Source organism: Balaenoptera borealis, assembly GCF_965194805.1.
Source record: "Balaenoptera borealis genome assembly, chromosome: 16".
Taxonomy (NCBI): Eukaryota; Metazoa; Chordata; class Mammalia; order Artiodactyla; family Balaenopteridae; genus Balaenoptera; species Balaenoptera borealis.
The window spans coordinates 80,133,240-80,273,637 of NC_138872.1; the positions used below are offsets into that span (position 1 = coordinate 80,133,240).

Consider the following 140,398-nt stretch of genomic DNA (forward strand, 5'->3'; position numbering starts at 1 on the left):
CAACCCAAAGGTCCATTCATAGATGAATGGATAAACAAAATGTAGTCCTTCCATACAATGGAATATTATTCAGTCTTAAAAAAGGACATTCTGACACATGCTATGACATGGAAGAAACTTAAGGACATTCTGCTGAGTGAAATAAGCCAGACACAAAAAGATAAGTACTCTATGATTCCACCTATGCAAGGCCCACAGAGTTGTCAGATTCATAGAAATAGAGAGTAAAATGGGGGGTACTAGGGGCTGGGGGAGTTTCATGGGTACAGAGTTTCAGCTTGGGTTTGGGTGATGGTTGCACAACATTGTGAATGTACTTAATGCCACTAAGCTGTAAACACTTAAAATAGTTAAAACGGCCAATTTATGTCATGAATATTTTACCACAGTAAATTTTTTTAAAGGAGAATAAGAGGGAACAAGAGCGCTGGGCTGGGAGACGCTATTTTATGAGGTTCATTGGAAGGGTTCATTGATCGAGTGCTATCCAAGCAGAGATGTATGTTTCAGCGGAGAGTGAATGGGGAGGGAGCAGGCACTAGGCCGGGGTCCAGGACCAAGGCTTGGGCTAGGCAGATACCCTGGGGGTGAAGAAGAAACACAGTTCCAGTAGGTAGAAGGTCTGCAGGGAGAAGGGGGAATTGTAGGGCTCAAGGACTCACAGGGCTCTGGCTTGGAGACTGGACTTGAGAGGGAGGGTGCATGGGCCAGGGACCCAGAATGAAGTCGACAGCACCTCCAAAGGTTTAACAGAAGAGAGCCTGATGAAGGGATTATGCACTGAGATGGGGTGGGGATACGAGAATGGACCACCAAGGGATAGAGAAGCACCCAGAGACTTATAACAGCAGGAGCCATTACCACTTGTGGGCCTGAAGTGTCACAGGGAGGAAACTTAATACCAGAGCTTGACTAGAAGAATGGAGCCGTGGATGAGGGGACACTGGACCAGAGCTGGAGAGGAACTCGGCAGGAGAATAAATACTTAACTTCTTTCTCCTCCCGCCCTTCATTCTCCTGGTGATGCTTCCCCTTGGATGAACCCAACCAGAAGCCAAGAACAAGGGAACCTGGGTAATCAGTCTGCAGAGGTCAGTCTCCCAAGACCCAGAAAAGGGCCGAGAAGGATGGGAATGGACCAGAGGGCCAAGTGGAGAAAAACCAGGGCAGATGGTGATGCCATTTGTTGAAATAAGTAACACAAAGGAAGGAGCTCTTTTTGGAAAGTTAGCAGGCTGGTCGGGAAACCAAGATAGAGGTCTATTCCTCTGAGCCAGGGCACAAGAGTGCAAGGGGTGAGGGGGCTACTGGGGCTGAGAGGCTGCCTAGGCTTCCAGGGCTCCCCCGTCCCAGGTCTGGTAGAAGAGAGGGCCCAAGGCAGCTGCGGAGGTTTGCTTGCAGGCAGCTCGCAGGCCCCTCTCCCCTTCTCCCCTAAAGCAGCTCCCACTGTGAAGCCAGGGAGCAGGGGTTGCAGAGGCAGATGAGGGAAGGGCAGGAGGAGGTGTGCCCAGCCGGGGCAAAGTGTTCCCAGGCACTAGTCCCAAACAGAGTTGAGGCGGGGGCTGATCAGGAACCAAATCATGCGGTGAGGTTTCAAAAAACTAATTTGACTTCATTTAAGGCATGGGCTTCACTCTGGGAGGATGCCGCCTCCCTGCACCTCCTCTGGCCTCCTCCCCCACCCCCGCCCTCCCCTCCGCACACCCAGCCAAGGCTCCCCAGGCAAGGCGAGGCCACAGGCCCTCCAGGGGGCCCTCTCCCAGCCCTTGATCTGCCTACTACCCCTCTGCCTCGGGAGGCCCAGCCAGGCAAAGGGGGCAGCCCCTCCCAGGCAGGGGGCGCAAACACACTGGTGCTAGGCCAGCTCAAGGCCCCAGCACATGAAATATTCATGCATCCAGAAGGCAGGAGACCAGCAGAGGACTCACCCCTGGGGCTATGGGGCTGCAGTAATGGCAGCAGCAGCTGTAGCCCAGCCCTCTCCCCCCACCCCAAGCTTTGTTCTGCAGACTCAAAGGGCCTGCAGTGCCAATATCCCAACCACACACACACAGACCCCAATATACACTCCAAGGACACAGGTAGGTGAAGAAACTTGGGGGAAAAGGAGAGAGGAGGGGAGGAGGGCACACACAGACAGGAATATAGAAACAGACACACGTATATACAGCTGGGTGCACACACGCATAAACACGTGCAGATTCATAACAAACATTCATTTGAATGGCTCCCAGGGTCGTGCAAAGTCCTTCTTATAATCTGTGCCCCAGGTGCCTCGCTTGCCCCATCCTAGTCCCTGCCCTGCCTCAGGTTTGCTCTGGCACTTCAGCCCTGCTTCCTGAGACAGCACAGGGATACCACTGGTGGCTCCAAGCAAAGGGCTCGTCGTTCCTGGCCTCCTTCCTACGACAGAAAGGTCTCTGTGCTTTCAATGCTCCTTGCAGAGCCCGCCCCAGCCGAGCTCCCTTCACTCCACCGGCTCACCGTCCAGCCAAGGAAACGGAGGCGGGAGCCGCGGGACAACAGGCTACCAAGGTCCTGACTTGAACTCAGGACTCCAGACGGCCAACCCAGCACCACAGAAGGTCCAGCGATTCCAGTCTCAAAATCCTCTCCCCTTTGGGATGTCTCCCACCACCCCGCCTGGCCTCGGTCAGGCCACCAGGATGCACGATGAAAGAGGGCATCCCAGCGGGATCCCTTGCCCCGGGCGCCTGCCCCCACCCGCTACCCGTAAGTCGTGGAGCAGGTCACTGCCGTGGAGGCTCCGGCCCCCGACAGACGCCCAGTCCCTTGGCTTGGCTGCCGTCGGCCTCCAGGACTGTGGGGGGCGCTGTGGACGCCGGGCCGCTCTGGCCGGCAAGCGGGCAGGGAGGCCGCCTCCATGGTGGTGCGCTGTCCAGCATTTCAGCAATCGGCGGCGGCGCCCGCGGGGAGACGGAGGGCGCGGGGCCGCGGGGGCGGCAGAGCTGCCCTGCCGAGCCGAGCCGAGCCGAGGAGGCGGCCCGGAGGCCGCCCAGACAAGCGGGGCCAGAGGGCCTGGCTCCAGCGCCCGGCGGAGCGCAACGATCAGCACGGAGGTGAGAGCCCCTGGCGGGGCGGTGGCATTTCCCAGAGGGGCTGCGGCTGGGTTGAATCTTGGGCCTCCCCAGACGGGCCGGGGCCCACGGTCCACAGACCCCCAGAGCAGAGGGTAGAGGTTGGGGGACTGTTAGTGTGTTTGGTCGTGGGTGCGAGGCACCTGGGGAACAGAGATGAGAAACGCTTTTCATTTCGCTGAGAGGGATGGAGAAAGTGAGAACCCTGCCGGGTCATGGGCAGGACTCCACTGAGCATAAATGACCATGGCCTGGCCCATAAGGATGCTAGAGAGGCACCCAACTGCAGTCCAATTGCCCTCCCCCAACTGAGGAGAAGGACCTGCTCCCGAGGGAAGGGAAAGACCAATGAAGGACCCTGTGGAGATGCTGGCCACTGGGAGGGATGAAATGAGCAGGCCCCCACCTGAATGCTGGGCTTCTGTCCAGCACAGGGTGGCAGCATAAGGGACAGTCTGGCCCCTTTCCCAGCTGTCCAAATGCCCCTGGGGAGGCAGAAGCTGGCAACGAGAACTGGGTCTCACACAGGATGGCATTTACTCTCTCACTGGGGAGAGAATGGAGGGCACAGAAGAGATGATAGCCACTAGGAATTTAGGGGGGGTTCTCCGTGGTCTCTCTGGATGCCCAGGGAGAGTTTCTGGAGCTCAGAGTGGGCCCAACCAACCCCAGAGCAAATTCCTGGTTAAAAAAAAAAAAAAAGGAGAGCTAGAGAAGAGACGCAGCCTCTTTCTTGTATCCACCTCCCCCTCCATCCCAGAGCTCCTGCTTGGACAGTGTTGAAGCCTCCTGCAGTTCCTGCTCCTGGCAGCAGGTCCACTGTGGGGATGGATTGGAGGGGGAGCAAGAGGAGTACTGGTACCCTGGTACCTGGTACCTGGTACCAGGAGTACCTGGTACTCTAATGCCTGTGCTCTATCCCAGCCATAACTTCTCACTCTCCTAAGACCTCACTCACTCATCCACTTCTGGCATCAAGGGGCCTGGGCTGGTCTTTCATCCTGTGACAAGAGAAAAGGCAGGTACTTTGATGGAGAGCAGGGCAGGGTTTGGAGAGTTTCCTCTGTCTAGGGGGCATCTTAAGGTCACGGTCCCAGCATGTGCCAGATCCTTCCCCAGGCAGAAATAGGACCAAGCTGGCTAAGAAATTGCTCCCACACATCAGCTTTTTGGTTCCTTAACTTTATGCCCCATCCCACTCTCCCATGAGGGATGGAGGAGGAATTCTTGAAGAGCGAATAAAGAATGGTTTGGATTTTAAAAGGTGGGGTTGAAGGGGTAGGGAGTCATGGACTTTGAAGTGTGAGAGACACGGGTTCATATCTAAGCTATGTGACTTCAGGTAAGCCACTTAACCTTTCTGAGCCTGTTTCCCAATCTGTAAAACAGGTATAGCGTTAACAGTATCTACTTTGGTGGTCAAAGAAATAATCCAGCTATTAGATAGGAAACTAGCTGTAAGCTGTAAAATGCTGAGCAAGTGTTAGCAAATCAGACACAAGTAAGAATTTCTTATGGAGGAGCTAGACAAAGGTGGAAAAGTTTCCAGCACTGTTTGAAGTACGTCTTTCTCTTCCCAGAGGAGGTGGACATTGGCTGAGGGCCTCATACCAGGCTCCATGATAGGCACATATGAGGCTACAGTTAACTCAGTTCATCCTCACGAAAACGTGACAAGGAAGCCATCAATGGCCCTATTTCACAACTGAGAAATGAGACTTGAATGACTTTCCCAAGGTCATGAAGCCACCCAAGCTGTCTTCCCTGGGGCAGTTGTGGAGCTGATAACCTGTCCTGGCCCCTTGATATCAAGACCCAGTTAAATGCCAGTTTCTTGATTCATGAGGCCAGCTTTCCAGGTGAGGAGCCTGAAGCATATGGGTGAGGGTGTGCCGTGCAGTGAGACGCTGACTCCCCCAAGGTCAAGGTCACTGGGATATTTGGAGGTGGAATGTGCTTTGAATTATCCAGCTGGGTGCTCCCACCACAACCCACCCCCGCCACCACCATGCCTGCCAGAGGGGGAGTCTGGGTCTGGCAGGCCCCATCTGCTCACCTCCGCACCCACTCTCACCTTCTCTGCCTGCCAGCCTCTTGCTGACCTTGGCAAGCCGGTCACTGCCTGTTCCTTTCTGAGCAGTTAGCCCTCACCCCCTGTGATGGGGCCACGGTCACAAGCAACTGCCAGCAATGCTGGGGTCAGCCTTGCCTACTGACTTTTCCTCCGCCTGCTTCTTGCTGCCAGTGGGGCAGAATCACATCTCCTCCTGTCCCAGTAGCCAGCCATGGGTGCTGCTGAGGTGACGGCGGAGAGCCCACCCTCTCTCTCTTAACTCCTACACACACTCTGAGCCCCTGCCATGGGCCTGCCACTTCACATACAGTATCTCATTTCATCCTCACATAACCTGGTGCCAAAGGTGCCACTGTCTCCCTTTCACAGGGGAGCAAAACAAGGCCTGAAAGTGACCTGACTTTCCCAAGGTCACAGAGCAAGGTCTTGGTGCAACTCTAGCCCACTGCCTCAGGGGCCCAGTGTGGCTTCCACAGCACCACTCTGCCCTCGATTCTCCAGGCTCTCCCGAGTGAGGATCAGCCAGGGCACTGTGGGCCAGTAGGGGTTGGGGGGTGACATGTGATGGAGTCCAAGGACCTTCTTTCTGGGCCCATCTCTGACCCTGGCTCCTTGTGTAACCTTGAACAGGTCTCTTCCTGTCTCTGGGCCTCAGTGTCCTCAACCATAAAATGATGGGGCTTGACCAGATGACTCCCCCAAAGGCCCTGCCGGCATTGAGGTTTTAAGATCTCTCTGCTCCATAAATCTGCGTCAGGAAGCCTGTGGTTCCATCAGCAGAGATAGAATTCACCTCCAATGTTTGAAGCTTAGGTTTATTAATTGCAGCTGAGATTTAAAATTCACCCATCCCTCCTAACTACAAACTTGTGGTCTTAACTCAAAATGGGAAAATATGGCTTGGAGAGGCCCAGTGGCTCACCCAGAGATCCCAGGACTCTGTGGCAGAGCCAGGATTGAGCCCTCCTGGCCCAAGATTTAAGGTGACCTGCAGGGACACTGAAGATGCCCTCCACACACCTCCCAGAGTTGTTCAGCAATGTCTAGGAATCCCCCAGGACACATATGCTCAGGTCCCACATCCAGGGAAGCAGCAGCGGTACGGTGGTGGAGGCTTATTCATAGAGTCTTGGGGAGAGGGAGGGATTTTTGCAGCTGACGCTCTAAAGAGAAGATCAGGGCCCTGCCACGGGAGGGGGTCGGTATGGACACTAGTCCAGGCTGTATTGGGAGAGGAGCAGCCAGGCAAGAAATGGGGAAGTTCCTTCTCAATTCTAACACCTGGGCGCAGCGAGAGGGGGACGCGTTTAAGGAAAGAAAGGAAGAGGTCACTCGCTGAAGGAAGGGGCCCCGTGGCGTCTTGGAGGCTCCGGGAGGGGAGGGAGCTCAGGGAGGTGGTACTCAGAGAAGGGAGGGCAACGGATGAGTGGAGTGGAGTTAGAAGAGGGGATGGGGGCTCAGTAGGGGGGAGTGAGTTCAGAGAGGACGAGGCCGTTAGAGAGGAGAGAGAGGCTCATGAGAGCGTGGGAGGCCCAGAGGAGCCCATGACAGGGAGGGACCATTACCAACAGTAATAGGCCCCAGCCTGGCCCAGCCTAGGTCTTCGCTGTGGCTTAGTGCCTGCTGACACCTCTGGGTTCCTGTCTCTTCACCTTCTTCTGGATCATGAGCACAGGAGGGTGACAGCTCCATCCCCAGAGGCCAAGCCCTGTTGACTCTGTGTCATCCAGAACGGGGCTCTCAGGGGGCCTGGGCAGGTGAGCCAGGCCCAGGCTGCCCAGGCTGCCCGCTGATCTGGGAGAAAGGCCTCAGCGGACACATGTGCCTGCGCTCCAGAGCAGCCCCCAACCCCCAGGGTCTCCCCGCTTACAGCTAAAAGCCGCCAGCCCATCCGTCTGTGGTGCTGCTTCCTAGGCAGTCAGCCTGGCCTCAGCATCCTGCCGCCCCCGCCCTGGCCTCCTGCCCACTGCAGAGGCTGCTGTGCCAGCTGGAGCTGGCGGGCAGGGCCACAGCTCGCTCAGCATCCTGCCGAGGCCTGTGAGGACTAGAGGGGGGCCTGAGCCCAGGGAACCAGACCCTGAGGTCTGGCAGCTTACTGAGCTGGGGCGCTCTTGGCCTGCCTATTTGTAGTGTTCGGAATAGCCCGTGGTTCTGAGACCTCTCCCTATACTGAACCCCATTCCCACCACCATTCCCCAGAACTCCCTAGGATGGAGAGAAGTAAGGGTCATTGAATTCTTTTGCTTTTAAGAATGGCACATCCTCACTGTGCTAGACTTGAGAAATAGAAAACCAAGGAGAAAAAAGTCATGTGTGGTCCCACCACCCAGAGACAGCCACTGTGAACACAGAGGGGTATTTCCTACCAGGATTTCGTCCATGCGTTCATAGATACATAGCATTAAATAACTGGGAACACCCTGTTGAGGGAAGTCGGCATGCTGTTTTTTACTCTATAGTGAGAATTCTCTGATGTCTTTAAAGACTCTGCAAAAAGCATACTTTTCAAGACCATATGAACACTGGGCACAGGCGGACCAACTTCCCAGGGAGCCAGTGAGAGCTGGGGGGAGAACTTGCCCCTCCGCTGCCCTCTTGGGAGGGGCACACCTTGGGGATCTGCTGTGGGCTGTGGGTTTCCCTTGGAGAGGATGGCTCTGAGGCCTGTGACAGGGTTAGCCGGGGACTGAGGTGGGCCTGCTTCCTCAGTACACCCCTCTGCCAGGGACCGAGGTGGCGAGGGCCAAGGCTGCCAGGGGAGGGGAAGCACGAGAGAGTCATACATCCCCTGCGCGGGGTGAGAACTTGGACCCACCCAGACCTTAGAAGAAGGAGCTCAGAGCTGGGAATCAGGCGATTGCCAATCTCCTGGCCTCTGATCACATCTAGGCCCCAACCTCCACAATCAGATCTGTTTCTCCCTCCTGTGAAATGGGCATAATAATACCCACCTCCAGGTGTGCGCTGACAAGTGATTCAGGTAATGAGTGTGAAGACACCCAAGGAGAGATGAAACCCAGTGCACTGCCCAGAGGTGGCGGTCATCTGAATGTGTGAGGCCACACCGTTAACATCTATTGAGTGCTTCTGATTTTCCGGGCATTGTATGAACACCGGGGACATAGACGTGAATCAGACACCAACCCTGACCTTGAGGAGCTCCCAGACTAGTGGGAAAGGGAGGCGGGAGTTAACTGACAGTGATGACCATTGATGTTCTGCTAGGACTAAGATGTCCACAGTGACGTGGGCAGCCAGAGGAAACTGGGGAGAGAGACCTTTAAGTTGGGCTTTGGAGAATGACAGGAAAGGTGCCAGACAGAGAAGGTAGAGGCAAGGCACTCCAGACAACAGCGTGGGCCATGGCACAGCGGTATGAAAAGTCCTAGTGAACTAAGGGGATAGTCAGTGATCTAACAGAGCCATGGCACAGAGGGCGTGCCCAAGGATAGAGCGCAGCCCTGGGGGCGTCGTGAGCCACGGCAGGTCTTGAAGGACCTCGAAAACCACCGTAAGCGCTGGGAGTCTATTTGGAAAGTGATGGGAGTCAAGTAGCCTTTGGAGCAGTGTCATGAAATGATCAGATTTGCACTTAAGGAAGCCTACTCTGGCTGCCTTTGGGAGGAGGAGGAGGATGAAGAGAAAGAGACCAAGGGCGAGAGGCCAGGGAGGAGGTGATGGCGCAGCTGCAGGTGAGACGGGTACCGGAGATGCACCGCTGGGAGGTTTGACAGGGGATGTGCACGTGCTCCAGGCTGGGCTCACCCATGGCAGGGGCAGGGGCAGGGGCAGGGTGAGAGGTAGGGCAGCTTTGGCACAGCCGTCAGCACCAGAGAACCAGGTTGGGGAAGTGGGCTTCAGGACGGGCAGAGGGGCCCAGCCTCCTCTTCTCCCAACAGGGGGCCAGAGGGGGCCTCTGGGATGGAAGGGAAGCTGGGACACTCGGCAGGTCCTGCCTCCGGGCAGCCCTGTCCCCCCTCCCTACCTGGCATAGTCTAGCACATGCTTCTTGGTCCCTGTGACCCATACATTACTGTCCCCAGAACACCTCTCTTATCTGCCTCCCGAATTCTCTCTTCCTCTGTCCTCTGCTCCTCATACATCAGAAAGCAGAGACGGTCATTCCTTCATTCATCAAACATTTGCTCAGCAGCTCCTCTGAACTGAGACCTCAGTTATCCTTGTCATCCCCAAGCCCTGTGCTCAGCACTGGAGAAAGGGAGGAGCCGCCCTCAGTCTAGTGGGGAGCAAGGCCCATGAGCTGGTGAATATTTAGGGGTGGAATATGGGTTATGTGGCACCATCCTGGGGGCTGCCTGGGCACTGGTGGTTGGGGGTGGGTAGTTGCCTGCCTGATTGACTTTGGAGCCAACATCACAGATGGTCCTCATAGGATGAGTACAGGTTTGCCAGGGGGAGAAAAAGGGGAAGGGCATTTCTGGCAGAAGGAACAGCATGAGCAGAGTCATGGAGGAGGAAAGAGCCCCGGCACTTAGGGAATAGTGTGGCTGGAGAGTCCAAGGAACAGAGGACCAGGCTGGAGAGGGAGGCCTCGTGAGGGGCCTTAATGCCAGTCAGGGGAGTCTGGCCTTTCTCCTGAAGGCAGCAGAGAAACCAAGGGATGTTTCCAGCAGGTAAGCACACGGCCAGAGCTGTTTCAGGAAGGTCACCCCTGAAGGGCAAGCACGATTGGACAGATGGAGAGAACAGGGGGGCCTGCGGTATGGGTCACATGGCCCGGGGCCTCCCCTGATGCAGCTCTGCTCCTCCCAGCCTGGGACACCCAGAAACCACGGCAGCCATGGTCTCTAGGTGCAGAGTACCTACCTGCCTTGGTATTTCCAAAACAGTCCATGAACAGCAGGTTCCTGGGACCCACCCACTCAGAATCTGAGTGTAGGACCTGGGAGGTCAGGATTTTTGAAAGCTCCCCAGTGACTACCCATGCTAGCGGGGAGAATTGGTGCCTCATTGCTTTGCAGATGCTGTTCCCTTTGCCTAGATGCCCTTCTTCCCTCTTCCTCTACCTCCTTGACCTTCAGCCTCTACTCCCACGTCTTTTGTGCGATGCCTCGTTCCAAGCTCCCTCTGTGTGCCCCCAGGTGCCTGGGACCACCTCTTTCTCAGCCGCTTTTATACTCTGTCCTGATGGTTGCTTACGCTTCCATCTCCCTCGGTAACCATCACGAACATTTGGAATCTCCCGTGTGACTGGCACCGCTGCAAGGGCTTCATGTGTCCTAACTCATTTAGTCCTCACAACATCTTATGACGGAGCCAGGACACAGCAGAGGCTATTGAGGCACAGAGAGGTGTTTAACGTCGCCAGCATCACCCAGCTGAGATGCAGTAGGCTGCACTGTTCTGTGACGCCGCAGACGAGGAGCTCCTGGAGGGCAGCCGCCGTGTGCTGTTTATCGTTGCAGGTGCTCAGTGCAAGCACAGGGCCTGGCATATGGGAGGTGCTCAGTTTCCCCATCCGGGCTTAAGGATGACAAGTCCCCTCCAGGGCTGCTCTGCAGCTTGGGAAAGTCCATGGCCCTGGTGGGGGTGGTAGGCTATGAGGTGTGCGGTCTGGGCTGGGGGTTGGGATGGCAGCAGAGGCAGGGACTCCTCGCTAGGATTTTGGGGTGGAACAACTTCCCAGACAGGAGGCCTTTCTCCCTCCTCTGCTGTGCTGAGATTCAGCCTTTCTTATAGAAATCAGACCCTCTCAAACCTGGTCAGGGGCCGGGGAAGGGTTTGTGGCCGGGGTGGGGTCGGACACCCTGATGAAGATCCTGGGCCTGATGGCAGAGCAAGGCAGAGACTCAGAGAGGCCACAGCTGCACGAGTAGCCCCCCACTCTCAACCGGAACTTAAGGGGCTCTCCTCTTCCCAGAGCAAGGAGGGCCCCCGCCCCCTGCCATTCCTACCTCCCACCCACAATCCCTCGGGAGCCATAGGTTATTGTCAATGATGTTGTTAATTAACTGCTTAATTAACTATTTAGGCTAATCAGATTAATTGACATTAATTGGTTACCATTTGTCAAGGACCCTGGAAAGCTGTGCCTCTCAGAGTTGGAGTGTGTGACTGGGTCTGGGCAGAGGAGGCGGGGAGGAATTGTCATTGCGCTGTGGAGCTGGGGGGAGCAGGTGGCAGGCAGTGGCAGGACCGAGGGCACCAGGACGGCTGCCCAGGGACTGTGCATCTCCCAGCAGCTCTCAGGGCTGGGTCCTCGGACTCCTGAATTCTGGGTCTTTACACTTTGGGAAGTGCATCACCTCTTCCTATCCCTTAGTTGCATTTTTTAAAAAAAGGTCTGATGAGGGACCAGAGGCAAGAGTGAGATACTTTCCATCCCCAAGGACTGTAAAGACCTCAGAGAGGGGAGAGACCTCAAAATCCCAAATAAGCCACGATATAAGTAGGTCACCACATAACAACTGTGGGGATGACTTGCACATACTCAGTTTTTTAAAAAGAGAAAGATGAGCAGTATAGGGTAGATCAAATATGCAAAATATTAAACTGTGATAAAATGCTCAGATCTGCATTATTTAGTCAATTACAGCCCCCCAAACCCACAGCACATTTTTATGCCTGTTTTAAAATACAACTTACAGTTTTAAATTATAGCACTTGAAACAAAAAAGAAAAAACTACTATGAAATGCACCCTACGTTTTGGAAAAAGAAAAAAAAAAAAGCCAACCCACTCAAAACTGGGAGTGTGAATTTGTCTTCAGTGCCATTCTCTCAAGATTACATGATTCCCACATCGAGTCCAATGCTGGGCTGGAAGACGGTAGCCTGCAGCCCCATCTGGACTTTTTCACTGACTCCTACCCCACACCCCCAAGGGTCCCTTCCCCTCTCTGGTGAATCCCTGGCCTGTCTTCCTGATAGAGTGCTTACATGGGACATAGGAGGTGTGGATTTTGAGTATTCTGGAGATGAATACAAATGTGAGAAGAGAAAAGAGGTCTGTTTCGGTGGGAGGGTCAAGTTCCCAGGATGGGGGGCCCTTCCTGGGCAGGAGGAGGGCTCCCGGCTTGGTGACAGAGATCTCTAGCTAGGCAAGGGGAGAGCTAGAGAATGAACGTGGGGTCTCTCTCCCCCTTTACTGCCCGATCCTGCCGCCCCTGGGGGAGGAAGGACCAGGAGAGACTGGAGACTGTTGCCTAGCAACAAGAGGCGCATCTGGATCAATGGGTATGGCAGATGAGGCTCTAGCCCCCAGCCCGGCTCTCTCTTTGATCTCACCCAGCCCAGCAGAAACCTGGTGGGGGGGAAGCCCAGGGCAGCCTGCCTGATTAAAGCTGAGTCAATAGAGGGAATTTTCCATAATGAGATTGTGTGGGCAGTGGAGGCAGCTGCCCTGTCTCCCCACTTCACCCTCCCCAGTGGGTGGAAGGGGCTTGTCTGTCTGTCCAGCACACACCCTTCCTGCTGATAGCTCCTGGGAGGGCAGGCACATCACCACCCAACTTGGATTCTTCCAAGTGTTGGGCTGCCAGGGACTCAGAGCCCAGCCCTACCCTGGCCCCACTAGTATCCAGGCCCTGGCACTTAGTCCAGATGGGGAAACTGAAGCCTGAAAAGGGAAAGAAATCTGGTCATACAGCTTCTAGCCCATCTTCGCCTTCCTCAGCCCAGCTCCCGGGTGTGAACCTGGGCGGGTCTGATCTTTTCCGGGAGGAGAAGCGGGTAAAGGACGTAATGAAGCTGATGACAGCACAGGGCTCCTCTGATTTTACTCCAGGGTCAGCCCTAGAGGCCAGCTTGGGAGAGTCCTCAGAGAGCATGACACCTCGGTGGCTTTCTCTAGGACAACCTCCCCAAGGCCGTCTGGCTTGGACCCTCCCCAGGACACAGAGATCACCACCTCCCTGGCAGCCCAGGCCATCAGTGGCAGCTCAGCCATGAAAACGTTCTTTCTCAGTCTTCTCCCCGCAATCCCAAATCTCCACTGGAGCTCAGGCAACCACAGGGAAGCTGCCTGCTCCCTAGCCGGAAGGCTACAGCTCCCTGAAGGCCACTGAGGGCCCTAAAAAGGAACAGAGTGGGCTGAGTGGGTGCAGGGATTCCTTTGTTCCACCAGAACGCAGGGGAGGGGAGACTAAAACACTGCTTGCTGTTTGATGTCAGTACTGGTCTATACAGGCTGCCTCCTGAGTTAAACTGGTCTGTATTATTTTCAATGACCAGTACTGTGTGTTCTGCTCTATTCCACTGGTCTAGAATACTGGTCTGCATTGGTCTCTGGGTTCCCTGATGTATCCAGTCTGAATTCCTGGCTCCTCTATGGCCTGTCCTGGGCTGCAGTGGTCTGCACTGGTCTCATTTAGGCTCTATTGCCTATACTGTGGGCCCCTCTGTAGGGAGCAGACAGCTGAGGCCTCTTTGTCCCTGGGGACCTGCCATCCAGATCCTCTGCTCTGGGAACCCAAATCAGAGCCAACAGGAATAAAGACAGGGCCCTGGCTTGATGGGCAGGAGCCTAGGTGCCAGGTGAGTCCTTCCTATGCGTTCAATGACACAGCTGGACTCCAGGGCTTACAAAGTATATGACAATGTGGCCTTTGCAAATATTAACACACATCAAGTCTGGGCATATTGAGAGCGGTAACCAGGGACCTTTCCCACTGAGGTCCCCAGAGATGGAGGTAGTTAAAAATATAAGTAGTGAGCTCCCCGTCAGTGCCAACACAAGCCGGGTTTCAATAAATATTCACAGATGGCTGCTTTGTGCCAAGCTCTGTGCTAGGCGGTAGGGACACAAAGATGGACACAACCCAGTCGCTGCCCTTGGAGAGCCCTCACTCGGCTAGGGAGCAAATAGTCACAGCAGAGCAAGGTAAACACTGAGAGTGGTAACCAGAGGGTGAGGCTCTGGAAGCAGCGTAGAGGCACATCCCACAGTGGAGGTCAGGGAGAGCTTCACAGAGGAGGTGATGCTTGAGCAGAGTACTACAAGATGAACGGAAGGGGAAGGGCATTCAAGGCAAAGGGAGCAGTCTGGGCCAGCATGTTCTTGGGTGGAGCCGAGTGCCGTGTTTCTGACATACAGGGGGCTGGACAGGTTGCCCAGGACGCAGGTGGCAGTTAAGCTGCCTGGCTTTCTCCTGTGGACAGGCCCTCCCTCCCTTGCCTACCCGCAGACACCCCACCTTGGCTCTGGGAACTGGGCCAGCCCGCCCCCACCTCCGTTCCACAGCACAGTCTGAGCCCGCAGGGAAGGGGATAGCTCCAAGCCTGCCCAGGCACGGCTGCCCCCCGCCAAACCCCGCAGCCCAGGGCTGGGGGCGTCGGGGAGGAAGGGCAGGAGCAGGCCCAGGCTGTGTGCAGGCCAGGCTGCCTGTCCCTCCTGCCACCAGCCCTCCCCCCAGCCCAGCCAGACCCAGCCCGGGGGCTCTGGCCAAGGGCCTTCCTCCGGCTCCGGCTCCATCGGGGCGGCAGGAAGCTCCGGCTGCTGAATAATTGAAAAGAAGGCTTTCAGCTTTCTCCCTCCCCACTGCAGCGTCTTCTCGAGGGTTGGGTAACAAACAGCAGTGCCAGCGCCTCCTGAGGGAGACTCCAAGAAGGCAGGGAGGAAGCTGGCTCTGCTAATGCCCTCTCTGCCGGCCTGCCCAGCGCCTTCCTCCCAGGCCTCGCCCCGCAGCATCTTCTGACCCGCGAATACTGGTCTGTACGGGTCCGTGTGGGCTGGTATCTAGTAGTCTTCACAAGTTGGCACTGATTTGGTACATTATCTACCTTCTGTGTTCTGATTTATGCCGATCTATACGTCTTCCTGGTTAACTCATGCCTGCAGTGGTTTAGACTAGCTGGCATTGTTTATGGGTAGTATTAACAGTTAACGCTTACACACAGAACTTACTACATTCCTGGGCACGGCTGCACTGTGCATATGTTAATTCCTTCACCCCTAATGGTGGGGGTACTTATATTAACCCCATTTTACAAATGAGGAAACTGAGCACAGAGGTCAAGTCACTTTAGGGCACATAGTAATTGATTTGAACCCAGCCTGGCTCTTCTGTCACTTGCTGATCCGTACAGATCTGTCTTGGTTAATGTGGACCGGGCTGTCCCTGAGAGTCAGACCTTTCTCCAGGGCAGAGGCCACCAAAATCGAGGGCACCAGGCAGCAAGAGAGATCTTTTTGCAATGCAAAGCTGACTGTGACCTCCCCAGCTCAGCAGCCTTCACTGGCTCCCGACTGCCTGCAGGGTATGGTCCCAGCTCCCCCAGCCCCTCCTGGCCCACTGTGCCTGCCTGTGCATGAGCCCATGCTCTTCCTTTTCTCCTCTCCAAGCCTTCTTCCCACATGCCCCACACTCTGTGCAAGACAGCCTTCCTCCCCTTCTACATCCACCAGCTCCTACTTATGCTTCAAGAGTCCTCCTCCAGGAAGACCTCCCAGCTTTGATCCTCCCCGAACACACTCCAGCTCAGTTGATGTCTCTGCCGCACGTCTCCCATCCCAGCACTTATCTTGCTACCTCACAATGCTTCTCCCCCTGCATCTCCTCTGGTGAGCCTCAGACTGGCCACTCACCGAATAGCTGTGACATGAATGAGTGACCTGCCCCTAGAGCTGAGGGGCCATCTCCCAGTCCTGTGGCCCTTACTCACCAGCCGCACCCGCTTGGGCAGGGAGCACAGGGAGGGACTCTAGTTTGTTCCAGCCATGACCTGGTTACCTTTGCCACCTCCCCACGCTTGTGTTCACGGGCTGGAGGTCTGGAGAACGGTCCCCCCGGGAAAGGGAGGGGTTGACAGGAGAGCCCCCTCCCCAGGGTACTCTGGGGACACATCCTCTGTTGTCAGGAGTACAGCCTGGCTTCAGGGCAGGGACTGGGGTGGGGAAGGGGCACACCCAGATGCCTTGGACACAGTGGAGGTGGGTTTTCTTTGCCAGCTTCATAAAATATCTTGACAAAACCATTGTTGTTACACACTTATTTTTACAAAGACCCAGACTTAGTTTCACAAGCGAAGTGCCTGGTTTCATGTGTGTTTGTCAGTTGCATCACGTTTCTGACAGTTACAAAGAACTCTTTCCTCCAGGAAACTCCGGAGGCACGTCCCTCCCCACCCCCTCTCCCCACACTGAGCTTTTTCTCTGGGCGGGCTCACCCTGTGTTAGTGGTCCCCACCTTCACGGGAAGGCTGTTCGCCATCATGCATCCCACTCCACCCTGACCCTCTTAATCCCAGGTCCCTGGACCTCGCCGTACCCTTGCCTTCAGCCTGTGCCGTCCCCTGCTTGGACTCCCCCTTCCTTAGACTCATCCTTCAAAGGACCAGTGTAAACACCCTTGCCTTTGTGAAGCCTTCCCTGACCAGCGCAGGCAAAGGTAGACCCTCCATGGTCTCTTTTTTGCTCCCGTAGCATTGTGGGGGGGTGGTGGTGAGGGGTAATCAGGATCTGTCTTCATAACAAGCTTGTCACTGAAAGAATGAACAATCCCACCACCTTACGAGCTAGGGAGTATTGTCTCCATTTTACAGATGAGAAAACTCAGGCTCGGGGAGGTTTGGTGACATTCCCTGATCACCCAGGGAGAACTGGTATAACCAGAATTCAAGCTCAAATCTTCTGATTCCAAACTGGTGCTGCTTGTTCCTGAGCCAGCGGGAGCAGCAAAAGGACCTTAGTGGCAAGAAGGTGGTTAAATTGTGTGTGACCACAGGTCAAGAGTTTACTTGAAATTGTAGGAACCTGTACCTTTGAGGGTGCAGAGGCCCCGAGTCATGACAACATCACCGGGTAGGTGGGTCTCTGGCAGGCAGGGGTGGGGAAAGGAGCCCCCAGGGGAGTGAGTGCTGCCCCTGGGGGAGAGAGGCTTCTGAGTCCCAGGAGCAAAGGGGGCCCCTGGGTTGGTGCCATGGGGGCTGGAGGCTGAGACACTGAAAGTGAGTTGGGAGGGGTTTGCTGAGGCCCGTGGGGATGGGGGAAGGTGGCCCAGGTCATCCTTGCCCTGGGCTCCGGCCTCTGCCCTCTCCTCCCTCCACAATCAACAACCGTGCTTACCCTTGGGTCTCAGTCCCCAGCTATGTGATGACATCCCCCAATCAGACCCAGAGCTCAGCCTTCTAGACACCTTCATGTGGATGTCCAAGGACTCCTCACCCCCACCATGTCCAAAAGAGGACAGTCACCACTGACAAATAATCATCACCACTTATGAGACGTTCATTGTGTGCCAGGCACTGTGCTAGCATTTCACATGCATTAGTCCTTTCCCACGACCCTACGAGGAGGGTGCTGTTATTAGTTCCAATTCACAGGCAAGGAAACAGGCACATAGTTTAAGCCACATGATCAAGGTCACTCAGCTCATGAGTTCCCAAAGAGCACGGCCCTGTCTCCCCGCCTCAAACCATGTTCCCCGCGGCATGACCCAGTCTCCTTCTCAGACACATATGTGGTCCACTGTTCCCTCTCCCCAGACCTGGTCCAGCCCCTACCACCCTTAGCATCCTACCCCTCTGAGCCCCGGGGTGAGTGATGATCTCATTAGCTGAGAGGCCTCTGTGCCTGTCAGCAGGCTGGACCCTTCAGTACAGATGGGCTATTTCCCCTTCAGTTAATCTCCACCAGCAGGACTGGACTTGCAGGTACCGGCAGCCAGACTGCGTTCCATCCTGTCCTCAGCCACGCCTGCTCAGGGGACCCAGGCTTGGGACTGAGGGAAGGAGGCAAGCCCAGGGACTCAGCAGTGAGGCTTGGAAGTCAGGGCTATGGCCCTTTAACCACTTCCTGGCTGTCAGAAGGGGAGATGCGCCCCCCCCCACCCCTCCCCCGCCCCCAACAGACAGCATTAAATTCATGACTTAATCTGCACATGCGTTTGACTGGCCCAGCATCTGGGCCTGCCCTTGGGACCTGACCCAGTGCTGGGGACAGCCTCAGGCTGAGCTCTGGGGGAAACTGGTGTGGCCCTGGCCACTGGCTACAGCAGCAGGAAGGAGGTGGGCTGAAGGCTTGGCGGTATACATACATAGTCAGTATTACCTAGATTTCCAGAGCAGGAGAAGACCTGTGGGGTCTTTGAGTCCAGTCCCTCATTGTCCAGTGGGGAAACCAGGGTCCAGAGATGGGAAGAGACTCGCTCAGGGTCTCACAGCCAATCAGGGGTCAAGAAAAGACTTCCTATGTGCCACCCTGCCTCCAAAGAGACACAGCATCAATGTCCCCAAGGACCTTAACAAGTCAGGGTCAGGGTCAGTGTTATGGCTCTAGACCTCATAGCTGCCTGACTGACCCCCAAAAGCCCCTCACCCTTAACACAGCCCAGTTTGCCCTCCATATTCCCCATCACAGTAAATGGCTGCACCATCCCCCTGGCCACGCAAGCCAGAGACCCAGTGTTACCCAAGGTGCCTCCCTCCACCCCACACCCAGTCCGCCAACAGTCCTGCCCAGTCTGTCCATCTATTTCTTGACTCCTGGCCAGGCCCCAGCTGCTCTGGTGTCCCTGTCTCCAGCCCCTCTCACCCCTTCTGGGAAGCCTGCCCTGACCAACCAGGCGGAGATGCAGACACTCCTCAAATTCTCTTTTATCACACTACACCGCGATAACTACTGGTTTCCCAAACCAGCCTGTGAGCTGCCAGAGGGTCAGGATGGGGTCTTGCTTGTCTCCAAATCTCCAGCATTTGTTGCTGGGGGAGGGGGCGAGTAGACGCTGGGCGAGTGTTTGTTGTGTTTGTTGAGTGAATATAATAGTTTATCTCCTATTTGAGTAGTTCCTGTAATGGCGAATTCACTCATCCTGGGATGAACTGCTTAGTTTTTTAAAAGTTTTGATTGTTAGGGAAAAAAATCCTACCTTGGACTTAGCTGAAGTCCACTCAAGATGACTTCTCCGCAGGAGTCCTGGCTTTGTCTTCTGGAACCACCCAGACTGGCTAGGGGCTTGCTCCCCTCAGTGTGGGTCAAGGTCCAGCACAGGTGAAACTTGTTAGAAATGCAAATTCTCAGAGCCCACCCCAGATCTACCGAATCAGAAATTTCAGGAGTAGACCATAGCCATCTATGGTTTAACAAGCCCTCCAGGTGACTCTGCTGCCAAATAAGATTTGAGAACTGCTGCTGTAGAACCGGCTCCCAATTGCTCGTCCACAGATGGTCTATATCAGAATCACCTGGGGAACACTGACAATTTCACCCCCAGAGATTTTGATTCAGTAGGTCTAGGTAGGAATCACATATAAAATACAAGACACCCAGTTTAATTTGAATTTCAGATAAACAATGAATAATTTTCTTTTAGTATAAGGATGTCCCAAATATGAAATTCATGAAATTCAAATTAATTTAACTGTGCATCCTGTATTTTTATTTGCCAAATCTGGCGACCCAACCTACTTCTTTTTTAATAACTTTATTTATTTATTTTTGGCTGCTTTGGGTCTTTGTTGCTGTGCGCGGGCTTTCTCTAGTTGCGGCGAGCAGGGGCTACTCTTTCATTGTGGTGCGCAGGCTTCTCATTGCGGTGGCTTCTCTTGTTGCGGAGCACGGGCTGTAGGCACGCGGGCTTCAGTAGTTGTGGCACACGGGCTCAGTAGTTGTGGCTCATGGGATTAGTTGCTCTGCAGCATGTGGGATCTTCCCGGACCAGGGCTTGAACCCGTGTCCCCTGCATTGGCAGGCAGATTCTTAACCACTGCACCACCAGGGAAGCCCAGCCCAACCTACTTCTAACAAGTTTCCCAACAGATTCGGCCAGGTTTGGCCTAAATCCTCTACAATCCTTCAAGTATCTGAAGACTGGGATTCTGACCGCTTGTATATTCTTATCACCGCACCATTCTAGACATAGTTTTGTTGATGTTGCCTAAGATACCATGTACTTTTGGCAGCCACACCATGATACTGACTCAAATTGAGCCTGTGACCGCTGAAAACCCCTAAATCCTTCCTAAATATGCTGCTTCTAAAGTATGTCTACCTCATTCCAATTTTAGAAAGTTAATTTGGGATCCAGCTTCAGGATGTGGCATTTCTCACTATGCTGTTTCACCTTCTTAGACTCCTTCCATCTTTTCAGTCTGTTGAGTCCTTTCACATTCTGACTCTGAATTTATGAGCCTTCTCAAGTGGTGTCCTCAGTGAATCTGATCATCAGGTTATCAGAGTTCCATCCAGTCAATGGTGGACATATCGGATCAGATGTGGGTGAGGACAGAGCCCTGTGGTCTTCCACTAGATACCCCCATCTAATGTGACATCGACCCATTAATCAGCTCCCTTTGAGCATAGGTTAATCTATCCACCAAATAAAACAGTACAGAATGTTAGTTCCCACCAGCACAATGTCTCTTTCTTCTTATGAAATCTCACAAGGATTCCGTAATAGATAATATCAGATACCCCACAGAGAGACTCGGTGCCTGCAGTAACTAACTACCTGGTCTGCTGGTCCAGCAACCCTGACTTGGAAAGAAGTGGGCTCAGTGTGCAATGACTTGTTCTTAGGGTCCTGGGCTCTCCTCTAGGGGTTCAGGGATCATTCTTTCAATAGCGTGCCTCTGATTCCTGCCTGGCGTCCTCCATCACCAGGTGAAGTTGCTAGAATCTACCGTCTGCCCTAGTGAGAATCCAGACAGCATCTGCCCTCTGTCTTCACATCCCTCTCCTTTCCTTCAGTCACTCCTGAAAGATTGCCTTCAGCAGCCTAGCCATTTAACCCAGGCATTCTCCCAGTGTCAGGGATAGGATTTCTCAGGGTCTGGAGATCTGAGTGCATTCAGAACTGCTCCCACCAGCTTCCCCTCCCCTGCCAAGGAGCTCAGGCCAAGTTCTAGGCTGGGGAGCCTCAGAGGGAAAGCATGCAGAGCAGCATTACTCAGAACCTGGCTCCACGGGCTCTCGCTGGGACCCAAGCACTTTGTCCCCACACCCTCAGTGCACCTCCTGAGTTGCCAGGTGCTGGGTAGGCTCTGGGGAGCCAGAATGAAGGGATGGTCCCCTCCACTCAAAGGGCTAGTACAGGGGTCAGATGCAGACAATAAATTGAGCCTCAGTATCTAAAGAGGTGAGGACAAAAGCTGTGGGGGCACAAGGAGGGAATGACTCATCCTTCCTCGAAAGCAGGGAAGGCTTCCCAGAGGAGGTGACGTTTGAGCTGGGCCCAGAAGGATGTGCCGGAGTTCCCCAGGTGGAGAGGAGAGGAAACGGAATTCCAGCACAGGGGAACCGCATGGGCAAAGGCACAAAGGAGTGAGAGCACATGTTTGGGGACAGATGACCCAGGCTGAGGGGCTGGATGTTGGCTACAGGATGAGGTGTGGCACAGGATGAAGTTGCAAGATAGTGTAAGGCAAAATGCAAAGGGATCTTGCAGGCTGTATCAAGGACTGCCCAGCATTCCTCTGTCCCACCTCCCTTTTTGCCTCCTCCTTGTTCCACCCCGGGGCGCTGGGCTCCACATGTTTCAGGCACTTTGCTGGCCCTAGGAGTTGAGGCTAAACTGCCCTCAGCCCTCAGGGGGAGCCAGACCTGTGTGCCCACAGTGACACAGTGAGTGGCTAGAGCTCCAGGAGGGTCGCACTAGCCAGAGAGGGGGTGGGGGCTTCCAGAAAGTGGGGAGGCCTGTGAGCAGTGACTTTGAGGTCATGCAGGAGGCAGGTGCAGAGCACCCCAGGGAAAGGGAGCAGCAGGGGGAAAGGCCTGGATGCAAGAGGGATGGAGAATCTGTGTGGGCGCAGCAGGGGGACGGCTAGTCCAGGAGACAGGCCATGTCACGACTTGAAGCCAGAGTGACAGGCAGCCACTAGAGGCTGTTAATCAGGGCATGATTTGCTGATTTGCTCCTGGACCAATCTCCCAGGTTGCTGATGGAAGATGAACAGAAAGAGGTCGGGGATGGGGGGACAGACAGGATGCTGAGGCCAGAGTGGACCAGAGGGAGAGGCTTGAACTGAGGCGGTAATGAGAGAGGAGGAGATGGATAAATGTGAGCAAAGTTGAGAAGAGGGAATGAGGGACCAAACTTGATGTTGGTGAGCTGTGGTGGGCCAGGACAATGGGGTTCTCCAAGCTCCATGCGTGTCCCTGGCTGGAGGCCGTAAGCTATGCACCGGAGCCAAGGCAAGTAGCAAGCAGGGATCCCAGAGCTTTGTGTGGCGCTTGGTGAGTGGGTGATGCCTGTGGGGTACCCTAGGAGAAGGCCTGGTGGAGCTGGGGTGCAGGGCTGGGCTAGGGACAGACGGGAAGCAGGGTTAGAAGAACAGCTTTGTTCTGTAAATCCCCAAAAGCCCTCCTCTTTTGAAGAATCTGGATGATGCTCCCAGGCACAGGTTGGGAACAAAGGCTCAGAGAGGAGCAGTGACATTGTCAGGGTCACAAAGCAAGGAGTAGAGAAGCCTGACCTAGAACTCAGACATGTGGGGGGATGGACGTGTGAAAGGAGCTTGTGTTCCCATTACCACTGTCACCTCCTTTCAGTGTCCCCTTCACAGCCTTTTTCCTTTCACAGCCCCCCTCTCTTCTCGGCCTTTCAGACTCCATGGCTCTGAACACCCCTCACCCCCCCATCACTTTGAGGCCAGTGAGGGGAGTATGTGTTTGGGCGGGGGGGTTGTACCGAAGGAGGGCCCCATCTGGGATGTCCAGACATGCCCAGTTCCTTCTCTTCTCACCTCCCTCCACCCCTTCCCTCCCTCCCATCCCACTCCCTGGGAAGGAGGCCTCCCTGTTGCTTAGCAACTAGCAGAGCCTTGGAGAAAGGAAATGGAAATAGCTCAGGAGGTGCCTCCCCTCTGCTAAGATAAGTCCTTGGTGTGTGTGTGTGTGTGCACACGCGCGTGTACATGCGCAGGGTGCATGCAGGCACATGCTCTACTTTGGGTCTAGCATGAAGCCACAGCTTCTCACCTCCCAAGCCATGCTGACTCCTACCCCATCCCAAGCCGGCAGGAGGATGTGGCTGCCTGGAGAGTTAATGTCAGTGCCACTTTTGGTCACATCCTCAGAAGCAGTGTTCCCAGAACAAAGGAGGGGACAGTCCTGTGGGCTTCAATCAGGCGCCTACCTGGAATGGACTTTGGAAAAGTTAGCCAAATCCAAGTAGGAACTGAAAACTGCATCTGAGGTGGGAATGGAGTTGAGCCTGGAGAAGGGTCCATCTTCCCGTCTCGGCAGGGCTGACCCAGAGCAGCCTGGGAGGGGGGAGCACACGTGGTCTGTGACTCCAGGGGCCAGAGCCAGGAGAATGGGTACTGGGGAGGGAGAGGGGGTGTTAAACTGAGCCTGAAGGAAAAACAAGAATAAAACCAACAAATTTTCCCAGAGACCGACTTGGTTGCCTGGGGAGCTGCCAGCAGGCAGGGGCCAGGCAGGCAGGCCCAGGCATTGGTACAAGGCAGAGAGGGTTGTCCTGAGTGGTTACTAGGTCCCTGGAGATGAGAAGGTTCCTTAGGGGCCATCTAGTCCGGCCTGAATCCACCCACCTTACAGACGGGGAAAGCCCAGTGTCCGATTCCCCCTCATGCCCTGGGGTGTGACCCAAAGGTGCAAACCTGCCACCAGCCCGGCTCTGCAGCATGAGGGGAAGCGGATTAGAGCCGTGAGCGGTCCTTTAAATCTCCAGGATTAACCCGCGCCGAGAGGAGCTTAGCAGGTGGCCGAGAAGTGACCATCCCGCCGGGTGTCTGTGTCTACCCCGCAGGGCCGAGGCCAGCAGCTCCGGGAGCAGCCACCATGTCCTCCACAGTGAACAACGGGGCGGCCAGCATGCCGTCCCCGCCCGACGCGGCGAACGGCTTTCCGCAGCCGGGCGCTTCGTCGGGGGCCTGGCCGCGGGCGGAGGAGGAGCTGCGCGCCGCGGAGCCCGGCCTAGTGAAGCGCGCGCACCGCGAGATCCTGGACCACGAGCGCAAGCGGCGCGTGGAGCTCAAGTGCATGGAGCTGCAGGAGATGATGGAGGAGCAGGGGTGAGTCGGAAGGGGGCGGGGCCGGGGCGGGGCACTGGGGGCGTGGAGGGAACCAAGGGCGGCGCCGGGGCGGAGCCAGCGTTGGGACCCGGGAGCCTGTAAGGTCAGAATCTGAACCATTGCAAGCCCAGACGAACTTTCATTCATTTATTAGTTTATTCTACCAATAAGCCGTCTGGAACTCCTGCTCTACGTCAAGCTCTGACCTGGGCTCAGATTCGCAGAAGCCAAGGAGACACAGTCCATGCCTTCCAGAAATATCCAGCCCAGTGCAGGAGAGAGGGCTGTAAACATCAATGATAAATCAAGGCCTCAGTTTCCCCTTCTATAAAATGGGTGGATCGAGCTGCCTGGTCTCTGCCAAGCAGATGCTGCAGCCAGGCAAGAAAGCGCAATGGGCCCCTACTATGTGTGAGGGCTGCCTGTGGTTTCAGCAAAGGAATCCCACCCAGCAGCCACACCCGGAAGCTTAGGTTTCACCCTATCTAGTTCAGAACCAGTCGCAGGGGCACACAAGTGTGCCAGGCACTGTGCTGGGCAACGCTGGACCCCAGAGCCGAATCAGAGTCACTTCCTCAAAGACCGCCCTCCCGACCTCTATTCCTTCCCCATCTCAGAAGGGAAACAGACATGTTAACAACCAACTCCACCATAAGACAGATTAGAATCATGGTTATAGGACAGGACAGGAGAGGGTCAAGTGCTTCAGGAGCTCAGAGGGGAGATTATGAGAGAAGACATTTGAATGGGCCTTGAAGGACGTGTAGGAGTTCGTCAGGCTGAGAAGGAGGGGGTGTGCATTAATCAGTAAGGATTTAGGGACCTCCCCCTGAAAATCCAGTGGAGACAGGACAGCCCTCACACGTGGAGCTGGAGGCAAAGAAACAGAGAACAAAGCCATTCCCATCTGTGCAGCTCCAAGGAAAGCTGGTACTCCCAAGCCTCCCTTTTGCATCTGCCCTGAGTACTTTGAAACTACTGGGCCGGCTGTTGATGGAGTCAAAGTGGGGAGCAGGGCCTGCCCATCAGGCTTGCACTGTCAGTGAGCTGAGAAATCAGAAATGCCCAGTGCATTAGGGCCTGGAGCCACATGGGGACAGACAGCCTGTGTAAAGCAGTCCTTCCAAGCCACATCTTTGTCTGTTCATCCAGGCCTCCTGGGCTCCCTAAGAGGCAGCCAGGACAAGGCTCACTCTCCCGTTGGAGCCCAGAAGACACTGAGGCTCAGACAGAGATAGTCACCACCACCCAAGGCCCTCAGGAAGGCAGGGCCAAGGCTGCCAGGCAGGGCCGCTTGTAGGAAAAGAAAGGGGCACGGGGACTTGGTGTTCACCTCCAGGTGGGGACCAGGTGGGGGTGGGGAGGGTCCCTGCAGAGAGGGACGGATGGGTGGAAGGCTGCTGAAGACAGACAGTAAGGAGGCTTCCAGCTGGCAATGAAAACAGGTTTGAGGAGCTGTGGATGTGGCCAAAGACATGAGCTCCACAGGGGCAGGGTGGAGTAGCGGGTGCGGATGGAGTATCCTTCTGCAGAGAGAGTCCCAGACCTTAATTAAACCTGCAAATCCTGCTGAATTGGGAGACTCGAGGAGTGGAGGGAGTGTGGGCGTGGCTGGGGAACAGGGTGACTGGGACAGTAGAGAACCAGCCTTCTGTGCTTCATTCTAGGAAAACACCCCTTTCCCCTCCCAGAGCCCCGCCCCTTCTGCGTCACAGGGCCCCGCCCCCTCCCTCTCACAAAGCCCCGATCCTTCCCCTCACAGAGCCCCGCCCTCTTCCTAAGCCCCTTCCTCTTCACTGAACCTTCCCCTTCGGAAAGCCCTCCCCCTCACAGAGCCCCAACCTTTCATGGACCTTCCCTCCCCTACCGCCCCACCCCGCCGGTTGCATCTCCCCCTGCACTGGGAGGCTTATTATCCGACGAGGGCAGCCTCAGGTGGAGGGGGACGGCATTTGGCCGTGTCCTTGGTGTCCGTCCCCTGGCATCAAGGACTTACGCCTCTCTAGGAAGCACCCATCAGGCCTCCAGATGTTCCGTCAGGGGCCCTTCCTCCACCCAAGCTCTCACTCCAAGTGGTCCTTAGACTGGAGTCTCCCACAAAGCTAGCTCTCAAGTTACCATCCACCTCCCCTCCCCATCTCTTAGCGGCTGCGCGGTCGGTAGAGGGCACAGCCACTCTGGAGCCCAGCAACCCGGGCTTCCAGCCCTGGCCTGTGACCTTGGGCAAGTCACAGCTACTGGCCTGTTAAATAGGGAGTTGTTCTGGGAATTCCTTGGCCGTCCAATGGTTAGGACTCCACGCTTTCACTGCTGAGGGCCCGGGTTTCCATCCCTGGTTGGGGAACTAAGATCCCGCAAGCCGGGGCGGGGTGGTGGTTGGGGGGGATAAATACATAAATATAAATAAGAATAAAAAAATTTTTTAAGGTGGGGGGGGACTTGTTCCGAGTGTCCTGTGGACTGAGGGACATGCAGCGCTCCCGCACGCGGAGCCAATCCCCAGAAAGTGCTCCACAAACACTAGAGACCTTTGCTCTGTTATAAAATCCAGCCATTAATATCCATTCCTAGAAACGCTGGGTCATTCGCATTTATTTACCAGCTTCTCAGGCATTTGACAAATATTCCCACTAGTCACAGGAACACACACTCTTTGGCCCTGTTAAAAAGAAATCCCTTCCTTAATGTTGATGGATGGCGGCTAATTCACTGGTGATTGACGCTGCCTTCGGAGTCATCTTCCTGGGCAGCCGCCACGTGCAGCCGGCAACCACCTTGGCGGTGGGGACAGCGCCCCCAGCCTTTGTGACGTGATGCTCCAGCTCCGGCCCCAAACATCCCCCCACATCCTACCCATGCCCCTTCCTATGAGGACCCTGGAGGTGGACAGAGCACGGCTCTGCCCCTAGCTGGGTCTGGAGCTTTGAATCCTCCCCTCTCCCTGTTCTGTTTCCTCATCTGTAAAATGGGAATAGTAAGGCCACCCACCCCCCTCAGAGCTGTGGTGAAGATCAAATTAATGACCGAGGAAGTAATTATCTAGGAAATGCCGGATCTGGGCAAAGACAGGCAGAATGAAACATTTTCAACGCTGGGACCCTCTTTTAAAATGCATTGTCGGGACTTCCCTGGTGGCGCAGTGGTTAAGCGTCCGCCTGCCAATGCAGGGGACACGGGTTCGAGCCCTGGTCCGGGAAGATCCCACACGCCGCGGAGCAACTAAGCCTGTGCACCACAACTACTGCGCCTGCGCTCTACAGACCGCGAGCCACAACTACTGAGCCTGAGTGCCACAACTACTGAAGCCCGCGCACCTAGAGCCCGTGCTCTGCAACAAGAGAAGCCACCGCAATAAGAAGCCCGCGCACAGCAACGAAGAGTAGCCCCCACTCGCGCAACTGGAGAAAGCCTGCGTGCAGCAGTGAAGACCCGACGCAGCCAAATTTAAAAAAAAAAAGAAATGCATTGTCCCCTCCCCCCACCCCAGCCCCAGAGGGCAACCCAGGAAGTCCCCAAGCAAAAATGACTTTGGCACATCCTTCCCGAAGAGTGAAGCGGCAATGAGGGAGCCAGACTGGCTTGGGAAGCAGCGGAGCCAGTAGGCTGTGGCGCTGAGAAAGGCAGCCTTGCCCTGCCTACCCGCTTCCCCTGTCCAAGCCCTTAACTTTTAGCCAGCCAGGCCTCCTGCGTGGCCTTAAGTTGGCAGGTGCTGCCACATCCGCAGGGAGTGGATGATTTGGATACCAGCCTCCCTCTCCTCAGCCTTTGCCTCCTGGGAGAGCAGAGGGGAGAGGCCCAGGTGACTCCTGACCCGGGACCACGCTGACCTGGGAGGGGTCTAGGGTAGAAAAAGGCAGGGAGCCTGGGACGACTAGACCCTTTGTCCCCACAGCTCTGGGACAAATAATCCTCAATCAACTCCATTTATGGAGCACCTACTACGTGCCAGGCACTGCGCAAAGTGCTTTATATGCATCATCTCCCTTAATCCTGTGACGACCTTGAAAGGCAGGTTACTATCCCGTTTCACAGATGTAGAGGCTCAGGCTAAGAGAAGTATGCGGACTTGTCCAAGGTCACAGAGCTAGAAAGTGGGGGTGCTGGGATTCGAAAACAGGACGGCCTGGCTCTTCTGCCTCTCCTCGTAATGCCTGTGGCCTCAGCTGAGAGGTGTGAGGGGAGAGGAGACTCCAGGTGGTGGTCACACTTGAGACCACTTTGCCCGATAACCAGATGTCCTCCCTGGGTCCCAGCTTCTCCCAGCAAGAAACCCCGGCGCATAGAGGGGTCTTCCTGAGTCAGGTCAGTCCAGCAATAGCGGCCCCCCAACAGCAGGTGCTGGCGTTAGTCACCTCGCCTTACACCTGCCGGCTCTGGGATGAGCCCTAAGTCCCTGCACACATCCTGCTCCAGGTCTTCATGAAATCCTGGGCTTCGCTCCCACCTCCCAGCCTTCACATGCTCTGTAGATCCCCAGGCATGCGGCTTGGACCCTGGCCTGAAGCCCCTCCCATACAGCTGGGGGTCTGGCCCAGCCTTGCTCTTGGTCCACCTCCTTCCCAACCCTGCCAGGTCCCAGGCCCCCTGCTGATGGCCCAGCCAGCTGGTGTCTCCCTCCCAGGGGTCTCTGAGTTGGGGGCTCGGCAGTGCTGAAGGGCCGGTACTGTTTTTCTCTGTGCTGGTGACAATGACAAGCTGTTCTCCTGAGGAGGAGGTGAGATGGAAGCAGTTCCTCTGAGCCTCCACTGCTCAGAAAAGGACCAAGGATATGACTCAGGGGATGTTTACAGCAGGAGGGATTCCCTCCTTCAGAGCCCGGTGACCGAGGGCTCTGTCCTGCTCAGCAAGCAAGGCCTAGGGACCTCCGGCTGAATGCTCAACAGGGACCAAGGTGGACACTTACAAGCCAAGGCCCAGGGCTGGTGAAGCTGGGTCAGTGGTGTCAGCACAGCAGGACCTGAGACACACACACTCCTGCGGAAACGGTGGGGGGTTGGAAGAGACGGGTTCCTCCCCCTGCCAGGCCGGACTCCATCCTCCCTATGGGGAGGGGTAAATTAGGAGATTGGGATTAACATATACACACTACTATATATAAAATAGATAACCAAGAAGGACCTGCTGTATAGCACAGGGAACTCGACTCAATATTTTGTAATAACCTATAAGGGAAAAGAAGCTGAAAAAGAATATATATATGTGTACATATAACTGAATCACTTTTCTGTACACCTGAAACTAACACAACATTGTAAATCAACAACACGTCAATTAAAAATAAGAAAAGAAAAAAATGGTTAAAATGGTGAAAAAAAAATCCTCCCTATAGTGGGCCACAGAGGTGGCCAAACCTATAGAGGGTGACACCCCAGCTGGGGGTCAGGGAACACATGGTTAAGAAGTAGGTATTGCTCCCCTCCTAACCGCCCCACCCCCGACATATTCAATCGGTTCCCGAGCCCCAGCCATTCTCCCTACCAGATGGTATTTCGTCCACGTCTCCCCCTCCATCCTCACGCCCACTCTCTAGCTCTGACCTCAGCACCTGCCCCCTGAACCCCTGCCGTAGGCCAGGGCCAGCCTCCCTCTCCTCCAGCCACATGGCCACCAGAGCCATCTTCCCGAAATGAAAATTCCACCTTCGAACTCTTCAATCCTCTCCATCACCATCTACTCATTTATCAAACATTTTTGGATGCCACATGGGGCAGGCAAGGTGCCAGGTGCTGGGGACACAACAGCAATTCAGACAGACAAGGTCCCTGCCCTCAGGGAACTCCCAGGCCAGTGCAAGCTGCAGAGGAGTCAACGGATGATGAGTAGCACACGAACCACCTGCCAAGAACCGGGAAGCTCGGTTTGCTATGGAAACGCAAACGCTGACACCTAACCTGGTGGGGGGGTGGGAATCCATCCTGCTGTAAACATGCCGTGAGTCACATCTTTGTGCTTAGCCACGGTTACCTCCGCAGAGTAAACCTGGAAGTTAATTTATGAGTCAAAAGCTGTATTCATTTTTCTTTAAGCCTTTTGAAAAGAATTGCCAAATTGCTCTCCAAAAAGGCGGGGTCAATCCCAAATGCTTGCTGAAGGAGAGGAAGGAAGGAGAAAAGAGATGGGGTCCCTGAGAGGGAACAATGTACCATTTTCATGGACAGGCTGAGTGGGGAGGGCTGGGCCTGCTGTGTGCACAGAGGGTGGATGATCAGATGACAAAGAAGATGGGACCCCGGTTCCTATTTGGTCACCATATTTTCTGTCCAGGACAACGACCTGCAGCCCAGGAAGGGGAGAGGGTGGGAGCCTGGGACCCCAAGACTCAATCAGCAGCATCCACTGGACAGCTGCGTGTGCTGGGCACAGGGCCGGGGACTGGGTGAGCACAGAGCCCCCCCACCCCGGGAGCAGCATGGACATGGGCTGAGAGACCAGGGCAGCTGTCACAGTGGTGGTGTGAGAGAGGTTACAACCAAGCCCAGGGTGTGGGAACAAGGATGAGGGGTAGATAATTCTGGGCTTTGGTCCCTAGCCTCAGGGAGGGAAGGAGAGCGGAGTAGAGAAGTCGAGAGCCTCCATCCAAGGCCCAGACTTCATCCACCCCCCATCCCAAGCTGGGAAGCAATGGATCTACCCCTGGGATCCTGGGCCAGCCACCGGGCAGCCTAGACCTTGCAGAGGCGGGGATGTGCTGAGAATCTCCCCAGGCTATTGTGAGGATCACAGGTCCTTGAGGCCAGGAAAGCAGAAAAGGCCATGTATGTGTCAAGGCCAGGGGTCTCACTTGTCCCCTAAAATGTCTCCAGAGAGTGACTGCAGCCTGGACGTGGGAGGGAGGCCTGCCCTGGGGTGGGGGAGGGCCAGGAGGAAGGGCCCTGTCTCCCCTGGTGGGTCTCCCCACTTCTGGGAACAACACTTCCTTTAGTTTATGTGTTTGTTTGGCTGGTAGTTTGTTTTAGTTGATTGGTTGGCTGAATTGGTGCAAAACGGGTAGGCCTTGAGCACTGAGAATCTTGGTGGTGGTGTGACCTTGGACAGGTCCTTGCAAGCTGGAAAGTGCCCACATGACTGAGGGCTGGGGGGATGGGCTGGGGGGCGGGCAGGTCGGGAGAAAACCAAAGCCAAGACAGCAGTTCTCATCTTCCCTGTGCCCCACAGGTACTCAGAGGAGGAGACCCGGCAGAAGGTCAGGACTTTCCGGCAGATGCTGATGGAGAAGGAGGGAATGCTCACCAGGGAGGACCGGCCTGGGGGCCACGTGTGAGTGCTGCCTGGGTGGGGGCAGGGCACAGGGAGAGTGCAGGCTCAGGCAGCAGCGGGGGGCCAGAGGGGCCTTTCCCAGGGCTCCCTAAGTTGGTCGGGGCTGGAGCGGGGGAGAAAGAGGAGGAGGAGGAGAGGGCATGGGTCTTGTCCACTGGAAGCTCTGGCCTGGCCCGGGGCGCTAGCCGGAGCCGCTGGGCACCTGGGCATCCCCGAGGCCCTCCCCCTGTGTCCTGGGTTCTATCTATCGCCCAGCGGTAGGGGAGGCACCCCAGATCTCAGCTCAGGGAATCCTGGGCTGCGGATCAGGAACTTGAGAAATGTTCTCACCCTAGTGTTGTCAGTGGCGGAGAGGCTAGTCTCTCTGCCCCAACTACTACCACCTATGAAGTGGCCTCCAGAGCAAGCACAGACTCTGGAGAATAAGGACTAAGGCACCAAGTGCCATTGCTGGCGTAGCCAAAGGCTTATCGGGTACAGAGAGCACGGGCTCTGCGGCGGTCACATCTCTGCAGCTGTCACAGGACAGGAGGAGCACCGGGGTGCTGTGGCCCCCCGGGTGGGCTTGGGATCAAACAGGGAAGTTATAGGGAGGCCGAATTTGTCTCAGATTACAGGAGAACCGTCAGCCACTCAAAACCATATGAAATGGCGCAGCTGCTGTAGGAGGGCGGGGATTGCAAGTGTCCAGGCATGGCTGGCTGATGGCCTCTTGCTGGGTCCCTAAGTCCCTGTGCACCTTTACTGGCACAAAAGTAAAACGACAGCAGCACCTTCTGAGCGATTTTCCTGTTGCCATTGTCTTGAGGGCAAACAGCATGGCAGGAGTAGATGGACCTCAATGGGCAGCAGGAAGCCCTTTCTGCAGAAATTCTAGACTGCTGGGGGCTCCCGGGGTGGGGGGGTTCCCCTCCTAACCCCGCTTAACCTCACCTCTCTGGCTGGAGTAGGAGCAGAAGCAGTCAGGGGGGCTTCCCTGGAGGTCCGGTGGTTAGGACTCCGCGCTTCCACTGCAGGGGGCGCGGGTTCCATCCCTGGTCAGGGAACTAAGGTCCCACGTGCTGCACAGCACGGCCAAAAAGAAAAAAGAAAAAAAGAAGAAGCAGAGTCACGGCAGCCTCAGGTTTGTGGGGGGCTCATGGGTGATCTGGGGGAGCCTGGCTCAGCGGGCCTGCTCTCTCCTCCCCGGAGGTGGGAAGAAGTCATACCACCACCACCTCCTTCTCTCCAGCTTCCCAAAACCCACAGCACCCCTCAGCAACTGCTGTGCCCACCTCACTGATGCCCAAAGGTTCCCACCACCACCAAGCAGGGCGAATCCCTCCCTCCCTTCCCTTCTCAAACCTCCTGACAACGAGATGCTCCCGCTGCTGCCCGCACCATCTCCAAACCCACCAGGTCCTGCCTTTCTGACCTGTGTCCCCCCAGTTCCCCCCAGGGCTCCTCTGGAAAATCAGCCACGCTTTCCTCTTCCATCCAGTGTGAGGGTGGGAGGCCTCGTCCGGAAGCTACCTTTGCCACCTTCTCTGGGCCCTTCCAGCGATAACCGCCCCTCCAGCCCAAACCTGCCATCCTGCCTGCCCTCTCCTGGGCGCCTTCTTAATCTACTCCGTGTCCTTCCTCAATTCTGCCGTCTCCTCCAGCTTCCAGCCCACATGTTTCTCTCCTTTTTCCACCACATTTCTGCAGAGCATGTGGTACACGTTGTCTCCACTTCCTTAAGCCATGGAGCTCTGGCTTCTTGCCCCCATGACTCCGGTGACCTGCTTGGGCTGTGGCTGCCTGAGCCCTACTTAGCACGGTCCGGGCTCTTCTGCAGGCCTGGCCTCTCTCTGGCACATGCCACCACTGTACTTCCCCAGTGGAAACCTGCTTTTCCCCCTGGCTTCCAAGATTCAGTTCTTTGTGAGTTTCCTCCTACCCCTCTGATGCCTTCTGCTCCTCCCTCACTCCTGCCCACTTCTCAGATGTTGGCTCCCCCGAAGGATCTGTCATGTCCTCAGGTCTCTTCCCCAGGTCTGCCTTCCCTCTTCTTCCTGGGGAATCTCATCCATCCCCCAGCTGGAACGCTCTCCTCTTAGTGGATGACTCCCAAGTCTTTTCCAGAAGTCCTGATCTTCTCTTTCCTGGAATGAATGAATGAATGATGCAATTAAGAACTGGGACACATTGGGAAGGATGTCATGGAGAGGTTGCAGTGTCCATCATCAGAAGGAATGTCCTTGAGGGTCTGTGCTGTGTGCCGAACCCTGCGCTAGTGCTATGAGGGGGGCGGGGGTGGGGGGAGGGAAAGAGTGCCCCTGCTCCCTGGGTGGAAACACAAACCTCCAACCTGAAACCAGGAATTACTGGCAGCCACGGACAAGAAGCAACAAGGTGGCCACTTGAACAACTTAGTCTCAAGCTCTGTGCGTGTTTGGTGGGGGAAGAGAGACAGGCTAGGGTGGTCGGTCAGGAAGGGTTCCTCGGAAGAGGCAGTGTCAGGAAGACTTGACAGTCAAGGAGGACTCCTGCTCTGGAAGCAGAGGAGAATATAGACTTGGCAGGGTCCTGGGATCCTACTAGAATATTAGAAGACATTGAGGACAAGTTCGTTATCAGTTTTGTTTACTGCTGTATCCCTGGTGCCTAAAACAGTGTGGTTTGCCCAATCTCCCCCAAAGCCTCAGTTTCCTCCTTTACACAGGGAAGGGATGAGACCAGAAGCCTTCTTCTAGCTCAGGCAGCCACAATGGTATGAAAATAGCGTTGCAAACAGTGACTGCAGCAGTGACGGTGGCCTGGATTACTCCCGGGCTGGGAAGAGTTGTTTGTGGTGCTGAACCCAAGGCCAGAGGCAGAGAGGTGACAGAGGGCTAGCAACAGATTGGTCATATGCCTTCTTGTGGACCTGCCATCCGACCAGGTCTTCAGTTCTTAGTTCAGAGTACAGGCTAGTGGAGGGAGAGAGTGTGCTCTGGCATCAGACACCCCACCTGTCTTAACCTCTAAGTTCAGTATTAACCCCCTGAGCTCTGTATCCCAGCTCCACCACACCCCAGCTGTGTGACTTGGGTAGGTCCTTGATTTCTGTGGGCCTTCAGTTCTTTACTTAAAAAATGCAGATATTAGTACCATCCTCAAAGGATTGTAGAGGAAATTAACTGAAACAGTGACTGTAAGTGTGAGGAGTAGTGGCTGGCACACAGCAGACATGCATCACCACTGGATGATCACCACCACTGTCTTAGGCACCTCGGGCTGCTATAACACAGCACCGAAAACTGGGTGCCTTGATCTACAACAGAAACTTATTTTTCACTGTTCTGGAGGCTGGAAGTCTGAGATCATGGAGTAGTCCCCTCCAGTCTACTCTCCACACTGGACACCAGAACATCATACTGCGGTGTTCTGGGTGTGATCCCATAGATGGTAGGAGCCAGTGGAAGGTTTTTGAGAGGTATGATGTGGTCAGACAGGTGTTCAGGGGCTTTCTCCTTTGGCAGATGGATCAGATGGGTGAAACTACAAGGAAAACAGTGGGGCAGCTGGCACTCTAATCTGGGAGAGAAGTGATGGAGAGTGTGGTCCCAGAGACACTGAGAGAGGACATGCTTTTGTCTGGAAACTGATTCATGTGGGGAGTCCTATTTTGCCCCAGAAAACTTCTGTGGTTCCCCACCCTCCAGGCAATCCAATATGGATTCCCTGGCCTGACACTCAAGGCTCTCCACACTCTAGACCCAGCCTGGCTTCCCACTCCCAGTATCACGCAGTAGCCAGCCTGACCTGCTGGCAGCTCGCAGCCATGTCCTGCGCGTTCTCACTTCCACGCCTTTGCTCATCCTGGGCCCTCAGCCGGAAACACCCTTGTGCACGGGTTCGAATATACCCCATCATTCAAGGCTGCCTCTAAAAACCACTTTATTCCTGGGATAAAAGTAAAATCTTCTCCTCTTTGGGATATATACAATGTTTTCTTTACTTCTATGTCTGTTATCAGTTCTTTGTTCTTTTTTTCACTTTAATAGACAACCTTTAAGAATAATTGTTTTCATCACTATATAATGCACATCCCATATATGGACATAAGATTATACTGCATCTTGGTTTGTAAGAGCGCAGAACCATTAAAGTTTACTCTGGATACTTTAAAAAAAGAATAATTGTTTTCATAGTTATGTAATATAACAAAATGTTTGGGAGAGAGGGTTTCTGGAAAACGACATTCATATGCTACTTCCTAAAACAATGAGCAAATGCCAGTGTTTTTTTTTTTCCATGTGTCTAATTTTATACATAGTGTGACCTCTCCATGCCTCATATTTTTGCTATGAGGATATCAGTGATGATACCCACATCAGAGGCTTGTTGAGTATTAAATGACTGAACGAGATAAATATATGTAAAGTGTTCAGAACAGCACGCGGCACCTGCCTTAGATTAGTATCATATGCACTTGTCATATTTTTGCCCTGTGCTGTGAGGAGCTACAGGAGAGGCCCCAGGCCTGATGAGGCAGGAGAGGCCCTTGTTCCTGCCACCCCTGCCCCCTCCCCCCGGCCCCAGGCAGGCCTGGCACACAGGCTGAGTGAGTGAACGGAGAGGGCAGCCCCTTTGCCTGGAATCCTCCTCCTCTTCTGTCTGGATTCATTCATCTGTCAATTGGCCATTAGGCTCCTGGCAAATGGGAAACAGAACCAGTTAATTAGCGAAACTGCTGTCAGGAGGAAGAGCGTGTGGCTGGCAGTCTCTTCCCAGGTCGGAGCCCCTCCTGGGAAGCCTGTCCAACAGGTGTTCCATGCGGTGCTGGGTTCAACCTCGATTTGCCCTTGGTCCCTCTGCAGTGGACTCCAGCTGGGCTTACTTTGGTCAGCTCTGTGGGGTTCAGTTCGTTCTGTCACAGGGGAGGAATGCCTCCCCTGCCTATTCCACAGTCATGGTGAGGAGTAAACTAACTAACAAACGTGAACTTAAGAGCAGGAAATGCTAAACAAATCTAGAATTCAGTGCACACACCCACAACTGTGTCTACAGAGCAGGGAGGGGACGGCTGAGCTAACATCCACAGCAGGGAAGCCCAGCCAGCAGAGTCGAGGGCCGTCCTGTTTGCACATGAATTCTCAAAGCCAATTGCATAGGTGAACTTACATTCTTAATCAAAGATCCCCCAAAATAGGAGATGTTCCTTTCCCTTTCTGGGCCTCAGTTTTCTCATCTGTGAAGTGGGGGCGTGCAAATTTCTCTAAATCAGGAACTGGTTCTGAGTGGGATTTGAACTGTGGAGAGCCATCTAAACATTAGAGAACATTCTTATTAGTGTTATTATCAGCCAGGAAGGTCAGGACAGGAGAACCCAGTGTTCTAGCCCTGGGAGAGCCTGCAAAGTGGACATAACGGTACCAGCTGCATAAAACCAGCAAGAGAGGCCTCAGCATAGGCCCATTTATACCCCTGGAACTGCCAGGCAAAGTCTTACCAGAAGGTTCTGAAACCTTGTGCATCTCCCTGAGCCTGGATCTCCCCACCCCTGTCTTCCAGTGCTCCCAGCAGACAAGATCAACCTCCCAGAAAGGACTGGAAAGTGAGAGAGGTCAAATGATAAGGTCCCAGGGAGGGAGGATGGGGCAGAGGGGAGGGAGCGCTGTCCCTGGGACAGAGGTAGAAAGGAAAGATGTCTCTAGGGGTGCAGCCAGCACAATGAGGAGGGCCCAGTGAGGGCCTGTATTCAGTGGCTAACCCACCTCGGATATTAGGAGGCAAGGAAGGATTCCTGCAGAAGGCAGGGCCCAAACTGAGCTGTTTTATTTTGTAAATAACCTTCATCATTTTTGTGTTAGGATAAACGGAAGCTCCCTCCTCCCACTGGCTCACCCACACGATGTTTGTGGTGCCCTTCAGTTTTGCTAAAGACTGCGTTTTATGTGTCAGGCGTTTGTGTGGCTGAGGGCTGTGGGGGGGGTGGGCAATGGGCCCTGGGACAGGCCCAGGAGTTGGAGATTTCAGGGACAGGAAGTAGGAGGCCACTGGCTTCGGGAAGAGGAGCACGGGGAAGAGCAGAGAAGTTTGAATGAAGGGATGTGTGGGTGTTTGGCTCTGCAGGGGCAGGGGAATGACGTGAGCCTCCATCACCCCAGAAACACCTCCCATCACACCTGTGTGACTTCTAGGCTGCCAGGGCCAGGATAGTGTTCGGGATCCAAATGACATTCTTGACATGAGCCTCAAGGCTAGCTAACCCTGTCAGATATGGGTTACATTCTTTTTTATTCAAATCCAAAAATCAGTCTTCAAAGAGCTGCTTAGTGGGTGCTCTGCTGGAGATGTGTCCCTGAAAATTCTTTCACCTTGTGGCTGTGATCTACCTTCCTTGCTCTGTTTCTCTTTCATGTGTCAAAACCGCTTTTCTCCCTGGAAGAGCAGGTGTTGGTGTGTGAGTGTCTGACAGAGGTCCCTCCATCTAGCAATGGTGACCGTGTGTGCAGGACAACAGTCGCGGGCCAGGCCTCATGTCAGGAGCTTCATAGAATCTTACTTAATCCTCTCCTCAAAGCTGGGATATTCTTTTCCTCGTTGTATAGATAAGGAGCTGGAGGCGCAGTGAGCGTGGTCATGCCTGAATTCAGACCTGTCTGTGTGAATCCAAAGCTTATGTCACGTTCTTAACGCTCTGCCATCCAAGCCCTGGCCTCCCTCGCTCTGGACAGGAAAAAGATGAGCCCGGTGAAACCAGGGCTGAGCCGCCATCTGGGAGGGGCACGGTCTGAGCCAGCACGGAATGAAAAATGGAAGATGTGGGTGGGGGCGGGCATCACCCTGGAGCTGGGCCTTTGGAGGGTTATGTCCGGGCGTGTTCAATAAAAAACAAAGTTACACAGCATCTGGGACCTCAGTGAACTGTCCCAACAACGCTATGACGTAATTAGCATTCTCATCTTGGAGAAGAGGCTCAGAGAGGGACCGTGACAGGCACTGGGTCACACAGTGACTCAGGGACAGCACATAATGAGGGCACATCTGCAGCTTCAAAGTTCCTGCTCTTGCCTTAAGCCCAGCGGCCTTTAGGAAGAATCTCCACTCTTCCAAGTGCCCGCAGGGAGCAAACATCTGTGGCAGAAGATGGCTGGGGGCTCCTCAGCCGGTAGCGGAGATGAGATGACGCGGTCCCTGCTGAGCGAAGCGGAGAGCTCGGCAAGATGGATGGGGAGCATGGGGGGCGGGCAGAGTGCAGAGGCCTGTGCCGACTGCCACCGGGCAGTGATTGATGACAGCCTGGCAGCGGGAGAAGAGCCGCCAGGCCTCCGGAGGCTGCAGAGAGGAGGGCGAGGAGAGGCTATGAATATTTCAGAGATGCAGCAGGGGCCGGAGGGAGGCACTCCGGCAGGGGAGGGGGCTCAGGGACCGCGGGATTAAGGACGGACAGATATCAGAGAGGGGGCAGCTAAGACAGGGGGAAGGGGCTCTCTGAGAAAGCGGGGCTCAGTGAGGGAAAAGGGGAGCTGGGGAGGGGACGGGGGCTCTGAAATAGGACGCTGGGGTTAAGGCTGCAGGGATCAGTGAAAGGGGCTCAACGAGGGAAGAGGGGGCTCAGTGGGGGGGACTGGGGCGCATTGAATGGGACTGAGGGACAAAGAATCAGTGTCGGGAGGGGCCTCGGCGAGGGGAGGGGCCTCACTAAGGAGGAGGGGGCTCCCAGAGGGTGAGAACTTAGAAGGAGGAGGGCTAAGTGAGGGGGCAGGGCTCCGTACTCTTCTTTCTCTTTTGCAAAATATGGCATCGTTGAGGATGGGGACAAAATATAGCATCGTTGAGGCTGGGGCCCTGTAAGGGAGGCTCCCGGTCGGGTTCCCCAGATCCCCGCCTTACCCTCTAAAGGTCGGGGCGCCAGACCCGGGTGCCGGCGCATTCCGACCTTGCCGCCCGGCCAGGCCCCAGTGCGCCGCGCGGAGAAAGGGGCCGCCGGAAGGCCGGGCCGCGGCGGCGGGTGCTGAGCGTCCCTGTCGCCGGCAGCGTGGCGGAGACCCCGCGGCTGATCGAGGGCACCGAGCCGGGCCTGGAGTACGCGCCCTTCGACGAGGACGACGGCCCGGTGGACTGCGGCTGCCCGGCCGCCTGCTACCGGGGGCACCGGGGGTACAGGTCAGCGCCCGCCGCGGCGGGGGGGAGGCGGGGGGCAGATGGGGCCACCCCTCCCCCCTCACCTCTGCCCCACCCCCACCCCCCGCCCCTTCTCACCCAGGACCAAGCACTGGTCCAGCAGCTCGGCGTCGCCCCCTCCCAAGAAGAAGAAGAAAAAGAAAGGCGGCCACCGGAGAAGCCGGTGAGAGCTGCCACCGGCCAGCGGGGGACGGGAGGAGAACGGTGGGGCCCCCAGGTGCCCATCCCTCGGCTGGCAAGGCACCAACGCCTCACTGTGGGCCCCGCCCCTCGCTGAATCCCTCTGCCCTTACTGAATCCCTCCCCTTCACTGCGCTGCCCCCCCAAGAACCCGTCCCCTTCACCAGGCCCCTCCCCCCACTGAGTACTCACCCCCACCACTGGCACTCACCTGCCCCAGAACTGGACACACTGACCTAGCCCCCCGCCTCGGTCCACCTGCTCTTCATCCCCCAGCGCCCTCCCCAGGGCTCCTGCCTCCACCACCAGCTTGAGTGGCCAGGGGAGGAGGGGTTTGGCTGGTGTCATCTGCGGCTCCCCGTCTCTATGTGCCTTCTCCCCTGTGCTAAGTGAGGCCCTGGCCAATGTCTGGGGCCCCAGCTAACACCGCCCAATTGTCTGTCTCCCCTTCTTTCTCCCCCGGCCCTCAGCAAAAAGAGGAGACTAGACTCCGAGTGCAGGTCAGTAATGAAGGCGGGTCAGGGATGGACGGGTTGGGCCTGGAGAGGATGTCTGTGGGTGGGAGAGAGTCCAAGGCCATCCCCCAGAGGCTGGAGACCTGCCACCTCAGGGCCTGGACCCTGGACACAGCCAACATGCCAGCTTTTCCCCACAGAGGCCAGAAATTCCATCATTGGAGCCTCTAACCTTTGGGTTTGAAACAGTCCTCGCTCACAATGCCCAGAAGGCTGGAAAGGTGACGAGGGGACAACACAGGCAGCTCCATCAACTACCCTTAGGGACCTTGTGGACCCTCAGGGCCTCGGTTCATTCTGTACAATGGCAGTTGGCTTCAAGCCCTGGAATCCCCTTTCCAGCTTTGAGGCCCCAGGCACCCGGGGTTCCCCAGCCATTTCCACCGCCCCTCATCCCAGGGCCCCAGTTCACTAGACCCCCACCTCCACTGTGTCCGCAGCTGTGGGAGCTCCTCACCCCTGCGCAAGAGGAAGAAGAATGTGAAGAAACACCGCCGAGACAGGTACCCTCCCTCCCCAGGGGTCTCCTCTCACTTCCGCCGCCCCACCCCTGCCATGACCAAGGCTGTGCAGAGCCTGTCCTCAGGCCACCCCAGGCATGCTCAAGAGAACACTTTTATGGCCCTACAGGTCCGATTCTGGGTCCCGGAGGAAGAGACGGCACAGGTGAGTGGCGCCCTTTGGAGGCGGGACAGGAGGATGTGGACAGAGGCCAGTGCCCCCCTGCAGGGACCAAGGAAGCCATGATGGGAGGGGTGTTGCCAGGGTCCCGTCCTGCTCTATCTTCCCACTCCAGGGACTCCTCCCCAGAGCCAGACAGGGGACTGGAGGGTGGGGGGCGGAGGAAGGCCAACTGCAACCCTTGCCTGCCCCATGAGTCAGCCTTGCCTTGGGGGCCCCAAGAATTTCCAGACAACACAGTATACTGGTCCAGTGTGCAAGGGGTGCAGCCGTGGAGGTGCCAGTCGGGAAGGCAGAAGCATCAGGACCCCAAGCTTGCAGGGAAAGGGCATGACAGGCAGAAGGACGTTGAGCTAGGAAGGCTCAGTGGATAGGAGACGGAGTGAGCGGGCTATGCCTACAGGTGGAGTTTCGGGGCAGGTATCAGCCCCCAACAAGCCTGGCTGCCAGGCTATGAAGCCTCCACTCAGGTGGGGCTGGGAGCCAGCAGGGGGCTCCGAGCAGGACAGTGGCTTGCTCAGGATGGATTGCAGAGGGGAGAGGAGGTGTAAGGCCGGAACCGGGCAGAGGTAGGGGTGTGGAAAGGAGTGGAAAACTTGGCATGGAGGAAAGGACGATGTGGGGCAGTCACATCCCCACTGTTGGCGCTGGAGCCAGAACCCCTCCCAGCAGCCCTGGGGAGGGGCAGAGTCCCCGATCCCATTCCCGCAGTGAGAATTTGCCCACGGCCACTTGCAAGGTGGGGGAGGAGCCTAAACAAACACCTCCTCCTGTCCCTCCAATTTCCCGTCTCTCCCCATTGTGCCCCCGCTCCGGTCCTTCAGGGTCAGTGTGGGCCCCTACCGCCCCCCAGTGGTCACCAACCGCTTGCACAGATCCTCTGTCCCGCTCCCATCGGTCCTGGGAAAGACCTAGAGGTGAGCTAGGGCCAGACCAGCTCCAGAGGGGGAGACTGAGGCCCGAAGCAGGCAGCACGAGTTCTAGAACCCACACCTCTGGACTCCTGGGCCTGCCCCCCACCCAGCTCTGCTCTTGTGTGAAACACATTCTGGCGTTTCTTAGCATCACCTCATTGTTTGGTCAGAAGGAGACATCTGTTCAGGACTAGAGGGACTGAGCAGGAATCTGGTGGCATCGGGGGGGTGAGGCTGAGAGACCTACAGGGCGAGACCTGAGAAGCCTGATCAGAAACTTCTCAGTCCATCTGTCAAAGGCAGAAGGAGCTGGGCTGTGGGGCTCGCCCCAGAGAGCTGGATGAGATGAGATGGGGTTTGAGTAACCCCAAAGCAGGAAGATCATCCTGTCCAAGGGAAAGCATTTCTTTCCTAAACCCCTGGTGAGCTGGCCCGAGGCTGGGCCACAATCTGAGGGGACAGAGAGGCAGGAGGCCTGGACCCTACCCTAGAGAGCCCCATCTGAGGGAACCTGGGGCACGGGGGACGCAAATGAGGTGTGGAGGGGCCACCCCCACCACGGCAACTCATCAGAGGGGCCTATCCCAAGACCAATGCCAGAAGGAAAGGGCAGGTCACCCCTCCTTCTGGGGCCATAGCCACATCTCCTATGGCACTGCCAGAGGGAACAGCAGTTGGGGCCCAGGCAGGAGGTGATCCAGGCCAGGACTTACAGGAGAAGGAGGCAATAAGGCCTGGCACAGTAAAAGGGACAAAAGCAGTGGGGTGGGGTGGGCAAGCCCACGCCAGCCAGGGAGTCTCGGTACGAGAGAGGGGAACACATCTCAGATCCACACCTGGACACAGCCAGCTCCAGAGCTCGAAGGCCCCGCCCTCCCCCGGCCAGCTCAGGGCTCAGGCTGTGCTGTCACGGTAGCCTCTGCTTTCTGTAGATCTCGAAGCCCCAAGAGCAAAAGAAAAGAAAAGAACAAAGAAAGGAAGAGGTGAGTACCCTCCACCCCTCTCCAGCCCCTCAGCCCGCTCCCGTCCCTCCCCCACACCGCACAGAAAACCTGGTCTTCTACAATCACAGAATCAGGCCCTTGAAGATAGCTCATGTTGTCCCCGCTGCCCAGAAGGAAAAATTCAGACCCAGAGAGGAAGCCAAGAGCCCCCATGAGTCAGTGGCAGAGCTGGAAGTGGAACCCAGACCTGTGGCCTCCCAGGCCAGGGTCCTTTCAAGTTCAGTCCTTGTGACTCCCCCGCATCCCCCCCCATCCCAGTCACAAGAACACCAACTGAGGGGCGAGTGAGGTCTTGGGGGGCCGGAACTGTCTACAGAAAAGGATGCCTTTTCCCTAATTCTGACAAATGACCACATGGACTAGCTCGCAGGGTTTGTGTTATTTTTGTATGAGGCTATTTTTGTAAGAGACTATTGTGAGGGGCTGGGGGGGAGACTATGGGGGCAGCAGCGGGGGGCAGGGAGGTCAGCAGAGGCCTCCATCAGGCCTTCACAGGGTTCCCCCCTGGGGAGGTGGGGCAGAACTCGAGTACAGCCTGATTTCTTTCCCAGGCCACATGCAGAGTCCCCAGGCCGGAGGTCCCATCGCCACAGCAGCGGCAGCCCCCACAGTCCCTCACTGTCCTCCCATTACAGTGATTCCAGATCACCCAGCAGGTAGGCCGCGGGCCACTGGGAGCGCTCAGGTGGGGCTGAGCTCCCTTTCCGCTGGAGGGAGGGGACCTGCAGTTTAAACACTCCCCCATCCCCAGGGCTGGGGAGCGGGGCTGACAGACAGCAGCCCAGCAGCGGGTAGAAATTTACCAGGGCTGAGCTGCTGCCCGCGCCCAAGGGCGCCCCAGGCCCTGAATGGAAACCGAGGCAGTGTGCGGGCTGGGGCCTTGCTCTCTCCATGCCAGGGTTTCCCGGCGCAGTGAGGGGACGGGGGTGGAGGTAGGGCTGCCTTTCGAGCCTGGCACCGGCCGCTTGCACACGGGGCGTCCCAAGCCGGCTCCCCCCATGTAGGCTGAGTCCCAAGCACCGAGACGACGGGCGGAAGACGGGCAGCCAGCGGTCCAGCGGGAGCCGGTCTCCTTCCCCGTCCGGCGGCAGCGGATGGGGGTCACCCCAGCAGAACGGCGGCAGCAGGCAGCGCAGCGGAGCTCACGGGGGCCGCCCCGGCTCGGCGCACAGCTCGCTCGATGTACGTACGCTTGGCTTTGCAGAGGGTTCCCGCGCCGCGCGTGCTGCGCCGAGCTGGGTCGGGGCGGAGCTGGGTCGGGCCGGGTCGCCGCGGGGCAGGGGCCAGTGAGTGCGTCACGGGGGCGGGGCCGGCCGCTCCCCCATCCCAGGCGCCCTCCCCGCACCCGAGCGGCCAGGAATGCTGGTGTCAGGGTGAGGGGGGCCTGCACCCTTGACCTTGGCAAACTGAAGGCCAGAGAAGGTTGACCACAGGGGCGCTCAGCCAGTTGGGTAAAGAGCTGGAAAGGAAACAAGGCCTCCCGCCTCCCTTCCCCCAGGCATATTGGGGTGGGAGAGAGCATGGACATTGGTAGGGGTCGCAATCGGGAACAGGATTCAAGAGTCAGGACCTCCCCGGGGCATCACTTGGGCCCTGAGCCTCCCTCTCCCCACAAAGTCCTTTACCTCCCTGGAAAGCCCGCCCTCCCTCAAGCCCCTCATAGCCCCTCTCCCCCTCCCAGATCCCTCCCCCATCTCAGTCCCCTTGCTGCCACAGAGCTGCATTTCTAAAGTCCCTGCTCCAAGGAAAATCTGTCCTTTCCCGGGCACTGCCCACACTTGGACAGGTGTCTCAAACCCGTGGGCTCCACTTCCCATGGCCCATCCTTCCTAAGGCATCTCCCAGCGCAGTCACTGCTGCCTCAGGGATACTGTCCCCACCCCACCCCCGCCCCAGGAGGCGAACAAACTCCTGGAGAGCCACAGGCAGGTGTGGTGAAGGTAGGAGCTGGCAGAGCCTTTCCCAGGTAGATGAGCTGGGCCAGGGTGGGAGGCGGGGGTGGCCCACATCCCCTTTTGTCTGTCAGTCTTAGAGTCCAGGGTAGAGTCCCCTCAGGGAGAGGGGACTGCAGTGCTGGCAGGGGCACTGGATGGGCACAGGGGAATGGGGGTGAGCAGGCCTGCAGGTCCCCCCCAGACCTCCAGGCTGCCCCAGGAGCCTCAGCAGAAAGGGGGGAGTCTGCCCCTCCCCAGACCTCAGGTCTCAGCAGCAAACATGTACGTGTTGGTCAGTTTCATTTTGATTTCTGGCTGTTTCCTTTCACTCCCTTTCTTTTCTCAAACACCCTAACTCTCAAGGCCTCAGGGAGGAAAGTCAAGGGCAGCTGACAAAAAGCTCTGAGTCTCAAGATCAATTTTTGTTTAACGACATTACCTGTCTTGAGACTGCCCCACCTGGACAGCGCGCCAGGCACCTGAGCTCCAAGGGACCTCGTTGGGCCACATGGGGAGGATCCCTCCCATACCCCTGGCCCTGTCTTGGGAGTGGGAGAGGGCTCACAGAGGTAGCTGAGGGCGGCCCGGACAGGGACTGGTGCCACAGGCCACAGAGATGATGCCCAATCTGGGCAAACCTAGAAGACATCGTCCCCAACCCCAACCCCATGGGCACAGAGCGGGAAGAGCACAATGCCCCAAACACCTTCTCGTGGGAACTCCACATCCTCTGAGAGGCACAGAAATGCAGGTTCTCTCCGTCAGGGCCCTCCCCCCGAAACCCCGCCTCTGCCCAGGGCCTGCGCAGACAAAATGGCATAGCGACTAACTAAACCGCAGGAGAGAGCAGCCAGGGAAGGCGGCCTAGCTTCCGGCCTCGGGGAGGAAGCCTCGGCAGCCATCTTGTCTCCCTCCCAAAAAATGGGACCAAATTGGGCATCGCCCTGGGAGTTTTCTAGAAGACAGCACTTTGTTACTCTTCTCACAAAGCATGCTCCCCAAATCCTCTCCCTACCCTTTGGGCCCTTAGAGGTCTGGGACTTCAGAACATCCCAGGCCTCTCACCCGCACCTGATCCCCTCTTGGCCTGCAGATCCCTTCTGAGGAGCAAAATGAGACTAGTTCTCATTCCAGGGAGGTGAGATAGGGGCTGGGGTCACAGACTTGGCCATTAACCAAAAATGTCTTTGGGAAAAAGTACTGGAGGGTGGGGTGGTATTCTTGGACGCTACCATTAAAAAAAGAAAAAGAGAGAGAGAAACAAACGGGAAAAGAAAAAGCTCACCGTTTTTTAACCCCGTCTATGTTTTTGTTTGTTTTTTTTAGCCTCCCATTTGAAACGTGGTAATATTGTGATTCCATTTCTTGTTTAGCCGGAAGGGAAGAGGGTGGGGAAGTTTATGTAACTTTTCCTGTTATTTTGTTTCTGTTTGTATTCCCTTTTTTTCCCTTTCTTTTCTTTTTTTATTCCCTTTTGTAACGTACAGAAATGCAAAGTATCTCTCTGTTTTTTGTTTTTTCTATCTTCTATGTTGTTCTAGAATTTTGCTTTTGTGCGTGTTACTGTGGGAACTTCTCCTCCTAATGCAGAGATGGTTTTTGAATCTCAAGTGAACATTAGTCATATACATGTCTCTCTATATTTTTTTTCCTTTGTAATCAGAATTTAAAAGGGAAGATAACTTTAAAAACACGACTCCCACACCAATAGCTCCTGCCAAATCTTCAGCAGCAGCCAGCCCTCTCCTCAACACCGGGGCATGAGCTGGGACTGCTTCAGCTTTTAAATTAACAAAAGTGGTGCAGATGGTGATTCTGTGTCTCAGTCTATGAGGAACCTTGGAGAGAAGCTGGGAGACCCAGGGAAGGGGAGAGACTTTTCCCAGGTCACCCAGGTTGCTTCCCAGAGCCCTGAACTTCCTCAGTTCCATCTAGAATAAGATGGCTGCTCAGCCCCTTCCTGCCAGGCCTCGGATCCTTGGGAGGCCCCAAAGGAGGGAGCTGAAGGCACCTGATTAGAGTTTAACTCAGGTGAGGGCTTCAAAGCCAGATACTCCCGGGCAAGAGAAAAAGTCCATCCTGGGCTTGAGACTGAGGCCAGTGGGGTGCTAGCTCCCAACACATCAATTAGATGTCCCATCCCAGGCCAGGGCCGAGCCCCAGAGGGATTTCTGGGTTCTGCTGCTTACTGCTGTCTGTGGCTCAGAGAGGTCAAGTGACAAGCTCAAGGTCACACAGCTTTTTAGAGGTAGATCCCAAGATGTGGGAGGGTTGTCAATAGAAAACACACTCCAGGAGCCCTGAGCAAGGGGAGGAGGACGTGGGAGGTGGCTGCTGGTTGTCTCAGCTCCTAGGTTCCCCCTGATGACCCCGCCAGATGTCAATGGCATGCTCCCAACTCTCCCGATTCTACACAATTGCTGCCTCAGAGACCCAGGGAGCCCTGCGCCCTCACAGTTCACACACATGTAGGGAAATAAATAGTGAGGCACAGAGAGGAAAGGGAGTGGCTCAAAGTCACACAACGTGGGACGGAAGAGTAAGATGACCTCACGGAACAAGCCCTTCCATCCTGTCTCACCTGCCTCCCCCCACCCCCAAGAACACAGACTGGTGCTAGCTTTGCCCTCCCAGCACATAGGCCAGAAAGGCTGTGCAGGGTTTGCACCTGCTTGGCTGCAGCTGCCCCTAGCATCCGAAGTGTTGAAGGAAGCCTCGTTGTTTGGTGAGGATGGCAGACGAGGTTCCCGAGCAAGGCCCCCGGGCTCTCTCTGGCAGCTGCCTTGGGCTCAAATCTCATCACTTAATGGGGAGCCTAGAATGACCCCAAGAAGAGGTGCCCGTGACTCTCCCTGACCTGCCTCATCCCAGCCTCCCCCCTCTCGACCCCCAGGAAAGAGCAGTGACCACGGCTGCGGTGGGGCAGTCAGGACAGGAAGGGACATCTTGGCATTTCTTCCAGGATGAAGCCAGAAGACAGGAGGGATAAATTTTGCTAAAATGATGCTGAAGCCAGGGGGAAAGGGGAGTTGACTTGAGGCTGAGCCAATCCTCCAAATTCAATCTGTGGTTGCCTTCCCTTTTAAATGCATGATTCCCTTTCACCCCATCTGTCCACTCTGATTGCCCTTGTTTAAACAGCTTTTCTCTCTTCTGTCTGGGTCCACCTTCCCCTCTGTCTTCCTGCCTCTCTCTTTGTTTCCTTCTGCCTCTGTTTGTTTCTCTGTCGTCTGTCTGTCTCTCTCCCCGTGTCTCTCTCTCTCTTCCTGGCCATCTCTCTCCCCTGACTTGGGCCTCTCTCCCCCTGCTGCCAGCCCCTCCTTCACCCATGCTGTGGTTCTGTTTCCATCAGCTGCTTCCTGCATGCCCTCTGGAGGTTTTCTGTTGTTTGAAGGTTAAGGAAAGGTTGGCTCTTGGAGCCTGTGGGTTTAAAAAAAAAAAAAAGAAGCAAACAGAAATGGCTGGGCAGGAGCCCCCTCCCATCCCGGGGACTAGGCCGAAAGCCGCATGGCTGCCCTGTGCTGACTCAGAGGGGGAGCGCAGCTTAGAGACACTGTCTTCCCCCGATTCTGCATTCCCAATGCGGAGACCTTCTTTTCTTTTTTATTATTGCATTCCCGTCCCTGACCACTGAGAAGGTAGGTATCCCGGCTCCGCTGTGCGCCGCTCCCATCTCCAGATAAGCCCCGCCACTCTGCTTGGTTTGAATGTGGTTTTCTTTCTCTCTCAATCTCTCAATCTCGCTCTGGTTGGTTTTCTCCCCCTCCCTTTTTCTTTCTTTATTTTAATGACTACTCATTTGTAACTTGCATTTTCTCCAAATGAGCTACAAAGCTGTGTTTCCTGGTTTGTCCTTTAGTTTTCTTGACTTTTCCTGACAACTTTTCTGGTTCATTCTTCCCCCCTTTCCCACCTTCCCCTTCTCCTTCTTCTTCCTCTCCATCCCCGCCCCCATCCCCCAAGCCTCCCTCACGCCCTCTCTTTCTCATTTTGTTGTCCGAATGCATTTCTGTGTGGTTTAGCATTCCGAGTTTGTGTTCCCTTCCTGGACTGTATGCTGCGGTGAAGCCAATTTGATTTCTGTCTTCTGGAGTAGCTGCTAAGCCCCTCACCCTCACGCCTGCCGGTCCCCGGGGTCACCTTGGGCAATAAGCAATGGTGGAAGGGCCTGTGCTGGGCCTCTTGGCCTCCAGATCTTGGAAGAAGTTCTGGCTGAGGTCAGGCCTGAGGAAAGAGCTCTGTCCCACCCTCCAGGGCCTGCTGGGCTCCCACGGTCCTGCCCTGGTGGCAGGTGCAGCAGCTGGCACCAGGACTGAACCCCACCGCTCCATCTTTTGGGCGTAATGGTAGTTGAACTTCAGGGGTGACGTGAGCTGGCCAGGAACAGCTACCGGATGTAGATGACCTACTTAGTAAAGTCTCTGTGGGGGCAATTTAAGAGATGGAGGGGATACTCAGCTCTCCCACCCCCTGCCTGGACCACAACCCAACCCAGTCAGGGGCTCCCTCAGTCCCCCAGCATCCTTCCATCTTCCAAATGTGGGCTAAATGGGGTCCCTCAGTGCAGATGGTCCAGAAGGGACAGTCAGTAGGGGCCAGGGTCCCTCAAGATGTTGATGGAGAACCAGGCCTAGATCCTGAGACTTGTGACTCCCAGCCCAGAGCTCATCCAGCCACACTGAGGGTACACATCAGGAGTAGGTCCTCAGGGACCCCATCTCCCCATACTTGCCCTTTAAACTGTTTCCTGTCCCACCTGGGAGCCGCTGCAGAAGTTTGACACCCCAACCCTCGTGAGGCCTCAGTGGGCCTCCATCCTCAGCTTTGAAAAGAGAAAGCCTGGCTATTCATGCTCTCCTCCCCCCATGCTGGTCCCAGGGGCAGGTCCTGGGGAGCTCACCCACCAGAGTATCCCTCATCCCTGGGTGGTGCTGGAGGGCAGACAAGGAAATTGTTCAGGGAGGGAGAAAGTGCTGCCGGTCTGAGGGAGGAGACTCCGTCCCAGCCTGATGCGGGAGTGGAGGCCTCACCTTCAAGGAGTACCTGATGTGACCAGGGCCCCCAAAATAGGATTTTCACGTGCTAAGTTAGAGGGTGTAGCTGTTCCAGATGCTCACTTGTTCTTGTCCTTAAGGATACCAGGACTGGGCAAGCACCCTGTCCCTTGCTACTCTTATCTTTCCCCTCAAAAATGTCTTACATAAGCAGAAGATGTCAGGTAGCAGGTGGTACCAAGGAGCAGAGGGGCTCCTGGGAGCAGGGCTCAGAGGCAGGCGAGGTCCTTCATTCACTCACTCATTCATTCATACATGCACACACTAGGCCAGCACATGCTGGCACTCCTCCATACCAGGCCCCATCTTGGTGTCCATGCCAGGGGAGAGGCAGGCAGACCTGGGTTCACAGCCCCCGCCTGTCAGGCTGGAGGACTGATAAAGATCACTCAGAACGATGAGAGGGAAGAGCTGAACCATGGATGGGGAGCTCCTGCTGGTCACGGTAGCCCCAGCCCTGGCACAGGGCACAGTCCATACTAAGGGAAGGAACCATATGGCACAGTCCATACTAAGGGAAGGAACAAGGGTCTGTGGGATCATAGAAGAGAGCACCCGACTCAGGGTGAGGATCAGGAGAGGCTTCCTGGAGGTGGTGACCTCTTGCTAGGGTAGGGGGGTGATAGGCATTATCCAGGGGAAAGAGGCAAGAGGGACAAGAGTCACAAAGAGCAGGCTTCTGGGGATGTTTGGGGGTCCCTGGCCACCACAGGCCTGTCCGTCCATGAAGTTCCATGGTGTCTGGACTTGGATCTCCCTCAGTTCCTGGGAAGAATGAGACCCAAGCTGGGGAAGAGGCTCACCCTCTGGCAGGATCACAGCGACTCTTTCTCCAGGGCTTCTGGAGGGATGTGTGGATAAGGGTGAGATTGGCTCTAGAAGTCTCCCCAGGGAGGTGCTATCTGCCACCCTACCCGGCATAGCCATCCTCCCATCCTCCTCCATCCTGGCACTTGGGAGATACCCATGGGGCCCCAGGCCTTCCTGCCTTGCTCTGACCCTATTCATCTGTAAGGGGACCATGAGTAAGAGTTGTTCTCTGAAACGAACCTCTCAGCCCCTATACAGGCCCACCTAGCAGAGACCCAGCTATCCCCCACTTTACCAGTGGGGAAACTGAGCTTCCCAGAGTTGGTCACTTCCTTAAGGTTTCACAGCAAACTCATATCAGAGCTAATCCCAGGGTGGTCCACTTTGCCAATTACTATCATCTGGGGCTCTAGCAGCCATTTGGCTTGAAGGAGGTGAGAGGGAAGTGGGGAAGAGCTTGCACTTCAAGACATGCTAGGCAGGAAGCACCCGGCTCAGCACAAGGAGTCTGGCCCAGGGGCTTGGATCTCAGTGCTCAGGATCCTGGAGACTTCTTTCTCATTTGCCTCCTCTGGAGGGAAAAGGATGCTGGATGACAGAACCTAGTTCTGGGGGCTTGGGCGCTGTGAGGCACTGGCCACCTGCTGGGGTGGAGGGGGTTATGTGTTAGGGAGAACAAGCGTCTCCTGGTCTACTGAGAATGGATTGCCATTTCAGAGGGGCCATGGCGGAACAGTCCAGCGTCCATCTCTCCTAGCAGAGGTGAGCTGGTGATCAGGAAGGTCAGAGGACTCAACGGGCACCTCGGTACCCAGTGATATCCATTCTGCCTGCCTGTGTCTCCCTCTGCCGCTGCCCTAAACAGAAGGCTCTCCCAGGTCTTCATGGCCCATTTGGCTCTGGACAGCTGCTCTCCCTGCTATGGCTGGTGTTCACTGGCTCCTGCAGCCACCAATCGAGAGCTAGGTGTGCCCTGCCGCGGAGGAGCTGACTTCTTCGTCTAGGGATTCAGGCTTAGCACAGAGAGGTCTTAACGCCACACCCCCACCCCCTCCAGGAAGCACCCAGGGCCATGCCAAGGAAGCCACACTCTTTCCAGTCCCTGGCAGCAAGGTGCCCTGAGGCGTGGCAGCTGGTTTTGCTCTCTCCTCCAAAAAGGCTGCCAAAAGAGCTTGACCCAGACCCTGCCCCTTTCCTAGGACTCCCTGGTTTGGCCCTGGCCGTTGTAAGGGCATTTCTTCCTTCCTCAGCAAACCGCACTGAGGCCCTACTAGATGCCAAGTTCTGTGATAAAAACTGAGGTTACAAAGCTGAATCCAACACCACATTGGCCCTGGAGGTGCTCAAAGTCAAGTTGGTGCTGGTGATTGGGGGGTGGGGAGGGATGGGGGACAGACTTACAGACAGACAAGTGCAGTCAACTGTTACTGGATGGAAGCCCAAGGACAGGAGTAAGGGTCAGTTCTGTGGAGGGAGGGGGATGGAGAGGGTGGTCAGGGAATCCTGGAATATTTGCTCTGGAAGGGACATCCAGAAGCAAAGCCTGACCCTGACCGTCTCATTTGGTGGATGGGGAAACTAAGGCCCAGACTAGGGAAGTGACTTGGCCAGGGTCACTCAGTGAGATTGTGGCAGACTCTCAGACCCCTGCTTCCCAGCCAGGGAGGGCCCTTTTGACGGTACCAGGTGCCCTTTCTGGTTTTCTGTAGCCCGATGCTTGTGTCCTGACTCCACTTTCGGAAAAACATTCGACATCTCTATCCAGTGGTCACCCAAGAGGTGCCTGCTCAGGCCCGAGGAGCCGGGCACTGCTAATCCTTCCTCCAGAGGTGGCATGGCCTCCTCTCGGCCTAGAATGGGGTGGTTGCGTTTTTCTCTCTCTCTCTCTATCTCTCTTGCATTTTTGTGAATCTAATGATGAACTTACGCTACCACACTTTTCCCTTCTCTTACACATCTTACCTACTAAAGGAGGAAGTGCCACTTTATTGGTAAGTGGACGTTAACCAAGAGGGACTTAAAAAATCAGAACTTAAAAAAAAAAAAGAAAAAGAAAAAGAAAGAAAAAGAAAAGAGAGAAACAGAAAGACAGTCGGGTGCTACTGACAGCTCCACAGATCTCTGCAGGGCCGGAAAACAAAGAAAGAAAAAATGTTAACAGAAAAATGTCAGTTCCCCAGGAGTTCAGACATTGTTTTTGATTTCGGTATCTAATGACATTTGTGGATTTTGTTTTTTATTTCGTTTTTCCTCCCTTTCTTCGGTTCAGTTTTGAGTTCAGTTGTCCCGCCTCGCCCCCACCCCCATCTGTGTGCCGTGTGCCCCCTCCATCCCCTCACCCACCCCCAAGCGCTGGGCGGCCTGGCCTGGTGGGCTGGCCCTGGCCCGGCCTCCCGGTGCCCGCCCTCTCTCTTCTCTCTGCCGGGATCCTCCGTCCCGTCGAGGGGGGGGCAATGCCAGCCCCCGTGCCCGTCCTGGATTCCCCCTCCCTGACAGCCCAACCCCCCCCCCCCACCGCTCCGTCCCTCTTGTGTTTTGCATGCCAAGAACCTTGCATGAGCTGCACTGTTGAGGCCAGAAGGTGGACACTCAGGAGAGGCAGAGGCAGGGCAGGCGCGGGGAACCGTGTGTGCGATGCTCCGGGACTGGCAGCCCCCGGCCTGGGCCCGGTGAAAGCCCCCTCTCCTTCTCTCCCCCCACCCCGCCCGCCCGCTCTCTCCCCCTCGGCCTCTCGCTCCTTCTCTGGATCTGTCCTCTCTCTCTGTCTCTCCTTTCCTGTCTCCGCTCTGTCTCTCTGCTTCTCTAACCTCTCCCCGTCTCTTTCCTCTCGGCTCTGCCTCTGCCTCTCCCCCTCTGGATTCTCCGTCTCCTCTGTCTCTCCGTCTCTGCCCGCCTCTGTCGCCCTCTCCGTCCCCTCTCCACCCCCTACGTGCCCTCTCTGCCTCTCTCCCCGTCAGAAGCCCAGCTCGCCCTCGCCCAGGGCCCGCGACCAGGCGGAGGCCGGCGTAGCCACGCCGCCCGCGCGTGGGAAGGAGAGCCCGAGCCCGCGCTCGGCGCCGTCGTCGCAGGGCAGAGGAGGCCGCGCGGCCGGCGGGGCGGCCAGGCGGCGGCGGCGGCGGCGGCGGAGGCGGAGGCGGAGGCGGCGGCGCTCGCGGTCCTCGGCGTCCGCGCCCCGCCGCAGGGGCCGCCGGCGCGCCCGGCCCGCGCCGCCCCGGGGCTCGTCGCGCTCGCTCAGCAGGGCCCGCTCCAGCAGCGACTCGGGCGGCGGCGACCCCGGCCCCGGGCCCGAGCCCGGCTCCGAGCGAGGTCACGGCGGGCACGGGAAACGGTGAGCGGGCTCGGCCCCTGGGACCCGCACCAGGCTCCCCTCCCCGCCCCCCCCGAGCCCTCTCCCCTCCCCGGTCATACCCCCTCCCCGCGCACTGAGCGCCCCAGCACCGACCCCTCTCCCCGCAGCGGACCTGTCCACCCGCCCCCGCGCTAAGATCCAGATCCTCCTCCCACAACAGAGCGCCCTCCTCCCGTACTCGCCCCCCCCCGCCATGATCACTCTCCCTCGACAGCACGGAACAGCGTCTTCCTCACCGATTCCTCTCCCCCCCACCAGGGCCCCCTTCCCTCCTCCGGGAACTTCTCCCCGACCCCCAACACAACAACCTCCTCCTCCGCACTAACCCCATAGAACCCCTTCCCCTCCTGAGTCCTTTCCCCCCCGGGGCGCCCACTCTCTCCCTAAGTGAGCCCTTCCCTGTCACCGGGACCCCCACCCCCCGCTCCTCCCCTGCCCGGGGCCCACTGTCTCCCAGCTGAGCCCCCCCTGTCGCCGTGCCCCTCCTCCAGGGCCAAGGAGCGGCCCCCGCGCGCCCGGCCCGCCAGCACCTCCCCGTCCCCGGGCGCGCACGGCAGGCACGGCGGCCCGGAGGGGAAGAGCTCGTCGCGCAGCCCGGACCCGCACCCTCGCTCGTGGGGCTCCAGCCGCTCGCCCTCCAAATCCCGCTCGCGCTCCGCGGAGAAGAGGGCCCGCAGCCCCAGCCGCTCGCCGTCGCCCAAGAAAACCCTGGGCCGGTAAGTGCGGGCCCAGGGGTGGCGGCGGGACCGGCCGGGGCTGCCGGGCCGCGTCGCTCATCTCGGGCCGGGCCCCGCAGGGACAAGGACGGCGAGGGCCGCGCGAGGCACGCCGAGGCCGAGGCCGCCCGCGCCCGGCGCCGCTCCCGCAGCTACTCGCCCATCCGCAAGCGGCGCCGGGACTCGCCCAGCTTCATGGAACCGCGGCGCATCACCAGGTACGGAGGGGCCGGGGCCGGGCCGCGGGGACCTTGGGGGGTCCTCGACCAAGCGCACCTGGTGCGGGGAGGGGAGGGCGCCGAAGGAGAGAAGGTGAGGGTTGGGAGAGGGAAGAGGGCGCTCAGGCTAGGACTGAGGTGCTGGGGAGGGGTTGGGACCCGAGAGACAGAGGTGCAGGCTCACTTCGGGGAGGGAGGGAGGCCTCCAGAAGGGAAGCGTCCTGAGGGCCATGGAGGGGAGGGGCCCGGTTCTGGGGTCTGGGTACAGCAGCAGGCAAGGAGTTCAGCTCTGGAAGATTCCAGCCATCCCTCTCGGAGCCCCTCCCTCCTCCTTCCCTCCCCACATTCATCTCCTGGCAATGATGTGTCCTTTTCTCCTTCATCTCAAGGTCCAGCCTGCTGAGTGGCCTGTGGCCAGCCTGGGGGCCGGGTGGACCCCCTCTCCACAGGCTGCAGGGGAGATGCCCATGTGAGCTGACTGGCTCTGTCCGGCTGTCTGTCTGCCTCTCCTTTTCTCACTAAGCTCTCTGCTCACTTCCCAGCCCCCTGGGGGATTTGGAGGAGGGGGCACCGGCAGTCTGGTCTCTGGGGCAGCTGTGAGGGGAACCGGTCCCTCCCACTCTGCCCACACAGTCTGCCAGGACTGGAGGGTCTGGGCCTGGGTCTCCAGGTGAGATGATGGTCTGCATTTGTGGAAGTCACCCTGCAGCCCTAGACCCCCGACACGGGGTAGAGCGCCACAGGCAAAATCCTGAGCCCCGCTCTGCCCTGGCCTCGCTGGGCAGCCACGGGAGGTCAGCGTGCCTCTCCGGGCCTCAGTTCTCACATCAGAGCTGGAGGCCAGGCTGCCAGGCTTGGGACACCCCCCCCCAGATACCCCCATAAGCAGGGGGTCCTAAGACAGCCTCCACACCTTCCACCTGGCACCCCCTTCAGCCCCCTCCCAGGCTGCCTCCTCCTCCTCCCACTAACATACACCTGTTTTCTTCCTCAGAATTAACCCCACGCAATGGGGCATTGTCGCCCCCTTAACTCTCTTTTCTTTTCTCTGGGTCACAGTCTCCTGGCTTCAAACTAACTCCGGGCCAGCGGGAGGTAGCTGAGTAAGGAGTGGGGGCCGGCAGGCCTGGGCCAGGGCCTTGGGCATGGGCAGCAGTGGCCAGGGGGCTCCTCTTGTTCCCTCTGAGTGACCTGAGAACCAAAATCCTCCATCCTGTGGAGAACAAAGAAGCAGGAGTGGGCCATATTCACAAACCCTCCCATGCACAGAAGCCACTGCTTAGCTTGGCTGATGTGAGTTGTCTACACTTAAAAGTTGCATTTATTCAACAGATTTTTATTGAGCACCTACTCCAGTCAAGCAAAGACTTGGTCCCCTTTCCCTGCAGACAATGAGGAAAAACAAAGTGGTCAACATAAAATTGGACCACTGCATGTCCAGTCTTGCTGGGGCAGGGGTGGAGGCAGGGAGAATTCCAAGGTCAAGGCTCAGGGGAAACTGAGGCAGGGAAGCCCTGGCCACTGCTGGGGAGGGGCTCAGGGCCTGAGTGAGGGCCCAGGACTGGCAGAGCTCAGGGCCTTGGATGGCCTGTAATCAGCTCTTCCCTCCCGGCAGTGCCCGAAAACGTCCCATCCCCTACTACCGGCCCAGCCCCTCGTCCTCCTCCAGCTGCCTGAGCAGCGACTACTCAAGCCGGAGCCCCAGCCCGGGCCACAGCCATGGAAGCTACAGCAGCCGCAGTCGGACCCGCAGCCGCACTCGCAGCCCCTCCCGGACCCCCAGTCCCAGCTACCACAGCCGGAGCAGCTCAGAGAGCGGGGGCTTCTGAGCCCAGCCGACCCAGTTTCGTGCCCCCTGGCACAGGGAGAGGCGAGGAGGGGTCAGGACCCAGGAGCTGCAGGGGGCCTGCAAAGAGGTCCCGGGTCCAGGGAAGACCTTGAGGGCGGGGGCCCTGAAGACAAAGAGGAGCTGGATTCTGCTGCTTCTGGAGGGCCCCCGCCCTCACCTCCTGCTCACCCACCACGTCCAGGGAACAAAGAGCCGTTTCGAACACAGGGATCACCTTGCCCCGCTTCCTGCTTGATGCCAGCTCACCAGGCTGGGGACCTCAGCTCAGTGGACCCAGGGACACCTTTGACGGTGCCAGACCTGGGAGCCTCCCCTGCCACTCCATAGGACCCTCAGCTCCTCTCTACCACTGGGCGGACACGGAGATGGGACAGCAAGCCGGAGCTAAGTTAGACAGGAGGAAGAATGGCCTAACCCTTGGTGCACCACCATCCAGGCTGAGGAACCACTTCCTTTGAGCCGGCTGCAGGAGGACCCTGGCTGAGGGCTGGAGGCTGGCCCCAGAGCCTCCCCAGACCCCTTCCCTGGCCCAAGAGTGCCCTGACTGGGTGGACCCCTAAGCCCCAGCCTGAGGGGCCAGGGAGCTCACCCTCGGTCGCACCTCTCCAGGCCAGGCTCTTCCCTCCAGCCCTCGCCCCATGCCCTGGGCCAAGGCCACGCCAGCCAGGCCTTCTGCATGACAAGAGGTGGGATATACAGACCACAGCTGCATCTGACCCTGAGATCAAAAGGGGTTCGGGTCAGGAGGTGGAAGAGAGAAGCGGTAGATGGAGGAGGAGCCTGGGAGGGGAAGAGCAATGCAGTCGGCGGACTGAGCAGGCCTCGGGGTCCCGGTGTGCCCAGTGGCTGGGACCTGGGCCGGATGGCAGCAGGCCTAGGATGACGTGCCCTTTGGGGCTGCCCAAGGGAGCAGGGAGCCAAAGGGAGCACTTCCTCCTCCTCTTCCAGAGAGGGGTGCTACACCCCTTCGAAGAAAGGGTAGAATCTAGACTGAGGGCCTTGGCCTGGGGCATGGATGGGGAAGCAGCGGCCCCCAGCCCTCTGCTGCTGCTCCCAGCCCCCTCCTCCCGGGGCCCTCAGGGATCTCACGAAGTCTTCCTCGGCCCAACAGGGCAGATGCCCTGGGCTCCGGTGGGGGGAGGGGTCTGGGGTCTGGTCCGGGTTCCCCCCTCTGTTTCCCCCTCCTTCTCCGCGGTGCGGATAAAAATTGGACTCTAATAAAACACTTGGTGCCCGGATGGCAGGTGGTGAGACCAGGCCTCTGTGGATTTGGGTACCTGGGGAGTGTGGGGAAGGCAGAAGGTCCTCATCTGGGCCTCAGGTAGGGTTTGGGGCTATAGGGAAAGCAAACTTGGCCCTGCTCTGGAGATGCCACCTCTTGGAGGGGATGGGGGCATGAAACATACCCCAAGGTGGGCATGAAAGTTCAGCCTGTCTCACACGAGCCCAAAGCTGCCCCTTCCCCTTCCCCCCTTCCATTCCCTCACTGCCCAGCCGGACCACCTTCCTCATCTGCACCCCACAGCCAGGCTGCAGCCAGGTGACCAGGCAGTGCCACTTCCTTTTCTGCCCCACCCCCGCTCCTGGCCTCTAACCACAACCCCTCCTAGGCCCACCTGCTCACCAGCTGGCCTGCTTGGGTCTGGCCCCCTCCAGTCCATCCCACCATAACTAAAATTCAAATCTGACCATTCCCTCCCTCTTTCCATACATGCTTACTCAACACCTACTATGTGCCATGCCCAGTTCCTGGCTCTGAGGACACAGTATTGAATTAAGGAAACAGAACGCCCCACCATGAGGATCCCATGACCATGTCCACCAGCTTGTAGCACTTGGAAGGGCTTCCGAATGGCGAATGGCTCCACCTGGAATTGCCATCCTCTCCCGCCGCCACCCTCCAACCTCCGCTCCCATCACTGTCCTTGACTCCAGCGGACCCTCCTCCCGGGCCCCCCTCGGCCCCTCTCCACCTCCACAGGTTCCCGAGAGCTCGTGGTTCCAGGCGCAGCTCAGCTGCCTCCTACTCCTAGGAGCCTTCCCGATCCCCAGCTGCAGTGGCCACTCCCGCCTCTGGATTCCTCCAGCCCTAGGTCTGTTCCTGCCTTTAGGGTATCAAGCTCTTGATCCAGTTATTTGTTGGCGGGTCTCTCTCTCCCTAAATCTGTGAGCTTCTGGAGCCCAGGCCATCCCTTCTTATCTCTGCATTCCCCAAACAGACACCCTTGAGATGTTTTTTGAATGAGTGAAGGAGTGAACGAGGCAACTATGGCGTGAGGGGTTCCAGCAACCGTGGGGGGAGGGTGGAGACCAAAGGCATGGTGGCAGCAGGAAGACCCTAGAGGGCGACAGAGAGAGAGAGAGAGGAAAAAAAACTGCTGGTTGGCGGCGCGCCAGAAGGGATACAAAACAGGCCTGGACAGAGAGGAGAGATCCCTGGGGGAGGATCCATGGCAGCCTGGAAGCCCGAAGCTCTTTTCCTCAGCACCTCCCTGGCTACTTGGCGCCTGTTCCGCTGAGAAGGACAGGGAGGGAACCAGGCCCCTGTCCCTCCCGCAGACGGAGGGTTCAGACTGAACTCTTCTGCTCTTACCTTGGGAAAAGGGAAAAACACTGGAAGGCAGGCAGGAAAACAGGAAATTCCAATTCTATGTCGGGTAACAAGGAGGAGGAGACAGGGGCAGGGATGGGGGAACCTTAGCAAGATGTGGCATTTGGGATGTAGGACATCCTCTCCTCACCTCTCTCTCTGCACTTGGGGCCTCAGGGACCCCTCCATCCTTCCCCTCCCCGCACACACAGCAGCCAGGAGGCTGGACAAGGCTTTCCCGTGTCCTGGCAAATTCGCCCCTTTTTCTTAATCCGTTTCCTACAGCCCCAGACCCAGGGTAGCAAGTCACAAATGCACATGCCCAATTTGGGGGTCCCAGCTGACTACCCCCCTCCCCTGCCTCTCTGAGGCGCTCTTGGAAGCCCCCTGGCCTACTCCCCCGACCCTCCCACCCCCGCCTCTCTCAGCCGAGGGCATATTCAGCAAACCGGCCTTATCACCAGGCACCTGCCCTTCCTTTGCCAAGCCCCCCTCCACCTGAGAAAGGCTCTCAGGACACCCAGCACCGGAGTGCTCCAGCCACAGGGCCTCCCACCTCCACGGCCACCACAGGGGATGCCCCGTCTCCACGTCCCCCCTCATCCTCTGCGTCGACTCACCATATACACATCCCTGGGGTGAGGTGGGGGGTCGTGGGAGGATGGGGGAGAGCAGAGAGTGGAGGAGAAACTGTTGATTCACCAGTGCTGGAAGGAGCCTTCGAGAACATCCAGTCCGATGGTCTCATCGCACAGATGAAGAAAATGAGTCACGGAGGCCGGCTGTTGGCCAAGGTCACAGAGTTAGAGACATATACGTCCCCAGACTCCCAAGCTAGATAGATTCTTTCTACTGGACAGCAGGGTGGGAGGGGTAGGAGGATGGGTCCCCAGCCCTCCCACCTGGCCCCTCCTTGGCACCTCTTCAGCAGTGATGGAGGCGAGGTGACCCCAAGGCCAGCCAGAAGCCGAAGGCCTAGGAGATGGGCTTTTGGAAATGGACTCCTGGAGGGGCAGTGTCTAGACACTTCCAGAAAGACCCAGAGCCCCCCGACCCCCATGCGCCCTAATTACAGCTGCCCACATTCTTAGTTCCCAGCAGGCCCAGCGGCAGGCACTTCATCAGCTGTCAGGCCTCTCCCGGGAGCTCGGGCAGCTGCCTGAACGCTCGCATTTTCTGAGGCTGGGCCAGGGAGGGAAGGGCTGTGGCAGCTGGAGTTGGCAAAAGCCTGCCAAGGGAGTGGCTAGTGTGGCCAAGTGCTCAGGCGCAGGGCCAGGCCAGGAAGCTGGGAGGCTGGTCTCGGAGCTGCGGCAGAGTATCCCAGACTCTGGGGCTAGGGATGGGGGGACGGGCCCCTCTGATTAAGGAATCCCTGCAGTGTCCCCCTGCTCCCCAACCCCTTGGCTTCTGGGAAATCCCTGCGGGTGGAGTTGTCCTCTTAATCCCAGAAAAACTACCCCTGGGAGCTCAGTACCCTAGAGGAAGGGTGCCTGGTCAGGGCTGGAAGTGAACCCAGAGATGGCTGGCCCAACCCTCCCTGTCCCACAGCTAACCCTGGGCTGCACACCTCACCCTGGGCCTGCAAGCCACAGCCCACGGCCCTCCCCGGACTGCCTGGGAAGTGCCCCCTGCCGGATAGACAGGCAGGAGGCCTGGGTCCCAATCCCTCCATCCTTCACCAGCTTTGTGACCTTGGGGCAGTTGTGACTCTTCAGTTTTCTCATCTCCAGAATGGGACTCTGATAAGATACTTGAACATGCTATAAAGCACATACAACCAGGTAATTCTCATTAATCTAAGTCTCAATATCCAAAATTAAAGGCCCTCTTTCCTTAATAACAATGAACACTTCTGAGCACCAGGCACTTCACGGGAGTTATCGTGTTATAGATTCACCGCAGCCCTGCAAGCTGGGTGTGTTATTAGCTATGTCTTGCAGATGGGGATGTGCCAGCTCAGAGAGGTCACCAGGCCCGTGAACGGCAGCAGGTTCAAGCCCAGCCTGTCTGACCCCAAAACCCAGTTTCTCCTCCACCCCTACCCCCTCTTACTACCACCCAGAGCTACCCAGGTCCCCTCCCTTGTGATTGGCAGCTCTGATCTGAGAGTCCCTCGAGAAGTGACCCATTGAAGATGGATGTGGGGAATTCCCTGGCAGTCCAGTGGTTAGGACTCCACACTTCTGTTGTAGCAAAAATAGAAATGAGACTTTTCTGATAAACAGGAAAATAAGGAAACAATGAACAGGCTGGGGAAACAACATAAACAGACCTGAAAGTGTTAAGCAATCTTGGTTATTCTTTAGTTGTTACTACTAACAAACACTTGTAGCTAGACTTGTCCTTCACAAAGATGATGATTACTCTCTGACTCCATACAAATTACCCTTTACAACTGGCATTTCTTCTCCCCCTACACTCCCCTGTAGCACTCTTCATTTCAGAAAGGTCATGGGCCCATAACTTCAGGGACATCAGACCCGGTTGCTGAGCCACCTGATGCCAACTTTGGCCATGAATTTGCAGAAGAAAAGAAATGCAAGGCCTCCACTACTTTTGATCCTTATCATATACCCCGGACTGCGAGCCCCACATATAAAATCTTCTCCAATTCCCCAAGGAGGGGGCCCAGTTCTTGAGGCGTTAGCCTACTGTGTCTTCCCTTTGCCTGGCAAAGAAAATAAAAAGCCTCTCTATTTCTTATCTTCCATTTCTCTGTCTCCGTATTTTTATCCAGCATCGGTGCACAGGGAGCCAGATTTGGCCACACTTTCACTGCAGAGGGCCCGGGGTTCAATCCCTGGTTGGGGAACTAAGATCCCACGAGCCCCCAGGCGTGGTCAAAAAAAAAAAAAAAAAAAAAAGATGGATGTGAATTCTCAGTTCTGCTGCCTCCACCTCCATGGGCTGGGTGCTGGCGGTGGAGCCCTGGGTTGCACAGCTTCCCCTATAGCCAGGGTAGCAGGGATGGATCCTCCCCACCTTGGTTTCAGGCAAAATGAAGGGAGCTCTGAAGGGAGCTTCTGTCTACAAGGTGCTGACGGCCAGGCAGGCAGCCCCCACCCAGAGCATGGCTGGGTCACAATTGAAGGCACCTATGATTATGTCTGACAGCTCCCGCTAGGGTGGGGCACTTGGGCTCCAGTCTGGGCCAAGGTGGGCAGGCAGGGACGGATGAGGGCCCTCCCTGGCTCCTGACCTCACCCTGACTTTAAGAGCTGGGGATAGGTGGGGTTGGGAGTGCCAGGGCGTGAAGGCCTGGGGCTTCCTGAAGCTGAGACCCTTGGGGGGGCGGCGAGTAGCTCCCCATGGAGACTGGACTCCTGACGTGATCCAGCAAGAGCGGCGGGGCAGAGGGCAGGCATCCTGTCTGCCTCCTCTCCTTGGCCCATGAGAGCTCCAGGTGCTTAGATGCCTTTCCAGAGGTGACCTCAGATTTGTGGCCCAACCCCAGCTCCTTCCCGATGGGGAGCAGGTGGGTAAGAAAGAAAGACATCTAGGAGTGCTCTCTCCTGAAGAGGAAATCGAGGCTCAGAGAGGGCATGAGACTTGTTGCTACCCCAGCTCATTTTTTTTTTTAATTAATTAATTTATTTATTTTTGGCTGCGTTGGGTCTTTGTTGCTGTGCACGGGCTTTCTCTAGTTGCGGCGAGTGGGGGCTACCCTTCCTTGTGGTGCGCGGGCTTCTCACTGCAGCGGCTTCTCTTGCTGCAGAGCATGGGCTCTAGGCGCGCAGTCTTCAGTAGTTGCAGCACGTGGGCTCAGTAGCTGTGGCTCGTGGGCTCAGTGGTCGTGGCTCGCGGGCTCTAGAGCGCAGGCTCAGTAGTTGTGGCGCACGGGCTTAGTTGTTCCATGGCACGTGGGATCTTCCAGGACCAGGGATCAAACCCGTGTCCCCTGCATTGGCAGGTGGATTCTTAACCACTGCGCCACCAGGGAAGCCCTACCTCAGCTCATTGAGGCGACTGGACTGGAGTCTGGCTTTCAGCCCCTCAGGTGTCCTGGGCGGGGCAGGGCCAATCCTGCGTGGAACTGGCAGGAGTACAGCCTCAGCCCAGCCCCAGGAGAGGCGCAGCAAACAGAGTGGGTCTTGGAAGCAGAGGAAGTAAGGGACTCCAAGGTGGGAGCCCCATGAGGGTAAGAGCCCTGAGCACTAGAGAGGCTCGGAGCCTCTAGCCTTACTCTGCTAGTGTTTTACAGGGGGCCGTAGGCCAGTCACCTAATCTCTCTGAACCTCAGTTTCCCCATCTAGAAAGGAGGGATAACAAGACAGAAGTGAGGAGAAGGGAGGCTGGACTGGGGTCATGCCAATGAAGGCAGGAGAGAGAGGGAACGTTAGGATTATGGCAGGACCCTAGGGGCAGCAGCCTCTGCCCGGAGGTGGGAGCGGGGGCGTGGATCCCATAGGTGGTCAGATAGGAGGCGGGGCAGGCCTCAGGCTTCAAGCAAGTTTGAAGGAGCTGTACTACCTGGAGCCCTCTCTCCCTTTGTGCTGTGGTAATATTAAACAAAAGGGGCTTTGAGATCATAATCTGCAAAGAGGAAAAGGAGGGGCCTTGGCCCAAATCACACAAAAAATCAGTGGCAAAACCCCGATGAGATTCAAGGCTGCTGTATTTCAAGTTCCCTGTCCAGGGCTCCTCAAGAAAAATAGATATAATGGGGAGCTTTGACAGTAACCTTTCTCCTGACCCCCCTCAGCACGGGGCCTCAGGGTTTGTGATCTGGGTCTGCCCCACTGGGAAGTCAAGGGGAAAACGGCCAAACCTACACACGCCACCGCCTCTGCAACAGGGAGACATACACGCTCTCCTTCCTCCCCCCTCTTTCCACTCCAAGGAGCTAATAATAACAATAATTCATTATCATGTACCAGGCCCTGGACTAAAATGTTTACTTTCATTAAGTGGCTGAATCCTCACACCAACCCAGTGATGGAAGCATTTTCATCATCATCATCATCATCATCATCCCCATTTCCCCGATGGGGAAACTGAGACACAAAGACTCTCATTTGCACAAGTTCATCCAGTGAGTGGCAGGACCTGCATGTGAACTCAGGCGGTCTGGCTCCCGAGCCCACACTCCTAACCATGCTGCTTCTTAAGACATTATTTCACACACACCCTGGGGTCCAAATCCCGGCTCTGCCAATCCCTAGGTGTGTGGCCTGGGACAAGCAGCCTGACCTCTCTCTCGGCTTTACCCTCCTGGACTGTCCACAGATCGCGGCCTAGCGCTTTAGCACCCAGGCCTGCGAGCGTCCGGCAGTGGGCACTGCACCAGCACCGGGGCTCCAGTCATTTGTTTTCTAAAGCAAGAGAAGGTTCCAGATGTGGGTAGGGCCTTCCTCGCCCCGCCCCGCGCCCCGGTATGCAGTGGGGGGAATGCAGGGGGAGGGGCTGCTCCGGCCCGTCACTGCCATTAATAGCGACCTGAAACACGCCTGCTAAAAATACCCGGCTGGAGGCCCATAAAAGCGCTGCTGGGGCGGGGGCCCGACACTTCTCGCATTACTCCGAGCCTCAGCCGGACGCGCGCAGACCAGCCAGCATGGCCGAGCGCCGAGTGCCCTTCTCGCTCCTGCGGGGCCCCAGCTGGGACCCTTTCCGCGATTGGTACCCGGCCCACAGCCGCCTCTTCGACCAGGCCTTCGGGCTGCCCCGGCTGCCCGAGGAGTGGTCGCAGTGGCTGAGCCACAGCGGATGGCCGGGCTACGTGCGCCCGCTGTCCGCCGCCGCGATCGAGGGTCCCTCCTACAGCCGCGCGCTCAGCCGGCAGCTCAGCAGCGGCTTCTCGGAGATCCAGCAGACTGCCGACCGCTGGCGCGTGTCCCTGGACGTCAACCACTTCGCCCCCGAGGAGCTGACGGTCAAGACCAAGGACGGCGTGGTGGAGATCACTGGTGAGACCCCCCCGGGGACTGGGGGCGCCGGCCCCCGGCCTCTCGCCGGTCCTGGGGAGGAGCCCTGGGCAGGGACCTGGGTTGAAATGCGGGGCGGGGGGCGGCGGGGGGGGGCTGGAAAGTGAAAACTTAGCCAAGGACCCGGGGGCAGAGCCGGGGTAACGGGGCGGGCCTCCTTGCCCTGCCCCTGGCCTGTATCCACTTCTCTGGAGTTGGGGGGTGCTGGTAGCTCCTAATGGATCTTTTAGCCCTAAAAAGTCTCCGCTAAGGGAAGAAACGCCCCCTTCCAGCGGAGACCCCCACGGCCCAGCCCCACCCCCAAGGGACCAGGTCTCCCCGCGCCCACCCGCGCCTACCCACCCCGGCCTGCGGCTGGTATGAAGAGGGCGTCGCCGCCCGCCCCGCGCCGTCTCCGCCCATAGCCCGTGTCCGCGGAGGGGGCGTGTGCGCGTGCCCGGCGCTGCGGCCCCCCTCACCGCTCCCAAAGCCCCTGAACCGAACTTTCCAGAAGCTTCTGAGATCCCGGGACAGCCTGGGGCACCCAAATCCCTTAGTCAGTCTTGCCTGCCCTGAGTCCTGGCCGCCAGGTGGGACGCGTTTGGATGTGCGCCAGCTGGAGAGGCCGCCCCTCCCTGCCTCCTCTGACCTCCTTACCCCCGCCCCTCCACTCCCCTCTCCCTCAGGCAAGCACGAAGAGCGACAGGACGAGCACGGCTACATTTCCCGGTGCTTCACTCGAAAATACACGTGAGTTCTGGCTCCAGAGCTGGGGGGGCTGGAGGAGGGTGCAGGGACACACAGGTGTGTAATGCTTCTCCTCCCTTTCTGCGTGTCCAGGCTGCCCCCCGGTGTGGACCCCACCCAGGTCTCCTCCTCCCTGTCCCCCGAGGGCACGCTCACCGTGGAGGCCCCGTTGCCCAAGCCAGCCACCCAGTCGGCAGAGATCACCATCCCTGTAACCTTCGAGGCGCGGGCCCAGCTTGGGGGCCCAGAAGCTGGGAAGTCTGAACAGCCTGGAAACAAATAAAGGCCCTAGCCCAGTTGCCCACCCCACAGTAGCCATCACTGACCATCCCCATGCACCAAACCTCTGTACTCTTTTGATATATTTACCTTCTGTTTTTCTCAAAGTTCAAAACAACTGCCTGCCCCTGCCTCGGACCCTGGTGTGTTTGTGGAGACATAGGGGTTGTGGGTGGTTCACACGCTCATCACCTTTGCTGAGGGCCTGCTGTGTGCCAAGGCCCACGCTGGGCCCTGTGGGTACAGTGGTGTCCATCACAGGGCACAGCCCTGCCCTCCAGTCCCTTGTTTATTAAGAGAGAAACAGTCATTGTTTACGGCAATTAAAACCACCCCCAGGGCTGCTGGGCTTCCCTGGTTGCCGCAATGGTTAAGAATCCACCTGCCAATGCAGGAGACACGGGCTCGAGCCCTGGTCTGGGAAGATCCCACATGCCGCGGAGCAACTAAGCTCGTGCGCCACAACTACTGAGCCTGCGCTGTAGAACCTGCTCGCCACAACTAGAGAAAAGCCCGCACATCAAAGACCCGATGCAGCCAAAAATAAATAAATAAATAAATTCATGAAGAAAAAACCAAACCCAGGGCTAGGTGTGGGATCAGGGGAAACCAGGATATGCACCTGGCCCAGGCTTAGGCACTCAGGAACACCCGGGCAGGGGGGAGGTGAGGGGGGGACAGGGCAGGGTCTGGGGAGGGGAGCTTCCTGGGAGCTCAGAGTTCCTTCCTGCCCTCATCATAACTTCATTAATCCTGGGGAAGAGGGGCAGGACCAGGTAGATGGTATGGGGGGGTGTGTGGCCACCCCAGATGGCATTCTGAGGGGAGATTGGCCTCATCAAAGGACCTTTCCCGCCAGGCCAGGCCAGGCCGTGCAGGTAGCAGGGGGCCTGGGCCCTCAGGCCTGAGGGTGCCCTGCAGAGAGCGAGGGCAGGTGCGGCCTAGGTTTTGGTGGAAGAGAGGCAAAGACCTGCCAGGGGAAGCAGTGGCTGCAGGAGGGCCTGCCTTGACTGTCCCCGGCAGGAACACCCACACCTACCTCGGCCTTTGTCCTTGTCCTCCCCCCACCCTCTTCCCTGCCTGAGGAGGGTTCGGGGCGACCTAGGGGAGGGAGAACGTAGATGGGGGCTTTGGAGCCCAGTCTGAAAGTAGATGGGGGATTTTGAGACCCCACATTCTCTCCACCAGCAAGGTCCCAGAGCGGGGGGCTATGGCCAGACGCTTCTGGGTGCACAGCCCTACTTTGTCATTCTGGGTGCACAGCCCTACTTTGTCAGGGTCCCTGAGAGGAGCAGCACCCGCAGGGAGGGGCCTGGGGCACCCACACACCACCTCTCACGCCGTCCAACTTCTCAGTTTCTCCTCCCTGGTGTGGGCTCCCTGTTGGGACACCACGATCTGGAGCAGGCGTAAAGCCAAAGGGGGTCCCAGCCCTCGAGGGCCCCGCCGAACCTGGAAGGAGGCCAAGAGGGAAATAAACACCTGGAACAAGGACGGTTCTGGCCCAGCTGGCAGCACAGGTCCGGGCCTGTCAGCCAGGACACCGCCCAGTCTACCCACCCTCCCACCCGGTTTCCTGAGCTCTGATCGCCTAAACCTTCCACCCTCTCCCCGAGACGCACCCCCCCCCACGTCTCAGATGTCTCCTGGACGCCTCCACGCTCCCGTGGCCACGACCCAGAGTCAGCCTGTCCAGTTCTCACCCTCGCTCTGCTGGCCAGTGCCCTTGTGGCTGGCAACAGGGTGGCCCTGACCTCCACGGGGGTGGCCGGGTGCCCCTATCTGGTCGGAGAGAGTGATTGCAAGGTTGCCGGGCTGCCAGCTCCTCCACTGGTGCCCTGGACGTGTGGGAGAGCTAGTTCCAAGCCTCTGACCAGGTAATCCTCACATCAGCCCCGAGAAGAGGTGCGGTTACTGCTGCTTGACAACTGGGCAGTGAGCCTCAAAGAAGTGAAGAGACTTGCCCAGGTTCACACAGCTCGTCCTGGAGGGGGCAGAGGGCCATCTGCGTCGCCCCAGACACGGGAGGTCAGATTAACTCAGACACAAGGCTGGCGGGGGCGGGGGGGCGCTCCACAGCTGGAAGTGCTGCCGCATAAGGCTCCGTGGGGCCTCAGGAGGAGAAGGACAGCGATGCAGCTGAGCCTGGGGGCCTGGGCCACTCGAGGGGGCGAGGCTGCAAAATGGCCCGGAGAGAGCTGCCGGGTCTCAGGCCCGGAGTCCAGGGCCATGGCCTGGGGTAGGCAGGGGTCAGCGCCTGGGTGCTGTCGGTGCTATAGGAATGGAATATAGGTCCGGGGGCTCAGGCCATCACTGGGGTCACAGCTGGGGCACGAGGGAGGTAGGAAGTGAAGAATTCAGTCCCTGCAAAGGAAACAGGCCGCAGTCTCCGTGGGAAACCAAAGTAGGAGGTGAGGAAGCTGAGGCAGATGCCCTATAGGCGGCCTGGGCCACACAGTGGGGGGCGGGGCAGAGGCAGGAGGGGAGCCTGGGGCTGGGCTGGCCCTACGCCCAGAGCTCATCTCAGAGGACGTGGGATCTGGGCAGCACCTCTGGGCGGAGTGGTGGGTGGGGCAGGCTGGCTCAGGTCTGGGAGTCTCCACAGGGAGAGGCCGGTTCTGAGTATTGAGATGCCTGGTGAGTCGCTGCCCTACTGCTGTCCCCGGCCTCGCCAAGCCTTTCCCTGATTTTCAGTGGGTCCCTCTCTAAACGCCTCTGATGACATTCAGGTCTGCAGACTCAGACACTGGCCTTGGTTCAGTGAACGCTAGCATCTGGGTCCCTCTGCTCAGCCGACGGGTGCCTGAGGGGCAATGCCCCCTGCTCCAGGCCAGTGACAAAGGCACCCTCAAGGACCTCAAATCCCTGTGGCTGCGGCTTACCTCTCACCAGCTCCAGCTCCCCTGGGGATCCGTGGGGTGCACAAGCCGCTCTCAGTTCCAGGCCGATCCCTGGGTCTCTCCTTTTCTCTCTCCCTCCCAGTTATGAAATCTGCCCTCCCTGTTGGCTCCTTCTCTGGGCCCAGCACCCAGCCCGTAGGTCCAAGTCCCTGCTTGAGCTCAAGGGGGCAAGCGGAGGACACAGCCCAGTGACGAGCAGCATTCTACCATTAGAGAGGGCCCAGGACAGCCTGCGGAGTCTCAGTGGAGTGGGAAAGAGGGATTTCCAGAAGTGGCCCTTGTGTGACAGGCAAGGGGGAGTTGCATGGGTGAGGCTGGAAGGCTGGTGCGGTCAGGCTGGAGGAGGGGCTGCAAGCAGAGAGGGCAAGTGAAGGAGGTGCGGGGGCCCCATCTTGGAGGGCATCGAAGGCCACGCTAAGTGCAGGCTAAGCAAAGGGTTTAAGCATCCCTGCTTTAGAAACAGGGTTCCAGACCTTAGAGGAGAGTGGTTGGGAGGGGCAGCCATGAGGCGGGGGCAGTGTGCTGCTGAGACGTAGTGGGCATGGGTCCTGCCAGGGAGAGGGGGATCGCACGCCAGGATGTGGCAGCAGCAGGCTCTGCAGTGTGGGGTGACACACTGGATGTCGGGGTGCTGGGGGGTGGGGGAAGGAGGGGACCTCTAAAGTCCTGAGCTCGCTGCCTGGGGCTTGCTGACTTCGCAGTCTCTGTAAGGTCAAGCAGCCACCAGACCTTGGCTGCTGGGGGAGTGAACTGTTTCCAGCTGCCCTCATCTTCCCTGCTACTGAATCAACCTAGGGTTTGCCAGGGAGACTGCTCTGTGGAGAGGGTGGGGTGGGGAATAAAAGCTGCCCAGAGAATGGCTGCAGAGGACCCCAGTGCTGGATCCAAAGGGTACGGCCAGAGCACCTTTGTGATGGGGGAGGGGCAACCAAGCGAAGGAAGAAGAGGAGGGTAGGGTTGGACTGGAGCCCCCGCCCAGGGTTGACCAGGAGGTTGACCATTAGAGACCCCAGACCCCTGGCCGGCTGGCAGCCACACAAGCCCTACGTGCCCTGGCAGAGCCCAGGGCAGGGCAGAGATCAGCCTGGAGGGGTTTCTATCTGCTGGCCTTACCCCGGACCCCCTGCACCTCTACACAACACCCAATCCCCACATGCACACAGTGGCACCTGGGGGTTTGGGACAGCCCTGCAGCCAGGACTTGACACCGGGTCCAGACGTGCACAGCAGTGACTGAGCTCCACCTCAGGACCAAAGCAGGGAAGGAGGATGCAGCATGGGTGAGGGCAGCTGGGCGAGCCTGGGCTGGTCTTAGCCAGAGTCTGCCACTGGGCCCTGCAGCTCAGACCCTGATGAAATGGGGGCTAAGCCCTGCCCTCAGGCTGCTGTCCTAGGGAAGTGGGCCCTGGGAATGTGTGCCCCCCCACCCCAAAGTGTGTACTGTCTGTCCATCTACCATGCCCCTGTGTTCCAGCCCTAAAGAGCACAGGAGCCTGGGGGCGGGAATTACTCCATCCCTGGCAAAGATCCTCTTAGTCAAGGGCTCTGGGTCCTCCCCTCCCTCCTCCACCTGCCCAGGTGACTTTGACTTCATTATATGCATCTAACTCTGCCTCCTAATTATGAACCATATTCTCATGGGCCTCTGATGAGACAGCTCTGCCAACAGCTAGTTGTGCAGGGAAAGCTGGAAGCATGAAAAATACCAGGAATCCCAGGCCTGGCTAAGAAGGGACGGCTCCAGATCAATAACAAAATCTCTGGATGGTCTCGGGTAGGAGCGTGGAAGGCGGAAGAGCCTCACTGGCCAGTCGGCCACTTCCATCTCTTCTGAAGGGCAGACTGAGGGCAAGGGAAAGTCAAGTACCCAGACAGGGCTCCCAGCTTGCAGCCCAGGGGGAAAAGGTAATGTGCGGGGACCGTGGGGAAAACTGACCTGCCCTAGGAGAGGTCCCTGCAGTTTAACAACCCCCTCCTACCCTTCCTTCCAGCCTTGCACGCCGACCAGCTTGGAACACCTCCCTGCCCAGCCTAGGTGGCAACGGTTGGGTCAAGATGCAGCACTGGTGATCCAGGGGCTGTCTCAGTGGAAGGAAGTCTACCCTCACCCCCATCTCGGGGCTGAACAGGGCAGAGCCTGCCAGGAAGGTTTAAAGAATAGATAGGGGTTGGGACTTACCTGGTGGCGCAGTGCTTAAGAACCCGCCTGCCAATGCAGGGGACACGGGTTCGAGCCCTGGTCCAGGAAGATCCCACATGCCGCGGAGCAACTAAGCCTGTGAGCCACAACTACTGAGCCCGCACTCTAGAGCCCGCGAGCCACAACTACTGAAGCCCATGTGCGTAGAGCCCGTGCTCCGCAACAAAGAGAGCCACTGCAATGAGAAGCCTGTGCACCGCAAGGAAGAGTAGTCCCCGCTCGCCACAACTAGAGAAAGCCCACACGCAGCAATGAAGACCCAACGCAGCCATAAATAAATTTATAAAAAAAAAAAAAAAAAAAAGAATAGATAGGGATGCAGGAGCAGCTCTGCGTTCAGGAAAAAGCACTGGGCTAAGGCCAGCTCTAGGTTTGCGCCAGCTCTGTCCCTTTTGGAGGCATGGCCTGGGGTCCAGCCCCGCTCTGGGCTCAGTTTCCATTCTGAGGGGTCTGGGTGGCCCCTGAGGCCCCTCCTGCCTTGATTGTCTGTCAGTGTTGTCAGCTCTGTGCAGACCAGAAATCAAGGGGGAATCGCCAAGACTGGCAGCTACCCAGGGTACCCTAAAAATAATAGGAAGGCCAAAGTCCCAGAGGTGCCCAAGGGTATAAGCCAACTTTCTGCAGGACCAACAAGGGCCTGGCATGAGGAAGGCCTTCAGTCTTGGCTCTGACCCCAGGGCAGGTCTGGACAACCCTTTTCTTCCCATGTCATTCCCCCCTCATCAAGATGAGTTCATGAAAGTCCTTTCGAAAGTTCCTTACCAAAAACAAAACAAAACAAACAAACAAAAACTGCAAATTCCCTGGTGGTCTGGTGGTTAGGACTCCGCACTGCCACTGCTGGGGGCCCAGGTTTGATCCCTGGTCGGGGAACTAAGATCCCACAAGTCCCAAAGCACAGCCAAAAAAAAAGTCCTTTAGGGATAGCTGTTTTCAGGCTGGGGAGACAATGGGACAGCGCAGGACAGGGGGATTGAGAATTTAGGTGAATGGATGACCAGAGCGGACCCAGCCCTCCCCCGCCCCAGCCCCTTCTGAGCTCCCATCCTCCTTGCTGGGTCTCCCTGTCCCTCTCTGATCTGGCATCTCCCTTACTTCGCCCCACTCCCTCACATCACTGCACCCCTCCCAACACCAAGCCCCTTCTCCCACGCTGAAACCCCCTCCTTTCTGGGAGTTCTCCCATCTTCGCTGAACCCCCAAATCCATCACTGCATCTTCTCACTTCACCAAGCCCCCCTCCCTTTTGGGAGCCCCTCCCCTACCTCTCTCTGGGCCCTGGTGGCTGAGCTATCCTTGCACAATGCCCTTGGTGGCCCTGTTGATGATCCCGAAAACCCCCTTCTCCAGGACTTACCAGCCGGAAAGCCTTGACCCCTAGGAGTGGTCCCACGGGCCAATCCCTCAGCAGGGGTCATGGAGCCCCAAGGCTCTGCATGGGAGGAAGAATGGCTCTGGAGGAGCCCCACCAAGCAGGCAGCAGGCCCCGCCAGCTCAGGCCTCAGACTGTACCGACTCCAGAAAGGAAGTCTTGACCCCACCTGTAAGGAGGATGGAGCAGGGCCAAGGTAAGTCCCGAGGCACCCCCTCTAGGACACCCTGTTGCTGGGCCTCCCCATCCTCTCTCCTTTCCCTGAGGCCTAGATAGGACAGTAACTGAGTGCCCCCTGGTGCTCTCCCAGAGACACCTAGATACCTGACACCACCCACCCCAGAAACTTTGGGAATCTCTGCCCAGGTTCTGGGTCCTGCCAGGCCCAGAGCAGAAATGGGGGCAGAAAATCCGAGTCTTGGAAAACACTGACGCCCCCTAGCCCTGCACCTACCATACCTTTGGTCATACTCTCTGCTCTGGGCCTCAGTCGCTGAATGCCCTCAAGCCTCCCGGAAGTTCCCTCATGGAGGACCCAGCTCACTTTCTCAGTCTGCCTTTGCAGGGTCTGGGAGCCAAGGCCTGGAGCCCAGGGGGTGAGGGAGACCTGCCACACCCTCTGCGCCTTTGCTGCATAGGTGTGCTGTTACTAATCACACTGGCGTATACTGGGCACCTGCTAGCTGCCAATCACTCCTTAGCTTATTGAATCCTCACAGCAACCCCATGCCACTGAGAGGCAGCAGAGGATTACAGCTGTGCTTGTGGCCACTGGTCAAACTGCCTGGGTTCAAATCCCCACTGGGGCACTTACTAGCTGTGGGACCATGGGCAAGTTACTAAGTCTGTTTTTTCCTCTGCAAAATGAAGCTGATCATATGAACTAATACATGTGAAGCCTTTATTTTTCAAGTAAGAAAGAAACACTCATGGGAATTAATTATGGGAAGATAACTTTGATCTTATTAAGATAATAATATGGAGATCACCCTAATTAGAGAGTGAAATCACTGGTGACCTTCCCAAAGTTGAGGGAGGAATTCCCTAGTGCTCCAGTGGGTTAGGACTGCACGCTTCCACTGTAGAGGGCAAGGGTTGGGGAACTAAGATCCCACACGCTGTGGGGCGTGGCCAAAAAAAAAGGTTGAGGGAAATAAGAGGAAATGGTAACCGTTCTTTCAGTTTTGTTACAAAAGGGAAGGAAATGGGACTTGAGCTTTAGAAAATAAGTGTAGAGATTTCCTTTCAAGACTAAAGACAGTTAATGAGTTTAAATGATGTGAAGATGGATGGAGAGAAGCAATGGAGAAGTTGATAATGGAGATTTAATTTATAATCAGGAATATAAAGTTCTGAGAAAGATAGATAAGAACAGACTGTTAGGGAATTCCCTGGCGGTCCAGTGGTTAGGACTCCACGCTCCCACTGCAGGAGGCACGGGCTCAATCCCTAGTTGGGGAACTAAGAGCCCGCATGCCACACAGCACAGCCAGAAAAAAAAAAAGACTTAAAAATTTTAAAAAAAGAAAGAAAACGGAGTTAGAGTGGATGTGGCCATTCAGTATTGACGAGAAGAAAAGGAGTGTTAAAAAACAAAATTCAGCTGAGTAAATTTGAAGCTCTAGCTGGCTGTAGTCAATTATTCATGAAATTGGGCAGCCTCGCATCTAGGATAGAAAGGAGCTCCCATAAGTAAAGACTTGGAGCAGTGTCTGGGGCACCCAGGAAGCATCCAGTCAATGTAGGCATCTTTATGAGGTAGTCTGTAATATTCTCATTTTACGGATATGCAAACTGACCTCTGAAGGACGAAGGAACCTGAGAAGTTACGCCTCACAACTAGCACAGGATGGGGTGAGAATTCAAATCCTAAACTCTTAAGCTTTCTACCACTGTGAGCCCTTCATTTGGAAAATGACACACGTTTCTGAGTGACGGAAATCTCACTTTTCTGAACAGTAGCCACACTGAAGTTGGTCTTCAATTCCTAAATCCAGGTTTGACTGTGCCTTGGGCAACCCATCTCCCCTCCCGGCCTCAGATTACACAGCTCTATGTTGGGAGATGAGAAGGGCAGAGACTGGGGTGTCTGCGCTCCCTGTCATTCCTGAAATCTGATTCTGGGGGAGAGCTCCGGCCGGCCACCACTCAATTCCCAATGAGGAGCGTCTATCCGGGGAGTGTGGGGGAAAGAAGGGTGTTCAGCGGGGACGGGAGCTGGGCTGACACCGGGGGGCAGACGGCAGGCGAGGCTGGAGAGGGGCTGGGGCCTGGCCGTGGAGGGCCTTGAGTGCCAAAGACAGGCAGGAGCTGGCCTCAGTGTCCCTCTGGACCTTGGGGCCCGCGTGTGAGGTGATGGAACCTGACAGACCCCAGTCGCCATCCCCCTTTGAGCCCCTCCAAGTGCTCTGTGGGCCGGGCAAGCTGTAGAGAGACCCGGCTTCCTCTGCAATGTGGGAATAACGTAGACCTCCAGGGGCTGCCCCCAGAAAAAGCGATACGTAGGGAAGAAAGCATGACGAACCGCAGCGGACTTTAGAGGCTGCGTCGTTGTTCAGACGGGGAATCTGATGGGCAGGTACGCGGTCAAGGGCCCCGCAGGAGCCTGAGTTCCGCCCTCCCACACCAGCTCCTTCCACCGACCGCGGCAATGGACAAGGCCCACAGATGTCGCTAATGCCCTATAAGGCGTTGTAACGCCCTACAGAACCCAGGCCAGGTTACTCCGGGTGACAAACGCCCACACGGAGGGCGGAGACCAAGGAAAGAGGAGAAAATGGAGAACGGGGGCGTGGGGGAAGGGGAATTATTAAAGCCCGCGGTGGGAGGAGCGCTGGGGCACCACCGGGCAGATTACGGCTCAGAGCCCTAGCAACAGGCCGACCATTGGAGGAGCGGGGCAGGCTAGCTGTGATTGGCTCTCGCCGCTGCCCGCGATTGGAAGGCGGCCTCGTCCCCGCCCTGCTCACATCCGGGTGTCTGGCCTGGCCTGGAACCTTAGCGATCGCGGGTTGTCAGATTTCTTTGGCCTACAGGGCAAGCGCCCAAGACGTGCCTGGCGGGCGCGCAGAGCGGTGAGGCTCACCCACGCGGAATCGCAGGTGCGGGTGCGCGCAGGCGTGCCCGCGCAGAACTGAGGTCCCAGGCACACGCAGACAGCGAAATCCTGCACCTGGGGCCCAGGTGTTTGCGGACAGGTGACCGGAGAGAAGGCCGAGGATGGAGTTCCCGTATGGGTTGGAGCTAGGCGTGGGCCGAGCTTGAGGGCCCTACTGCCGTCCCAGGGTCTGGGCACAACCCGTGTAACGCGAAGGCTTGCAGGAAGCCGAACCCAGCCGACACCCGGGGGCCCGGGCCTGGGGCTGGCGGGCCTGCTGCAGAGCCGGGTGGCGCCCAGCGGGGGGCAGCAGAGGACGGCGCCACTGGAGCCGGCACATGCGTGGGGGCGGGGGGCCGGGGCCCGGAGGGCTGCTGAATCCTCCCAACTCCGGCGCCCTGCAAATCATTTGGTAACCCAAGTAAATAGGGCAGAGGCGGCCAGACCAGTCGCTGGTGCATTCTTGGGTCCTGAAGCCCTGAGGAATGGACCAAGGCTGTTTTGTTATCTAGGTTCGTTTTGGCCCTATCACCACTGGGCTAAATAAATTTTAAATCCTTAACATTTAGGATATTAGGGGAGTATTGCTCCTTTTGCTTTTGCCCAGCAGTGTAATGAAGTGTCTGTTTGATCTTGGGGATCTGGACAGCATTTAGGGAAATTACATGGAAAGGAGCTCACCCAAAATGCTTGCAGTCAGCCACAAGCTGCTCCTCCTTTATACGGGTTACCCAGCCATTACTTCCCAAATCTATCTTGTGTATTTGAATGTAATGCCTAATTTTGGTCAAGAGAATATTTTTCACTTAGTCCACCCACTACCCTCTCCAACCTAGTACTCATCATTGAGGAACCACAACATTCCCCAAAAGGAATGTCTGTTTGAAAACTGAGCAGTTTCCAAACTGAGCAGGCAAAACCACTTATAAACCGTAATAACGTTAACACCTCCATATTTTGGGAGGCAAGGACTTTTGGAAGGCAAAATGCTTTCATAACAAACCTAAGGGAATCCAAAATGAGCTTTCAGTCAGGCTTTAAAGAACTGACCAACCATCAAAACCCCGGCCCTAAAATCTGGCTTCAGGAGGCTAAGAGAATGAAGAGATGGAAGGTTTGATGTCCCGTGTTGGCCCCTTATCTGAGAGCCAGTAAGTAGTAGGGTAATTTGTCCATCGTGGTGGGAATAACCAGTTAACACCAAGACTGTGTTAAAAGTCTATAGATTCATTCTCCCAAGGTAGATCCAATATGAAGGCAGCCTCTCAGACATGATTGCAGCTTCCTGAAAACTCTGGGAGTAGTGGGCTGCACTATTTTGCCACCTCTGCCAGGCATAGGGGCAAACAGCTGCAGACCACCAGGATTCACCAGGTCAAGTGAGCACATGTATGAGATGGCTTGCTGAGTCAAAGCACGTGCTGAGTGGGCACCTACCTAGTTCTTTTTCCATCCAAGGGAAACAGGAGAGGATTTTGAGGAGGCAAAACACCCTAACCTAAAAGACTACTCAGAAAACAAGATGGTTCCTCTGGGTGACAGGCAGGCAGCTTTGTCCTCATGGGCTCAGGTCACAGGCCCCTGGTGCTGACCGCTGCTTAAGGCCATCTGATTCTGGTGGAAGAGCCCTGGGCCGGCCACCACTCAATTCAAATTCAGTTCCACATGAACCAATGAAAAGGCTGGATGGAGGGACAAAGAAAAATCTTTATGCAAGACCAAAAAAAGTGCCCCAACAGGAATAGAAACAAATCATATGACACAGGAGGAAACAAACAGACAAAACCCAGAATGTGTTAAGACCACCAAGTAGCCTGGTCTCTGGAAAAGTCAATGTTATAAAAGAGGTGGAAGGAGTAGAGGCTAAAGAAAACTATTATGAAATCCAATTAATCGATTTCATTGGATCAGAGGAGAGGGGGTTAGAAAGTGCTATCAAAGGCATTCTGGGTAAAATTTGGGGAGATCTCAATATGGGCTGGTATTAAGAGAATTATTGTGATTTCCTTAGGTGTGATAACAGTGTGGCCGTCATAAGAGAATGTCCTTGTTTTTAGGAGAAATATCAACATAGGGAGTGCAATGTCATTACTTTCAAGGTTCCACAAGACAAATATAAAATGTCACAAAGCAATGGATATTTGGTTTATCCCTGTACCATTCTTTTCAACTTTTGTGTTTGAAATTTTTCAAAACATATAAAAGGTTGGGGGGGGGGTCAAGTCCCCCGATACCACCCAGCTATCCTTTAAACAGGGTTAAATCTAACGCAAGAGGCAATTACTGGGACCACCGGTTTTCAAATACCCACATTTAAAAACCACAAGCCAGGGCTTCCCTGGTGGCGCAGTGGTTGAGAATCTGCCTACCAATGCAGGGGATACGGGTTCGAGCCCTGGTCCGGGAAGATCCCACATGCCGCGGAGCAACTGGGCCCGTGAGCCACAACTACTGAGCCTGCGCATCTGGAGCCTGTGCTCCGCAACGAGAGGCCGCGATAGTGAGAGGCCCGCGCACCGCGATGAAGAGTGGCCCCCGCTTGCCACAACTAGAGAAAGCCCTCGCACAGAAACGAAGACCCAACACAGCCATAAATAAATAAATGAATAAATAAAAGGCAAGTAACTTTATTAAAAAAAAAACACAAAAAACAAAAAACCACAAGCCAGGGAATTTTCCCACGTTCCAGTGGTTAGGACTCCACGCTTTCACTGCCTAAGTCCTGGGTTCAATCCTTGGTGGGGGAACCAAAATCCTGCAAGCTGCGCAGCGCAGCCAAAAAAAAAAATCACAGGGCAAAAAAAACCTTATATGACCCACGGGTCACTTAATGCTCAAAAGCAGCAAAAATCCTTCCATCTCGCAGGTTAGGAAGCACAGAGGACAGTCGCTCGTTACCTCTAGGAAGGAAAATGGGTGGCTGGGAAACCACCATGGGAGACTTACTGTTACCCGATGTCACCATACTACTGTCCAGATAGTAAATATTTTAAGTTTCACGGGCAACATACTGTCTCTTTGCACTTTTTTTTTCCTTTACAGCCTTTTAAAAATATAAAGCCAGGTATGGATTAAGTATGAAGATGAAATACTAAAAATCCTACGAGCTGGTACTGAGGACTCCGTCAGTGTGACCCAGCCACTCTAGCCCCAAACTCTTCACCGACCACAGGTATCTGGTTAATCAGAGGTAGGGTTTGTGGCCATTCAGATCCAACCACATTTGCCCATACCAGAACTGGAAAGTTCAAACTAGCAGGCCAATTAAATTAGTAAGCTGGTACACCACATTTTAATGTTGATTAGGCTGGAGACCACTTAATGTCAGCTCCTAGAAATAGAGAACAGTTACCCGGCTTGATTCTCCAAGTTTGCTTTGGAAACTGCACAGGAAGAGGTAGCTGCCATTCTTAGCCACTCAGATCAACCAGTGTGAGTCAACAGGCAGGTTCCGTTCACCGGCGCAGAGGCCAGTGCGTGCGGTCGTTACATATAAAGAGTGGAGGGAAACTGCACTCGCTTCACCAGGCAACTTATTTGCTCCACTGAAAGGTTCCCTGCCACTAAGTCCCGTTTGATATCCCCTCCACTCCACCCGCAAAGTTCTAGGAATGCAGAACCCTGCTCTGTGGATGCCCGAAGCCAAGTAGATCATTCATTCCTTTACAATTACCCTCCTGCCCATCATCTTTAATTCCTTCCCACTGTCAGTTATTTTTTAAGTTCTAGAGTGCGCTGAGGAAGAGGACCTCTATCTTTAGTGCCTAACCCGGGGTATCATTCAATTCCTGAATTAGAGCTTTCTTAACCTCAACTCTTCAGGGCCATTCTTTTCCAACTGCTTATCACTGTTATGCAAGCCCCCCCTCCCCCCCCCGCAAATACTTCACAATGGAAATATGTTACAGGAGACTGAATGCAGAAGGAGCTAGGAGAGTCCAGATGACTTCTACTAAGAGATCTGCGAAATTGTAAAATAACGCTACTCTTCTATTTTTTGTTTTAGAGAACAATTACTTTTCATGAAATTGTTATGTATCTCAACATGTAATAGGTTTCCATTATTTTTAAACAAATGAGTATTTTCAGTTTCTAGTTTTTGATACAGTCTACATAAGAGTTATGTAAAGAGGTCCTGAGATGAAAAAGTTTCAGAAACACTGCATCAAGGAACTTAAAACTGGGTGGAAATGCAGCAACAGACAGCATTTCATTTCAAGAGAAGTCCGTCTGTGGAAAATCCTCTGGGCAAATTCCAGTCTTATGTCAAATTCCAGGCACTCATAATGGGACGTTACACCAAAGGAACAAGGGTGTAACAGTAACACCTTCCAGGAGCTACCTTTCTTTCTGAAGAGCCTTGGTGAGCCTGTGCTGATCTTGCCCATCTCTCAACTCCCCTGGCTGGCAAGACGTGTATGACTTGCCGCTATCCTAGTAACTCCCACACTGAGCTCTTGCTCCGTCAGTGTTGGCTGCTGCTCAGTTATCTCCTAGAGGAGAAGCAGCCTGGTGTTAGGAGGCGAAGCTCAGGAGGGCTGAAGATGCGGGCTCCAACATGGGTCATCAGTGAGCTGTGGGACCTCAGGCACATGGGTCACTTCTGTGTCCACAGAGGTGGCACTCTCAAGGTGATTCTGAGGGACAACGAGCCAAAATAGGTGAATTCATTAACATGGCAAAAGCCTAGTCACACAGTGTTACTCCTAAAATGTGAATTAAAATTTCCCAAAAAATTGAAAAGCTGTCCTCTTCCACTGCATGAACGAGTGCAGCCCCTCCCTGCCTTGCTGGAGCACACCCAAGCCGGTGGAGGAGGAACGCCTTTGCCCTGGTGTTCCTTCCTGTAGACAAACCCCTCCTCACAGCTGGTCAGGGCAGAACACCCCACATGTCCAGGGATGTGATCTGAGCCGCGGGCACATCCTGACAGCTGCCATCAGAAACAGCAGGCTGCTGAGAGCTCAGCCCACGTCAACTAAGGCTGCTGACCACGTCAGAAAGACTTAAAAACCCAAGACAATATAGTTATGAATGAACATCTTAAAATGCAAAAACCCACCTCACCTAAGACATAATGAGATCTCCAATGGGCAGCTGAGAAATACCAAACCAGGCACGTGACCCAGTTTTCATTTAGACCTATATCCCCCACCCCCAGGGCTCAGAAGTTTAGTCATTTGCCCGAGAATCAAAAGGAGTCATGATTCAAACTTCAGGTTCGTTTCACAAGAGAAACAATGGAGACCCAAAAGGTGCGATCATTTTTTAAGGTCAGTAAACCCAGGTCTGATTCCCAGAGATAGGCACTTTCCAATATACACCGTTTTGCCCCTTTCCCCCCGCAGTCCAACCTTGTTCTTTGAGTGGGGGAGAACACCCATGTCCAATCAAACCTTCAAAAGCAAAGAAAAATTTCAACTCATTAAATAAAACTAGCACCGACATCAGATCTGTAAGTTTATTTGCTCAATGTACGACAGCTACATAATGACTCACATTCATGATATTCCATCACTGAGGAAAACTGCTAAGAATGGTCCGTGTGTGAAATAATTCCTTAGAGAAACACGGAGTTGGAAAAATAATCACTGATTAGACCTTAAAAATAGTTCACTGCATAACATGACAAAAAGCACAAAGGCTCATTCAGAGAACATATTCGTTGTTCTCCTACACTGTAATAATTATAATTTCACCATGACAAACACCAGACATTAAGATTAAGCTAACACTGGTGTTTCTTTTGCTTCCCCCCCCCACCCTTAAAAACAAAATATATAACTGCATGTCACTATAGCAACATCCAAAACAGATCAATTTGTTACGATCACTATTTGGTAGAGCAAACTTTACCCCCAAAAGGAAAAATTAAATTAAAAAAACTTTAAAAAATTTGAAGACTTAATTTTTTTTTTGTCATAGGAATACATAACACCTACAGTATAAGTTAATAAATTTCAAGCTACTGTATAGAAATACAACACTAGCATGCACAATATTGTATCAATAGCATAATGGAGGAGTAATCATTTCACTGGAGAGACAGCATCATAGGCAAGTGCATTTCTTTAAAAATAAAGAAAAGAAAATAAACCATTCAAGCTGCTTAAATATCAAGTCTCCCATTCCCTCCTTCATTTTTAGCCCTCAGATATGGGTTTACCTTGCATTATTCTAAAAAGCAGCCAGAGCCAAAGCTGAAATTTAAATGAAAAATAGGTTTTGTAATTCCAGTAAATCATTTCCAAATGCTACAAGGAAGGACACAACACTGCTCACTGGACATGAAGATAAATTAAGGAAAACCCCACCTACCCCCCCCAACCCCCCGCAAATCTGTTCCCATCCGTGGCATTGACCTTAGGCCCCTGTTAGGGCACAGAAGCTATGAAGCTCTCTTCTGTTAGTTCTCCTGGTAGGTTTGGTTAGTTGGGACTTCCGCTCTAGCGTATGGAGGGGGCCTTCGAAGGAAGGTCATGCTGGGTAACTGTGCCACATTACAGAGCATCGTCACACTCTGCTATCTTCACTGCCACCTGGATCCTGGTCAACACGTGCATTTCACAACTGGAAGCTCCATTCTGGTTTTAGCAAAAGCAACTGTCAGGTTTTCCTCAATTACTACTCATTCCTCTCCCTGCCTAAATAAAACAAAGAAACAAACAAGTCTGGTGTCATTACCTATCTCAGCAGGTCACGCTGTTACTGACCTTATAAAAAAGGCTGAATGCACATGCAACAGGTCGTGTGTTAAGACTTATCCAAAATGAGAACCAAGGACCTAAGGCTAACTGAAACAAACTTGTGGAAATAGCATCGTGGTTTCCTTCAATTCTAAAACGTGTACAGATGGCACAAATCAATTTCCAACTTCTATGCTTTCATTAAAAAGGAAAAAAATACATAAAAAAGTTTTGGTCAAATAGGAGTTAAGCATTTATTATCTGATAATTATTTTAGTTTATTTTCCTACAACGATTATTTGGGGAAGGATTGTTTTTAGGGAGGAAAAACTGACACACGAGGCTCCCGAAATTGGACAGAATGTTTATGAATAGAGCTCTTCCTTTAGGATTTTTCTACCAGTAAGCTCCTAGCACCTGAATTTTCACACACTGCACCACAAACTTTCTCAAAACGACCGCCAACTCCTACGACCCAACAGCTTTTCCACCCACCCGAGTGCATGCCCTGGGCACAAGGTACAGTAGGGAAGACTCACGTGAGGAGTGAGACAGCAGTGCAGTCCCTGAGGAAGGAGCTATGGCAGCTGAAAAAAAACCAGGATTTCTCCGGAAATATCAGCACAATAAATGACACACAGACCTGAATTTTCTCTATTTTTGTGGTGTTTAACGTTTCTATTAAAGTGATTAATCATTTTTGTGGTGGATTTAAGTTAAGAAGAAAGAAGGACAAAAATCCCACAGCCATCTGCCAAGCACCTATTAAACAAAACCTAAAGTAGCTCTGATTCTCCTCAGGCAAGCCTTTTGGCCTAGGAGATAGATAACAGCAAAACCAACCTGGATGAGGCTGAATAAGGATGTAAAAGCCAAAATAAGAAAAACACACAATCAATGGCTTGATGTCACATATGGCTGTAATGCAGAAATACTGTAAACTGCAATTTAGTGTTAATACTGTCAACTAATCAGAAACTTCTGAAAACTGGCAAGGCCTAAACCACAAGGATAAATATACCTTATGTTCTAAGTCTATCAGCTTGGGATTTTAACTATTCCATGTCTGGTAGAGTACACCCTGAAAAACAAAACGCACAGCTGAAACAGATGAGCTAGAAAGTACCCAGAACTTAAAAGACAAGAGCATATGTACATAAAAATCCTTACTGGAACCACAGAACTTACTGAATGAGGGCTATTCCGTTTAAGTTTTCTTTTCATCTTAAAACCCTATTTTCTAGCAATAAGTTAAATTAAGGACAGCTCCACTTGCATTAATCTACAGAACAGTCCATATGCCAGCGTGAGGCTGCTATTCCAATACCAGCACAGCTAGCCTGACTTTCCACTAGTGGTATTTTGGCAAAAATGTCAAAGAGGCGATCAAAGACAGGACAGGTCGTGGGTTTCTCCCTAGGAAGGTCATCGCTCCCTTTCCCTCCCCCACCCGACCCCAACTCATGGGAAAAATAAAGACTGCGGTAGTAGCATCAGCGTGCGCTGCCAGTCCAGCTGGGGGCCTTAATTGTTGCCTTCTCCACCGTCGTCGTCTTGCTGATCGCTTGTCCAGAGCGTGAGGTTGTCGCGGAGGAGCTGCATGATGAGCGTGGAGTCCTTGTAGGAGTCCTCGTTGAGAGTGTCGAGCTCGGCAATGGCGTCATCAAAAGCGGTCTTGGCCAAGTGGCAGGCTTGCTCTGGGGCGTTCTGGATCTCATAGTAGAAAACGGAGTAGTTAAGGGCCAGGCCTAATCTAATGGGGTGAGTGGGCTGCATGTGCTCCTTGCTAATCTCATGGGCTTCGCTGTAGGCCTTCTCAGATGACTCCACGACGGTCGCCCTCTTCTCTCCAGTGGCGACTTCGGCCAGGTAGCGGTAATAGTCCCCTTTCATCTTCAGGTAAAACACTTTGCTCTCATACTGGGTCTCACTGCAATTCTTGATCAGGTAGTTATCCAGCAGGCTCAGCACATCCTGACATACGGCCTCCAACTCCTTCTCTATTTTTTCACGGTAAGCACGGACCATCTCTATCTTCTTCTCATTACCATCTGCAGATGTCTTCTGCTCAATGCTACTAATGACCCTCCAGGAAGAACGGCGTGCCCCAACTACATTCTTGTAGGCCACAGAGAGAAGGTTTCTTTCTTCATTGGACAGTGGCTCATTCAGCTCTGTCACCTATTAAGGAGGAAAGATAAAGAGCTGTTACGGTACAGATGATGTCAGTTGGGTTAATCATATCTTTATGCCACTAAAACACAAAGAGATCTAGCAGTTGATTAAAGTAATCAACAAACAGAAGTTAGGCTGTGTGGGTATATGGAAGAGGGATGGAGAGGGAAGGAGCAACAAAGACGGGAAAAAACTGCAACTGGCTCAATGGTGCCTGAACCCCTGCTTTCTCCCTAGAGAAGGACACATAGGCTTATTATCACACAGCTGTTCCAGGAAAGAACTATCAAGTCTAACTCTTACATGTAAAGTCAAAATTTGATCTAAATTACAAAAGGTCAACAGGTCTCTCAGGCAACACTACGTACATACCAATCCTAAGGATTTTAAGTATAGATGGCTTATATATCTCATCAGTTCTTTTTAAGAAAAAAGAAATGACAGCTTCTTCCTAACCTTGCCCTGTCTACCAAACGTCAGTCCCATCCATTTTGGGTGAGAGTATCTTGCCTACCGGGTGAGAACATAGTCAGTCAACTTCAAGTTGACTTTTGAGAAACAAAGAAGTTTTTCTTATGTTAAAATAACATAAATTACGAAAGCCAGAAAGGAAGTCAAAACTGGGGGCACGGGATTGACTCTGATCACTGACATATTAGCAACTTGGGGAACATGTGTTTGTAGTGTCTGAATACAACAGCAATAAGATGGAGAGGTGAGCAAAGCACTTCTGAGCTGAGGTGGCCAACAGGAATTAATGCTTCTTTCAATTGTGCTAGGTTTTCATCATCCGAAACACTAAGAGCCTTGAGGACACTAAAGCAACGGCACACCAATGTTGTGTATTTTTATGACTACCAAACAACTGCATATAATAAAGAAATTAAATCAAGTGACTAAAACTATTTAATTTATATTGCCTGATTTCTGTGATGTCAGAGCCATACACCTCTAAGTGTCTGACAACCATACGAAACAAAATTTTACAAGAAGGAGTGATTGAGCCCTTACTTTTTTCCTATTCTGAGGTCACATTTTTATTTGTCTGGTTAACTATCGTATCTCAACTGGTACATACTAAGTCAACGGCATTATCAGAAACCCCAGATCATGAGCTCTTTCCTATGACTTACAACAGACTAGATGCTTTCCTCGCCTCATTCTCTCATGTACCTGCGCTCCAGTGGTAACATGTTAATTGCAAAAACCTTCATACTTCTGCCCTTTGTTCTTCTGCCTCTGCCTAGAACAATTACCAGTGCTCCTGCCTGGAAAATACTTAGACAACTGTCAAGAACCAAGTTATACTCATGGCTTCTATGCAATCTTGCCCAGCTCTACTCCTCCCACCCCCAGTTAAACTGGCTACTCTCTGTTCCCTGTGTAGATCAACCACAGCATCCATGTAACATTATATTACTCAGAGATGTGCAAGGTACTGGGATAGAATCCAAAAAGATAAGCTAAAGTATCTGGGGGAGGAAGGGCTGGGATTCCAAGAGACTTACCTGTGTATGGATCATTTACATTTGGTATGTATTCCTCTTTTATTAAGGAAGAGGTCGGGGTGGGAGACGATTATACTTAAGGAAACTGGTTGTGTAATTAAAATAGTTCCTCTCAGATACAATCAAATCAGAATGTAAACCATACATATTAGTTCATATGCTTTGCTTACTAATTCTCACAACATCCAGCAAATAACACACACTCAAATTCCTAAGTTTTTGAGTGGTTTTTCTTATGCTAACCTCTTACTATGCATTACTGATTCTCCACTCTAACACTAGACAGCAACAGTAGCTCTGCCAGAGGTGGCCTAGGGGAAACAGATGCAGAGTGGGGGAACAGGGCTTTGGTTCTACTGGACTTCAGAGAAGAAGGAAACCAGCACAGAGGTGCTTTCTACTCTCTGAGTGCCACCCCCCCGCCACCGTGGAAACACTGCTTCCCCTGAATAGGAGGCTTATCATCTCACATCCAATTTTCCATATATTCTGGACTTTGGAGAAACTATTCCCAGCCCTCAGCCACTGTCACTCCTGTCAATTTCTGACGTATATGCAAATAACCCAGAAGACTGGGGCTTTCCAGTCCCACCATTTACTAAGTGACCTTGGGGACAAGCCATTTCATCTGTCTGGGCCTCAGTTTGCATACAGATTTCTACCTCCTTCATAAGATTATAAGGGTGTATCAGATGAACGATAAAGTGCTCCCAACACAGTAAAGTGCTATAGAGATGTGAGCTATAGAGATGTGAGCATTTACTTTTTTTATTTGGCCAAGTCATGTGCCTGCGGGATCTTAGTTCCCTGACCAGGGACTGAACCCGCGCCCTCGGCAGTGAAAGCCCGGAGTCCTAACCACTGGACCGCCAGGAAATTCCCTTGAGCAATTACTTTTGAGAACAACTTGAATAACGTCCCTTCACTTTAATTCTCGCCATAGGAGGCCTCTGTATTTCTCACATCATCTAGTTTATCTTCTGCTCAATGCTACTAATGTATAAGAGATACTGTATCAAGTATCTCTTCTCCATTTCATGCTATTCTCTAGTCCTTAGCTCCCTTACATCACTTCCTTTCCATAAACTTTAATATCATATAGCCTGGAATAACTCCCCAGACTGGCTTTCAAACAGGCTGAGAGGCCTCTGTAGGCCTGAGGCCCGCATACCATAGGACACCAGCCCATATTCACTGAATGTGCAGATACTGAAGACTAGCCGCCTCTAGAGTAACCTGATAACTGTCGCCAATGCAAGAAGCCGCGGTGCCTAAGGCCACTGAGATCAGGTTCTGGCCTTTCCCCTAAATCATGCTATCCTTATTTCAAGAGCCAGCAACTATTTAAAGCTCAAATTACCTCACCAGTACTCTATACCGTTAGGTCTCCTCCTGCTGCAAAAGTTGGGCTAAAGAGCCCAAAGGTAGCCATTTGCCTCAGACAAACTGGAACATGGAGATTATGCAATGCCAACATCACCTTTAGATACAGTAACTCAACCACATTTGGGACATACCCAGATGTTCTCTGCCACTGAAAAACTATGTTAGAGGGGAAAACCTTTAACTCTAAAAAAAAAAAGTCTGCTCAAAGGAACTAAGATTTCTCTAAAAACCTTAAATCTGAATTTTTTAAAAAATCCTTAAGATCAAAATGACTTGTATGAGAGATAATCTGTGATTTTTACATTAAAATAAAATAGAGATCACAACCATACTAGTTTCAAAAGTCAAGATAATTTTTTTAAAAGGTAAAAAAAAGTATCCACATAGCGTTCAAAAAAGGTTTAACCAAGATAGAATGCCTATTCAGTGTAGGAAGATGTGAGATATGTATCATTTGGGAAGCAAGGTAATGTCTTTCAAAACAGTCACTGAACTGTTTCTAAGAATGCAATACTTGTATATATGGTCCCCAAAATTTACTGTCATGGCTACTGGAAAATGTGGACAGTTTGCAAATTCTCCAGTTTTATGTTCTGGTTAAAAATAAAATTAAGGTTTCTCTTCTCAACTCCTATGATACTAGCTCAAGTTCAAATTTCTTTCAGTGAGTTAGAGAGAGCTGTTAGCAAAAAGGTTAGAAAAATCTGTTATTCTCACCAACAGTTTAAGAAATAAAACTCCCCAAATCCCAGCTGCTAAGGTATCAGATATTAATTAGTTATCAACTGTTCTCCCCTAAGAGTTGATGAGGAGACAAATCTTCTCTACCTAAGATGAGCAACCCTTGAGATTCTTGGAAAGCTATTTAGATGACTTTCTGACCCTGTGTGGTCTTGGAGCACCAAGTCATTCACAATTCTTCAACTTACCTATCGAGAACCTTAAATTGTAATGAATGCAACTTCAAATGTTTAAACTCCTTAAATGAAACTTGAATTAAGCTTTCTTTACTTAAAATGTATTTCTATCAAGCAGAATCTTGTACAATAACTTATGATGGTAAGACGCCTTGACTTAAGGAAAGCTGAAAATCTCCACAAAGAACAAACTTACATTCTGTTCACATCCAAAAAATAAGATAGGAGGAATGAACAGGCAGAAAAAAGGATTCTTAGGGCAGTGAAACTATTCTGTACAATACTCTAATGGTGGATACATGTCATTACACACTTGTAAAAATGCACAGAATGTACGATACCAAGACTAAACCCCAATGTAAACTACGGACTTGAATACTAACGGTGAGTCAGTGTAGGTCCATTGATGGTAACAAGCATACTACGCTGGGATGCTGACGGTGGGAAGGCTGTGCGTGGGGGGAGGGGCAGGGAGCGTACGGGACCTCTGTGCTTTCCTCCGTGAACCTAAAACTGCTCTAAAAAATAGTCTATTAAAAAAATGAGTTAGCAGACACCAGGTATAACATTCGGTCCCATCAAGCATTTTCGGTCCTAGGAGTGCTATCACCTGAAAGGGCCAAGAGGCCATAAAAAGGGTAAATGCAGTGACTGCTATATATGAACACCCTACACCAAAAAAAAAAAACATGACAAGGTGCAAGATGAGTATCAGTGTCCAAGTAATGGACAGTTATCTATATACTGTGCAGGCAGCAGAATAACCCACTACAAGTAAATGTGACACTGTTCTGCTTGCATATAATCAGTCATGTATTCTAGAGACGACCTGCTAAATCTCAAATCAAAATTTTTGAAAATAATCTGAAGTCATGTCTTGCATATGTGGGCAAAATGCCTTAAACTTGAAGTACAGTCTGTACAAAAAAAGAGTTAACACAACAGCCTTGAGACTGCTATCTTTAGAAAGGTCTGCTTGCAAAGTTGACCCTTGGCTAGCATCTGAGAACTAAGATTTTGGAAGGGTTCCCACCATCCCCGATTAAGAATGGCTCACTGTCCCTAAAATGTTTGTCCAAACAATGTGGTTTATGCTAAACACACCTGTTTTCCTTCTAGGAGTCTTGAATTTGGTATGTGCTAGGCAGAAAGTGCCTTTGTGAGCATCCCTCAATGGATGGCGGTGGGATAGGGAGGGTGGGAGGGAGGCTCAAGAGGGAAGGGGTATGGGGATACACGTATGCATATGGCTGACTCACTCTGTTGTACAACAGAAACTAACACAGTAGTTAGTGTGAAGCAATTATACTCCAATAAAGATCTATTTTAAAAAATACCAATAAATATTTTAAACATCAAAAAAACAAAACAAAACAAAAAAACCCTTGGGTACTGAGTCTCTAATGAGATTCCCAGCAGACATTTCACACACACAATCTGTGTGAGTCCCCTGAGAGAAGACTCTGGAAAACTTGCACCTGGTTTACTATGATCTTTGCCCCAAGCACCTTTTCCCTCTGCTGATTTAGCTTTGCATCCTTTCACTGTAATAAATCATAGCCAAGAGCACAGCTATATGCTGAGTCCTGGCAGATCACTGAACATGGGGCTAAGTCTTGAGGACCCTCAAAACATATTCAAACTCTGCCTGGAAAGCTCATCAGCTGGGCTTTTAAAAGACACCAGCGGGACTTCCCTGGTGGCGCAGTGGTTAAGAATCCACCTGCCAATAGAGGGGACACGGGTTCAAGCCCTGGTCCGGGAAGATCCCACATGCCGAAGAGCAACTAGGCCCGTGTGCCACAACTACTGAGCCTGCGCTCTAGAGCCTGCGAACCACAACTACTGAGCCCTCGTGCCACAACTACTGAAGGCCGCACGCCTAGAGCCCGTGCTCTGCAACAAGAGAAGCCACGGCAATGAGAAGCCCGCGCACTGCAACGAAGGACAGCCCCTGCTCTCCACAACTAGAGAAAGCCCACGCACAGCAACGAAGACCCAATGAAGCCAAAAATAAATAAATTTTTAAAAAAAGGCTACACAAAAATTCACCAACTTAAAATAAATAAATAAAAGCCAGCAGCAATGACCCTGGATAAAAACTGTGCTGAAGGGAAACATTCCAGGAAGAGGAACATCCTAGAAGAATCATGAAACTTCCATGGCATATTCAGGGCCAAGCTCAAGGGCCAAGCTCAAGGTCTCATCGATAAGAGGAGAGCTTCCTGAGAACCTGGGCTTTTCTGACAGCCACCAAATCCTATGTTCTTTTCACAACTACCCTAACAAGGTGGACATTATACTTTACAGGTGTGATGCAGAGAAATCAATAGACTTTTTCCCAAAAATCACACAGCAAGACAGGGACACAAACTCAGGTGCTCTGGTTTCAAATCCTGTGCTCTTTCTCCCATCCCGAGTCTCTGATGATGTAAACCTTGCAACATGTCACAGAGAAAGGACTAGTTTCTAATAGAGGCTGTACCTTGTTTTACTGCGCTTCACAGATACTGCAGTTTTTTACAAACTGAAGGTTTGTGGCAACCCTGTGTTGTCAGACTAGCAATTTTTAGCAATGAAGTACTTTTTAATTAAGATATGTACTTTTCTACAACAAGGACGTACTGTATAGCACAGGGAACTATACTCAATATCTTGTAATAACCTATAATGGAAAAGAATCTGAAAAAATATATGTGTAATTGAATCACTTTGCTGTACACTTGAAACTAACACAACATTGTAAATTAACTAAACTCCAATAAAAAAAGATGTACTTTAAGACATGCTATTGCAGGGAATTCCCTGGAGGTCCACTGGTCAGAACTCCGTGCTTTCACTGCCAAGGGTCCAGCTTTGATCCCTGGTTGGGGAACTAAGATCCCACAAGCCGCACAGCGGCGCAGTCAAAAAACAAAAACAAAAACAAAAAACACCTTCCTAAAAGGAATTTAAGACCAATCAGTAATAGAAAAGTGAGCAAAGGAATGGACAATTGAAAAAAAAAAAAAAAAGGAAAATATAAGTAGAGTACTCAAATTCATTCATTTTATAAATGCTAATTTTTCTCCAATCAGACTGGCAAAACTTAAACTTTCATGACTCATTGTGAAGGCTGTACCGTGGATAAACAGGCACTCTCACCCATTGTTGGAAACCATAAATTAGTACAAACTTTATGGAGGGCAATTGGGAACAGCTATCAAAATGACAAATACTAAGAAAACTTCTGCCTCTGCCATTCCACTTCTAGAAACTGATTCACCGCCATCATTTGTAGCAGCTAAAGTCTGGAACCACCTAAATGGTCCTCGATGGAAGTCTGGCTATATTATGATACATCCATACAACAGAATTCTAGGTAGCCATTAAAAAGGAATTTCTATGCTCTCACTGTATTTCTAGAAGGGTCTGAAAACAGAGTGGCTGGGAGGCAGTCAAGGTTGAGGAGGTTGAAGTTTGACCTGTTACCAGTAGTACCTATTCAAACAAACCCTCTCCATAATTTACCCAGTTAATCACATCCACAATTAAAGTTCAAAGTCAATTATGAAAACCAAGTTTTCAAAAAAAACTCAAAGCCAGCAGTTTTATGTAAACAAGTTTACTGATGTAAATAACTCAAACCCACATCTGCTGCTTTGTGCTCACCACCTCACTTCTACCAAGAATACCGTAAAAAACAAAACTTAGTTGCATAAAAATCTTTCATTATATCTTTATACAGATCAGGGCTGATATATAAAATACACACTATAGATTTCAGCCCTGTTTCATTGAACTAATTACTAATTCTAATATTTTTCCAGTTTATTCCCTACTTAATTTTATGGTTTCCAAATATTACTTGTCCTTTCCCGTGGTTAGATTTCTTATACTGTATCACATCTACTGCAAGGACAAGGACAATATTAGTAATGCTTATAATGTGCATCTTTGTTTCATTTTGAATTTAATGGAATACGTCCAGTGTTTCATTCTTAAATACCAACTCTTTGTTTAAAAGATACTTCTATCATGTTAAAAAGTATTCATCTATTCCGTATTTTTCTAAATAACTTTTGTAGTATCAAAAATGAGTTCTTCACTAAAATTATAATTCCTCCTTGGCCCTCCATATAACCCTTTATGATTCAGTATTGTTATTTCCATTTTAAAGTTTAGAAAATTAAGGCTCAGAGCCAAAGAATGGAATGCAAATCTCATGGCTCAAAATCCCATATGCTTTCCACTATTATGACTGGTTCTTAACCAAGGAGGAGCTTTTTGTAAAACACTCTCCTTAGCAGCCCTAACCCTCAAAGATTCAGTATTGCATGGGATCCACACATCTATTTCTCCAGGTTAAGAACTGCAGGACAATGTTCCTCAAAATGCTGAGTTACCACATGACTCAGCAATTCCACTCCTAGGTATATACAAAAGAAATGAAAACATAAGATCCACACAAAAACTTGCACACAAATGTTCCCAGCAGCATTAGTTAAAACAGCCAAAAAGTGGAAACAACCCAAATGTCAACAGATGAAAAGGTAAATTAAATGTAGCATTATCCATACAATGGAATATTATTCAGGCATAAAAAGGAATGAAGTACTGATACATGGTACCACATGGATGATAATGAAAATATTAGGCTAGTGAAAGAAGCCTATCACCAATGACCATATATTATGATTCCAGTTACATATGTCCCAAGCAGGCAAATCTGTAAAAACAGAAAATAGATTAGTGGTTGCTTAGAGCTCTTTTTGTGTGGGGCGGGGGGGGGGGGGGGGGAGGCAGGGCAGAGGGCAGTGACTGCTTGCTAATGGGTACAGGGTTTCTTCTAGGGAGGTGACAATGTCCTGTATTTAGATACTAGTGATGGTTACACAACTCTGAACACACTAAAAACCAGTGAACTGTACACTTCAAATGAGTGAATTGTATGGTATGTGAACTATATCTCAATAAAGCTATAAAGATAAAACTGCTGCACTATGCCAGTCTATATAGCACTTTCACACGTCAATAATTAATTAGCTTATTTGTTTGACAAGTTCAGAATTCCAAATACTTCATGCTTCATAACATGTGGGCTCTTACAAAGAAAACCCACTATAATAGAGCATGAACCTCTACTTCTTATTTAATCCTCCTCTTGTGCCTTCAAATAAACTATGTAGTTTGACGTAGCTTATCATTTCTCAATAGCCTCGCCAAAAATGAGAACGAAAGCGTTATCTTTATTGCTCAGATATAGTTAAGCAAACTTGAAAAGGGATAAGAATTTTACATTCCCTACCATGGGTATTCTTCATTATGAAGCAATTCAATTCTGCCACTATGGGGAAAAAAGGCAGGAGAGAAATATACTAAAATAACAACTTCTCAAATTACAGACAATCCACACACACAAACACATACCAAGGCAGTGCTCCCCTCCCTCTTACAGACCCTGGTGGGTGGTCTTCCAACCCTCTACTTGGACACCTGTGAGAATTCAGCCTAAATCCACCTTTATAGAGTAAGATCAGAAGTACCTGACTTCAAGATAAAGCTAAGTTTATCTCCCCTAAAACTGCCAGTCGCTAGCCTTAAGAATTTTATTTCTTGGGGCCAGAATCACTTCTTCAAACAGATAGTCCTCATACTCCTAGGTCTTCTCTACTTAACTGTTTCTATGACCTGGATGCAACGCCCCTCATCATCCGGACTCCTTCCCCCCAAATTTGTCAGTACTCTGTCAGTACTCTCCAGTCTGCTACTTAGAATACAACACTTCACACTTTAGCCGGGCTATTTTCTGAATTCACCACAAATGAACTAACATTTACAACTGCTAGTTTTACCACAGATCTGCTTTTTTTTTTGGGGGGGGGGGGCAGGGGGAAGAAGGTAAACAAGCTGGTGTATTTGAAAGTGCTGTATAACCTATGATACAGTGCATTTTAAAAGCAGCTCTATTTAGATATTATCTACCGGGCAGAGGCCAGGCATGCTGGTGAACATCCTACAATGCACAGGTCAGCCACATAAAAGAGCAAAGAATAATTTGGCCCAAATGTCAACAGGGCCAAGGTAGAAAAACCCTGCTGCAAGTCATCAATACCCAGACCCAGGTCTCGCAGTCTTCCTCATATTACACACTCCTCTGCTATCATTCTTTTCCAACCACCTAAAACGCACTTCCAGAACTATGAAGAAAAATTCTCTATGTCATCTTTTAAGCCCTAATTCAAATACTACACTTACTTCCTGAAGCCTGAAAATTCCTCAGGCAGAACTACTGCTTACTCTGTGTGTAACTTTCACCTTGCAATTATACTGCTTATATCTAATGCCTTGTAGTATAACTGTATACCTTTCTTTTTCCTAAAAGGACTAAAGTCCTTAAGGGCAGGAAGCACACTTCACTCATCAGTGAATCACACCACAGTACCTAAACTGTCACTTCAGAATGTTTAAGTGACATGAATCTACATAAGCTGTATCCAGCCCAGACTGTTTGCATAAATGGCCCTAATAACTCCTTCCAACCCTGTGTATCTATCTCTCCTTCCTTTTAAATGATTTCGCAGCTCCTTCCATCATGAACTGGAATATATTTCTCCAACTCTATAATCTGAACTTGATCATGAGACTTGCTTTGGCTAGCAGAGCATTAGCAAGTATGAGGTAAGCAAAGGCCTGAAAAGTGCTTGTGAATCAGGGCTCACTGCTGGGAACCTTCCCCAGGCAAAGAAGCCTGGGTTAACCTGGAGATGAGAGGCTATGTGAAGAGGCCTTGGCCTCTTCATAGCTCTTCCGGCCCCACAGGAGCAAGTCTAGCCCCAAACTACCTGGTCAGGATAAAGAACTGTGATAAACAAGAAATATTTGCTTTAGGTAGTTTGATACAAACAAAAACTTAATGAATATTAAGATGGCTATTGTTAAGTGCCACCTGCACCAAATGTAACGAACAGTTGAATTTTAGGGTCAAGGTACAGGACTTGAAGCAAAAACAAGGCCACTTCATTAGCCGAGATTCCACCCATTGCTCCAGTCTGATCTCACTTTTCAACAACCGGGACAAATGCCAAAGCTCTGCAGCTCACCATTTAACCTCACAAATCAGGAAATAGATATACTATCCTCTAGCACTCCCTTGGCTAGCAATCAAATAACCCTATTCTAAAAATTAGTTAACCGGAGCCTCAACTAAGGAGCCCACCTGCCGCAACTAAGACCCGGTGCAACCGAATAAATAAATATTTTTTAAAAATAAAAATTAGTTAAATCAAAATTAGTTACACAGGTTCTTATACAAGCCCATACTGACTCCCTCACAATCATCTTCTCTTTCATGTCTTTTCTCTGCTTCTAAAATTTCTTCTGGAATCAATGTCATGTTCACTTTCTTTGGGATTGTTTACCTGTATCCAGACCTCTGGCCCTACCTCCTTATCCAAGGCTACTCCCTCAAATTAATTCTAAACAAGTTATCTCATCGATTCTGACAACTTATCCCCAAACCACATCTTCGACCTCACTCACAACCATTCATTTCTTAAATTTTTATTTTATATTGGAGTATAGTTGATTTACAATGCTGTGTTAGTTCCAGGTGTACAGCAAAGTGACTCAGTTAGACATACACATGTATCCATTCTCTGCAGTCTCTTCCCATACAGGTTATTACAGGATATTGAGAAGGTCCTTGCTGATTATTTTATGTAGTGTGCATACGTTAATCCCAAACATCTAATTTATCCCCCCCGCCCCACCCCCAACCATTCACTTTAAAATCAAACTGCTGGGAGTCCCTGGGCAGTCCACTGGTTAGGACTCGGCGATTTCACTGGTCAGGGAACTAAGAGGTGTGACCAAGATAAATAAATAAATCTTAAAAATAAATAAAGCAAAAAGAAACAAGCAAAATTAAATAAAATTTTTTTTAAAAAGGGGAGTTCCCTGGTGGTCTAGTGGTTACGACTTGGAGCTTTCACTGCCGTGGCCTGGGTTCAATCCCTGGTTGGGGAACTGAGATCCTGCAAGCTGTGCGGCACGGCCAAAACAAGTAAAAAATAATAAAACCAAACTCCTATCTATCCTTCAATGTTACCAGTCCTCACTTCCACCTACTAGACTTGCTCTTGAGCCCTCTCCTTTTTTCTCAGCCCCTTTCCTTTAGGTTTTATTTCCTCCTTGTAAGGTTCATCAAGATCCATCAAATTCAATTATTTTCGCATTAACATCAACATTCCTATGCCTTGTCCTTCTGCTATACCATCTCTAAAACACCCAAACGCTCAATCAATAGAACCACCCAGCCTGCTTTCTACTCTTATACCCAAAATATGGGGCGGGGTAGGGGAAAGGGAGAGAGAGAGACCAAAAAACACTAGATTGTAGTCACTACAAATTAAGGCTTTTTAACCTCAGCCGGGCCCTTAGCACTCACTGCCTGGCAACCCTTGCTCACTACTGCCTCTTCAAAGGAAAGTGACCAAAGGCCTATACTTGACAAACAACTGCCCCTACCACTGCCGCCTCCTCCCTGTATGCAAACAAGATGTTTCTTCCCTCTCAAGATATTCCCATCAGTTACTCTCTTTCCTGTACTTTCCCATTAACATGTAGTCCAAGTTGAGGTTTAAAATAAACGATGCCTTTTAATCACGTTTCCTTCAAAATCAAGTTTCTGAAAATTAGCCTACACTTGTTACCGTTTCTTCACCTTTCATTCACTCCTCACCCCATTACCACTGTCATCAACTGTCTTCCTACCTCACATATCCCATGTTCTCTTACGTCTTATTTTTTAATTTTTTTAATTTTAATTTTTGGCTGCATTGAGTCTTCATTGCTGCACTCGGGCTTTTCTCTAGTTGCGGCGAGCGGGGGCTACTCTCTGTTGTGGTGCACGGGCTTCTCATCGTGGTGGCTTCTCTTGTTGTGGAGCACAGGCTCTAGGCATGCAGCCTTCAGTAGGTGTGGCACGTGGGCTCTAGAGCGCAGGCTCAGTAGGTGTGGCGCACGGGCTTAGTTGCTCCGCGGCATGTGGGATCTTCCCGGACCAGGACTCGAACCCGCGTCCCAAGCACTGGCAGCCGGATGCTTCACCACTGCGCCACCAGGGAAGTCCCTTTCCTAATTCGTAAGGAATCTAACACTGCGGACCAATCCCCTTTTCTTGACACTCTTGTCCACTTCGTTAGCTTGCTTTCTTGGTTTTCTATCACCATCTACTTAGTCTTTTCTTCCTCATTCCAGTCACTACTGAAGTGGGATTCCCCAGGGTTCATTTTGACTTCAACTCTCAATTTTGCCTAGGTGACCTTATTATGCCTGGTAGGAGACTCCCACTAGAATGTTAGTTCTGTGAGGGCAGGGGATATTATATCCTCCAGGTCTGAGACTAGAACCTGGCCGTTAGTGGTTCCTAAATAAATATGTTTACTTAATGAATAATAAGTAACACTGAGTGCTTAACCTGTGCCAGGCCGTTTTAAGAGCTTTTCATGAATTAACTTGTAGCCATGCTGCTTCCATTTACCGCCACTTAAATGTTTCCTCAAACACAGCATGACGGCAATTGACTTGATCTTCTCCATCATTTCTCCTTCCTCCTCCTATCTCCAGCCATCAAATTCTCTCTCTCAAATCTGCCCTCACTGCCCATGTCTTGGTCCTCATACCTTCAGAGCAGACCCTGCAATACTAATCAGTCTTGTCCCTCTGCCACACTGTCCTCCTCTTCAACTTCCACACTGCTGCCAAGGTTCTCTCCAAACCAAAAATCGGATAATGATCCTCTTCTGCCTGAAATCCTTCAATGACTCTCCAAAGCCTAAGAAAAAAACCCAAACTCCACAAGGCCCTTCATGAACTGGCCCCTGCCCCTATTTACCTCTCTGGACTCATTTCCTAACATTCTCTCAGTACAACCAACAGTGACTGTTCTCAATCATGCAACGGATTCTGCTCCCTGTACATTCTGCAACTAAACAATGCTATTCCCTCTGCCTGGACAGTCCTTCCTCCAGCCTTTCCCCTCCCCTCAACACCCCCCCCTCACCCCCACCACACTGCGCTGCTATCATTTCTCTAGGAAATCTCCCCTGATGCTCAGGGTGACTTCAGTGTCCTCTGATACCACAGCACTGGGCTGACCTTCACCTTCTGTGTGTGGAATGTTCCCACAGACGTTCAATAATCCCCTCACAACTCTACCTTCCCTGTGTGAATTCTGGATCAGTACCATTCACTTCTTCCACTGCCTAGAACATCTACAAAATATTCAAGTTAACATTCTTTTCTTCCTTTGATCTTCACTTAAATCCCCTCAAAACATGTTTCCACATTCCAGTTTGTGAATTCCACACAAGACCATATTATCTTTGATGAACAAAAAAGTCACAGCTTCCTCCCATTTCTTTCAAGTGAGGTATACTCTTCCATTCAGTGTGAGTGGCATCCTTTCACTTCTTGGCAATTCCTTAAGACTCCAATGGCAAAACCATGGTACTTACCTCCTTATACTAAAAATTGCAAGTTCTCCTTTGTTAAATGGTATTTAAAACACACCACAATCATGGGACCAAATATTTTCTAAAAGAAAGATTACACTCATATTGAGTATTTCATCTTAGGGCTGCCCTAAAGAAGTTTGTTCTGTATTAAAAACCTGGATTACATAACAACCCTCTCAAGGACAACCAAATGGAAAAATATTAAATATACAGCAGTTTGAAGGAATTTCAAAGCTTCTGCAAACAACTGAACATTGACTAAAATTAATGAAAACAGATCACTGAGACAAGAGCTAAAAGATTACCAGTATCCATGTATACACTTCACCTATGACTCTTTTTTGTTTTTTTAAAATATTTTATTTATTTGTTTATTTTTGGCTGCACTGGGTCTTCACTGCTGCGCACTCTAGTTGCGGCGAGTGGGGGCTACTCTTCATTGCAGTGCGCGGGCTTCTCTGCGGTGGCTTCTCTTGTCGCGGAGCACGGCCTCTAGTCACGCGGGCTTCAGTAGTTGTCGCTCGTGGGCTTAGTTGCTCCGCGGCATGTGGCATCTTCCCGGACCAGGGCTCGAACCTGTGTCCCCTGCATTGGCAGGCAGATTCTTTACCCCTGCGCCACCAGGGAAGCCCTATGACTCCTTTTTGAAAACTAAAAAACCTTTTAAAAGAGGCCAAGATTTAGGAAAAAAAAAAACTTTTAACTCAAGCCTTATTAAGCGAATTACTTAAACATTTCCACCTGTAAAATGGGACCATCACTTTATAAAACTTGTGAAATTAAATGGGAAAAGTATAGAAAGATGCTTCCCAAGTGACAGTAAATGTCCAACTATATTGCAATATTTTAATCTGAGAGTGTGTAACTTAAAATCTTGTCTTCCCAAAAATATTATAGTCAGTGCAGAAATCCATAGAACAGATGTGAAAAAAGTCATACCCAAAAAGTACACTAGGTTTTCCTCTGTGGTCCAGATGCGTAGTTTAACTCATCAACATTTCAGGGTAATGCTGTGCCATAACAGCTTAGTAAATTACAGTACTGATGTGATTTTCACAACAGATGTAAACACTTACTAAAAAGCTAGTCTTAATCATCCTTCATTAAAAAATATATATGTATTTATACAGCCGGCCAGATTACGAAGAGAAAAACATGATCAAAATGCAAGAGTACCATAAATCCAAAATAAGAACTAGCTATAATTCACTCTGTTTTTGAGAATCTATATGCTAGACAGAGTTCTAAATAAGTAATGTTAATAGAAATACATTTTATGCAATTTTAAAGTTCAATTCATTACTATAGCTGTCTGAAGTTTACCATGTTGTTTTCTCTTCCTCAATAAACGGTTCCAAAAATCTAGCCTTTTTCTGCAGGACCTTCGAATGGTAAAAAAATAAAACGGCAGTATACTCACCTAAATTATTGATATCATTAAACTAGTCAACTCCATACTTCTGAGCATGGACTTCAAACCCAAGGTGTCTGGGCCCAGACAGCTAGTGTATGTACTTATCTACCTACCTACCTACCTACCTACCTACTCATACCTACAACCAGTACCATGATGACTTCAAGGCAAAAATGATTTTTTTTAAATGCTTGGCAAGCAACAAAACCGAACAAAAGCAAAACTTGTTTATCCACATCTCCCTCAACAAATCAATTGGGTTTTAGCACTTCTATCGGATTGGTGATAAAAGCCAGAAATGACAAAAGATATCAGCCTTTGTTGTCCCCTTCCCAAAAAAGGCAGTAAAAACGAACAGTCCTGTAATGATAAAACCCTTCTCTAAACCTACCTGACACAGCACCATCTTTCCTCTCCCCACTCATGACCGATCCAGCCTTTCCTCCTCCTCATGAGCAAAGGCTGATGGGAAGCAGCACTGGGATGTCAACTGAAGAGAAACATTCCTCTTAAAATCAAGGAAAAAATTAAATTATCTGCCACCTGGATTAAATGCTTTAAGCAAGAAACGACACTTTGAGGTTGCCAAATCTGAACATAAAGAGATCTTGCTGGTAATTGGAACATCTGTAGGAAATAAGGCGTAATTTTAGGTCAGTAAAAAGCCATCTTGCAAGATGGTAAATACCAAGGGGACCAGAACAGTAGTAAAGTATATAGATACAAGATTGGCCAATATGCTGACAAATGGTGAAACTGGTTATTATGGGGTTATATCATGCTATTATCTTTATTTTGCATATACTTGAAAGTTACCATATTTGCATATACTTGAAAGTTACCATATTAGTTTTTTTTTTTAAATTTTTTAAAAAGGTACTCATTCCAACCACAAGAAAGCAGAAGAGAGGCTTGCCACAAATAAGCTTGCAGTTAAACTTTCCCCTGTTTCAACCTCATTTTCTCTTTCTGGAGCAGAAAGGGCAATAGGGTATCCTTGAACTTTGAACCATGTGTATGTAGTATCTACCCAAACAATTACATCTTCCAAAACTTTTGAGATACATACCAGTACTAGTGATGGTTTCAAGTTCCTTAAAAATTCTTAGCAACTCTTTCAAAAATTCCACTTCTGGGTCTCTGTCCTAATATACAATCTGTGTTGAAAGCTTTAGCCACAAAGATATTCATGGCAGTATTATTTATAAATTTGGAAACGGCCTAAATGCTAAATAAAAATTAAATTATGACACACCCACAGGATTGTTCAGCCCCTGAAAATACTAATAACAGAAGAAAATATCCTTGAAATATCAAGTTGAAAAAGCAAGGTACAAAGCCCTGTAGAAAGACATGATGGAAATATCCCTGCATAGGGAACTATTATGGTGATACGTGTCATCTGTCTAGCGTCCTAAAGGCCAGACATTTTTGTCATCAGTGGTCTGTCCCACTGATGACAGCCTTCCAAAAACCAGAGTCCCTTAGAAGATCAGAGCATCCCAAAATCAAGATATTCTAAAATTTTTCTTCCCTACTCACTTGTCCCCACCAGCTTTCCTTGTCTGCAGAAGCTATTCTGCTGTTCTTATCCTATCTTGTTATTTCTCCTTATCCTCACGCATTGGGTCATTTTCAAACTACTAGACAAAAAATCTAGTGCCTAAACTTTAAGTCTCTATTTTTACTACACAGAGGTAGCTAGAAAGACCAGAGGTGAGTCATACGTGAAGAGTGGAGTATGATTTGAAAATAACATCTATCCACCGGGTCTAGCCATGCCAGGCAGGCCCTCATGGAAGCATGTCCTGGCGGGAGTATGGGATTGTTTGCATGGCGACTATCCATGCTGGGCTTCTGCTGCAAAGACATACTCATTCACTATTTCATGTTAGACCCATACAAAAGGAGCATTGTGTTGAACTGAATGGTACTGAATTGAAACAATTCAGTCAAAAATATTTTAAGCTTATTTCTACATCCTTAAAGTACTGGCACCATAGGCAACTTTGTTTCCTAGATCTTGGTTATTTGAATATGGTAGCTTAAGTGCCATATTAATAACTCCTTTCAGAAAGCTAAAGAAGTTTTAAATGATCTCTCTCTTCAAAACAAACCTTCATTTTTCAAAGCCTTCCTCTTGTTACCTCTTAGCCTTCTCTCACTTCTCACACCACCACAGCTGCTCTTCATACTCGGCGGTGGGGGAGGGTGGATGAGGGATTCCTCTCGCACTACCGTCATTACATGTTCAGCTGCCCACTGCTGTCAATGTCATATCCCCAGCTCTGGCACCCCTGTTCTAGCAACAGAATTATTAAGAGGGAAAAGCTGACACTACACCTGGGTCCTACTCACCAAGTTTGGCTTTACACCTCTCCAAAAATAAGGTATCGCTTCAAAGATTAAAAGGATGAGACCAATGAGTTTATTTGGAATTTTTTTAAAATGTCATATTAAAAATCTATATATGTAAGAACACTCATTTCTATCTACTTATTCACACAATGCGACTAATGCTATGCACCACATTAACAGTATTCAACTTAGGTAAAGAAAAATCTACCTCTGTGGGACACTCTTACAAGTGATATGCTGATGAAAATTTGGTTTAGACTTCACGAGTTCTTTTAAAAGGAAGAAAAGGGGCTTCCCTGGTGGCGCAGTGGTTGAGAATCTGCCTGCCAATGCAGGGGACACGGGTTCGAGCCCTGGTCTGGGAAGATCCCACATGCCACGGAGCAACTGGGCCCGTGAGCCACAATTACTGAGCCTGCGCGTCTGGAGCCTGTGCTCCGCAACAAGAGAGGCCGCGATGGTGAGAGGCCCGCGCACCACGATGAAGAGTGGTCCCCACTTGCCGCAACTAGAGAAAGCCCTCGCACAGAAACGAAGACTCAACACAGTCATAAATAAATAAATAAATAAATAAAAGAACGTGAATTTCTTTAAAAAAAAAAAAAAAAGGAAGAAAAAAGAAAGACTCATGCAAAGTCTTACAAGATTTACAAATTTTTATTGTTTCTGCAAAATCATGGAACCAAATAAATTTAACCACTTATTTTAAAATTAAAGCTTTCTTTTGGGAATTTTTGTTGATCACTTTTCATGTACCTGTTTTCTTACGACTCAAATTCATAAATTAGTAAAATCAAAATTTCAAGTGCCAATCTAAAGCAAGATAATATAGTCTGGTACTAAACCAAAATGATAGGTAATACCTAAAATGGAATTTGGGGAAGACAGCAGAAAAACGATTATGAGAGGAAAGGCCATAAGGCAGCTCATGTTGGTAGCCTTTATAGCCTAGAAAGACAACAAATATAGGTTCCCTATAATTATAGTCTCGAATATCTGGTCAAGCTCTAACAAACAGAGCTTAGAAAATAAGACAAAAGACAATGGTTTATATGTGATTTTTTTCCCTTTGACTCTTAAAAGTGGTCTTTGCTTCTTTTTTTTCCACATCTCATGGAATCTGGTAGGAATACAGAAAGAATCAGATGCCCTGCCAGATAAAACTGTTAGGGCTGGTGATATTGGAGACAAGAAGTTGTTCCTGGCAGCCTCAGAAACACCAAAACAATGTATTTAACACCTTATTTAGGAGAAGCCCATGCTTGAATAGCTCAGCACTGCAGGAACCTGTGGCACACAGCAGGGCAAGTGTGTCTAACAAAGTCAGTCTTGGGGTGGAAAATGAGTGATAATAAGAACACCAGCAAAATTCCTATAATCTCCAAATAGTTAATAGTTGGCTCCGATTTCAGGTAAATTGTTCTTATTAATTTGTGTGAGCAACGTATAGTTTTTAAGCTCTCTAACTTTTTAAATGGAAATACAAATCTAGCCAAAATAAGTCCCCTTTTCAATTTATGCTGAAAGGTTCAGATGTTAGAAAACAAAGAGAAAGGGATACTGATTACCATTGGCTGTGAGCCCTTCATTATTGACACATTCCTGAATCAGTAATGTGCTGAAATCCAGCCAGCTATAGCCAGACCATCATCATTTTTAAAATATCATCTTCCTATTTTTTCTAGAGGTGATGGCTGCACATCATTGTGAATGCACTGAATGCTACTGAATTGTACACTTGAAAATGGTTAGTTTATGTTGTGACTTTTACCTCAATAAAAATAAAATCATTTCCTCCACTTTTTAATAATTTAGAGTTTGGTTTAATAAATAAATAAGGCTTCCTCCAAGTACTAGGGGATGAAATCCTCCCCAGGGTCTGCAGTTAATCCAAAGAACTGTAATGAGGATGCACATTCGGCAACATCTTTTATCTCAATATAATCCAAAAGATACATATGAAATTGTTTAAATAATTAGAAAAGGCACTTAAGAGTCATTTCAGTTACTGTGAAGGTTAACGTAAAAAGCAAACTGTCATCTGTATTCTTTCCACCCCAAAGAGAACAACTGAAACCACATGACTGATTATAATAATGGCTGGCAGAACTCCACCTCTGAAGAGTCTACAGAGGTGTCATTACTCCACTAGTGATAATGGCTATTGATCTAGCCTCCTGGAAGAGCTAGTAGGAAAAACAGAATATTTAACATGGTAAAAACTTTTTAAGTATATCGATTCCACTATGAAGACTTTTTTATATAATTAAGATAGCCTTTTGCCACTAATGCCTCCCAACACACCTGAGTTAAACTGCTTAACCCAGTAACTTCAACAAAGTTAGTAGCCTAGAACCTTTTCTGCCTCCCCCCCCCGCCCCCAGGCAAGTACCAGTAGCCTACTTAGAATATTAACTTCTCAAGAGGCTATTAAAATCCAAAGGACAAGTCAGTATTGTCTAACAAGTAGGAAACATCTAGGTGTTTGCTCTTTTTAGATACAAGCCTACACATGTGTCTTCAAAGAATAAACTTCCTTCTTTCCTCCTTTCCAGAATACACCATTTTATCTCTATCCTGGTCAGCCACCTACAACTATCATAGGTCCTAACTCTTTACTACTAGGGTAACTTCATCAGATGCAAATAACTTTAATCACGCTAGCATCTGGATGACTTCAGTCTTAGAAGAGAACTCAAGCGGTAGGACTGAGTATTTTCTTTGTATCTTCCTGTATTTTCCAAATTCTCTTATGAGATGATTTTTATAAACAAAGGAAGAAATAAAGTTTTATAAAGTTACCTTTTCTAAAGCACCTACTACATTTTTTATTTAATCCCCACAACTTTTTCAAGCAGGTGTTGACCCATTTTACAGATGAGGAAAATGCAGGTCAGAAGTAAGCCTAATTCCTCAAAATCACGGTAAACAGATTTGGAAAAGGTCTGCTGTATTTTATAAACTGTTTTTTCCTCCATACTCAGTTAAGGAGCAGAAACATAAACACAGCAAAAGAGAACTTTCCCAAATCCCAAGCTAAATTGTTCGGTAATAGAGTCTCATTCCCTAACATTTACTGAAAATGCCCCAGTAGGAAGTCATAATTTTTTTTAAGGTTTTTATTAAAACCTGCCAAGTTAATAATTCGCAATAAACCCATGTATACAGCTCACCCCTGCACTATGAGCATAAAACATTCTTGTTTAATATTTCTATCTTTATTCCTTCATTGCCCAATTTTAATAGTCAAATGTTTAAAAACACGACTGTATCTTATAAACTTTTGAGAAAACTACAGATAGGAAGGTGAACAGGCATAGCTAGACGTCCCTGATTTGCACGTCTAAGGATAAATGAAATTCTTATTTGGGGGACCAATTCTCATCCGGTGGAAGATAAAATGCTCAATTCCACCTGGCTTATCTGCTAATTTCTGCATTACCTTGGACAAATGCCATTTGCATACTCCCTACCAACCCATTAGGTGCACTGCAGCCTCTGTGTCATTGTGTGTGACATCACTGGGTTGCTATGGATATAGGAGCGAGGTCACTCGCTTTCCGGTGAAACTAGAAATATGGAAAAATTAGAAGAGTCTAAGTAATGTGAACTAAAGATACTGATATCTGCTAAAGTGCAACTTACATCATTTGAGCTTTAAAGACAGCAACTGTGGCAATAATATTAATACAGCAGTGCTCCAAATTTCAGAATCAACTCTCTTCCTTAATAAGATAAAAATCTTCTTTGTTAATGTAGCTGGCTTAAATACACAGACATCAGCGTTGTCATCTTCTGTGAACCAGTAAAGTTATTCAAGAATTAACCTGTAATACCTATACTGCTTCATTAAAAAGGTTTAACAGGCAAGGTACACTCCTCCATCCGCTGCACACTGGAGATGCGTTTTAAAACCTTTGTTACATAAGGCAGGAAGTTAGATATGAAAACAGTGGGAGACCGAAATCATTAGATAATTTTACATTTCATTTAATAATGCTCAATACTTCCCCCATCCTCTAATATCAAACTGGTTGACCACCCATTAGATGAATATAGTGTTACTGACAAAATGGTGCAATACAAGCAGGAATCTGCAAAATGCGACAACTGGAGATCAGTATTCTCTTTTCATCAGCATTGAGGATGCGCTAGTTTTTTGGTTTTTTTTAAGCTTCAGATGCATCTAACAAAACAAATTAAAAAAAAAAAAGAAAAAGACTTTTTCCCCTTTAAAATAACTCCTCCCAGCCTCCACCCAGTCTAGGCTCTCTGCAATACGACAAATGCAGAATCTTCTGGAATGACTTGATACTGCCTCCCACCACCGCTTTGTTTGCAATATCAGATCAGAGAATATTTTTTCAACTTATAGAAAATTCGACAGATGTGTGCTTATATTTAAAAAAGAAACAGCATATCTCACAAATTGAACCAGTCAGCTAAATTCACCACCTTTGTTTTAAAGACAATACCAACACTTTTCAATACGAAAGCCGTAGGAAAACATGGAGATGACATATTGAGAACAATCAATGAAAACGCTAGCGAGACAAACGTTCCCCCTTCCTAAAAGCAAGAGGGCTTGCTTTGGGGCATGCAGAAAGAGGAGCCTTTTGTTAAGAAAAACGTGAGCAAGGAGGTTTCGATTTTGCACCATTGAGCCCAGGTTTTCAGGACAGCCTACATTTTTCCCGGGGAGGTCCTAAAGGATCTGTCTGGAGAGGCAGTGGGAAGATTTGGGGAGGGGGGGAGTATTAGAAAACCGGGAGACCTGCTCAGTGAATGGGAAAGGCGCCGCCCAGACATCAGGGAGAAAAGAGGAACCGCATCCATGCGGTCCCCCGCCCCCACAAGGCCAGGCTGGGAGGAGGGGAAGTGGGGCACAAAGGATGCGCACAGCCCCTGCTCAAGTCCCCAGCAGACCCGAAGGTGCAGCGGCCAGAGACCCCGCTCCCGAGACCAGCCCTGCAAGACCCCGCCCCAGCGCGGGCGCGTGGGGAGGGCCGAGGCGGCAGCGCCGCCGGCCCTGGGGAACGCTCGGGGAGAGGCCGCGTCACACCCGGTCCTCAGCGCTCTCAGGACCCTCCCCAGCCCCCTCTGGGGCGGCCAACCTGCAGGAGCGACGGGTGACTAGTCCCCAAATCGACCCCGCGGAAGCCCGCGTCTGCGAAGGGGCTGGGGCGAGGCGGCGGGGAGGGAGGAGGAGAAACTCACGTTCTTCATGGCCGCGGCCATGTCGTCGTAGCGCTCCGCCTGCTCCGCCAGCCGAGCTTTCTGCACCAGTTGCTCGCGGTCCACCATCTTCACGGGCTGGGTCGGGCCGGGCGAGGAGACCGGGGCGGCCTGAAGGGCTCGGAGGGCGGCTGCAGGCGCGGCTGGAGCCCGTGTGCCGGAAGGACCGACCCACGAAGCGAGCGGCTGAGGCGACGGCGCGAAAGCTGCGGCTCAAGCTGCGACCGAGGGACCGGGCGCGAGGTGGCTGCGGCTGCTGTGCGTGCCGCGGGCGGACAACCCCCTGCGGCTCCGCCCACGCCGCGTGACGCAGACGGCCCCGCCCACCACCCCGCGCACCCCGCCCCGGCCCCGCCCCAGCCCCTCCGCTTCTCGGGTTGCCCCTCCCCAACTCAGCTCGCCGCCGCCTTCTGGGTGTCCTTTTCTTCCCCGCTGCCCCTCAACAAGCCCCGTTTTCCCCTTCACCCCGGTTGCTGCGTCCTAGCTTTTCCAGACGACCTCCACCCCTCGCCATGCAGACCCCCGCCCTGCCAGGCCCCCGGCGCGTGGGCCCCTGGGAGTTGTAGTTCATCCTCTGGTAGGGTGCTACATTGGGGAGATCAAGGACAAAGGAGCGGTCAAGACTACATCTCCCAGTGATCATAGCGCGCAGATGGAGGAGGATTCGGGGTGGGGGGGTCTAAGTCCGCGGCCGCTGGGGACCCCTGGCGGGGACGAAGGTTGCCTGTGTCCGAGCGAGTGCTGATTCACGGCCCCGCCCCATATTCTTTGGGAAATTACTGGCGGAGGGGGCCAGGGCCTCAGCCCTGGACCGTATTTCCGACATAAAGTAGCACGCCATGGGGGGATTGGGGAGATGGGGCGCGTCCACTATTGATTCAAACTGTCAGGGTGGTACCCACCTCAGGGATGGCTGAATTAAAGAGCCAAACCTTGGGGGACTGTCACCCTCCCCCACCCCCCACAAGGTTCCAGCTCCCCATCCGCACCTTGAGGTTCTTGGACCTGACAGGTGGAAATATGGAAAGACAAATACCAGCCGGGCATTCTGGTTAATATACAGAAAGGATGCAGCTGTTTGCAGGCTGACCCCTGGGGAGCCCCTTCTTCCTCTCCGGGGTGGAGCGTTAAAGATTCAATTCAGTTACCAGGGCCAATGGATGCTTACCACTGGATTGTGTCTCGGGGTGGACCAACCCTTCTCTCCCCGCCTAGGATATACACGCTGAGGTCAGGCTGACTAATTCTTGCTCATATGCTTCCCTTTTTGACATTCCATGTAGCTCACACACCCCATAGTGTTGACTGCACATTTTATTTATTTCATTTATTCGGCCCTTATCTCCTGAGCATCTACTATGTTCCAAGCACTGTTCTAAGTAATGGGGTGCAGCAGTGAACAAAACAAAACAAAACCCCTGCCCAAGAAAATAGGCAAAATAAAGATAACATGTAGAGTGCGTTAGAAAATTATAACTAGTAAAAAAAAAAAAAGATAGTGGACATGAAGCGTTGTTTATGAGAATAGAGAATGAGGGAGTTTCTGTGAAGGAATATTCCAGGCTCTATGCGAGGCACTGGAGGAAGAGGGCATGGAACCCTGCCCTCAAGGAATTCAGGCTAGATAGGAAGAGTTTCTTTTTTTTTGGCGGCGTCGGCAACTTCCCAATCAGGAATTGAACCTGGGCCCTCCGCAGTGAGAAGGTGGGAGTCCTAACCACTGAATCACCAGGGAATTCCCCAGGAAGAGTTTCGGAAAAGCTGGTAACACTTCCAACCCAGCCCTTAAAGATGTGTAGGATTTGATTAACAAATAATAATAATAATAAATAAAATAAAATGAAAAACAAAAAAATTTTTAAGAAAGAAAAACAAAACAAAAAAAGAAGAAGAAAAAAGATGTGTAGGATTTGAGAGCAGAAGAGGGCACAGGCAGGGGTCTCAGAAGCAGGTTCCTCCCTGACATATTTATTGATAGGCAAAGAATTCTGTATGTTTGTTGCCTGAAGTGACAGGTAGTGGGGCTGGGGATGGAGTCAGGAGCCAGAACATGAGGAGCCCTGAATGGCAGGCAAGGGAGTGAAGTCTTTCTTCCAAAATAAATAGAAAGCCTGTGAGAGATTTTAACCAGGGCAGAAAAGGATGAGATTTGCATTTGATCTTCATCATCGTTGCTTCCTCAGTGCTGAGCACAGTGGCACACCATACGTATGCAGAACATGTGAAATGAAGAAATGAATGAACGCGTGCATGCGCTTAGGGAGAGTGCTGTGGCAGGAGTGAAGGAGATGGCCTGAGTGAGGAGAGGAGTCTAGAAATAGCTCTCTTCTCCCCTCCTCCAACATGGGATCTGGTCCCTCTTCTCATACTACACCACCCAGCAAAATGCAATCCTGCTGGTGAATAAACCCTCCCACTTCCTTCTGTCTCTTACATGAGAGTTCGACAAGTCCTTCCTCTTCCTTTCTCTTCCTCCCTGCAGGCCAGGCCTCAACCATTCTGGCCTGGGCATCCCAGGTACATGGGAAGGAACCGTTACAGCCAACCCTGGTTGTCCACATGTGGATTAAATGTGTCAGTGATTCAGGCCCCAGAAGCTAAATCTCAGGAACTTCCTGGCACATTTCAGGCTGCCTCTCTGACCTCTCCTTCCCCCACCAGTCCAATGTGAATTAAAGAATAAAATAAAGTAAAAAAATTCCAGGCCAAATCTGTTTGGGGAAAAAGCAAAGCAGATGCAAAGAAAAGGATGTTCTAAAATCAAACAGGAATAACATCTGTAGTCTCCACATCCAGGCCTCTCTCCGATGGTGCAGGGGAGAGCTGGCCCTGCCCTCCTTTCCCTTTTGATTCTTTTTAAGACTCTAGGCTTAAAGCTGCAGCTGCCCAGCGGCCCCTGGCTGTTTAGAGGGCTGCTTCAGAGGCATGGCAACATGACATAGAGCAAATGGCTTAATATTCTGGCTTCCTCCTCTACGCCGTGGTACTGCTAAGAGAAACCTGGAGCAGGGAGGTGGAGAACTAGCATTCTGGCTTCTGCCTGGCCCCCAGGTCTATATGCAAGGCCTGTGCCCTCTCTGGGTCTTAATTTCCCCACCTTTGAAGTGAGAAATTAAATTCAATGAGCGCTAAGTGCTCCGCCCAGGTGTGACGAGTCATAGTTTAGATTCAGCCTGTTCCTCTTCTGAAATGGAAGGCTACTGACATTCTTTAGCTGTGGAAACAGGGAATCTGTACCTGCAGACCTGGGAGATGGTTCAGTCCCAGAGTTGAAAGGCTCAGTCATCTCTGTGTTTTAGACTTGGAGGCTGAGACACAGAGATCTCGGCTGTGTAACCAGTCAAAGTTCAAACAGCAATGACCAACAGAACCTGAATTCAAACCCAGGCAGATCTTCTGGACTCCCAGTAACAAGGGCACCCTTTCCTGCCCAGACTATGAGAATCTACCCCTTGGTATCTGCTCAGGAAAGGAGGGGCCTCGCCCTTTGGTGACTGGCCTGACACACGGGCACTGGGCAGTCACCCTGTATGGCTAACCCTTTGCCCCATCTCCAGTGCTGGAGGATGTGACCTTTAGATGCATCCTCTCTGGGCTGAGTTGGCGGACACACAGGCCAGCCAGAGACATTACTGTCCTGCTGTTTCTGTGCAGTCATAAATCACCGCAGCCCCATCCCCTGGCTCCTGGCTTCCTCCTGCGGCTAGAAAGCTCCCTGATTGGTGTGGAGGCGGCAGCAGCAGCAGCATCTTCCGAAACAGACCGGCAGTGCTCCCCACCCTGTCCTCTAGGAACACTTCCCAGTCACTGCCCTAACAGGCTGGTCTGCACCAGGGGCAGAGCACATGACAGATTCAGAGGCAAAGGACAACATGGAGATCTCAGTGGGTTGCCTCTCCTCCTGAGGATACTGGAGCAGTGGAGGAAGGCTGTGCTGGGAGGCAGGACCCACAGGTTGAAGGCTTGACTTTGCTATTGATCTTGCTGGGTGACCTTGAACAAGTCGCTGTACCTCTCTGGGCCTCAGACTGTACATCGGTAATATAACAGAATTGCACGGATGCTTCTTAAGGTCTTTCAGCCTGTAGCGATAGCCTGCCAACTGCCTTACCATAGTGTCTTCCTAGCCTCTACAGTACAAGATCTGAAAGATCTTTCTATACGTGCATCCCATCTTCTCCTTCCCTCGTCTTGGCTCTGCCATGCATGGCACTCCCATTGCATATGGGCCAAAGTCCCTGCTTCTTAGCCTGGAATTCAAGGGCTTTTCCCGAGGCTCCGGCCTACCTCTCTACCTGCATCTCACACAGGACACTTGACTGGCATTTCCTGACCATGCAGTGCCCTCTTCCCACTCTGGACCTTTTCAAAAGCTGTTCCTTTTGCTGGGAACTCCTTCTACTCCTACCCTCCATTCAATCCTACCTCTTCGTCTTTTAGACTCAGACACAGCGTGTTGAACTGACCACTCCCCCTCGGTGCTCCTACCAGCTCCCAGCACAGGTTCTAGACCTCTTCACTGCACTTGTATGTGTGTGACTTTGTCTTCCCCTGTGGTCTTACAAATAGATTTCTCAAAGACAGAGATCCATCGGAGTCACCTCTGAGCTCCGAGGCTGGCATGGAGCAGGTGCTCAGGGAAGTTTTGTTCAATGAAAAAGACTCTGCTTCAAGAATGAATCGCCTGGTGATGGTCTTACCTCTTGAGGAGGACTTGAAAGATTTTGCCCCAAAACAAATGGCCATGGTCAAATTGCGGCCAAAACTCAGGAGGGCAGAACTGTAGACAATCCCAGGAGCAAATAGGGCCACAGCCAGAAAGAATGGTCTTGAAGAAGAGCCAGACAGATTTCAAAGAAAGCCTGTTGACCTGGCTCTGACAACCGGCAGAAATTTTCCGTTCTGAGTGTCTGACCGCTCCTCACCAAGCCAGCTTCCCTAAATCTATGGCCTCTCAGATCCCATAAAACTGATTGGCCTGGAAGGAGGGAGAGATTGAAAAGTCTAAAACATCTTTACGTTTTAAGTTTTGCATTCCCCTAAAAAGAGCCCACTTCAAACTTTACCACACCAAGGGAATGTCCATCACATAAAAAATAGGCCATTGTCCCAAACAAAGAGGTAAACTGTCCCCATTCTCAAGAGATGGACATTCCAGGGCAGAGGAGCCCAGGATAGAATCTTCTCCTGAGGGCTTCCCTGGTGGCGCAGTGGTTAAGAATCCGCCTGCCAATGCAGGAGACATGGGTTCGAGTCCTGGTCCGGGAAGATCCCACATGCCGTGGAGCAACTAAGCCCGTGTGCCACAACTACTGAGCCTGCACTCTAGAGCCCGTGAGCCACAACTACTGAGCCCGTGTGCCACAACTACTGAGCCTGCACTCTAGAGCCCGTGAGCCACAACTACTGAGCCCGCATGCCACAACTACTGAAGCCTGTGCCCTAGAGCCCATGCTCCGCAACAAGAGAAGCCACCACAATGCGAAGCCTGTGCACCACAAGGAAGAGTAGCCCCCACTCGCCGCAACTAGAGAAAAGTCCACATGAAGCAACGAAAACCCAATGCAGCCATAAATAAATAAATAAATAAATAAATAAATAAATAAATAAATAAATAATCTTCTCCTGAAACTCAGCTGTGTGAACTTGGGCCAAGTGCTTCACCAATCTGGACCTCAGGTTCCCCACTGAATCTTAAAGAGAACTCTCCACCATGCCCTCTGAATTGGACTATGAAATGAATGTGTTCTTGACTTGGTAGAAGGGTCTGAGTGAGAATTTTGATGCTTGACTCCAACAAAGGGCAAATGACTCATGGGAGAGCCACAGTGATGGGGATGGTGGCAGCCTGCCTACCACAGGGAATGAGGCAGGTGCTTTTTGTTTTTAGAAGACTCCAAGCTGCAGAGAGCCCATCAGTTTCAGTTCATTTCTAGGAGGCAATTTCTCCATCAGCTAGAGCTGTCCAGTGATGGCATGGGCTGAGTCTGGATAGGGTGGGACAGGAGTCAGAGGTGAGGGACCAGCAGATAAGCAGGGCCAGAAGACGGGCTACTCAGAGGTGACGCTGACCAGTGGTTCTCAACCTGGCTGTGCACTGCAGTCCCCCAAATACCTGAGGGGAACTTGTCTAGAATCCAGAGTCCTAGGTCCAACAGACTGGATCAGAACCTCCAACAGTAGGGTCTGGGAACCTGTACATTTTTAAAGCTCTCTGGGGGATTCCTCCACCATTAGTGGTCTGCCAGAGTGACCTCAAAAGACCCTGGAAACCCTGAAGAAGGCCAGGCTGGGTTGCTCAGAGAGGATGTAGAGTGGCCATGAGGCCTTCTGAGAGCTGGCTGGAAGAGGTAGGGAACTGGCATTTTCTTGTGTTGGCCATTCTGCCAAGTCAGCCCAGCACTAATGCTTCCAGAGTGCAAATCCCACTTGATCATGTAATAGGAATGCTGGTGTTGACACAGCAGGCAGACAGGAGCCCAGGCTGCACCAGGGGACAGGAGGTAGGCACAGACAGCACCAACTCCTTGCTCTGAGCCTGGGGACAGACAGGGGCAAAAAGCACTCCCTCCACATCAACCCTTGAGCGAATTGAGATGACTCAGGAGCATGGGGCCTGCACTGTCTTCTAGGCTTCAGAGCCAGCCAGATTTCCTCCCTGTCTTCCTGGAGTTGGAGTTGGTAAACCGGAAGGGACAGCAGAAGGACCCTTGTTCATCCAATAGAGAAATCCCACATGTAGCACCCCATCTCCTGGGTGTCAGCCCTTGCAAGCACACCTCTGAACACAGGCAGTTTACTATTTCCTGAACTCCCCCTTCCTTTGTGGGACAGCACTTAGGTTCCCAGATCTTTTTCCCACTGTTCTTCATTCTACTTTATGGTGTTACAAGAAAAAGGAGAACCCTTCTCCCCAAAGGCCTTTTACGTTTAAGGCCAGGACATGTGAAGCCCTTTTGTCTCTATATTGTACAAGCTTTCCCAGGAACAAAGAGTACATTTTATTTATTTACTTTATTTTTTTAATTAATTAATTTATTTATTTATTTTTGGCTGTGTTGGGTCTTCGTTTCTGTGCGAGGGCTTTCTCTAGTTGTGGCAAGCGGGGGCCACTCTTCATCGTGGTGCGCGGGCATCTCACTATCACGGCCTCTCTTGTTGCGGAGCACAGGCTCCAGACGCGCAGGCTCAGTAGTTGTGGCTCATGGGCCCAGTTGCCCCGTGGCATGTGGGATCTTCCCAGACCAGGGCTCGAACCCGTGTCCCCTGCATTGGCAGGCAGATTCTCAACCACTGCGCCACCAGGGAAGCCCAAGAGTACATTTTAGCACGTTCTTTTTTCTTCTCCATCTATAATGCCTGGTGCATGATGGGAATGGAGAGACGGCCAAAGAGATGGATGACCAGGACATGTGGTACTGAGCTCCTGACCCCCCAACTTGAGAGTTGTGTGCCCAGAGGGTTATACAAGGCCTAAGAGCACTTCATGACAAGTGGACGTTGGCCTTCCAACCCCAGGGCAGCCACCCCAACCTAGGCTGAGCCAGGTGCCTCCATCAGAGGCTGCCTCGAGGTCTATAATCAGTGCTCTGTGATCCTCCCCCTAAGTCCTCACGTTGTTTCTTTAATAATACTCAGGGGGCAAGGAAAGGCCAATAAGTGAGAAAAAAACAGGAGAGCATATGCGTTTGCCCCCATTCCCCCATAGACAGAAGAGAAGCCACACTATAGATGAGGAGTCCAAGGCACGGAGGGGTTAAGTAACCTGTCTAGGTCACATAGGTAGTAAACGGAGGGGCTGGGTCATGAAGGAGGTTCATGTGTCTCCTGTTCCTCATTGGAGGGAATTCTTCTTTGTTGGCCTCTTTTCAGAGCCAGTGAAGGCAGGCCTGACTCCCTACACACAGCTGGATTTACTTCTTTTATTTATTTATTTATTTTTGGCTGCGTTGGGTCTTCATTGCTGCGTGCGGGCTTTCTCTAGTTGCGGTGAGCAGGGGCTACTCCTTCACTGTGGTGCACAGGCTTCTCATTGTGGTGGCTTCTCTTGTTGCGGAGCACTGGCTCTAGGCACGTGGGCTTCAGTAGTTGTGGCCGGTGGGCTCAGTAGTTGTGGCTCATGGGCTCTAGAGCACAGGCTCGGTAGTTGTGGCACACAGGCTTAGTTGCTCTGCGGCATGTGGGATCTTCCAGGACCAGGGCTTGAACCCGTGTCCCATGCGTTGGCAAGTAGATTCTTTTTTTTTTTTTTTTAGTGAATGGTGGGGTTTTTTTTCATTAATTTATTTTATTTTTGTCTTCATTGGGTCCTCGTTGCTGCACCCGGGCTTTCCTCTAGTTGCGGCGAGCGGAGGCTACTCTTCGTTGGGTGCGTGGGCTTCTCATTGCCGTGGCTTCTCCTGTTGTGGAGCACGGGCTCTAGGCGCGCAGGCTCAGTAGTTGTGGCGCACGGGCTTAGTTGCTTCGCGGCATGTGGGATCTTCCCGGACCAGGGCTCAAACCCGTGTCCCCCGCATTGGCAGGCGGCTTCTTAACCACTGTGCCACCAGGGAAGCCCTAGGTTTACTTCTCACCTCTCCCGTGGGAGGATGCAGACAAACCTGGGTAGTAGGAGGGGCCTGAGAGCGGAGGTGAATGACCTGCTCATTCACGGGAGTGGGAAGGAGTGTGTCCTCCAGGAGGATGAGTCAAAGTCAAGGCCCTCCTGGAGAAGTTGGAGGGACAGCAGTTTCCAGGCATACTCCCCAAGGCTGGGGCTGCCCACGCTGGATTCAGGGGGCTGGGGCAGCAAACAGAACACTGGAGACCTGGCTGAACCAATGATGTGCTGAATAACTTTAAACACATCACTTCTCTTCTCTGGATTTCTGACTCTCCTTTGCTCAGAACAAGTCACTTAGGTTAATACTAAAATCTTCACATTTTCCGGCCTTTGCTGAAATGATCTGAACTCCAGTTATCCTGCACAAATCAGCAGCGCTCAATGAAACCATGGGGATTTCCTGGGTTCTGGGCGTGGGGGAGGGGAGGATAAATAAAACCAGTTCTGAGAAGCCCTAAGGCTGGGAATCTCAGAATGGACCAGATTCTGCCCTTTGGATTCTTCAGCCAGGGAAGATATCAAGCAAGGGAGAGATGGAGTCAGATTTGCATTTTATTAAAGTTTTTTTTTTTTTTGGCCCACCCACAAGGTTTGTGGGATTTTGGTTTCCCCACCAGGGATGGAACCTGGGCCCTCGGCAGTGAGAGCATGGAGTCCTAACCACTGGACTGCCATGGAATTCCCAGATTTGCATATTAGAATGGTCATTCTGGCAGCTAGAGTCGGGAGTGGATTGGATGGGGAGACCAGAGGTGGGGAGACCCTTTGGGGGGGTGGTTCCTATAATAGCCCCTGTGAGAGGTGGGGGGGAGGGGTTAGGGAGCAGTGATGGCTGTGGGAGGAGGGAGATGCCCAGCAGGATTCCTAGAAAAGTGGGTGGATGAGGACAGTCCCATCCTCCTAGATAGAGCAGGGTTAAGGGAAAGATGATGGGTTCAGTTTGGGAGGTGAGATGCCCAGGTTGGGTCTGGACACAGAAATTTGAGTTTGCAGTGGGAGGTGGACCCGTGGGCCTTTAAGGAGTATAAATGAGCAGGGGGTGAGGTATGGGCTGGGCCAGAAAAGATGGGCTCAGAAGGAGACCTGGAAGGATCACCAGGAAGCACAGGATGTGACCATCCGTTCCTCATGGTGCTCCAAGGTGCCAGGTGCCTCCAGAAAACTGTAAGGACAGAAAAGCAGGCCTTTCCATGAGTTAGGGCATCTCTGTCAACCTCGGCAAGTGCAATTTTAGTGGAGCCGAACTACAGTGGTTCAGGATGGCAGGGGGTAGAGAAGTTGTGAATTAGGATTTGGAAATGAGTATTTTCTTTTTTTTAATTTATTTTTTATTTTATATTAGAGTATAGTTGATTTACAATGTTGTGTTAGGCAAATGACTATTTTCATCTGTAATTTAATGGTCAGATGAAGGAGAGAGACGCTGATATTGCTGGTGGCTCATGGCAGAGGGAGGGTTTCCTTTGTCTGCAAGAGGCTGGGATTGTTTAAATGCTCAGGGGAAAGAGTGTGGAGAGAGAGAGGCTGGAAGGATGGGGGCGGTGTGGAAGGAACAGGTGGATATGTTGACGTGGGGGAGGTCAGGAGCCCTGGAAGAGGGGTCAGCCGGGATGGAAGGCAGGTGGGGTGCACTTCTGAGCAGAGGGCAGGGAGATTCCTGGGAACCTTCTTCTCCGAAAAGGAGAGGCTGAAGTCATCTGCTGAGTCATGGGAGGAGGAGGGGAGGAGGCTGGTGAACAGGCTGAAGGTTTGAGGGAGCCTCTGGGGAGGGTGGGGGAGTGAGCTGGGAAAAGGACCAGCTGGGCCTGGAGGCCTGGTGCACAGAGCCCCCATCTGCCCAGCCCTGTGGTTTTCTCCAGCAGCTCTCAGCAGTGTGGGCCAGGAGCTGAGAAGGTCGAGGTCAGACCACCCAGGGCAGGCAGTGGTCAGCTGTGGCCAAGGGACCTGGGGCCAGGGGGCTCAATATATCAAAGGAGTGAATGCCAGGACTGGCCGAGGACCGGGCAAGGTGGGGAAAATAAAGGCAGGAGGGGGTCAGAGGCTGGAGGGCTCAGGGACATGGAAAAACAAGTAGAGGGGAGCGGTGAAGTGGGGTGCCAAAGCATCAGGAGCGTAGGAAGCCCAAGTGCAGCAGAAAATTCTGAGGAGTGGACAGGGGCTAGGGCTGAGGCTCAGGTTTGAGTTGGTTCCTTTGAGAGGCTCTGGGGGCAGACGCTGTGTCCTGTGGAGGCTGGAAGTCCCCAGGATGAGGCAGGGCCTGGGGAAGGACAAAAACGACAACCAGGGACCAAAGGCCTCAGGAAGGCCACCCAGGACCAGGCTGTGAGGGCGCAGGGATGGTTCACAGAGCTGCAAGCTCTGAGCCCCAAGGAAGGGGGTCTGCTCAAAGGGTTTGGAAGAAGCAGCGCGGCAGGCAGGGCAGCTGGCGGCTTGAACCTCCACACCTTTCCATTCTGCCTGGCACAGGGCCCTGCCACCCTCGCATCTTGCTCCCATAACTCTGACCTCTGGGCCAGCACTTCTACCTCGGAAAGATGGGGCCGATTCGGGCCTCCTGAGCTTCACAACCAGGGAAGAGGAAGCCAAGGGCTTGAACAAAGGGGAGCCTGACTACCGTATTCCCTTGCTTTGTACTTTTTTATCCACTGGGTCATGCAGGTGGCTGAGGAGAGGCACAGGCAGAGTAGGGGCAGCCGTGATTTCTGAGGCACTGGATGTCCTGGGGTTACTCCTGGGGCAGGGAAAGGCCGGGGAGGAGGCCCTGAGGCTGGCTAAATAAATAAATAAATAAAATAGAAGCAGAGAAAAGAGAAATAAACAGAGACAGAAAGACAGAAAGGATCCGACAGAGGGAAGGTGCTGAGCTCGCTGGCCGGGTGCCCACAGCTCATCCCGGAAGCTGCTGGGCTGGACCCAATCAGTGCAAGATGGATGGCTGCTCTGGGAAGGCAGAGGCCACCGGGCCAGGCAGACGGATCACCCCTTCCATCTGCACCACCCGCTGCAGAAAGCCCAGCCAGGTGACCCTGTGTTGCAGACTGAGGAGTGCCCCTGCTGAGGGCTTCCTCAAGGGCAGCAGGAGGTCGGAGAAGGGGGCAGCTTTGGAGGCAGGGACCCCGTTCTGCCTCTCACTAGCTGTGAGGTCTGGCAGCCACTGAGCTCTCTGCAGCCTTCATCCCCATCTGTAAAATGGAAACAACCACCCAATCCTCAGTGATTGTGACATATCTTCACTTACCCCACAGAGGACCTGAGTAACCTGGGGTGTCAAGGGTGTCCTTCAGGTCCAACAAGAACTTGGAGGCAACAGATACCTTCTGTTCCTGGCACCCTTTGGGGAGAGTTCCAAAAATCTGGCCAAGCAGTTTGGGCCAAAGGTGGGGAGTCAGGAGAGTAGGGTGTGACCCCAGTTCCCAGGGCTGCACCACTGATAAAGATCCCACCAATTAAAGGCTCCTACCCACCTCCCCTCACCCCCAAACCCCAGCACTTATGCTGGGTGCCAAGTCCCACCAAAAAGAGGGAAGAAAGGACATGTTTCATCGCTCTATCCCACCCGCCCAAGAGCTCTGCCCCAGATGGCATCCCTCTACGACTGGAAGAGACCCTGCTGATCATCAAGGTCACCTGCAAACTGGCCTCATTCTGCCTCTCCACCGTTTACTTGCACCTCCATTGATTCAAATGTTGAGTACTTATTAGGTGCATAGTATCTGGTAGGGGAGACAAGTAATGACATGTGATGAGAGGGTGAGCCCAGGATGCTGGGAGAGGACACAGAGGGGACCCTAGGACCACCTATCCAAACCCATGGCCTCCAACTCCAGCTTAAATGCTTCCTCTTCCAGAAGGCTTCCCAGAACTTCTGCTAGGAGTGACTTCTGCTTCTGAGCCCACACCATTTCTCCAAAGCCCCACACACCGGGGTCTTACACAAAGGCTAGGAATGTATATGCACTATATCCCTATAGATTATCTCCTCTTTGGGGGCAGAGCCCAGATCCTGTTCATCTTTGCATTCTGTGGAACCCAGCACAGTTGCAGGGGATCAGAGTTCAATGGATACATATTAGTTGTATGTTACTGAACCCCAATGGAGTTCATCAGATGCACTGATAGTTTGTGTCTTTAAGACTTAGTCTCTTCACTTGTTAAGTGGGGATAATAATTTTCACTTCCTGGCGAGGCCAGATGGATCAAATGAGATATTGCATGTAAGTCCCTTGGCAAGCAGGAGGCTGTACAGCTCTGCGCAGTCGTGGGTTGTTGCTAATAATACAGCAATCTCATGGCTGGAGCTGGACGCAGAGAGACAAGGAGCAGGCGCCCCTCTGTCTGCAGCTTCTCCTCCTGCCTGACGGTGGTGGAGAGGCTCTCTGAGCCTAGAACAACCCAAATGTGGGCAGCCAGACTGCAGTGGGAAGAGAAGCCAGTGGGAGCCCGGATACCTAGGTTCCAAGTCTGCCTCTAGCTCAGGCTGGTAACCTTGGGCAGGTCAGTCCCTTCTCTGAGCATCAGTTTCTCCATATGCCAAGTAGAAACTGAAATCTCTGGCTGGCTGTTAGCAGAGGGAGGTTCTGGTGGGAGCTGAAATGCATAGGAACCCCACACCAGTGTCCAAATACTGTACAGTTGTGGGGTCTCAGTGAGGTCTGCACCAACCCCTCTGCAGACATCACCCCTTCCCTTCCACCCCGACTGGGTCAGACAGCAGCCTCGCTCCCTGGGAAACTGGGCATAATTTCTGGCCAAAGTGGTGCTCAAATATTTGTTGAATAAGAGAATAAATGAACGAATAAATAAAGGGGGCCCCACAGAGGGAGTGCCACTCTAAGTCTCCCGAAGCATTACAGCCCCCCTTACAGGTCAACAATGCATCCTCTGCTCATGGTCTGTACCACTTCCACCAGAGTCTGAACCATCATCATCATGTCTCCCCTGCATTAATGCAGCTGGTTTCCCTGCTTCCATCTTATTCCCCTACTGTTTACCCCTTCTCCACAATATGCCCAGAATGATCTTTTTAAAATCCAAATCTTATTATGTCTCTCCTCTGCTTAAAACCCTCTAGTTAGCTTCTGAGTACCCTCAGGATAATCTCCCTAATCTTTAATGAGCCCACAAGGCTCTCCTCCCATCTCAATCCACCTTCTCCCTTGAACCTCTGTTCCAGCCATCTGCTTCTCCTTCCATTCCTCCAAGAAGGCCAGGCTCCCTTTCCTCTGGTTAAAAGCTATTTTCGGGCTTCCTGGCAGCGCAGTGGTTAAGAATCCTCCTGCTGGACTTCCCTGGTGGCACAGTGGTTAAGAATCTGCCTGCCAATGCAGGGGACATGGGTTCAAGCCCTGGTCCGGGAAGATCCCACATGCCGCGGAGCAACTAAGCCCTTGTGCCACAACTACTGAGCCTGCGCTCTAGAGCCCGCGCACCGCAACTACTGAAGCCTGCGTGCCTAGAGCCCGTGCTCCGCAACAAGAGAAGCCACTGCAATGAGAAGCCCGCGCACCGCAACGAAGAGTAGCCCCCACTGGCCACAACTAGAGAAAGCCCGTGCGCAGCAATGAAGACCTAAAACAACCCAAATGTGGGCAGTGGGAAGTGAAGCCAGTGGGAGCCCGCATGTCCAGGTTCCAAGTCTGCCTCTAGCTCAGGGTGGTGATTTTGGGCAGATCAGTCTCTTCTCTGAGCATCAGTTTCTCCATCTGCCAAGTAGGAGCCAAAATAAATAAAATAAATTTTTTTAAAAAAATCTATTTTCTTCCTAAAGCTTTCCCTGCTCCTTCCCCCTAGACTAAGTTAGGGGCCCCTGCAAACTGCCCCTGACTTGGCACTCTGTTCTTCCCCCATCCAACTCTCACCAGGCTTTGACGTAACCATTGGTCTATCTCCTGCCTAGACTGTAAACTCTACAGGAGCAGAGACCTGGTTGGCTCTGTGATGGGCCGTTTGCCCTAGCCTGACACAAGGAAGGGCTCAAATATTTTCTGAGTAGCTGAGTGAGGTGGAGAGGAAGAAAGACTGCTAGCAGTCTTTGCGAGTAAGATAAACTCAAGCCCACCAAGACACCTCAAGGGCAGAAGCCAGGGAGGTGGGTGGAGGGGTGCACGGTTGGCAGGGGAGACAGGGAGTTAGGCCTAGACTATGAGTTTGAATAGCAAACTGCTGAGCTCCAGAGACCACCCTCCCTGCCTTGGCTGCATCTCAAAGGCCCTCAGGGCCAACTCTGGAGACCACGCGGGCCACATCCTCAGGGTGACCCTGCACACACAGGCCTTTGCTGGGGCGCCTCTAAGCTGCTGGTAAACTCCCAGCCTAGTGCGCACGTCTGCAAGTGCCTGGGCCCGCCCCTTTCCAAAGCCAGTTTTAACGAAAACTGGCCTTATAATTTTAACAGGCCTCTGTTGGTTAATCTTCCCCACAAACAAGAATAAAGATCCCAGCCCGGCCCGACTGGCGGCGGGTGGGGTGTCAAATTCTCTTTGTAAACTGAGAATGGCCGCACAGACTAGAAAAGGTCGCCTTCACCCCAGGTTCTTGGGGACTCTTCCAGACCCTTTCTTCCCGACCCCGCGTAGGTAGCACCCGACATCACCGCAAGGTCCGGCTACCTCCGTCCCTCCAGCTGCCGAGCCCAGAACACTCCCCAAAGCCCCGAAGGGTGCGCCCGGAAGAGGCGGATTCTAGGAGACAGGGGGGAGGTGTCTCCCTTGTCTTCGGCTCCGCCCCACCCGCACGCCGCAGCTTGCTGTGATTGGCTGTATCAGTCCAATGCTCTCCAATCAGGAGGCTACCGCGGAGTCAGAGGTGGGGCTTCGGTTCCCACGCGGGGCGGGCTCCTACTCGCTCTCCTCGCGCGTGCTCGCTGCGCCCGCCCTGCCCTGCCCCTCGGCAGTGACTCAGCAGGAAAGCGAGACCGGACTGGGCCGGAAGGGCCGAGCCGAGCCACCCCTTACAGGTCCGCGCCACTGAGCTGGTGGGGCTGGGAGGAGGATTTTGGGGCGGAGGTGGGAGACCCTAGACCTGGTCTCTGATCTTTTTTCGTGACCCAGGAAAACTCCTGATCCTTCTCCGGCCCTGAGTTTCCCTTCTGTACAGTAGAAATAAAGATAAACATGTCCAGGGGTAGTCATGAGACAAGATAGTACTAGTTAGTAGGAAGAGCATGGGGATTTTTGGAGTTTCACAGCTCAGGGTGTGAATCCCACCCCCTAATAAGCTAGCTGTAAGATCCTGGCCAATCCCTAAATCCTCAAATGTCAAATCAGAAAAGGATTTTACCTCCATCTCTCAGGTTGCGACTGTGAAATGAGACAACATATACAAATGCGGGGAGGGGGGGAGGGAACAAAACCACTTAATAGGTGGCTGCAGAATTCCAATTAGGAGAACCAGCTTTGATTAGCAAAACAAAAAGGGCAATTTTGGAAAGCTAGTCCTGGAGGCTAGGCAGTAGACAAGGTAATTCTGCATAAGAAATGAGCAAGAACACATGTGAAAAATAGGCAAAGGACTTGATAGACATTTCTCCAAAGAAGATATACATATAGCCAATAAGAACAACAAAAAAAGACACTTGACATAATTAGTCATTAAGGAAATAAAAACCAAAACCAGGAGATAACACTTCACAGCCAGTAGGATGGCTAGAATTTTTTTTAAGGGGGTAACAAGAGTTAGCAAAGATGTGGAGAACTGGAACCCCTGTGCAGTGCAAGTGGGAATGTAAAATGGCCCAACCACTGTGGAAAACCGTTTGCTAGTCCCTCAGAATGTTAAACATAGAATTACCATATGGCCTAGCAATTCCACTCCTGTGTATATACCCAAGAGAACTGGAAACAGGTTCCCAAACAGATACTTGTACAGGACTGTTCAAAGCAGCATTATTCACAATAGCCAAAAGGTAAAAATAGTCCGTGTCGGTCAACAGATGAATGGATAAACACAATCTGATAAGTCCATTCAAAGGGATATTATTTCACCTTAAAAAAGGATGAGGGCTTCCCTGGTGGTGCAACGGTTGTGAATCCACCTGCCAGTGCAGGTGACACGGGTTCGATCCCTGGTCCGGGAAGATCCCGCATGCCGCGGAGCAACTGGGCGTGTGTGCCACAACTACTGAGCCTGCGCTCTAGAGCCACGAGCCACAACTACTGAGCCCACGTGCCACAACTACTGAAGCCCGCGCGCCTAGAGCCCGTGCTCCGCAACAAGAGAAGGCACCATGATGAGAAGCCCGCGAACCGCAAGGAAGAGTAGCCCCCGCTCGCCGCAACCAGACAGAAGACCGCGCGCAGCAACGAAGACCCGATGAATCCAGAAACAATAAATAAATAAAATAAAATAATAAAATAAATAAATATTTTTAAAAAAAGTTTGAGGTACTGATACATGCTACAATGCAAATGAACCTTGAAAACACTATGCCAAGTGAGAGAAGCCAGTCACAAATGGCTACATGTTGCCTGATTCTATGTCTAGGAAATGTCTAGAACCCATACAGACAGAAAGTAAATTAGGGGTTGCCAGGGGCCCCGGGGTGGGGAAAATGGAGAGTAACTGCTAATGGGTATGAGGTTTTTTTGGTAGGGTGATGAAATGTTCTGGAATGTTCTGGAATTAGTGGTGATGGTTGCACAACCCTGCAAATAGCTAACAACCACTGAATTGTACACTTGAGTGTACAGGGAGAATTTGATGGTATGTGAATTATATCGCAATAAAGCTGTTATTTAAGAAAAAGCAATGAGCAAAAATGTGGGAGTCAAGAGGGCTTGCAAATGCGGAAGGAGGTGGTAGGAGACGGAGGGTCTCAGCATTTGGGGTAGGCCATTAGGGCTAGAGTAGAGAAAATCAGTAACAATTATGTGGGAATGTGCATGTGTGTGCGGTGGTGGTAATGGTGGCAGTGTGTATATGTGAATATACAAGTGATTTTTAAAAACAGGGTATCTAATTTCTGGCTGTTTGTTGAATGCTTGCTCCAAATCATCAGCCAAGTGTGCACCATGCACAGCCTGGAATTGGTGGAACTTTGGGAGTGAAGGGCTTGGTCAGTGAACAGGTAAAAGGAGAGTCACAAAGGAGGCAAAAGCAGATGGAAGATTTAGAAATCAGCAAAAGTCAGGGGTACTTAGCAGAATCTAAGCTCCCTAAGAATTCCTGAGGCTTTTGGTAGGGATCCTAGTATCCTACTTTAATGGGTCCTTTTGATTAGACCTTAAGAGGCAAGGTGCACTCAGCAAGTTAAAAGAGGTGGGAAGTGCTCAAGAGGCTGACATCTGGGCCGCCTACATTCTTCATTTTCCAATGGATTCTCATTGCTCTTCGAATAAAACTCCTCCCGGTGGCCTAGAAAATCCTGAGTGGTCTGGCGCTTACCAGCTTTCCTGACTCATCTCTTAGCACGTTTCTCTTTGCTCCAGTCACAATGCCCTTCTTGCTGGTCCTTCTGCAGGCCATGCTAAATCCCCAGTGAAGGACCTGGAATGGTCCGCCCCAAACATTTTCATGATCAACAAAAGGCTCATGGTTGGTTCCCCCTCACTACTCAGGCCCAGCTCAAGGTTCACCACCTCAGTGGCCTTCCATGACCACCCAATGCCTCCCCATAACACCCTGCTTCATGTTCTTTGTAGCACTAATCACTAGCTCAAACTCTCTTGGCTATTGATTTGTTCAATGGCTTATCATGGGTCTTCTTTTGAAGGTAATCTCTGGGCCATGCAAACTGTAACTGGTCTAGATCTCTTCCTGTTCTGCAGCCCCAGAGTCCAGCACGGTGCTCAAACTAGCACACAGGTGCTCCAGAAATACTTGTTCATGTCCTCCGTTCACTGGACAAATATTATTTGAGCACCTGCCATGTATAAGGTCCTACGTGCAAAGTCAAGCACAAAAGACCCAGCCCCAGCCCTCCCAGCTCCCCTGGGCTGGTGGAAGACACAGCCAAGTCAGCAGTCTGCTGTGATGTAGGGGTGAGTGCTGTCACTGGGGAGGTACCGGGTGTGATGGGGGCTCCTAGTCCAGACCGTGGGTGGGGGAGGGGGGTATCCGTGAAGGCCTCTGGAGAAAATGAAAGCTGAGACATGAGGCTAAATAAGAGTTGACCAAGGGGAAGGAGGGGAGAGGGTGACGTGTATTCCAGGCAGAGAGAACAGCATGTGCAGAGGCCCGATGGGAAGAAAGCCCAGACATTAGAGGAATTGAAAGTAGTTCAGCCTGGCAAGATCCTGGCAGCAAGTGGTAAGGGATGATGTCGAACACAAGTAGAACCAGGTTGTTGCAGGACCTTGTAGACTGAGCTAGGCTGCTGAGGAAAACACTGGGAAGCCATGGAAGGGGTTTAAGCAGGGGAGTGGCGCAATCAGATTTGTCAACATTAGACAGTTCACTGCTCTTGTGGTATGGGGAGTGGATTGGAGACAGTGAGACAGTGAAGAGGCCATGAAAGAAATGTAAGAGAAGAAACATTAAGAGAAACGAACATATTCCAACAGTGTTTGGGAGGTAGAATCAGTAGACTTTAATTAGTTTTTCAAGGGTGGGGACTGTTGGGAATAACACCCAGATTTCCAGCTTAAGCTAGTGCTTGGTAGTGTTAATTCCTAAACAGGGAAACCCAGGTTGAGGTGTAGGTGACAAAGTTCTAAGTGGCACAGGTTGAGTATCAGGAGAGCACAGGGCGCTCAAGTCAGCATTTGGATTATTCTGTGAGTTTCTCAAGGGCAAAAGCCCTTATTTATCTGCGTGTTCCCAAACCCAGTAGGCTCTGGCCCACAGAACACCAAAGTGTACACAGAACCACAGAAAACAGACAGCAGAACAGCTTTGATAACTGCCTGGAAAACAGGTTTCAGGTAGACCCCACAGGACAGAGAAAAATTTAGAAGGTTCAGTGTCTCCCTCAGGATGGGCTAGGTTACGCTGCTATGATAAACCACCCCCAAACTCAGATTTCTCACTCACTCTACCTGCCCATCTTGAGTCAGTGGAAGTTTTCTCCAGGTGGGGACCCAGATTGATGGAGCCTCCACCACCTGGAATGTCACTGGTCACCTTGAAGGAAGGGAACTTGGCAGATAGTGCTTGGGTCCTTGAAGGCTTCTGCCTGGGGGAGATACTTCCACTCACATTTCATCAGCCAAAGCGTGTCAACATGCCATGCCTCGCTTCAAGAGAACAAGGAAGTACAAATCTACCACATGCCAGGAAGGGGAAGAACTGGACATGTTGGTGCCCAGTAATGGGCATCAAGAATCTTAACTTCTGGTCCTGGGTCTCCTCTGCAAACTTGTACAAGTCATTTCCCCGCTCTGAGCCTCAGTTGTCCCTGTCTGTAAAAAGGGATGCTAATACTTCTCTTTAGTTGAACATTGATGAAAGCACTTTGTCTAGATAGGGAAGGGGAGTCCAGGGGTGGGAAGCCGTGACACATCTCAAGACAATGGAGAGGCACACTCGAGTGTGGGTGTGGCTGGAGTGGCAATGACCACAGGCTAAGCAGAATCTGAGTGTGCTGCACTGAGGTCTAGGGGCTGAGGGCAGCTACAGCATCCGTGTCCCTCTGCCCCGACTCCCTGAATTCTTCAGCATTTTCATTCCTTTCACTCCTCCAGCCCTCATCCCTCCAATGACACAGTGGGTCACAGAGAGCTCCCTGACACATGGAGACAAAACCAATACTGCCAAGAGCTGATGGAGTTTGGAGCTTAAGTGTCTGCCTCACTCTTTGGCTGGCAGCCAGGACTTGGGTTTGGAGCCTGTGGGAGGCAGAATAATTCCCGCCCCGCCCCCCCCCCCCCAAGAGGTCCAAGTCCTAATCCCTGGAGCTGGTGAAAATGCTCCTTTACGTAGCTAAAAAGATTTTGCAGACACGGTTAAATTAAGGACCTTGAGACGGGGAGATTATCCTGGATTATCCAGGTGGGCCTAATATAATAACAAAGGGCCTTCGAGGATGGAAGAGGGAGGTGGAAGAATCAGAAAAAGAGATGAGATGATGGACTCTGGGGTCAGAGTGATGCAGTGCTGGCTGGAACGAGGTTGTGAGCAGGCATGGAATGCAGGCAGCCTCTAGAAGCTGGAAAAGGTAAAGGAAAAGGATTCCCCACTGGATCCCCTAGAAAGAATATTGCCCTGCCAACACCTTGAATTGAGCCCAGGGAAACCCATTTCAGACTCGTGACCTCGTGAACTGTAAGATAATAAATTTGTTGTTTTAAGCCACTAAATTTATCCTAATTTGTTACGGCAGGGATAGGAAACTCATACAGAGCCTGCAGGCTGATGTGGAGGGCGGAGGTTTGACGTCAGACAGTTGCTACTGGCGAGTCAGCCACCGTGGGGCTGAGAGAGGCTCTGGCAGGATCCCTCACTTCTCTCTGGCCCTGGGGCGCCAGGTGAGGTACCTCAAGAGCAGCCCCTGGGGAAGCCCCAATGCTGCTTTACTCTCCTTCATCATCCTTTCTGCCTCCTCTCAATTTTTTCTCTTCTACTGACTCTTGCTATGTGCCTTTGAGCAGACCCCTTCCTTTAGGATTCTGTGTATGTAAAAGGAAAATGGGGATGGGCTAGGGGACCCTCTAGGGGCCTTCCTGGCCTGACACTGTGAGTCAGCATCTCCAGGATGTGATGGTCCTGCTGAAAGCTCTCTGATGATGCTCTCGAACTGCCCTCCACCCCCAGGCAGGTTTCCTCCGGAGAGTCCTAACCAGAGTCTTCCCTGCTGCCACAAACAACGCACTTATGCCCAAACACTGACCTCGGTTAAAAGACAGGGGGGACAATGCTTTATTGACTTGGCACCTATGAACGGGTGGCTACAGGCCCCCAGGGTTCTTTGCTCCTGCAAAGTGGAGGCTCTGTGGTGGGAGCAGCATAAATCGAGTTGCTGGTTCCAGCTGCAGGGAGGGGCCCCTGTCCCTGCTTTGGCCCCTCCAGTCCCCTTGTCCAGCCAAGCACCATCTGAGTCCAGGCCCTCACAGAGCAGGCCAGGGCAACGACCCAGGTTCTTCTGCAGCCCCAGGCCAGTCTAAGGTAAGAGCTGTAGGCCTCTCCTGCCTTCCCGTCTTCTTGAGGATCCCAAGATGGGTAGGGGGAAGGGAGATACCCCATTTACAGAGAGCACCTGAACCTCCTGGACCAGGGTTAAGGAAGGCTGGGTTAAGGGTACTGTAACAGGAGTCCCACCAAAGAGGAAAGTTAGGAGTTCTTCCCTTCCCACCATTTTCTGTTTTAGCTGAGCAGAAAGTAGGAGTTTTCATTGAACTGGGCCCACAGTAGGTGATGACAGGTGAGGTCACACACTAAGTTGATGGGATAGAGCCAGGCTCCCTCAGGCAGGACCACACCATCTGGGCAGGCTCTCTCCCAGGCAAGGGGAGGGAAGGGCAGAGTGAACTGCAGTTGTCACAGGAGGAGGACTTCCTGGAGGAAGAGGGGCAGGCCACAGTAGGCTCCCAGAAGAGGTGGTCTGCAGAGTGGGCTGGGTCACGATGGCTGGCACAGGACACTGGCATCCTCACTGTGGTCACAGTTGTGGGCATCCCAGCGGATGTGAGAGCACAGCAGCAGGGCACTCTCGTCTCCACGGCACTTGACATTGTCCAGGAGGATAGGGCCTCGGCCTGGGCCAAAGTGGGCCTCACCAGGGGCTGCCAGGGCCTGGCCACAGCCCAGCTGGTGACACAGGACGCCGGCTGCCCGCAGGTCCCAAGCATCATCGCAAACAGTGCCCCACTGCTGCCCTAGGAAGAGCTCTACACGGCCCTCGCATCGGTGGGCTCCGTTGGCCAGACGTAAGTGCCCTGTGGGGAGACAAGGTCTGGGGCTGGAAGGGGCTGGCCCAGGCCAGGCCACTCCCAAGCTAGGCCAGGTAAGGGGTAGTTACAGGAGGCAAAGGGTGGTGGTTTGGGACACAGCACTGCCCTGGGAACCACTGGACGAAGGCAGACAAATGAGATTAAAATAAGAAGGGCATCGGTCCAGACTGCATCTCAAGATCAGAAGAATGTGTACAAGCCTTTATGGGGTGCTCTTTGCATGCTGGGAGCTTCATGTCTGCTCTCTCCTTAGTTCTCTGTTCACAATCCCAATACCTCAGACCCAGGGCTGCTCTCTATCATCATCATCTCCCCTCCTCCCTGGACTCCCCAGACTAAAGCCTGAATTCTTTCATTGCTCTCCTGAGGACAGGAGCCCACCCCTTTATTTTGGTCCCAACTCTAGAAATCTCTAGATGACTCTAGCTTAAAACCCACCTCCCTCTTTCTGGACATCATGCCTCTATTAATGAGGCCTGAGACTCTCGCAGAAGGACAAAGGCTCCAGGACCTGGTGCAAATCTGCTGTGTAACCCCGGGCTGTGACCTCCTTCCAAATCTGGTCCTTCGTATCCTGATGCCTCCACTTCACTCTTAGGGACGGTGGACACCTACCGTCCCTGGGTCGAGGAGTGGGCACCTGGGTGGTCTCAGCACCATCCTGCTGGACTAGCTCCTCTGGGCCTGGCTCAGCAAGGACAAAGAAACAGGTGGCTGTCACACTGGGGAACAAGTCCCTTGATGCCAGGTCACCTCTTACCCTCCAAGGGAGGACTGATTTAGGGTCAGAAAGGACTTAATAGGTTCCCGCTCCTTGGTACAGAAACGTGGATTGTGTTTCTTTCACCCTGGGGCCCAAAGCAGAACCCTTTGTGGCCAAGGCTACCAGGGCACCAAACAAGGGCGAAAATACCGATTCCCAAAGCAATCAGTAAAGAGACGCATTTTTAAATGTGTCAGACTCTGCAAACACCCCTTTTCCATTGACTCCTCCCAAGGGTCAAACGCTTGCTCCCCGAAAGCTGATCAACTCTCCCTGCTAACTAGAGTTTTTCGGGTCCTTTACGCAGCAGAACAAAACCTCCCCGGCCACGTCTGGTACAGGTTCTTCCACACTTTACCCCCGGCCTTCGGCCTCTCAGCTCGGGCCCCGCCCCTCACTGCCGCAGAGGGCGCTCCCTTCCCGGCCCCGCTCATGCCGCGCAGCCGCAGAGCGCGCCGACGGTGGGCTCCGCCTCTGTCTGCGGAGTGTGAGTCCTCTCCCGCTGCGCTCACGCCGCAGCGCCTCGGCGAACTCTGACGCGCGGCCCCGCCCATTTCCCAACAGACCCCGCCCCCCTGCGCTGCAGAGCATGCCTGCGCGAGGCCCCGCCCGTTCCCCAGAGCCTGCCTCATCCCGCCCGCGCCGCAGTACGCGCCTGCGCCGGTCCCGCCCATCTCACAGCGGGCCCCGCCCTGCCGCAGTAAGCGCCTGCGCGCGGCACTCCCCCCCCCCCCCCCCCATTCCTCAGATGGCGCTTTGCCCCGCCCGTGTCGCTGTGCATACGTGGTCCTACAGCGGCCTCACCTGAGCAGAGCGCGCCCGCATCCTCGTGGTGGCCGCAGTTGTGCTGGCCCCAGCCCAAGTGGAAGCAGTCACTCAGGCGGGCCTCCGTGCCGGCGCAACCCACGTTGTCCAGCAGCACGGGGCCGCGGCCGTAGCCGAAGTGGCCGAGGCCCGTGGCGCCCAGCGCCGGCCCGCAGCCCGCCTCGCGGCAGGCCACGCGCGCGTCCGCGAAGTCCCAGTCATCGTCGCACACGGTGCCCCAGCCCCCGGCGTATAGCACCTCCACGCGGCCGCGGCACGGGCTCGGGCCGCCCACCAGCCGCAGCCGCCCGCCTGCGGGGCGCACAGGCCCGCGGCCAGAGGGGCTGGGCTGGGGCCACCGGCTCCCGGGCAGAGCCCCGGCCCCACCCTCTTCCACCCACAACGGAACCCTGGCCCTGCCACTTACTTTTCTTCCCCGCCGCCCAGGCCGCTGTGGTGAACAGTGCCGGCTCTCTGGAAGGCAGGGCACCAACTCCTGTAGCTGCAGAGACAGGGTATCTAGAGCATTTGAAGGGGACAGAGAGGGCTTCTGGCCTGCAGCAGGGCACAGGGCGCGTCTACTGAGATGCCCCAACTCTTACCACACCTGCACCCCACTCAGCCTCAATCCTAGAGTCACCATGTTGTACGCTGTGGTGGGGTCCTCAGGAAGCTTGAAGGGAATGAACCAAATCCTACTTCCAGGCATTATCCTAATTTCAATCCCAATGATAGGTCCAGCCCTAATTGCAAATCTACTTCTACCCTTCATTCAAGTTATATCTCACTTCTCGAAAGGCCTCTCAATTTCCAACCTCGGCCCCAACCCAAATTTTATTTCAGAGCTTTGAAGAAGTGCCTCGTCCCAGCCTGCTGAACTTTTCAGAGCCCTGGATTTCACCCTTGCTCCAGCTGCCCATCTGTTCTCTCACCCATCTCTTTACCGTCTGGCCAAAAGCCCTGGCCTGCTAGCCCGGGCCCCCTCCCCCTGGGTCCAGAACAGTCTTCCCAATTCCCAGCCCTACACACCTACCATTGCCCCTACCATTCCAGCCTGGTGGGCTGGGCTCCTTACCCTCTGGCTCTGTGTGCCACGCCCAGTCCGCTCTTGTGCCCGATGGTGGCAGTGCCGTGAGAGTCAGGTGCCCCAGGACTAGAGTAGGAGTCAGAGAAGGGAGTAGGGTCAGAGGCCAAGGTTCTGGTTCCTGATCAGCCTTGGGCTCTCGGAGAGGATGGGAGGGTCTCCCTGGAGAAGACAACAGATTTTACTTTCAGAGCTGGGGGCTCAGTCCCAACTGGGGTCCAAGGAAGTCTGCCCCACTTTGCCAGTTCTTGTAATTTATTTGTGCTGCCTAGGTGTACACTTCACGGTTTATACAGGCTTTCACAGATGTGCTTTCATGTCTCTCCAATGTTCCCAGAAGCCCAATGTGTGTCCAAGATGGGGAGATAAAGAAGGCCTTGCCCACCAGGGAGGGCCATGCACAGTCCTGAGGGGCTTGCAGAACAAAACTCACTATCCCCATTTACAGATAAAATAATAAGACTAGAAAGGGCAAGGGGCATACCCAAGATCATGCAGCAAGGTTAGCTGAGGCTTTGCCAGGGCTCACTCTGCCTCATTGGGCCTCAGCTTTCCCATCTGTAAATTGGGAATGATGCCCCCTGGTTTGCTGTGAGGCATGGGCAAGCACTTTATATCTGGTAGAATGGAGTCCATTTGTGAAATGCCATTAACAGCCCTATTATTCCTAGTTGTTCAGAAAACCTCAGTATGGGAGAGGGACCAGGTGAGAGGAACTACTATTATAAGAGAATCAGGATTACAGATGGCTAGGAAATTCTGGGGACATACCTGGGTTTCAATGAGAGAATTCTGGAGTATCTCTGGAGCGATCCTAGAAGACTATTACTTTACTCTGAAGTATTCCATAAAGAGTACTTAGAAAGTGGTGGAAAATTCCGAAGGCATTTTTGGAGTACTGTTAGACAATTCTGGAGTATTGGTGGGGTAATACTGCAGTATTACATACCTGTGGAGTCTACTACGATTTTCGGAGGCACTTCTAGAGCAGTACTGAGAAATTAACACTAATTTGCGGGCCTTCTTGAAAGAGCTCAGGTTAACACCAAGACAGTCAACATCCCGGTGCCCTCCCAGGCCCCACTCCACCTCCTCCTGCTTCAGGACTCGGCCCCGCCCCGCCCCGCCCACAGGCCCCGCCCCCGAAGTCCGCACCTGCGCAGAGCGCGCCGGCGTCCTCGTGGTGGCCGCAGTTGTGCACCCCCCAGCCTAGGCTCAGGCAGGCTGCCAGACGGGTCTCGCCTCCTTCACAGTGCACGTTGTCCAGCAGGATGTGCCCCGTGCCGTAGCCGAAGAAGGCGTTGGTGGTGGCTGCCAGGGCCGCCCCGCAGCCTAGCTGGCGGCAGACCACGGTGGCGTCCGGCAGCCCCCAGTCATCGTCACACACGGTACCCCACAGGCCACCGTGCAGGATCTCCACTCGGCCCTGACACGGGCCCGCGCCCCCCACCAGGCGCACGCTGCCCTCGCCTGGTAATGGGGTTGGAGGGACAAGGAGCATCTCCCACATGGCTTTGCTGCCCATTCCAACCCAAAGTTCTTCCTTATTGCCCCAGGCCCTCCGCATACCCACAGTGCATGGTATCCCAGGACCTAAAACCTAGGAGGAGCTGCTCACCCACTTACCCCCAAAGCACTGCTTCCTCAGAGTCTAGATTGGGGGTGCTTTGTGGGATCTGAGGACAGAGCCCTCTGACTGTGTCATTTCCTGCCTAAAAGCAACCCTCCCTGCCCTTGTCAATCCATGCTCTGCTAACCATCTAGGATGTGCTGATTCCTCATTTATAACACTACAGCAGTGAAAGCCTTCTCATCTTTCCAGGTACAGCACCAACAACTCTTCCTCCAGGAAACCCTCCCTGATTTCTGATGAATGGGATCCTCTTCCTCCTCCGGATTTTCTTGCCTTTTTATCTGTCATTCTTTAAGGGAACTTTTCATTTTGTTGTTCTACATCATTATCAGCATTTCTGTGTATATCGGACTCTCCCATTAGATTAAGCTTCAGCCCCCACCTCTCTTATTTTCTCCAACCTTGTGCTGACTATTTTTGTCATCCCACTAGAATGAATCTTCTTTCCCTATCCAGACGGTGAGTGGCCTGAGGGGGTGCAGGGGCAGGGCGGGATGAAGGAATGACCAAACTCACCCATCAGTAATCCCTCACTTCCCACTGCCTAGGGTAGGGTTTGGGATATTCCTCCCTGGATCCCTCTCCTAAGACCCAGGTGGTCCCCCACATTGCCTTTACTTACCTTTTCCATTCTGGGGAGTTGTAGGGGGTGCCCTACTGGTTAACACTTTCCTTGCTGGGGGCTGCGTGGGCAAGAATTCTGGGAAAGAAGCAGGGTGGAAGGGAGGAGGATATGGAGTTTTCTGTTCTCCATCCTCACAAACACAGGTATGTGAGGGGCAGGGCATGGACCCCTAAGGTACCTGCCCTCAGGGCCTCTGGCCACACAAAGGGTCAAAACTAGGAAATCTGGGGTATGAGAGGAGAAAGGGCCACCTGAGTCCTGAAAGCAGTAGGTTTAGAGGATTTCGTTTAGTTCTCAGTTCTTTTAGTTCTTAAAGCAGCATCACATCACTTGAGAATTTGTTAGAAATGCAAATTCTCAGGCTCCACCCCAGACCTGCAGAATCAGAAACTCTGGAATGGGGCCACCATCTGTGTTTTAATGAGCCCTCCAGCTGATTTTCTTGAAAACCAGAACTACTGCTCTCAAGGTCAAAGCCTCTCAGAGATTTGTTGCAGCTCTACACCAAGCGGGCCTTACTGCCAGCGTTGACCCCAATTGTCTGGTTTTAAAAATGAGAAGGGGGCTCTGCTGGGATAATCAAGGCCCTCCACGGAAGCAGTAATACTGGTTTTCAGCAGAGGTCATACAATGAGCCAGAGCACTGCTGGGGCCCAGGCTCCCGACAGCCAGGCTGGGGCACTTCGCCAGCACCATGCACTGCAGCTGCTGGCTTGGTCTTCGTCATTGGGACATTCTTACCGCTGGGAAGCCCTGCTGCCTGCCTGCCTGTCTGTCCTTCCGGATCGCAGACCGTCCTGCTCACCGTCACACAGGACAGCCACGTCCTCGTAGTGAAAGCAGTTGTGGACGCCCCAGCCTCGGCTGCCACACTCGCTCAACGCAGCTTCCTGCCCACGGCACTCCACGTTGTCCAGCAGGATGGGGCCTCGGCCCTGGCCGAAGGCAAGGGGCCGCGGCACGGGCAGAGCCAGGCCGCAGCCCAGCTGACGACACACCACATTGGCGTCCACCACGTCCCAGTCGTCGTCGCAGACGCTGCCCCAGGAGCCGCCATGCAGGACCTCCAGACGTCCCCGGCAGCGGCTCGGGCCCCCCACCAGCCTCAGCTCTGTGGAGAGGGTTAAGCTGGCACGGGGGGATCAGTGGGCCCAACCTAGAGGATGCCTCCGCCTTGCCCTGAAGCTGTGGGGGCCTTGGGATCAGGCCCTCCTGGGACTTACTTCTCCCTTTCTGTAAAATGGGGAGACAAGAGCAATCCCTTTGGGGGCCTCTAGAATAATGGAGGGCTGGTTAGTCATTATTCCCTGAGGTCTTCTGTCTGAGCATCTGAGTACCTCGCGAGCAGGGGGAAGGGCGGGGGGGAGGGGCAGGGGCACCTACCTGGAAAGGGCAGTGAGGTGGGCTGTAGGGCGCTGGCTGGAACAGAGTGAGGAAGAGCATTGGCCCCCTCAGCCCCCTCCCTTGGCTGCCTGGCCCTGGGAACACAGCCTCCCCTCCTCCCCCCATGTTCCTCACCATCATCCCCCTCCTCTTCACTACCCCTGCTTTTCCAAAGCCCCTGACTGCCCCAGTTGGTTTCCTTGCTTCATCCCTCGCCCATTGGTCCATGGGCTGCCCCAGAGTGATCTGCCTGAGACACAGATCAGCTTATCCCACTCCACTGCTGAATTCCCCAAAGACTCCCCTTTTCCTGCAGGAGTCCCAGAACCTAAGCTTTCTCTACAAAGTCTTCTAGGATCTTCTGATCAGCTTCTCCTTACTTCTTAGTCTCCCATCAGTCTTGTCTCCAGGTCTTTAACCCTGCAGTCTCCTCTGCTAGCCCTGCTCATTACAGCCCTGCGGATCGAGCCCCCTCCTATGGGAAGCCTTCCTGGAGCTCTCAGCTAGAAGTGCTCTCCTTTTCCTCTGAATACCTGGGCACCATATACATACCCTTTTCCAGGCCTTCTGCCCGGTGATGTGGCCATGTCTGTCTCATCTCGGTCTCCCCCAGAGCCCCCTGCCCAGAGCCTGTTACTCCCCAGATGCTCAGTAGCTCTGCCTTAAGTGTGTAAATTACCTTTGGGATTCAGTCTGATTTCCCCCCAAAGATTTACCTGTATAAGTCCTTCTGCTTCGGCTCTCACATATGTGTAGGTCAGGCACTGTGCTCACTGCTTTATGTGGCCTGACTCACTTACTCATTAGGACAACTTATGAGGCAGCTTGAATTTTGCAGAAGGGGAAACTTCAGGTTTAGTAAAGTTAGGTAACTTGCTCAAGGCCACTCCGCAAATAAAAGGTAGAGCTGGAATTCTAACCCGGACAGCCACACTCTTCTTCACCACACTATTCTGAGCATGTGGACTGAGAGGGAAACTGGCCTAGCATGGGAAATTGAATACCCATAATAGCCCCTCATTTGTGCACAGAGTTCTCAGACACATCCACATACCTTAGCTCAGAGAAAGAATCCTTACAACCTCTGAGGCATGTATTAGTGTACCCATTTTACAGATGAAGAAACTAAGAGCCAGTTTCTTCTTTCCTAAGTTAGGATAGTCCCTAGGCTGTTTGATTGCATCTGTTCCACCAGTTGGCTTTCCAACAGCCATTGGTGAGCCCGTGCCCTTTCCCTCCTTGCCTGTTTCCAATATCCTAACTGCCCATGCTCTGTGTACCTTGAGCCCTCACCTTTAGCACTGAGCCTTCCACTCCCCCAACTCAGACCTTAGCTTTCATCAAACCTGGGCAAATGTCAGAGCTGGAGAGAATGTTGGAAACCACCTCCTTTAGAGGCCACCTCCCACCGTAATTTTACAACTGGGAAAACTCAGAGCCAGAAAGGGGAAGTGCGGGGAGGGGAGCACTCACCCAGTGGCAAGAGGAGGAGGAAGGACAGGACAGGGGTGAGGGGGGAAGGGGCCGCGTTCCTGTCTCCAGGCCTCCATCCCCTGCTCTTCTCATCAGGCTGGGGACCAACTTGCATCTCTGTGTCCTTATGCGTCCAGCCAGTGGATGGCCTTTCCAAGGGTCCCATTAAGGGGTGGTGGAGAAGTCACAGCTGGAACTTCTGGAATTAAAGGTTCCCCTTCACTTCTTCCAGCTGGAAGGGCCCAGGTAGAGCTTCGGTGAGGGGTGGGGGCGTGACATTTCCACTTGGGTTTCGTATACTGCGTGGAGGCAGCAACTGGAGGATAAGGACAGAAACACAGATGGAAACTCCTCATGAGGACTTAGGTCCGGCTGGGGCAGAGGGTGTATGAAAGCAAGGGGTGGGAGGTGAGGTTGGAGGGTTGTCTGATCCCAAACCGAGACAGGTCTGCCGGGCTGTGCCAAAGGCTCAGAGTTTTCCCTCCAGGACAACACATCCCAAAGCAGGGTGTTTGGGCCACTGGGGGCAACCCACATCATTTTGGGGGGAGATAGATGACATTTACTGTTTCATTTTCATTTATTTTTTCTTTTACACTGCCTTCTATTTATGGCAAAGGATGCTGGCTCTTCATTTATCTGGAACAACATAAAGTTTCCCTTTAATTTAACTTATTTATTTTTTTGGCTGCACCGCAGCTTGCGGGATCTTAGTTCCCCGACCACGGATGGAACCCAGGCCCATGGCAGTGAAAGCGCTGAGTCCTAACCACTGGACCGCCAGGGAATTCCCTAAAGTTAATTGAAATCAGAAAAAAAAAAAAAAAAAAAGAAGTTAATTTAAAGAAAAAACACCAGGGACTTTCCTGGTGGTCCAGTGGGTAAGACCCTGTGCTCCCATTGCAGAGGACCCGGGTTCGATCCCTGGTCGAGGAACTAGATCCCGCCTGCATGCCACAACGAAGATCCCACGTGCCGCAACTAAGACCCCGCACAGCTAAAATAAATAAAAATTAAAAAAAAAAAAAAGAAAAAACATCAAGGAAATATGGTTCCCACCAGTCACAAATATGCAAAAATGGTATAGGGCTGGGAGAGTAAATGCCATTTGGGATTTTTCTTTAAATTTTGGATTGATGTTTACAAACCAAAAAGTGCATAAATCATAAGTGCAGAGCTCAGTAAACATTCACACCATGTAACCAGCATCCCAGTGTGTGGGCTATGATTGGATGGTTGGGGACTGGTTTAGAAGATGGTTCTGTTTGGGATATACTGAGACCCAGGTTCCCGGGGGACATGGGTGCCCCTCTCAGCCGGAACGCACCCGCCCCCCTCGCCCCCCCACCATCTTTCCCTGGCTTTGCTTCCATCCTGGCATACAAACAGTCTGGTTGGGAAGAGAATGAAAACCTATCTGGATGTGGACACAGGGTTTTCAATACTCCATTCATGGGGCCCAGTACAGCCCCCAGTGGAATAATCAGCTTTTGTCCTCTTGGGGACAGCTGGGAGATGGGAGTCGAGAGCTGTGAGGAGGGGGGACCCATGGTCCGGTCTTTGCTGAGGGGAATCCACTGTGACCTGGGCCTTCCCCTGCCTCCCAGGCCTTGGGGCCACCCACCTCTCAGGCTGCTGGAACACTGGCCCCCCAGGTCAAGGAAGCCCCTGCTCTGTGAGTATGGGGACACACAGCTCCCAGGGAACCTGGCTGGGAATCCTGAAGTCCCCCCGCTCTATCCCCTGCCACCCTGGCCCAGGAGTGAGGGAGGAGGACCCCTGATCCTGACAGCCACTGATCTCAAGTCCTGGCTGACCCAAGAGCTCTCAGTGGGCCTTGTGGAGCCTGCCTTATCTCTAGCTCCTAGCTTGGTCCCCAAAACTTCTCCTGCCTTACACCCTGGGAACCTTGGTCAAAATGAGGCTTAACCGTTCCCTGCCCTCATGAATAGTGCCTCCCTCCCTACCCTGTAGCAGTGCACCTGTTGCCCTGAACTGTTTCTTCACTGTTCAGGGCAGGCAGCATACACAGTGGTTACAAGCATCCGCTCCACCATCTACTTACTAGCTGTGTGAGCTCATCGTGCCACACCTCGCTGTCCTCATCTGTAAAATGGGGCTAGTAATACACTTACCTCTTACAGTTCTTGCTAGGATACATGAGCTAAAGTTTGTAAAAAGTTTAGCCCAGAGCCTGGCCCACCGTAAGTGTGGTAGCTGT

The 140,398-nt window shown here is 52.6% G+C and overlaps 4 protein-coding genes and 2 long non-coding RNA genes across 9 annotated transcripts; 2 read left to right on the top strand and 4 right to left on the bottom strand.

The window, feature by feature from the left end:
• Nucleotides 1–3,001: 3,001 nt before the first annotated feature.
• SRRM3 (serine/arginine repetitive matrix 3) lies at nt 3,002–57,959 on the top strand. Its single transcript, XM_082360242.1, is given in 17 exon segments — nt 3,002–3,080; nt 23,840–24,104; nt 31,260–31,361; nt 39,351–39,479; nt 39,580–39,660; nt 40,148–40,177; nt 40,633–40,695; nt 40,823–40,858; nt 42,720–42,770; nt 43,343–43,447; nt 43,796–43,973; nt 53,547–53,917; nt 54,430–54,654; nt 54,735–54,872; nt 55,262–55,307; nt 55,309–55,341; nt 56,488–57,959. Coding segments are annotated over 16 exon segments (2,382 nt in total). The 5' UTR covers nt 3,002–3,080; nt 23,840–23,871; the 3' UTR covers nt 57,049–57,959.
• On the bottom strand, nt 14,554–23,823 carry LOC309613448. The gene is made up of 3 exons (XR_014235731.1): nt 23,691–23,823; nt 23,204–23,390; nt 14,554–19,807 (listed from the first exon to the last, which is right to left on the bottom strand). It is a non-coding gene; the product is annotated as an uncharacterized lncRNA (long non-coding RNA).
• LOC309613445 lies at nt 33,180–76,116 on the bottom strand. Of its 4 annotated transcripts, none has more exons than XR_014235725.1 (6): nt 75,237–76,116; nt 72,698–72,881; nt 67,573–67,692; nt 59,932–60,093; nt 59,315–59,369; nt 33,180–33,487 (listed from the first exon to the last, which is right to left on the bottom strand). It is a non-coding gene; the product is annotated as an uncharacterized lncRNA (long non-coding RNA). The 4 variants fall into 4 exon arrangements; XR_014235726.1 differs by having other exon boundaries at nt 33,180–36,020; XR_014235727.1 differs by having other exon boundaries at nt 33,180–36,633.
• HSPB1 (heat shock protein family B (small) member 1) lies at nt 64,716–66,378 on the top strand. The gene is made up of 3 exons (XM_082360260.1): nt 64,716–65,217; nt 65,901–65,964; nt 66,055–66,378. Exons 1-3 carry the CDS (start codon nt 64,866–64,868, stop codon nt 66,242–66,244), a joined length of 606 nt encoding a protein of 201 aa, XP_082216386.1. The 5' UTR covers nt 64,716–64,865; the 3' UTR covers nt 66,245–66,378.
• Nucleotides 76,117–81,252: 5,136 nt separating the features above from the next.
• YWHAG (tyrosine 3-monooxygenase/tryptophan 5-monooxygenase activation protein gamma) lies at nt 81,253–108,277 on the bottom strand. The gene is made up of 2 exons (XM_082360259.1): nt 107,970–108,277; nt 81,253–84,676 (listed from the first exon to the last, which is right to left on the bottom strand). Exons 1-2 carry the CDS (start codon nt 108,054–108,056, stop codon nt 84,020–84,022), a joined length of 744 nt encoding a protein of 247 aa, XP_082216385.1. The 5' UTR covers nt 108,057–108,277; the 3' UTR covers nt 81,253–84,019.
• Nucleotides 108,278–129,357: 21,080 nt separating this feature from the next.
• SSC4D (scavenger receptor cysteine rich family member with 4 domains) lies at nt 129,358–139,755 on the bottom strand. Its single transcript, XM_082360261.1, has 10 exons — nt 138,178–139,755; nt 136,705–136,740; nt 136,127–136,432; nt 135,319–135,396; nt 134,219–134,533; nt 133,055–133,225; nt 132,407–132,481; nt 131,980–132,291; nt 131,028–131,096; nt 129,358–130,397 (listed from the first exon to the last, which is right to left on the bottom strand). The coding sequence occupies exons 1-10, from the start codon at nt 138,341–138,343 to the stop codon at nt 130,081–130,083; spliced, it is 1,845 nt and encodes a 614-aa protein (XP_082216387.1). The 5' UTR covers nt 138,344–139,755; the 3' UTR covers nt 129,358–130,080.
• Between the last annotated feature and the right edge of the window lie 643 nt (nt 139,756–140,398).

Bases quoted from the DNA above. Each gene is read 5' to 3' on its own strand.
- HSPB1 (XM_082360260.1), top strand. From the start codon at position 64,866: ATGGCCGAGCGCCGAGTGCCCTTCTCGCTCCTGCGGGGCCCCAGCTGG. The intron at 65,218-65,900 runs GTGAGACCCCCC...CCTCTCCCTCAG, and splicing joins CGGCGTGGTGGAGATCACTG to GCAAGCACGAAGAGCGACAG. The intron at 65,965-66,054 runs GTGAGTTCTGGC...CTGCGTGTCCAG, and splicing joins TGCTTCACTCGAAAATACAC to GCTGCCCCCCGGTGTGGACC.
- YWHAG (XM_082360259.1), bottom strand. From the start codon at position 108,056: ATGGTGGACCGCGAGCAACTGGTGCAGAAAGCTCGGCTGGCGGAGCAG. The intron at 84,677-107,969 runs GTGAGTTTCTCC...CCTCCTTAATAG, and splicing joins TGGCCGCGGCCATGAAGAAC to GTGACAGAGCTGAATGAGCC.
- SSC4D (XM_082360261.1), bottom strand. From the start codon at position 138,343: ATGGGACCCTTGGAAAGGCCATCCACTGGCTGGACGCATAAGGACACA. The intron at 136,433-136,704 runs GTAGGTGCCCCT...CCCTCTCCACAG, and splicing joins CACCTCACTGCCCTTTCCAG to AGCTGAGGCTGGTGGGGGGC. The intron at 132,292-132,406 runs GTAAGTGGCAGG...TGCGCCCCGCAG, and splicing joins CTGGGCGGCGGGGAAGAAAA to GCGGGCGGCTGCGGCTGGTG.